The following is a 144,179-nucleotide window of genomic DNA, read 5'->3' on the forward strand; positions in this document are numbered from 1 at the left end:
GTTGAAGAAGAGCATAACCAACGCCATGCAACTAGAAGTGTCTTTGTCAACGCGATCAAGACATTACCAAACATCTTCAATCACCTCTTCATCGCAACGGTGTTCTTTTACACAGTTTGGGCTTGCTGGAAAAATGGATTTGAAAAATTGTTTACATGGCATGTGCTTCTTTGTGTGTTCGGCGTATGTTATATTTTTTCATAAAATTCATATATCGTATAATATTTTTTTCAAATTTTTTATTAGTTTCACGTTCTAATGGCTGAAGCAATTTTGGTGATTTTCTCGGGCAACACGTGGTCTCAGGCTTTACCACACCCACAACGGCGCACATTGCACTGGATCATGCAAGTGGTAAGCAGCGGCTGTATCGTGATTGGAATTGCACTCGAGTACTACTGGCGAGGAATCCACAATAAGGCACACTTCCAGCATCCACATTCAATCCTGGGACTGATCGCGCTCATTCTACTGCTCGTGAATATGCTCGGCGGCTCAGCTGCTTTGTACGCTGGTGAACTGAGGAAAAAAATTAAACCAATTTATTTGAAACTTTCCCACCAATTACTTGGCTTAATGTGTTTCATCATTGGAATGGCATCACTTGTATTAGGTTACGAGAAACGGATATTTGTGATGAATTCAACAACAAATGTACTCATAGGGCTACAGACATTAACAATTGCTGTGATATTCCTCAGTATTTTAGGTGCACTCCGAACCATTGCAACACAACTAAGTGTGTTGTTCCCATAGAACATCAGGATTATGATATCTGATTTGAAAATTCCTTCATGATCTCTGTTATTAGGATGATGAGACGATGAGAAAAATTGTTTTTTTTTTGAAAATGTTGAAGAAAAAAGGAAAAAAAAGTTGATAGATCTGAGCCTAGGGGCACGGACGGGATTTTGACATAGGACTGAGATTGTGTGTAGTAATTGAGTTTTAAATTGAGTTTTTCATTGTTCAAAATCTGCATTTTTTCTCTTCTGATACATCAAATGGATGCCCTGAAAAAATCGTTTCCTGTATGTACTTGTATTCTTTAAACGGGTTAGATGACATAACGTGGTAGAATTCGGTACCGCATTCTGTTTAAAAATGTACACAAAAATCGAGGTTGCGTTACTTTCTGTGTATTAGAGATAGGAAATTGCGTTACGTAGGGGGGAGGGGGTCCAAAATCCGGATTTTTAGCGTTACGTAATTTGTGCACGACGCCTTATCGGTAAATGGAGAATAATTCATTTTACGCATCAAGCTTATGAGTTAAAGCCCGAATTTAGGCAAAAAGATTGCTCGTTGCGTCGGAGAGGAAGCGAATGGATAGTGAATCGACAGAAAACATACCCAATTAAATCGTTAAATTGTTACCTTTTTTTATTATATTCACTGTTCATGTTTCAAGCAAAAAAAAATGTGGATAAATTTCCTGTCTAATGATATATAACACAACATATGTCGCAATAACAATTTTGAGTAATATGCGTTTGAAAACTCTTAATAAATCTTAATAAACATTTTTCGTAGAGTGATCCCCCTATATAGAAATCAAAGACATAGTCCTATGTCAAAATCGGAAAAAAAAAACTGAGCAATTTGAAACTGCTCTCGAGCTTGGTAATCTGATAGAGTTAATTGGAAATTATAGATTGATATTTATTTTCTATTATAGAATTTTAGACTTTAAAATTCATTCGTGTATAGCAAAGACAAATGCCAATTGAAAGATTGATCAATTAATTTTCTGGAATTCAAGCCACGAGCGTTCTTTTTCTGAAAGAACGTGAATGTTCAGAAATATTCATATCAAAAAATCAAAAAATCAATTTTGGGCAGGAATAAGTTAGCCGGGTTAGCCAAGCCAATAAGTTTGTATGGCAGCCAAGTCTGCCATACAAATAAAACACAAACTTTTGCATTACTCGAAAATTATTCAAGCAAATTAGACCAAATTTGGCATATTGAGGTTTTAGAGTGCAATAAATGATTCTATGATGGATAGACTCTCCACCCCCCTTTCTAAGGGGGGGCTGCCATACAAATGAAACACAAATTTCTGAATTACTCGAGAATTAATCAAGCAAACGAAACCAAATTTGACATGTGGAGATTTTAGGATGCAATAAATATTTCTATTGTGGTTAGACACTTCTCTCGCTCTTTAAGGGTGGGCTGTCATACAAATGAAACACAAATTTCGGCATAACTCGAAAACTAATCAAGCAAATGGAGCCACATTTGGCATGTGAAGGTTTTACGGGGCAAGAAACGTTTCTATGGTGAATACCTACTCCCCCCTCTCTAAGGGGGGCTGCCATACAAACGAAACACAAACTTCTGCATAACTCGAGAACTAATCAAGCACAATTTGGGATGTGAGGATTGTTGGGTATGAGAAATGTTTCTACAATGGTATGACACACCCCCCCCCCCTCCTCTGGAATGGAACCAAAAATATTCCAACCAAACATGACAATTGAAAATTTTCGGAAAAAAGGGAAAATTCGGAAAATTAAATTCCCATATGTTCTACAATTACATAGTGACAAGTGCTGTTAGTTCATTTGATGTTTCAGCTAGCGAAATTGATCTTTGTTCGAAACTGGAAATGGATGTTTATGTGATGAAACGCACTCCTATATCTTCTTCTATCTATACCAAAAAAAGGATCGCCGGATGTGTTGATAAGAGCAGAACTCGAGGGAGTAATTGTCCGATTTAGGGCTGTCTTTATTCTATTATATTTTTTGTATAAAACATTTATTCCATGTAACGGAGAAACATGTTTTTTGTAGGTGGTTCAAAAATCTTGAACGAGAATTTTGTCTGAAAATAATCTGATATTATAATGATGAGTTTTGTTAGGAATACTAGGAATTTTAAAGTAAAACGTAAATTCAAGGGGGCCGAATAGAAGATCAATCCATGAACAGTTCTGCGATTGGACCCATGAACTTGCTCATAGTGAGAAAATGTGAATGTTTGAAGGTATTGATAACAAAAAACAAATTTTGGGCGGTACGAAGTTTGCCGGGTCAGCTAGTATTTGATATAATTCTTTTTCGCGTGATATCTGTCGCATTTATCACCGAAATAATTAGTTTGTCGTTAATAATATCTTCCTGTTTGAACACACAAAACAATGCTCTTTACATCTTTACAGTGCCGCAATACATGGAGTTTTCCATTAATACTTTCCCCGAGCACGGATGACATCTTTTGTTTATTTTGAGTACCGTTATTTATCATTCATAGGAACACCGTTTTGGTTCGTGAATAAGTTCACAAGATATAAAAATTCGTTTAGAAAAAGTGTGAACTGATACATTGTTGCATAAATTACAATATTAGTACAGGTCGGACTCGATTATATACAGTCCGACAAAAATTATAATTTTTTAATTTTTCAAATATGATTTAATTTAAGCGAAAATGAAACACGTTAACGTTAAAGTGAAAGTTAATCCACTATTACGAATACAAGGAACTAAAAATTGTGATTTTGGTACATTTTAGTTGAAGATTCACCAGGAATTGTTTAAAATGAGATTGCAGCGAAAATAAAAAAGATAGAAGTTGGATGTCAAAGAACATATTGTGGAAAGGTTAAAGAGCTTCAATTTGGTTGATAGAAAAATTCAAGTTTATTGTGTAGTTTTTGAATGAAATTAATGGTAACACCTTAAAAACCACAAACGTTGAAGATTTTCACTTCTAACTTAAATTACTTAAATCCTCTAGTTTGAAAGTTTCACAACTGTATGCTGTATAATTTTTTTTTTTTTTTTGTGGTTTAATTTAAGTCGCTTGTTTATAACTGCAGATATTATTTTAAATGATACAAAAGTTTTGAAATAACCATACTACCAGTTTGGTCGCTCTGAAATGTTTTTTTTTATTGTAGAATCATTTGACGATAATTCATGATTGATTCATTTCTGATTGATTCATTCTTGTGCTCGCAGAACAATACTCGAGATAAGCGCAGCTGTCATCCTTAGTGGAGAAAGTTTTGCTAATGGCAAGCGAAACCAAAACACATACGAAATTCCAGAACGATATTTACTTTCTTGATGACTTAATAAACGAAATAAACTCTATCTGTAAATCTCCATAACCTCGAAAAGAGTAGCACTGCTTCATTATGATCAAGATTAGCGCAAATGCAATTGCGAATTCTCAACAGAAGCCCTTTTTGTTAATATTGCCGGTCTAGATCAGCTTAGCTGACATCTTTTGTGGAGAGAGTTTTGCTACCGTAATGCGAAAATTTCAGAACATTTATTTGCTTGGTGAGGAGACGATAGCCTACCCAGCAAACATTAAATCGCATAAAAAGCGTATATATAATATCATATGCCCTAAAATTTGGTATACGCCTAACTGGCATATGCACGCAAAAGTGGAGGCCATATACATACATGGCAAATGCTTACCGAATTTGTTTGGATGAATATGCAACTTTGACCGGCTATAATAGCGATTATGTTGAAATTGAATTGCGATCTAATATGAATGTATTCATGAATTGTCAAAGCACGATTTACTACAGTTCTGAATCGATTTAAATTATACGCTTCTACGACACACAAACTGCATCAGCGTAATATACGCATATGATGCGGATTAAATATATTTTACGACAATATACATCATAAAATTGATGTTTATTATACTGAATTACGACTTAATTTGATAATGGTATATAAAATCGAGTTTTTACATTTTATGCGATTTCAAATATACACGATACATACTTTGATTGATATTATATGCGATTATGATTTATTCGGATTTCTTGTAAGACTTGACACGTGCAAAATTATACGATTTAATGTTTGCTGGGTAGCTTGATGATTCCCCACACAATTGTGTAGCTCAGAACCTTAATGCAATGGCGTCAGTTTGATGCAATGATTGCAATGTTAGAAACATCAGCGAGTGAGTAATTTGGTCGCGTCCACACCTCAATTCGAAACGAAGACAAGGAGGCAAAACAAGCAAGAACAAGCGATATTCATTGCTTTGAATACAGAACAATACTGAAAGTTTGCCTTCCTTCCTTGCTTGAGACTTTAAACTTCTTCAGTTCATTCGTCTGTAACCTTCAAAAAGGCCCTTGAAAAACTTTACTTCTGTTTTTTCAAAGATAGTAAATCCAATTAACGTTATCAACTATCTTTCATTTGATTTCTATAACGTTGTTGTGGACCATTCAGCACTGAGATATTATTGTATGAACGAAAAAATTCTAATTCCTATTTGATAATAAATAGTTCAATAAATAATCATCAAAAAACAGTTTTGAAAACTCCAATAAATTCTATACACCCAGGATTTTTTTACGCAGGGGATAGAATTTTGTTATAATTTGTCGCGGTACACCATAGTAGATGTACTTTGGGTATTTTCTCAAATTTTCATTTCCAAGCCTATTGAGAATGGGGAAAAAAAGAAAAACTCAAACTTATGAACCATATAGGAGAATTATCTTATTATTATCTGAAAAAAATCACACATATCTATAAAAGGCGTAGGAACACATTTCAATACGAATTATAGTAGTACTAAATCTCTAAATACTAAAAAAAATCAATGTTTCAAGATTTTTTTAATTCTTCTATTTTATACGAATTTATTTTTTAATTATATTTCTCGATATATCATAGCAAGATGCACTTTCAGTATTTTTTTCAATTTTTTATCACAAAGCTATTGAGAATGGCGTGTTAAAAATGGAAAGGTACGTTTTCCGCCATGGATCCTATGGATAGGGTTTCGAAAAATAGTCAAAATTTCAATACAATAAAAAATTTTACTTCCTTTTTACTTTTTACTTCCTTACCCAGCCAGACCCTTTCCCCCGTACAACTCGTGAACGTTTTGGACAATAACTTTTCTCATACCCTTTTCGGACCAATGAAAATTTGGCTAAAGATAAATAAAAATATTCGACATCGAAAGAGTACTATCTCGAGAATGTGTTTTCGGTCCTTTCAAATAACTTTTTTCAATTTTCTTTAAAATAATTAATTTCTCCCATACAACTTATTTTTTATTAATTCGTTTATTTTTACAGACTCAGTTACATAAGTTTTAAGGAGCCGAATTCTTAACTATATTTTTATAACTACATATAAACAATTTCCTAATTCTATGGTTAGTAAGGTAGAAAATCGATTACTCGCGGTGGACTCCCTCCCATACAACTTGGCCTATAACTTTTCTGAGACCCTTTTCCGATTAATCAAATTGTGGCTGGAAGATATATTTCTCTTTTGGTGAAATATTTCTCTTTCGAATAACTTCGATAACTCTATTCGAACAACTTTTTTTTGATTTTCAAAATTCTGTGTATTTTCCTATATTGACCCATGCTCACGTTTCAGTCTTTAACTTTCCTTTGTCATGATCAAGAAAAAAATGAATTATGTGAAAAGATTAATGATTCGATTCTCTATCTAATGAGCATGATTTTGAAGGTTGTTACTTAATAAACAATCAACTTATTTCAACTGAAATAATTAATTATTCATTAAATCCAGCAAGACTTAAACAGAAACTTGCACGCAACAACAGCTTTTATCCGCCTAACTTTCATCCGCTAACTTCACACATAGAGGCGAATGAACTACAAAGTCTAAAGCCTCTTAAAAACTTGCAAGCAAAGCATGCAACTTCACACATGTCAAAATGTGCGGTCCCAGGCGTATGTCTCACATATTTCTTCCCGGTCCTTAAGTGTGTTTGGCCTTAGTGTTAGGCCAAACAACACGCCTTGAATGTATTCCGAGGGGCCAGCTCTAGAATACGCGTGGCCACAGTGCAAGTCGAAGGAAATTTCTCTGACGAAAAATCCCCCGGCCAGAACGGGAATCGAACCCGAACACCCAGCATGATAATGTGAGACGCTAACCACTCGGCCACGGGTGCACTTTTTTACCCCGAAAAACTCAAAAATAACAAACCAACACGGGGTGTACACTCAATTTTGCGATTGACTGTATATCTTCGTATCATATGAACAATTACATTTGATTGATGTACCACAAAATTGTTTTGTGCAAAAATGTTATATGTAATATACTACACTAATAACTTTAGTGTAATCAACTGTAATATTAGACTTGTTTATTTGTACTTCTGGATTCATTATATAACAAGAATCTACAAATTACTAATTAGGGGATGTCCACATAACACGTGGACAAATTTAGGGAGGGTGGGGGTTACGAATATGTCCAGGCTTGTCCACGATGAGGGGGGATGGGGTATAGAATACATCCACGTGGACACTAATAAATATTTTGACAAAAATATATATGTGTATTCAATAATATTAGGTTGAGGAAAAAGTAATCCATTATTTTGGGTGTAATTCTAAACTATTTTTAAAATGCTTCGGATTGTCCGATTTGGGTTAAATATGCACCGTTTTGTAGTAAAATTTGTTGCCATTCTAAAAGTAGCTTCATAACGTCGCTATCATAGAGGTCTTGGTCCTTATTGGCGAAAAGCTCAAGTAATAGATTTCTACATTGTTCTCTTGATCCCAACTTCTCATCACTCTGGAAATTTTGCAAAGCGTGAAAAAGGAGGTAATCGTTTGGTGCCAGATCCGCACTATAAGGCGGATGCATTAAAACATCCCACTCAAGGAATTGTGTGGCCTTGCGTTGTCCTGATGGAACACAACACTTCTTCTGTTCTGGCCAATTCTGAACGTTTCTGGTCATTCGCTAGCTTCAAACGGATCAATTGTTGACAGTAAAGATCTTAGTTTAGTGTACTGCACTAAAATAAAAAATAAAGAAAAAACATTTTTTTTTAATTTGAAAAAATTTGAAAATAAATTGAGTTGCACGTATTTTACTGTTGCAGTATCGGCACCATAAACACCATCCACAATTTCAGCGGCCCGGCTTGCATTTTCGCATTTATAAAAGAAAAATTGTAAAATGTACCGATTTTTCTCTTTGTTGACGTCCATTGTTAACACCCTATAACTCACAACTGAATGGAACAGAAAACAGCAAATAAATTTTAGCATGAAATATCACCTTTACACCAAGCCTATACTTGAAATTGTATGATCGATATTACGCGAGATATTGATCACTGGAGCCAACTATCGAGAAAATAATGGATAACTTTTTCCCCAACCTAATATATGAAAAATAGTCTGCATTTCCAGGAAATTTGTTCATATTTATGAATAAAAGACTATCTCATAGTAGAGCGCGATATATGTATATATTTCTTCATATATTTGAAATGCTGAATTTGTATTATGGGAGTATTGCACATGAGTAATATTGAAAATACACAAAAATTTTTCGACGTTCTGATTCAGCTTCCGCTGTCAATATAAAAATCGCTTAGTTTATGTTTTTTAGGAACTCGAACAACAAATTCTTTCCCGGTGACCACATCTTTCGAAAAGTCTGAATAGCAGCGATACTCTTCTTCGGTGAATTGTAATATTTTCTGGAATACGATTCTAGTTATTGGGTTGTCCAGCAAGTTTGTGTGCGCAACTGATGATAATCGAATCGAGACGCTGACCAAGAATAACCCTCGGTATACGATGCGATGATTTGTTACGACTTTCGACGTGGATTATCACAACAAGAGTGCGTCAATCAACTTAATTTGACTTTTGGCGATGAAGCTCCATCAAAAACCACTGTGTATCGCTGGTATAGTGAATTCAATCGTGGTCGTAGTTCGCTGTCCGACGAGTTTCGTGAAGGTCGTCCAAAATCGACTGTAGTGCCAGAAAACATCGATGCTGTGCACGAAATGATTAAGCAAGATCGTCATGTAACCTATTGTGAGATTGAGGCATCCCTAAGCATTAGTTCCACCAGCATATATGCGATATTACATGAACACTTAGTTGTGCGAAAATTATGTTCACGTTGAATCCCACATAATTTGACAATCGCTCAAAAAAAAAGGCTCGTGTCGATTGGAATAAATGCTTTGAAAATTGGTTTAAGCGCATGCAAAAGTGTATCGATCATCGTGGCGAGTACTTTGAAAAACAATAAAAATATATTCGCAGCTTAACTATTTGTTTTTGTTCCTATTCCCGAAATATAAATAGTGACCCTCGTATTGCGCCTTCTGATTATCAGTTTTTCAGGCCGCTAAGAAAAAATATTTAAGGTCAAGAATCATTGGATTGCTCAGTTTTTTTGACGAGGAAACAATTATGGATTTTACGATTATGGATTTTACAAGTTGTATGAAGGATGCCGAAAGATTGTGGAACAAAACGGTGCACAGCAACTCAATATTTCCTAAGATTTATAAAGTTGAATGTTGAATGGAGAAAGATCATTTGTAGATGAAACACGAGGACTCATTATTCAAGCTCAGACGAGGAAAGATTTATCAAAAATAAATCGATGGGATTATGAATTTGCGGATCAACTAAGTGAACGTCATCAGATGTTAGGCATTGACTTATATCTATTAAATTGACCGGAAATTTTATAGTTGAACTCGCGAAAACTACTTGAGACAACAAAACATGTTTATATCCTCAAAGGCATGATAATATCTATATAGATTTTTATACACCTGCTGTCTTGTTTCGAGAATCAGTTTTTCTTCAATGTTTTCCAATAATTGAATTCCAATAACGAAGCACTTGATTTCATTGTCTGATTTTCATAAAACTCAAACAGTTCAGCCAGCTTGCGTCGATTTTTGATAGAAAATGTCCGAAATTAGATTCACGTGTGATGTAAATATAATAAATGTAATAAAGGTAAATATAACATGATCAAAACGTAAATGGAATTCGGAAGAAAACTATAAATTAAGTTTACATTGTTATAATGTAAAAAAAATACGATAAAGAATGCCAACAAACATAAAATTGAATTTAGACGCAATTCAATTTTTTCCAATAAACTTTTTTGAACAAGTGCCTTTTTTCATATTCTAGAATATTGTTGAATGGAATGTATAAATTAACGTTAGTGGCGTGGAATATTTATTGAATATCATGCATAAGATCATTACCGGACTATTCTTATTTGATTTCAGTCCCTTTTGTAACTGGATTGAACGGATCCATATATTAACTATTCGTCGTTAGATTCATACGTTCAATAGCGAATTATAAATGTTTGACTTTCGTATAGTTATTCGCTGAGTATAATGGTCATACATATACACACTTGTGAAAAAATTTCACTTGTGGAAGAATTGTAAACAGTAAACTATAAACTAATTGGTAGCTTATGATGATTTTTAACAGTTACAGTTTCGGGGATATTTTTTTATAATGAACAACATCGACAAGAAAACAAGAAAAAGAAAAGGAAGTTCCTAGAAATCCTTTTATATCATCGGTTTATAACCCGTCTAAAAAAAGGCATTAATTCTTAGTTTACCAAGAAAACATAGACAATGAATATTAGAAATATGCAAACTTGAAATTCCAGGACCTTTATCATCTGGTAATTATCTAGAAGGTCGTTCTACATTCTTCTCTTTGACCCGAAAAACACGCAACAACTGCATGAAATGTAAAAAAATTGTAAAAATACTGTGAAATGTAAAAAAAATTGTTGAAACCACGATCGATTAATACGTTTTTATGTTATTTTATAGCTATTTATACTTTCATGAATTATATTCAGTTGCTTACTTTTAAGTAATAACAGTGAAAAATTCGAATTTCGTTATTTGTGTTGGAGTATCAAAAAAAAAACTCTATTTTGAGGAGACTGAATTAGATGACTATTAGAACATAATAAAGACGAAGAAAACGTATTTTTTGGAGTTTTTTCATTCAATCATACCCTCTTCTTCAAAACAAAAATGCCAATAAAGCCTGAAAAATACTTAGTGGCAACATTACGGAGAAGTACAATTTTCGGTCTGTGGCACCGTGCGCGAGTATACGTGTTATGATTTTGCACGCGAGTACAGGAGGGTTAAGCAAAACGACCCTGCCCAGCAAACATTAAATCGTATAACTTTGCACATGATAAGTCACATATAATTTCGTATCAAATCACAATCGCATAAAATATCAATCAAAATATCGATCATATATATCTAAAATCGCATAAAATGCAAAAACACGATTTTCCATGTCATCGATGGATTGAGTGGTAACGTTGTCGTATCAAATCGCACAGTCCAAAAAGCATCGCATATCGTTATATACGGCTTTATATGCGTACAAAATATGGCATATACGTATATCGCCTCCACTTTTGTGTGTATATGCTAGTTATCTGCATCATATATCATACAAATGTGTCTTGGTTGAATGTATATCGCCTCCAATTATAGCTATTCATACGACTTAAGCCAGCGCTACACGATGCTACGAACACCCTCGAATGCTGGACGCTCGATGATTCGACGCATCGTGTAGCCGACTGACGAGCTACGAACCCCCAATGTCGAGTGTCGAATATTCGCGTTGGAAGGTAATCCGTTCGTTATGGATTACCTTCCAACGCGAGTGGCACGATTCGAAGGATTTTTGTCATTCGCTCGATTCGACACTCGATGACATTCGATACACTGCTACACAATTCGTCTGAGTGTATTCTTGACAGATATGTTTGTTTACAAGTTGTAGGTGTAAAGGTGGCCGTACACTGTTTGACCGAAAGTCAAATATTTGACACTTTTTGACAGGAAAAATTTGGTCAAAATTTAGTACAAATTTCATGTTTGACAAAAATATTTTACAACCATAATTACACCTATTTGTTTTTGTTAAAAATTTGGCATAAAACTATTTGGCGACATACAACTATTTGGAATGAATGACAAACACTGTTATCACATAGTACACTGTTTGTCGAGTTGGACACTACTATGTGTGCGTTCGCTGTCATTTTGCAAAGAAAAAACATATAGATGAAAATGGCTACTGCTACTGAATAGCACTTGTCCTGGCCGTTGCACCTATAATATTTGAAGATCAGAAAAAAAAACAGAAACGGTTCCATAAATGCAGCATGTGGATGAACGAGTGGATCGAACAGCGCGAAACGCGATTTTAGGTGAAACTGACCCGAGAGCAACGAAATGAGTATGCAATAATATGAAAGAACATCTTTCGAGCTTAAAGATTTCGATTATTTTCTTTGATTACATCGTTACACAAATACGGAAATGCGGAAAGCGGTGTGCATTAAGGTTTTCGGCAACTGGAGACAGTTTCGTGTCGCTACGGTAGCTTTTAGAATCCTGGAATATGTCCCGTATTGTTCCCAAGGTACTACATGCTGTATTCACATGGAATGAGTCCGTGAAATATATATTTAATGTATATATTGCCTATTTCTGTAGACTTTGTACTAACCGTATATCAAAGAAACGATTTTTGAAATCATTTATATAAGTTTTATTAAATTATGTTCTTTCAAATAGAAATGGTTATTGTAATAAAAAACAAAACTATCGCATACCTATTTACATATATACACCTACACATACACCTACCAACCCCCGTTTAATTGATAACAACCGAACGCTTGTCATGATTTTTCCGCTGGTGATTGTGCCCACCTTGAAGGCGGCTACATTGATGAACTTCTTTTCCTCCTCGGTCATCTTGGCGTTGCCCTGGACGTCGCCCAATCGAGTACCAGCTGCAACACATCCCCCAGAAAACCGTTCTCCGACAGATGTACGTTCCGGGCTGGGCTGCTGTGAAGGGCAACATGGAGGCGAATGAACTGCAAAGTTTAAAGCCTCTTAAAAACAAAGAAACATGAAACATGAAGGGCAACAGCATCGGCATTGGCACCGCTCGAATGTTTCTTTTGAAATAGCTGCCGAAGATTCCCTCGAAGCTTTTCATCAGTGGCAGTAACTCTCCAATATCCTCCAAACCAAGGAAATTGAGCAAACTCGAAGCCATGCAGAACTTGGCACGGGCGTTGTGCGAGGCGGCGGTATCCTGTGCGACCGCCAACAGAACAGCTTCAGCACTTTGATTAGTTCGTAAATATCGTTAACTTCTATTACCAAACTCGAGATCAATGTGCACCTCGTGACATATACGATCGATTGTCGGTACTGGGAACCTTACCGGCAAAAACTATTGCCAGAAACTCCGCAAAGTTTTGCAAACCCTCACGACGCGTAAACGAGCTCTCCGGGAAACCACCGCAATGCATTAAATTATATTATCCCGTAGATCGGTTAAAACTTCACAGTTAGTTTCTTTTATCTAAAAACAGAAATCCATTGAATAATATGAATATCAAATATATACGTTCCTGAAAACGTTGTGAGGATGGCACCTTAATATTATACAAAAACATTTCCAAACCTGATTAACAGGTTTTCCAACCAAATCAGTTGGCCAATTTCAAATTCGAAATCGGCAGTGAGTTTTGCATCACCGAGTTGATATCATCAATACGGAGGACAATGTCGGACGATTTGAACCGTGTTGATTCATATTCCTCGCATATTTTCCGTGCACTTTTGGGTCTAGCAATTGTAGGTCATAAAAATTATATCAGTGATGAAACCTAGAAATAAATCGCAAATTAGAATATAATCTTATAAAGAAAATCATACTTACCTTCCTGCCATAATGCGAAATGTAGAACTAATGTTTACTTTTGGGCATGAATGCCAGGTGCACAGATTGATCTGTGTTGCTCTGTTTTTATGTATATCAGGCCTAAAATGCATTAATTAATTTCGTTGGGGCTTGAACAATAAAAATAGCAAATACATATTACACGAATTTTAATTAATTTGAAAATGAATGAATAAAAATTACAATAAAAAATATCTGGCATCGCTTTTGGCAGTTTTATTTGCCATTTGCCACTTTGTTTGCCATTCTTCAATTATCAACAGTGGCAAACACTGCCAAACATCAAAAATACAAAAAAAATTACTGGAATATTTAACGTACGTCAGTACACGGTTTGACAAATTGGTCTAAAAAAGTTTAAGCAAACAAGTACTAAATATTTGCTCGTCGTATTTTGTGTCGAATATATTTGACCAGTACACGATGATCAAATTTCATCTGTCAAAAATAGTCAAATATTTGGCATCGGTCAAACAGTGTATGAACACCCTAAGAGCTATGGAATTAATTCGTAAAATTCAAAATATGCGGTGCCGAAAGTGCTCTTGTTGATTGATTGGTTTGTTGCATAAAAAACACTATTCTTTGTGTTTCAATAAAATGTTTTTAATCAGTGGAAGGTTGGTGTGTTACTCTTCCGACGATTTTGTGTCCGCGCGGCATGAAACAGTTTTTTTCCGCTTCTAGGTTATGCTTGTGTTGGGTCAAAAAATAAACGAACGCTTAAGTCGTGATAAGCCAGGATGGCGCAAACCGATAGTGTCACGTCGATCCGGATTGAGAGTGTTGGCCATTGTATGCACAAACCGAAGCCCCAGTTCGACGCTTGCTTCTCCGAGTTTAGAGATTCGGCCGTGGGCGTGTTGATGTATCAAATCGCGACCAGCCTGGACAAAGTTATCAACATATCGCTAGGCAAAGCAAATTCCTCCGAAAGTCAAGTCTTTCGGATAGCGCTAGTCAAGGGAGTGTACGTTAAAATATTTTATCGTATATCACCTGTTTACACAAGCTTGCTTTTGTCAGACCTGTCTATAGATATCAATGAAAGTAGTATCGATTTTTCAAAATTTGCCTCTGCAATCCATATTTCACCAGGAAACCGACAATTTATTTAACAAATTTACTGATGAACGGCGTCATCGTTTTTCAAATATTCCAGACGCACGTTCCCTATATACTGCAATTTGTTATAGATTACAATTTGTATGGAATGAGCTTTCTCCGGGTTTCAGAACATGTGATTCACGAGCGAGCCATTTTTTTCCGATGAATACGGGAAATTCACCAGGAAGTGCCTCGCCAGCTGTTTTTACTACCTCAGGCGGATTGGTTAGAATTGTTGAGCTACAGCGCGTGTAGAAAAAACGAAAACATTCAAAGGCGAGATTATCATTAACTGCTGCGTTTAAACGATTGATGTTGGGCAACAGGCAGAGATAAAAGACATCGTAGATGGCGTTAAAACTTCTCAGAAAACCGACCTAAGCAAACTATCTGAAAGTCCTAACGTTACAGCATCCAATCAAAAAACGATATAATCGCACACATTCTTTTTGTTATGAGAATAAGATCATTCGTGTATATCTCACAGATTCCTCACAGCGTGCAAGTGGCATCTATGAAAGAGCGACTTCTTGCCGATACTTACCCGCAGCTGAACAATACGGGAAACATTTCTGCTACTACACCCAACAATAATACCAACGGCTTTATGGTTAACTTCAAAAATCTCCAGAAGGCCAAAGCGACGTGCGAAGTGTAACTTGTGCAGCATCCAACTAGCGCTAAAGCCTTGAAATGTTATTCAAACCAAGTGTTTACTCGAATGTTGATTCTGAATGAACTGTGTAATTTGAGTAAGGAGTAACTTTTTGTTATAAAACAGCATCTAATATTTTTGAGTTAGTAAATAATGACAAAATACACTATACTTTTCTTTACTATATGTTTTTTGATTGTAACAATAGATATTTATAAAATTATATTGTATTTTATTTATCTGCATTTCATCTTTCAGTCCTCCAGTAGGTGCCTGACAAACCACAAGGACGATTTTGCTTATAGACTGGTGAGATATTTTATATAGATACCCAAGGATGATAAAAGTATCACCAACTGCTAAGAACCGTAAAGCAACCGCTAGATTGACTTTTATTGGAATACCAAGTCTCATATTGGTGTCTTGTCTTGTTATTTCCTGTCCAATTTAGTTCAGCAAATATTTAAAATCTCAACTGACATTCCGTAGAAGTTATAAAATATTCCTGACCATCAACCATAAATCAGGGGGTCTTCGTAGCCACTTGGTTACGCGTTCGCTTACCAAGCGATCGATCGTGAGTTCAAACTCAGGGCCCTCAATTGACCATCTTTGTGTTGTTATAGAATAACTACGTCCACGCAATCATCATCAGCGATGGAAATCGATCCACGGTGGAACAAAGATCGATTCATCCATACAACTGCTCTGCTCTGCAAGAAACATCGGACTGCTGTTCTATAAATAACCCAACAATGATCAATATCAACTGTCTCCGCTGTCCGGTCTGCTGAACAATGGAAGAACAGAAAGAATACCCTTACGCCTAGAATGGCTACTACTGTGTAATTTACCATAATGTAATGGAACAGAAAACTTAACGCCTAAATGGCTACTACTAACTACTGTGTAATTCACAATTTATGGAAACATAAACATATGTACATGTACACGATTAAACCCGGCTCTGTTACAGCTAAATGCTAATGAGCCTAATAAATAAAAATAAATAAATGGGATAAAAAAAAAACCATAAATCCATCTATATATCCGATCCGTCGTACCTAAAAGTTTATATATATCTCATTATGGTTTTGAACAAAATTTTTCTTTCAACTCACTTTTCTCTACTTTTATTTAAAGAATAACATCCACCAGCTCGTAGCACGTCTTTTGCGTTTATTTCTTTCAAGCATTTTTAATTCACATGCCGATATTGCTACGGCAGCAGGTCCCCTCTCATTGCTCAATTCCTGGCAATGAGAAAGCGGACACTCTCGCAAAGGTGGGTGCCCAGGAAGGCGAATTGTTTGATAGACAGATTTCATACGATGAATTTTTCCAATTACTGCGTCAGAGTTCCCTCTTGAGTTGGCAAACCGATTGGGACACTGGAAGTCTTGGGCGGTGGTTATATTCAATTATTCCAAAGGTTTCTTCGAGAGCGTGGTTCAAAGGTTTGGACGTAAGTCGTGACGTCATTCGTGTAATGAGTAGACTTATGTCCAACCACTACTCGCTAGATGTGCATCTCCACAGAATAAATCTTGTTCAAAGCAACGTCTGTCGGTGTGGAAACGGTTACGATGACATCGATCACGCAGTTTGGCAATGTAAGGATAATTACGCAGCCAGAGAGTACCTTTTGAATGCCCTTAGGGCCCAAAGAAGACAACCCTATGTTCCTGTTAGAGACGTGTTGGGAACTCGCGACATCTGCTATATGCAGTTGATCTATATGTTTGTGAAACGGACTAGCATAAAAATTTAATGCTTTTGTGTGTTTTTTTTTCTTTTTCGTTATTAGTTTGTTCGTCTTGTCCCCTCATCTCACCGTCGCCCACCCTCGACAGATAGTCGAACACCAGATGCTATCCCTGGTCTTTATGCACAATGCTACAGTGCGTGCGGCAACTCTCGGTTGAGACAACGATACCTCATATCCATATCCCTAACCTGATCCATCCCACAAAAATTGTTGCCCCTCTAACCTCGAGTAAACCGCGAGTAATCGGTCGAAACCTACTAAACATAGATTGAAGTTGAAATTCTGTAAAAACAAATCATGAATTAGTGGCTCCGCAAAGCTCATGCGATTGAGCCTTACAAATAAATGAATTGGAAAAAAAAAATTGCTACGGCAGCAATTGGTAAATAAAAACAATAAACATTCGATCCAAATACTCGCCGATTGTTTGGACCGATTGCATTGAATCGAACATTCACTTCACCGTGTAGCAGCACATTTGTCACAACATTTGTCGATTCATCGAGTCAAATGCTTGAGTCCAACATTCGAGTGAAACGTTGGACGATTCATGTAGCGCCCGCATTAATGTTTGCTGGGTGATGTCCTGCAGCATCTAAAATTTTACGTTTAAATCGTACCCCCCGATATCCGGTTTGTCGATATTATATCGATATGTTTCGTTTCTGCTTTTTGCTACGAGCTCTCGGTCCATGGTCTGTCACTCGATTGTTTAGCGCTGTTTGGCGCACCGACACCATTGTATTTATTGGTACTTGCTCAGCGCAAGCTGTAAAGATTAAAAACGAGTTTTCTTTAACTTGAAGGACCCTTTCTGGGGTTTGAAATATCAATTCAGATTAATAGATAGTTTTGTGTAAAAAGCCGGTTTGAAAACCAAGTTACAAGATGGTAAGTTATGATTTTTTGTTGTAGGGAATCTCCTGCATAGTTTCGGCTTGTTGGAAGAGGTTATGGAGAAGAAACTTGTAAAATGGCTGGGAATCGTACTTTTGATATCGTTACGAATCGTTTGTTTACATGCACATTTTCAGTATTAACGTTGAAACGAAATACTTTATTTATATGTGAATATATACGCAAATTAACGCATATGTTTTACAGACGATCGGCAAAAACAATAAGATGATCCAGCTTCTGAACTACCGGGTGCGGATCGTTCTACAGGATTCTCGTACGTTTATTGGAACATTTAAAGCATTTGACAAGCACATGAATCTTATCCTTGGAGATTGCGAAGAATTTCGTAAAATCAAGCCTAAAAACACCAAGCTGCCGGAGAGAGAGGAAAAACGAGTGCTAGGATTTGTGCTGTTACGCGGCGGAAACATAGTTTCCCTAACCGTCGAGGGCCCACCACCACCAGAGGAAGGTTTGCCACGCGTTCCAATCCCTGGAGGAGCACCTGGCCCCGGCATGGGTCGTGTTGCCGGTCGAGGTATGCCCGCTAACATCAGTGGCGTTCCTGCCGGGTTACAAGGTCCAGTGCGTGGTGTTGGAGGCCCATCGCAACAACATATGGCCCCGGTTGGGCGCGGAGGTCAAGTTTCTGCACCACCCCAGATGCGGCCAATGATGCCTGGAGGACCACCACCAGGCATGATGCCTGGTCCGGGAGGGCTAAATCCGATGGCGGGAATGGCTCGGGGTGCACCGCCACCGCTGCGAGGGCCCCCGCCTGGTATGATGCGAGGTGGACCTCCTCCAAGGCCCTATTAAGTAAGCAAATGGGTTCGGGAAACCTAGGACTAGCACGCGACTGGAAAAATGCGAAATGTGTTCAATGATAAGGATCGGAGTTTGAGCTTTATGCATTTAATTGTAATCAAATCCTTTTTCATTGTAATTGATTGATATACTGTGTAAACTCAATAAACTGTTGTACTTGAGGTACAAATATATTAATAACTCATCCTAAAAGACGAATTTTTGGATGAGAGTAAGCCACTGCCAAATTCAGAACCATTTTCGTGAATCCCAGGTCTTTCATTCCTCGGTCTGTTACTCGCTATTAAAAGAATCAATTTTGACGTAGGACTACGTCTTTCATTTCTATACCGGGCTGTAAAATCAAAGTTTCGAAAACGAAAGCGTTACGCCGTAGACCGAGATTTTGAGCGTTAATAGCTCCTGAACAACTGAACGAAATGGTATGATAAACACTTCATTCAAGATAAAATGTCTACGCGTTATATACTTGTTACTTTTTGATCCAAAAACTTGTTTCAATAGCCTTAAAATTGCTTTCAAAACAGGCTATTGAAATCACCAATCGGTATATAAGCGAGCGCCGCTCGGAAATCCACTCAATTATAATTGTACAGCGATTGGAGCATGTTGTCGCTGTTGTGGTGAAGCTTTTCGGGTATCATGAAAGCGCTGATGAACGGTGTTACCAAGAGCATGTTTGTGCACCTTAGGCCAGAAGGGAATCCATCAGGAGGAGAGTGATGCCACAAACGGTTCCCCGGGAAGACTTCGGAGCAGCCGCCACACACACACATACACGCGCGGAACTCTTCGTTTGGATGTCATTCAGCATCGAGAAAAGATCTAATCGTTGCTGAAAAATAATTTCCCAGTTCCCCTTGGAATTGAAAATTACATTCAAGCGAAAGAGTTCATTTTAATGTTTTCTATCGACACATACATTTGGTTTTGTGATTATAATCTAAGGAACTGGAGTTCCCTAGATGCTTGCTATGAAGGCAAGACTTTTCGCTCGTCCTCTCTCGAGCGCTTCGTGATTAATCTAGGGAACTTATTTCCCTAGATGTCGGCAATTGAGGCCTGAGAATCACGGTTTAAATTTATTAAAGCCAGGGATCTATTTCCCTGGACTTGGTTGGTCTCTTATGGGCTAAGCCCCTTTGCGTGAACAAATCTCGGCTAGGGCAGCCACAAAACTTCAACCTCTTCCGGCTCCAGTGCGGTCCGGTGAAGCGAAGCAAATGGTCTGCTTTTCGGATTGGGATTTGTTCCTTTTGGTTATACCTTTTATAGCGTGGCGCCTGGTTGCCAACGCTTGGGTGTATCCGGATTCTGATGCGTGACGCCTGGTTGTCAACGCTTGGTGGATTTTCGGATCACGAATTGAACTTTGAACTACGAACTTTGATTTTGAACTAACGAATTAGACTTCTGATTTGAACTGTTTGATTTGAACTGTTTGATTTGAACTGTGAAATTGAACTGTTTGATTTGAACTGTGAAATTGAACTGTTTGATTTGAACTGTGAAATTGAACTGTTTGATTTGAACTGTGAAATTGAACTGTTTGATTTGAACTGTGAAATTGAACTGTTTGATTTGAACTGTGAAATTGAACTGTTTGATTTGAACTGTGAAATTGAACTGTTTGATTTGAACTGTGAAATTGAACTGTTTGATTTGAACTGTGAAATTGAACTGTCTTCCTAGGCCAGAATCCCCAGTATATATACCCAAGAATTCATTCCTAGGCGTTAAAACTATAAAGGAGAGAAGAGATCTCTCTTTCCTTCTCAGACAACCGAGCCCATATCGATTGTCTGCCTGCTATTTCCCTACATGTTATTACTACCCGCTTATCTCTGCGGACCTTTGTCGCTCTCGCTAGAGGGGTACAATTTAGAAAGTTTATTACTCATCGTCGGCTTAAAATGTTATTTTTGTTTATAGCCCTTCGTATATTCGATAATGGGCGAGGCCAGGCTTATTACCAGCAATAATCTTTCGCCTGGTGCCTTGTTGTCTTTGTGTATTCCAGGCGCCTTATCTGTCTATGCTGCCTGCTCACGGTCTCAAATGAACACGTGATTTCCTATCTTGTATGCCTGCGCTACACTATGAGTAATACGATCTATTCAGAGGATCGTGCGGGTCACAGATTTGTTTATTTATTTGTCCCTACTTTCTGGTGCGTCATGCACCGCTTGTCTGAAGCTATACAAAAGGAAAAGAAAAATAAGAAAGGGATGAATCACATGGCCGTATCTGGTGATTCATTGGGCTATAAATTTTCTATGCGCTCGTTTGCACTTCAATAACATTATTTTGTTTATTGGCCGGCCTTGCTATCTAAATTGGGTCCGTAACATTCCGGCCCTGATAAATCTACTTGTTCGATTTATAAAATTCCTGAACGGACCCTATGCTACCTGTGTTACTTATATCTCTATTTGTTTACATGTTTTCGGAGCATCATTTATTTTACATTCATCCTTATATTCTAACAGAGTTTAAAAACACTTTTAAATTTCAATTCTTCGGCACGTTGCCTGGTTCCAAAGGATGTCCTCTTCAATGCTTGGTCCATGGATCATACATCTTAGCTCTGACGCGAGCTTACATCAGTTGGCTGCATCTTTCGGATATTGGTGCTCTGGTAGCGAGCACTGACGTCTTCTTCCTGATTAGTTGATGGCTGGATCATTTCCCTTGATAATGTCCAGTACTGCAATTTTAACTGCCGGTCGTTTCAGGACACCTTTCGCGGTTTGGATCTTTGCTTGGCGAACTTGCCCGTTGGTTGCCACAAACGTTTCGATGACTCGTCCTTTAAGCCATTTTCCTGGTGGTGCGTCGTCGTCCGTGATTAAGACGATGTCGTTGACTTTGATCGGTTCTACTTTCTGCGTATTTTTATTACGCTTTAACAGAGTTGGTAAGTACTCCTTCTTCCATCGGTTCCAAAACAACTTGGAATAATGTTGAATGCGTCTCCATTGCGCTGTGTCATACTGACTGGTCGTTGGTGCATACGGTGGGGCATACTCTCCTGCTCTTCCTATTAACGCGTGGAATGGCGTCAACACTTCATCGTCGATGCAGGAGACTGGTATGTGTGTCAACGGTCGAGAGTTGACTAAAAATTCCGCTTGGATGAATGCAGCTTGCAACGTTGCTGCTGATGGCTTGCTCCTACCCCAAACTTTCAGGATCTCTGCTAGTGCTACTTTGACGTTTCTTATTAATCTCTCCCAAGCGCCTCCAAAATGTGGTGCTGAAGGTGGGTTGAATCTCCACTGGATTTCCATTTTTGCTGCTTCATTTTTGCCCATCTTCTCGTTGATTTCATTGACTAGCGACTTTAACTCTCGCTCTGCTCCAACGAAGTTCGTTCCGTTGTCGCTGTAGATACTGGTGACCTTTCCTCTTCGGTTCTGGAAGTTCCTTAACACGACCATGAACGCATCAGTACTGAGATTTTCTGCCATCTCAATATGTACTGCTCTTGTTGAGAGACAGGTGAATATGACGCCCCATCTCTTCTCGAGCGATCTCTTTACCGCTACTTCGAAAGGTCCGAAGTAATCTACTCCGCAGTTTGTAAATGGAGGTATATGCGCTTCTGTGCGGAAATGTGGTAAATCTGCCATCATCGGCTCTACCGGAGTTGCACGTCGTATTTTGCACCTATTGCAATTCTTCTTGACGTTTGCTAATACTGTTCTTATATGCAGTATCCAATACTTCTGCCGTAATGCTGCTATGACGGTGTTTTCGCCGTGGTGGAAATATCTTTCGTGTGTTGCTTTCACGATCAAATATGTATATGGATGCTTTTGTGGGAGCAATATTGGCGTTCTTGTAGTCCATGGTACTGACATGGCTTTCTTCAAACGTCCTCCACTTCTCATTACCCCTGCCTCGTCTAGGAAGGGTGCGTAACTGACCAATGGTCCTGACGATATTGTTCCGCCATTGAATAAAGTTTCCATCTCTGTTGGAAATGCTTCCCATTGCATCTTTCTATAGAGCACGTTCTCAGCTCTTTGGTAGTCCTTGTACTCAATGTCTGGAATATATCCACGACGTAATCTTTCCTTTGTCCTGTTTAATACACAAAGGTTCTTCACCAATTTCCACCAATCTGAGTATTCCTTGTACTTATCGATGAAACTAAGTTTGCTTAGTTCTTCGTGAACTAGCACTGTTTCTCTCAACTCTTCGTCTGTTTCCTTCTCTTCAATGGAAGGCCATGACGATTCTGAGAGCTTTAGGAAATCAGGTCCCTCAAACCATTGTGATTTTCCTAGCTTTTCCTTTGTGCCTTCATCGGCTGGATTTTCATCTGTTGGCACCCATCGCCATTCATTTTTCCTGTTATCTTCCAGGATTTCACCTACTCGATGCATCACAAATACGCTTCTTCGTTTTGGACTCTTGATCCATGACAATACGGTCTGTGAATCACTCCAAAATGTTTTGCTGACGATTTTCAACCTCGTTTCATCTATTATCGTTTTGGTTAATCGGCTTCCTAACACGGCCGCTTGTAGCTCTAGGCGTGGTATGCTCAATGGTTTGACTGGTGCTACTCTAGACTTTGCTGATAGAAGTCTTACGTGTGGTGTGTTTCCAGATATACTTCTTACGTACACACATGCACAAAATGCTTTCTCAGAAGCATCTACAAAGGTGTGTAGTTCTACTTCACCTGTTCTTTCTTCGAGGATGTATCTTGGTATCGTTACGCTATCAGCAGATTCAATAATTTCTAACCAGTGTTGCCAGTCTGACTGCAACTTCTCGGGAATTTCGTCATCCCAATCTATATTTTCTATGTGCAGCCTTTGCATGAGGATTCTTCCATGCACAGTTATATTTGAGATGAGTCCAAGTGGATCGTAGACACTCATCACGAAAGCTAGTACCTCTCTCTTTGTTGGTAAACGTAGCATTTGTGTAACATCACTTCCTAGCTTGTCTAATTTGATTTGATAGCCGAGTGTGTCAGACGTGGTGTTCCAATATACACCAAGTACCTTTTCTGTCATTGAATCCTTTTCTTCGAACATTTTGATTCCGGAAATTTGTACACGTTCCGAGGGTAAACTTTGCAGAAGTTCTCTGCTGTTTGACACAAAGTTTCTGATGTGGAAACCCGCGTGATCGTGAATTTTCATAACATGTAGTACTATCTCTGCTGCCTTATCAAGCTCTTCGAAACTATCCAAATAATCGTCGACGTAGTGTTGCTTGATGATTGCTTCAGTCGCCACTGGACAATATTTTCTGAATTTTTCTGCGTTGTGGTTTTTAACCGCTTGTGCACATGACGGTGAACAGGTTGATCCGAATGTCATCACCTGCATTACGTATACATCAGGTTTCTTACTGCTATCACAATCTCTCCATAAGAATCTCTGAGCGTGTTGATCTTCAGCTCGGATTCGTACTTGGTGGAACATCTCTTTGATGTCTCCACATACAGCAATTGCTCCTTCTCGGAATCTTACTAAAACACCGAACAATGACGTAGTAGCATCCGGCCCTGATAACAGTTCCGTGTTGAATGATACACCTTGTATCTTTGCCGCCGCATCGAAAACCAACCTTGGCTTAGGTGGCAACTTGTTTTTGTTGTGCACAATAAAGTGTGGAAGATAATACACTCTTGATATCGGCTTCATAATTTCTTCCTCTGACAGTTTGCGGATGTAGCCTTTCTTCTCGTAATCCGCAAATGTTTCTATTGCCCATTTTTTCAACTCTGGGTCTTTTTTTAACGTTCTCTCACTCGTTGTCAGCCTCTTTGCTGCATTGTTGTAGCTATTTGGAAATTTCGTTTCCTCATCTTTCCATAGAAGTCCAACTTCGTATCTACCATCCTTGTATTTCATAGTACTTCTTAGAATTTGTTCAGCCTTTTCTTCTTCAGCTGATTTTGGTAGATTCTTGACTACCTTAACGCCGAAGTCTTCGGTGGAGAAATATTTCTGCAAAGCCTTGTTCATTTCATCTTCTTGCTGAATGACCATGATGTGTCCGCCTTGCACATTGGACGATATGTTGCCGAACATGAACCATCCAAGTTTGGTTCGTAGCGCTGTGGGCTCGTTCGGTTTTCTCATTCGCCTTTCGAATGGAATTAACAAGTGACTGTGACTCAGTCCAATTAATATCGTCGGGCGTATACTGCTGTAACTGCTCAACGGCAGATTCTTGAGGTATGGATACCTTTTCTCCATCACCTCCTTGTTGAAGCTTTGCTCTGGGAGTTGGAGATTCTTTATCGTTCTCACTCCTTTCATGACGTATTCTTTTTCATTGTTGCCGTTGATTCGTACCTGAACTCTACGGCTGTTTTGTTCGTTTCTCGTGACGTTCTGCGTCCACTTTAGCATTAACGGATCAATTCTTCCGTTGAGCCCTAACTTGTTCGCAATCTCCTCGTCTATTAGAGAGAGTGATGACCCCGCATCCAAGAAAGCGAACGTGTTGATGATTTTGTCATTATTTTTCAACGTCACAGGAACTATTTGGTAGAATACGTTGGATTTTGTTAGTTGTTGGTGATTGTGTATCTCACCATCTGCTTGTGTATCTGGACTATGCTGTCCTTCCGACTGATTTGAATCACTTGATTCTCTCTCATGAGATTTATGAATTAATGGATGATGTTTGAACTTACATCCATTAATTCCACATTGTTTTGCTCTTTTGCAGTCTCGCATCATATGGTTTGTAAATGCGAGACAGCTCAAGCATACCTTTGCCTTAAAGGCTAATTCATTTCGCTTTTCAGGCTTCATAGCCTTAAATCTGGTGCATTCGAGGAGTTTGTGGTTTCCCCGACATGCTTCACAATTGCGTTTTATTATTGTCGATCTATTTTCCTGATGCGTATTTACGTTAAATCGACGCTCAGGCCTCGTGTCTCGCGGCTGCGATCTGTTAATTTCTCGCGGCTGCGGTCTGCTTGTTTCTCGCGGCTGCGGCCTGCTGGTGCCATTCAGCAGTCTATTGGTTCTCGAATGAGGCTTCAGCCACTCATTGAGATCAGCTAAAGTCTTTGCCCCGTCGTACATTTCTTCAGTCCACTTCACCTGTAGACCGTAGGGCATTTTCCTTATGATCTCTTCCACCAATCGGTGGTCAATCAGGAATTCTTCTCTATCCATAAGAGAAACATTACAGACGAGATTATCCAGTGCTTCGGATATCTCGGTAATCAAATTCCGACTCTCCCTTTTGATATTGGTGAGTTCGGCTAGTAGTTCTTTATAGACTAGTTCGGGTCTTCCGAAATTATCTTCTAGTCTATCAATTATTTGGTCCATATTATTTGGATCCATCATTAACTGTCGGACGCTCCTCTCTGCGTTCCCGTACAGCACTGTTTGCAGGCGATTCAAATTTTCAAGCCTGTTAAATTGACCTTGTTTTGTGGTCTCATCAAAGGCCTTTTTAAATTTCGGCCATTCTCTGGCCGCACCTCCATATTTTGGCAAGCTCATGAGTGCTTGTCGCTTTAGGTAGACAGTCCATTCTGGCTCTGCCTCCTGATTTTGACCTTCGATGCTGTCATTATTGTGTGCTGAACTTGTACCTGGTTCAGCTTCGAATCTCGTTGTCCTCATGGACTTTACCAGAGCCTCCATTGCTGCTCTGTTCTCTTGCAAAATTTCTTGCAAGCTGTCTCCGGAAACTGATTGTCTGACTTTGACTTTCAGTTCCATCATTTCCCTTTCTGTGCTCATGCACTTAGGGCATACCCACCTTTCATCTTTCTTGGGTAGGTATGTGAGTCCCACACATGAAATGTGGAACCACCGATCGCATTCATCGCATGCGACCATGTCCTCTTTCTTGTCTTTGTCCGTACACAGACGGCAGTGCCCATTAGGGTTGGCTTTATATGCGTATGTAGCCATTTTAATTAACGTGATTCCTTCTTGAATACACGTGAGTTCAATTCAGATCTTTTTTGAGTGCTTAAATTTTCAAGTCTTATCTCTTTCTTATAAAGGTGATTCCCTTTTGAATGCACGTGTGTTCAAATCAATTTCTATGAGTGCTTGAGTTCCAAGTCTTATCTCCTCTTACAACGTGATTCCCGTTTGAATACACGTGAGTTCAATTTCACTCTCTGGCGCGAGAGTTCAAATTTCAATTCTTGACTTCTTAGTCTTTTCAAAAAGGCGTGATTCTGAGCCTCCCGATTTACTCCTCTTGCGCGAGGGATCGTGGTTCTTCTCTTGGCGAAGGTGTGAGTTTTAAAATCTCCTCTCTGGAGCCACCAAAATATAATCTAAGGAACTGGAGTTCCCTAGATGCTTGCTATGAAGGCAAGACTTTTCGCTCGTCCTCTCTCGAGCGCTTCGTGATTAATCTAGGGAACTTATTTCCCTAGATGTCGGCAATTGAGGCCTGAGAATCACGGTTTAAATTTATTAAAGCCAGGGATCTATTTCCCTGGACTTGGTTGGTCTCTTATGGGCTAAGCCCCTTTGCGTGAACAAATCTCGGCTAGGGCAGCCACAAAACTTCAACCTCTTCCGGCTCCAGTGCGGTCCGGTGAAGCGAAGCAAATGGTCTGCTTTTCGGATTGGGATTTGTTCCTTTTGGTTATACCTTTTATAGCGTGGCGCCTGGTTGCCAACGCTTGGGTGTATCCGGATTCTGATGCGTGACGCCTGGTTGTCAACGCTTGGTGGATTTTCGGATCACGAATTGAACTTTGAACTACGAACTTTGATTTTGAACTAACGAATTAGACTTCTGATTTGAACTGTTTGATTTGAACTGTGAAATTGAACTGTTTGATTTGAACTGTGAAATTGAACTGTTTGATTTGAACTGTGAAATTGAACTGTTTGATTTGAACTGTGAAATTGAACTGTTTGATTTGAACTGTGAAATTGAACTGTTTGATTTGAACTGTGAAATTGAACTGTTTGATTTGAACTGTGAAATTGAACTGTTTGATTTGAACTGTGAAATTGAACTGTTTGATTTGAACTGTGAAATTGAACTGTTTGATTTGAACTGTGAAATTGAACTGTCTTCCTAGGCCAGAATCCCCAGTATATATACCCAAGAATTCATTCCTAGGCGTTAAAACTATAAAGGAGAGAAGAGATCTCTCTTTCCTTCTCAGACAACCGAGCCCATATCGATTGTCTGCCTGCTATTTCCCTACATGTTATTACTACCCGCTTATCTCTGCGGACCTTTGTCGCTCTCGCTAGAGGGGTACAATTTAGAAAGTTTATTACTCATCGTCGGCTTAAAATGTTATTTTTGTTTATAGCCCTTCGTATATTCGATAATGGGCGAGGCCAGGCTTATTACCAGCAATAATCTTTCGCCTGGTGCCTTGTTGTCTTTGTGTATTCCAGGCGCCTTATCTGTCTATGCTGCCTGCTCACGGTCTCAAATGAACACGTGATTTCCTATCTTGTATGCCTGCGCTACACTATGAGTAATACGATCTATTCAGAGGATCGTGCGGGTCACAGATTTGTTTATTTATTTGTCCCTACTTTCTGGTGCGTCATGCACCGCTTGTCTGAAGCTATACAAAAGGAAAAGAAAAATAAGAAAGGGATGAATCACATGGCCGTATCTGGTGATTCATTGGGCTATAAATTTTCTATGCGCTCGTTTGCACTTCAATAACATTATTTTGTTTATTGGCCGGCCTTGCTATCTAAATTGGGTCCGTAACAGTGATATGTCAATCAAGTGCAGTTAGCAGGAAAGCTTCTAAAGATTATTCTTCAGAACAAGGTTTTTTGTATCCAATATTGGATGCCTTGTGCCTCCAACGTAACGCTCTCATATTCGAAGTCCTCCAAATATTCATTCATTTAGAATGGATTTAGATTCAACTTCAAACAAATGATCTCTAAATCAACGATAGTCGAACGTCACCCTCGCGGTTATACCATAGATACTCGTATAACCCACTCCCTGTTTTAGGGTATTTTGCTATTTTTTCAGAACTCAAATCCATTGTGGAATTCGAAGCGTTTCCATTATTTTCAAAAAAGTCACAGGAGAGTTGGGTCCGAGACACGTCCGGTTAGTTGACATAGGATTCCATTAGGCAATCTGTTGCATGCTGATTTTGGAGACGTTTAAAAAATTACATCGTTAAACTCATTGATAATAATTTGGTGGTCCTGAAAAACGTCGTTTTGTTTGCTTGCTGGATATTGTTTGTTCACTCCACCAGTTTTACAACCGATTGTTGATGGCAGAAGGATGGTGCGTATCACGATAGAAGTGGAATGAGGAATGAAAACCGTGCTCTGTGGCTGTGGACGAGATGGTTCATGTCTTCTGCATGGATGAAATAATGAAAAAACTAATCAATGCAATATAAGATAATAATCATTATCGAACACAATCATCATTTTTGCCCACCACAAAATTACTTATTATAAAGAACAGCTTAAATCAGACGATCCGTTCTCAAGCGGGATCATAACCGCTGCTACCATATACAATTGTACATTTACACTTGTGCTAAACGTCTTATAATACATGATTGGTCATTGATATGAAATTTCGCGAAACAACCAACACTAAAGTTCAAAATTGATTTTTACTAGCTGACCCGGCGAACTTCGTCCCACCCAAAATTGATTTTTTGATATAAAACCAGGGCCCGAAATCTTTGAAGATGAAAAATGAATATGGACTCTCCCCTTGGTCACTTCGGCATTCGCCGTCAACATGCATTGAATTGATTAGAAATGAATTGACGAGCGTGTACGAGCGAGGATGACTAATGGAATATACTAGTCATTGGCTATTCCAATTGACGTGACTAATGAATACAAATGTGCCTCTTCATTCAACCCGATCCATTACCCTGCCATGAATGTTTTTTTCAACGTCCATATGAAGTGAAATGAGAACTTTATTTCTGATGCAAAAAATGGTTACACCATTAATGGACGGTTCCATTTTTCACCCACCGTGAACTCAAACGAAATAAGACAGTTAACAGGTATGCTATAGAGGGGTCTTCGTAGCCATTTGGTTACGCGTTCGCTTACTAAGCGATCGGTCGTGAGTTCAAACTCAGGACCCTCAATTGACCATCTTTGTGTTGTTATAGAATAACTACGTCCACGCAAACATCATCAGCGAAGGAAATCGATCCACGGTGGAACAAAGATCGATTCATCCATACAACTGCTCTGCTCTGCAAGAAACATCGGGCTGCTGTTCTATAAATAACCCAACAATGATCAATATCAACTGTCTCCGCTGTCCGGTCTGCTGAACAATGGAAGAACAGAAAGAATATCCTTACGCCTAAATGGCTACTACTGTGTAATTTACCATAATGTAATGGAACAGAAAACTTAACGCCTAAATGGCTACTACTTACTACTGTGTAATTTACAGTTTATAGAAACATAAACATATGCACATGTACACGATTAAAACCCGGTTCTGTTACAGCTAAAATGCTAATGAGCCTAATAAATAAATAAATGGGATAAAAAAAAGGTATGCTATAAAGGTTCTCGCGTGAGTATTAGTAGATAGTGTGCGATTTGGGAGGAATTCAAAACAAATTCAAAGTTGTTTCTAAAATTTCACACCATTATAAAATAATATCCGAAGGTATAAATGAGCTACTTATATAAAATAACAGCGTAGTTCTACGTCAACATCATTAATAAGTGAAACACTGTCAACGAACTATGAATTGAACTTATTGGCTATTAGGTTTTCTGATGTTATAACTGAATTCTCGAAAGTTATGGATCGCGGGCAACTGTTTTTAGATTTCATCAAACTTTTTAAAATTTTCCACAACTGTTTGCTATTATTTTTGTTCTGATCGATCTTTCTCTGGATATGATCTGTTTTGGCTTTTTTCAGCGATCTCGAATAATTATTGCGAGCAACTGTATAATAACGCCAATCGATAGTACTATTAATTCTACGAAACTTTTTGTAACATCTATCCCTCGTACGTTTCATTGGCACTAAGTCAAGACAATACCAAAAGCTCGTGTTTTCAGTCTCGACCAACTTAAGTTTGACTAGTTTTTTAGTACATGTTCGCAGAGAATCTGCAAGGAAAGATGCCCTGGTTTCTAAATCACCCGATACCGGATAAGAATCCAAGCTTCTAGTTACAAGCGCACACAGAGCCTCCTTCGAATAATTATTCCAGTACTTTGTCAAAACTCTATCATTTGTTTCACAGTTAGTATCATAGAAATTAATAAATATAGTTTCATGATCAGTTATTTTCAGTTCATCAACGGTAAATGATTGAACCGTGTCGAAATTTGCATAAACATGATCAATCAGTGTTTTGCTGAACTGGGTAATTCGTGTAGCTTCAAAAACCGTTTGTTTTAATCCGAAATAATTCATCAGGCACTTCAATTGGGAAGAGTTTAGATCATCAAATAAATTAATATTGAAATCACCAGCGATAATATTAATTCCACTGAAATTTGAAAAATGCTCTAACCAGTTATCTAAAAGTTCAATAAAATGCTGGTCACTAGAACTGGGAGAGTGGTATAATAGTCCGTAATTTCCAATCTGAATGCCTCTCTCTATAACAATACCCAAAAACCAATTATTATCAATCGCTTCGTTGAACCGAATGTTGAAACATATTGATTCCTGGATATACATAGCAACACCTCCAGTATGTTTGGAGTGCGACAAGCAAAAAACAGCTCTATAACCCAAAATATAGTATTGGTCGAAAGCTTCCGCATCTACTATATGAGTTTCTGTGAGAAATACCAACGATTGACGTTCGTTACCTACAATTAGTTTCAATTCACTGAAGTGTGTAGGCAACCCAGCAATATTGAAATACAGAATATTAGAGTTTTTACTTCGAGCACTTGTCGTTGTTTGCTATTGTTCGTACCGAATAATAGATTTCCTATTTTCTATAATATTTCTATAAACTGGGCAGTCTGTACTATATGCTGGATGACCGACGTCCAAATTTAGCTTACGTTCTTTATTCATTTTTCGGCAGTTAACGCACTCGGTCATTATCGATGAACATTCAGATGTGGAATGTTGCTTACTACATTTAGAACATTTTTCATCATTTGGACAATTTTTACTTATATGGCCGAACTCTCCACATTTGAAGCACCTAATAACATTGAATGTTTCTACTACGGGACACCGATCCCATCCTATGTTGACTTTTTCAGCGCTTATTAAATTTTTGAAAGACTTACTGTCAACTTCAAGCACTACGTTATATTTATTGTACTTGAAGCGTGGATTCTCATAGATAGTAACCACATTAACGTCACCTATCCCGATGTTTTCATTTTGACTTTTCAACAAGTCTATGATAGGGAGTCTTCGTAGCCACTTGGTTACGCGTTCGCTTACCAAGCGATCGATCGTGAGTTCAAACTCAGGGCCCTCAATTGACCATATTTGTGTTGTTATAGAATAACTACGTCCACGCAACCATCATCAGCGATGGAAATCGATCCACGGTGGAACAAAGATCGATTCATCCATACAACTGCTCTGCTCTGCAAGAAACATCGGGCTGCTGTTCTATAAATAATCTAACAATGATCAATATCAACTGTCTCCGCTGTCCGGTCTGCTGAACAATGGAACAGAAAGAATATCCTTACGCCTAAATGGCTACTACTGTGTAATTTACCATAATGTAATGGAACAGAAAACTTAACGCGTAAATGGCTACTACTAACTACTGTGTAATTTATAATTTATAGAAACGTAAATATATGTACATGTACACGATTAAACCCGGTTCTGTTACAGCTAAAATGCTAATGAGCCTAATAAATAAATAAATGGGGGAACAAGTCTATGAAAACATCAGAGGAATACCGATCAGACATTCCCAAAATTTTCACTTTTGGTTTTAATGGTTTCGGGACAACAGCTTTATATTTTTCACCTAATTTGCTTTCAATATCGGATTTTATCGAATTACAGGACTTGGCAAGAATCGGTGCAGCCGGGAGTTGGAGAACTGCAGCCATGGACCGGTTTTATTGGAGAAGAGTAGTGAATCAGATCTAATCTCAATGGGATGTAGAGTCATAGTAAATAAATAAATGTCTCTGAAAGATGTTGTGATGTCAAAACTTATCAATGGAGTTCGGATAGCAAAATGGATTCTAATCAGTCATCAAACAGGCCTCATTCAATGTGGCCTATTGCCTTTATTGCAACCTTAAAGCGGCATGTGCGTCTGTCGAATGCCCAAATAGCTACACTATGTACATTTGCTACGGCGTTTATACTAGCGAAAGAAAAAATAAAAGGAATCCCTCCGAGAGATGAGAAATTTTCCAGTTTACGGCTTGCTGTATCGGTAGCGCATTTTATCTGGTGGTTCACAGTACTCTTTCACTATTAACTTGCAAAGGAATACGTGGAATACGATTATAATTACGCAAATCGATACCCAGAAAAGTGTGGGCAGACCTCCCAACGAATGACCGTGTTTATGCAGTGCAATCACATGGTGCTCGTGAGCGGGTGCTTCCACCACTTCCTTGACATGTATAGCGTGCCGTAGATCTTCCATGTGAATCTTGTCGGAGGTGATGTACAGAATGGATGTTATAGGTTCGGTTAGCTTTACAGGGAAGATAGTTTTTGAAGGACCAAGCTGAACTGGAGTGTCCAAACAGCCAGCATCACAAGCGTAATAATTACGGTCCGAACGATCCAATGCTACCGACAGCACTGCCTTGTTATCATCCCGCACAACGATTGATATGTTTACGTGTGTCATATTGCCGTAATTAAGCCGACGGAATTCATAGTCCCGGTGTAGATACTTCGGATGAATATTTAGCTCCAGATGTTGGTTACTGAAGCGGAATCCGCCAAAACTAAGAACCATTGCTTGAACAACACCACTCGCACCCGCCTTAAGCAGATTGTGGCAGCCTTGTTTCTCCAACGTTAACACCCAGGAAGCCACTATCCCATTCATTTCCTCCAAACTGCTCATTTTCTTCCACAGATTTTCGGCTTGCAGCGTATGATAGCTATCATAACAACCTTCTGCGTAAGTCAGTGCCCTTGCAATATCCGATTTTTCCTGCACGCTACTCGACTTCTCGTATTCGTACGCCCTCGATTGAGAAATAACTGCGTACATCGTTGCATTGATATCGTTTCCATTCAATGTATTTTCCGCCATGGAAGTACTAATATGGAACCCGGTTTCCCACAAGCTGTTCCACACTTTGACATGATCACGCTTGAATGCATAGTAGGCATTGTGTTCACCGTGTTCCGCTGCTTGCAGCGCTTTGTTCATTGCATCCAGGGCTTGCTGTTGTGTAGAACTCTTGAATATTGAGTATTTGTCCCTTTCTATTGGTTCCGAATATATTATAGTCAGCAATAGCTCTAACTTTGTGGTGCCCCGTTTCTTCAACGTCAATACGCGTGGCATCTTACGTGCCACAATGGATACCACCCGAATGCGTTTCTCATCCACCGTAGTCGACGCAACATCCACAACGCCCGTGATAACTTGATACTCAAGAATCGTCGAACCATGTTGGAGCCTAAAAGACACTCAATGAGAATAGTTTTCTGCAACAATTGCACCAATGATTACTTAACACTCTTGGTCACCGCAGTCGGCCAATCTGAAATTCTGGGTGCAACCAATTCAACATCGACCAGCTGGTTTTTCGTGTTCGTTATCTGTATCTCTTGTACCAGCACCGATGGTATCGTTCGGTGCGCATAATACTGATAGGAGGCGTAATATCCCTCCGAAAAGCACTGGAATCTGTGTACTATCCCGCTCAAATATTCCACCACCGTTGCTTGGCGGTGTGTCTCAAGTCCTCCTCCAGTAGCCACACTCACCACCGGGTGGAAATTCACCGGCTGCTGCAGGGCTCGACCCCGGAATATATTCAAATGCGCGTCCTCCTGTATTTCTAGCCCGAAGTAACCATTTCCCACGTATGGAATGGCGTCATGTTCATGAGGGAAGACCGGTTGGTGCCGGATGTTGACACCGTACTCCAAGTTTTGCAGATAGAAGGGCGTCAACCGGTCATCCATACATCGAATGGTATGATCTGAATGGTATAATACTGAAGAAATTAGTTCTAGAATCGAAAATTGTATAACGAACCTTTCACTGGCTCGCTGCCACCAAACAGCCACCGAAGGAATGATGGACCGATGTAAAGAAGGAAAATCGCCACAACGAATAACAATAAGAACAGTTTCCGGTAGGAAATATTCCCATCGAATGTTCGCTTCAAGCGTCTGGTGAATTCACTGGTATCGAATTTGGTATTCATGATTGTGTTTCTACGAAGGCAATTGATTTACGATATAAATATTTCATATTTTTAACAGGTACATTGCGACAAAACCAGTTTTTAGCTGCACTTTTCTGCCCATTTGCAGTTATGTCAAAGAAGGCAACTGAAAACATGAACCAAAACATTCCCTGTGTCTGAAGTTACAAAATATTTCGCTGTGTTGTACTTGTAGGGATGCTTATGATTTACAACACCATTCTTTGCTAGAATTGATTATTGTAAGGTACATAATTGGTTTTTGATTTTTGAATACTTTGCGACAGAGTTGGGATATCAATATTTTTGTTAAAGTGGTCGTACACCAGTAGCCCCGTCCTTTTCCTTTTGATGCCAACATCTCGAGAGCAAAATAGCTGAGATGTATGCAGTTTTGAACCCGTTTTGATTCCTACTGACAGCTGTGTCAGCTGATGCCGGTGCTACACGATTCGTCCAACGTTTGACTCGAATGTGTGACTGAAATATTCGTCTCAATGAATCGACAATTGTTGTGACGAATGTGCTGCTACACGGTGAAGTGAATGTTCGATAAAATGCATTCGGTCAAAAGGGTCAAAACAATCGCCGAGTATTTGGATCGAATGTTTTTTGTTTTGATTTTACGTAAAAAAGGTTTGAAAAATGGATGACGATGCAAATATCGAACAATTATATTGATATCGGGCTGTAAATTGAAAATGCCTGAAGAAAATAAACGCAAAAGACATGCTAGAAGATGGTGGATGTTATCATTAAATAAAAGCAGATAAAGGTGAGTTGAAAAAACATTTTGTTTAAAATCGTATCAAATTGTAATTCGAAAACTTCTGCTGAATGTCGGCTGAAAATTTTGAATATTTGCTGAACAAAATTGGATCAGAAATAACAATACAAGACCCCAATATGAGACTATTCCGATAAAAGTTCAGAAGAATAATTGACGCAACGTGACGGAACGGAACGTAAACGTGACGTGGATGTTGTATGTGAATCGCACTTTATCAATCCGTTCGACTTCGAATTATTTCGAAATTTGTTTTCCAGCAGCGTAAGGATGCCAAATTTCCAGACATGTTCGCAATTTTACTGATATTTAATTTTTTTTTTTTCGCAAACTCTATCCTGTTGCACCCTTATATTTCAGTTGCAGACTGCAGGGATGTGATATTACTTTTCTTTATGGCTTGATTCAGTTTACTCCGCTAACAACCTCTTATTTCAGACACTACTTTGCTATTATAGCGGATACAAAAGTAGCTGGCAAATATTTATGCACATCCAAGGCGCCTAGAAGTATATCCTAAGGTGGACCAACTTGCTAAAAGCACTCTTCAGCCATCTTGGAAGTCTATTGTGTTTTGTGTGTAAACAAAACAGAATACGCTAGTGCCAAAGCTCGCTCTTGATCAGTCTGTCTCTTTCACGCTTCAAGAAAATAATTCCCCTTCTGCTTTCTTCCGTACTGTTTTCATATACCGCTCCCCTAACCAATTTAGTGACGGAACGGCCTCAATACTTCTAGGCGCCTTGTGCACATCAACATTTAAAGTTTTCGTCGAAAACTTAAAAAAAATCGAGGGGTTGTATCCGAGACACGACCGCTTAGGACGTAAGACTAGGCAATCTTTTTTTTTTTAAATTTGTTGGTTTATCATTTTGGATATTATTTGCGAATACGTCGAAATTCTATAAATAACTCTTTAATAAAAAGTTCCGGGGACCCTGAAAAGGTTCAATGGCTTGCGTGGTTTTGTAGAATCATTTCGAGAAGCAACGCTAGTGCCAAAGCTCGCTCTTGATCAGTCTGTCTCTTTCACGCTTCAAGAAAATAATTCCCCTTCTGCTTTCTTCCGTACTGTTTTCATATACCGCTCCCCTAACCAATTTAGTGACGGAACGGCCTCAACTTAGGATATACTTCTAGGCGCCTTGTGCACATCAACATTTAAAGTTTTCGTCGAAAACTTAAAAAAAATCGAGGGGTTGTATCCGAGACACGACCGCTTAGGACGTAAGACTAGGCAATCTTTTTTTTTTTTTGAAATTTGTTGGTTTATCATTTTGGATATTATTTGCGAATACGTCGAAATTCCATAAATAACTCTTTAATAAAAAGTTCCGGGGACCCTGAAAAGGTTCAATGGCTTGCGTGGTTTTGTAGAATCATTTCGAGAAGCAACGATTCTTTCTTGCCATTCCGAGAACAATACACTAACTGGTCATATGTCGCAATTTGTTTCTTTATATCAATGCACGCATTGCACTGAGTATTTAACGAGAGGCGTCTTCCGTGCATCGCAATTTAACAAGCATCAAACACGCGTCGAACAGATGCATACAGTTGCAGCGATAAAAATGAAACATCGCGAGAATGACCGTTTATGAAAAATCGTGTCTCGACTCTCTGTCAAAACCGTCAACGAAGCTAGGAGCTTGTTGCATCAGAACAGGGCCGATGCGCACGAGAGCAAATACGAATGGCAACTAAAAGTATCGAAGGTATGCTATTCGCATGTACAGGAAATGAACGAGTTCTAAGTTTCGCTCAACGAAAACAAGCAACACACTCAAAGCTAAACACTGATGGCTAGAAGCAACCTATAATCATTCTCACTCTTCTATTTTTTCGCCTGCTTTGCCATGGCTAGGATGGTTGTGTTAATTGCAATATAAAATGCACTTCAAGTGAAATATTCGCTAGCGTTCACAACTCGAGGGGGAACACAAAACACAAAACGAGCAGAATAAGCGACCTTTGTTGATTCGGGCACAGAAAGATTCTGAGAATTTTCCTCAGAGGAGATGCAATACTTATACGCTAGCGACAGCTTACTTACTATGCAAGGGTGGAGTTTACTCCGCAAATATTCCCTTTCGCTATCCCCGTTCGTTGTTTTTATTCTAGCGGCTGCATAAGTTGCCCGTTATTGACAGCTCTGTTCGGGAAAGCACACAAATGGACAGAACAAATGTATGGGGAAATAAGAATGCTTCCAATTTTCATCAGTTTAAACCACATACAGACTATGGGATTGTAATTAATAGTGTATAAAACAAATCTTAGAAAATTTTCGATTGATTGGTATGCAAATCGTTAAAATCCGTTCGCAGCAAAAATAGTCACGACGGTAACTTTATTTCATAAAGTTTGTCCCTAACTGAACTACCTCAAATCTCTGCTCCCAGGGTTAATTCCCGCATCTCATGTTCTGCGGTCTTTCCGGGGCCGGTAAGATTGATCCCAGTGGACAGAGGGAATTCAAGACGATCGTCTTGTCCGAGGTGGATGAGCTGACAAAGATACCCAGCATGCGCTGATAAGAACCGAAGAACCATGGGAAAGTATGTGTTTATGTGCAGATTGATTCTGTGCGTCAATTCTACTTCGCGGCTTATAAACGCGGTTAGAAGTCGTTACTTGGGAATGAGAGTGCGGTACCATCTGAGGAGGAATATCTTAAAATTTTGAATGTTAGATTGTCATTCTTGAGAGTAACAGTGAATATGCATTTCAGCACATCGGGAAGAAAGAAAGTTTACACATCCATTCGGAGCTAACGAAAATAATTACCGCCAAGGCGCAATTTGCGATGGGCTTCCCTCATGCTGATAGCTTGCAAGAAACTACAGTATCCGTTCAAGATGAACGAAGAGATGCCGAAAGCCAAGTATTCCTCCGAGAAACCACCAATCAGATTGTTCTCAAAGTCCACAGAAACTGGAAGCGGAGAGGGAACGGCTATACGAGCTGCTAACCCAAGACAACCCATCGGATGTTATATTCCGTTAATTAGAATCCGGTTGAAAATTGGGATGAGTCTGAAGGCGCAAACGTTGAACTTTGGCTGGCAGGATGGACACTGGATGCAGCAAGGATGCAAACATATATTCCATTTGGAAGCGTTCGTGGTGCAGTTTATGGCACTGTATAAGTAGTTTCTCAACCAAGCTTCCTCAATTTATGAGAATTGAATTGATTTTTGAGCGATTCGAGATCGTAATTTTATTCCGTTTTATGAAAAAATTATATTCTTTTGTGTTCATCTAACGTTTATTAACTACACTCAAATCGTTCTGGTAATACTTAACTTTAGATAAAAGAACCTCGCTATTTTGATTTCGAACCACTAAGGAATTGTTGCCAGGCAGCGTTATATTTTCAAGATTTGTCTCCATCATCGGGAAATTCCAGAAAATTGCCACTTTTCAGGCGTGTCAACCTGACCGCACTTGGCACGTCTGGGATGCTATGGCCAACAACTCGTATGTAAGCAATTCATCCGCTTAATGTCATGAGGTTCTAAATGGTTTCCTCGGGTGAGGGATATTTTCCCTTCAAAACCTTGTACACCCTGTAGATGGGAACCACATCTTGTCGGTTTCTTTAGCCAGGAAGCGATTATTCGGATATACAACAAAAAATGATCCATTAACGCAACCTTCATCGGTAAATGCGTTCACAAAACGACGTTCCTCCAAATGGTAAACCGTCACATCCATGTCGTTGCTGTGTGATATTTAGAATATGATGACTAACCTCCTGCGACCGCTTGCTGCTCTAAAATTCGATGAGAAAAATTATTAATTAAAATATATATCATTTTACATGGTTTTACCTTTAATTCAAATGTATACGAATACGCAATAAATAATTTTCTGCAGAAACTATAACTTCCATAACCATTCGCGTTTTTGTTTTGATTTCACAGTTGTCTGACTGCTGCGATGAAAGTTCGATATTCGAGATTCACCGCCAGGCAAGTCACAATACCATTTGTTTCTTCAACGAACGTACCACTAGACAGCTCCGAAATTCACAACATACTCCCATTCATCACACGTTGTTAATCCATCGACCCCGCTTGACTCTACAACTAAACACACAGCGCTAACTCTGTATTACCAGAACGTACGTGGACTCCGCACGAAAAAAAACGGACTGCAAAGTACATCCGTTGTCGTTGCTGGGTGTGAATGACTTGAGTTAATCGTCGCTCGCATTGTACTTTCGAATTTCCATCTATTTGTATGCGATGTTTATCTCCCACCCAATAGTAAAACAGTTCTATATGAGAACCATTCTGCATTTGTGCAAAACCTACTTGAACTTGCCGGCGACAAAGGTCGTGTATTGGTTTTAGGGGATTTCAATCTTCCTCATTTACGTTGGATGTTTGATGAAGACATTAACTCTATTTTGCCGGTTAATGCTTCCTTCGAGCAGGAGATTGTTTTAATAGAGTCTGTTGTAGGCTGCGGTCTCTATCAGATTAATGATCTGACGAACGTGCATGGGAGACTGCTTGATTTGGTGTTTGTTAATGAGGACAAGAATGTCGATTTATTCGAGCCACCGTTGCGAATGCTCAACATCGATCCACATCATAAACCCTTCGTTTTAAAATTAGAAATCGCTAGTGTAATCGGTGGGACGAATATCCGAACTGGTGCACCAGCGACGAGGCTGTTTAAATTTTTTATCAACAAGTGTTTTCAATAGTCCGTGATGTTGTCCCTTTGAAGAAACGACACCAATGCGGTGGGAAGAGATACCCTTGGTGGAACAACGAGTTGCAACATCTACGAAATCGTCTTCGCAAAGCTAGAAAATGTTATTTTCGTTCGAGGAGTGAACTGCGAAAAGCTGAGCTGCGTGACTTAGAGAGCGAATATAACTCTTTGCAGGCGCGATGCTTTAGCAGCTACATCCATCGCACAGAAGAAAGTTTAAAACAGGATCCCAAATCGTTCTGGTCATACGTGAGGAATCGAAACCAGACAAATAGAGTTCCCCAGCATGTATTTTACAATGGAATTGCAGCCGAAACCCCACTGGACTCAGCAAACTTGTTTTCGTTTTCTTTCGTAGTGTGCTAAGTAAAAACCGATCACCTTCGTCTGAAGCGTACCTGAACAGCTTGCCTCGATATGAATTGAACGTGGCGCCTTTCAATATTTCTGCATGTGATGTGCTGAACAAATTGCAACAACTAGATGTTACCAAAGGTGCGGGACCAGATCGCTTACCTCCGCTATTCATCAACAACTGTGCCGACTAAATTACCGTTCCCGCCACCATCCTATTTAATCGTTCCATGAAGGAATGTATTTTCCCAAGTGTTGAAAACGTTGAAAACTACCGTGGCATCTCTATTTCAAGCTGCTTGCATAAAGCCTTCGAAAGCCTCATTTATGATACGCTTTATCCGCACGTACATCGGATCATTTCCGAGCACCAGCATGGATTCATGAGAAAAAGCTCGACCACAACAAACTTAATGATGTATGTCTCTTCGTTGGTCGCCGCCCTGGAGAAGCGGCAGCAAATTGACACCATTTACATAGACTTTACCAACGCATTTGATACAGTGCCTCATTTACTTGCGGCGGACAAACTGAGCAGAATGGGCCTACCCGCTTGGTTGACTCGCTGGATTCTTTTTTACCTTACGGAACGTTGTGCTCACGTGCGCATTGGTGGAGCATACTCAGCCCCGTTTGTCATTACATCCGGTGTACCCCAAGGCAGTCATCTGGGCCCACTTATATTTGTACTGTTCGTCAACGATCTCTGCCACACCATAAGTTCTCCAAAAGTGATATTCGCCGACGACTTTAAATTCTACCGGGTAGTCTCATCATTAATTGAATGTCAGGCCATCCAAAATGACATCGAGGCATTACTAATCTGGTGTAAACTGGACGACGGAATGGACGTCAATATTCGAAAATGTAACGCAATTTCTTTCTGTCGGACAAGGAGCGCTATAAAATATGACTATAAAATGCCCACAACCAGTATCGTCAGAGTCAGCACTGTTAAGGATCTCGGTGTGCTACTAGACAGCAAGTTAAATTTTGCTCAGCACATAAAGGGTGTGTCACATCAAATTGCATCACGGAAAAAACACTGTATAAATTCGCCCAGTAGACCGATCCTTTTGAAAATTTTAGACAGTAAAATAAAAACTATTAAACAACTTTTGGCATTTTCTTTTTATTCATACTTCGAGCCCAAGCCCGTATGCTCGCACCTTCCTCTTTACCCCGTCCATAAGGTTCTGTACAACGTCAGGTTGTAGTTTTTTTTTAACAGAAATCCATTTTCTCTTGAAGTCTGCCTCCGATTTGACAACTTTTGGGTTCTTCCGGAGGGCCTGCTTCATAATCGCCAAATATTTCTCTATTGGGCGAAGCTCCGGCGCGTTGGGCGGGTTCATTTCCTTTGGCACGAAGGTGACCCTGTTGGCTTCGTACCACTCCAACACGTCCTTTGAATAGTGACACGAAGCGAGATCCGGCCAGAAGATGTTCGGGCCCTTGTGCTGCTTCAATAGTGGTAGTAAGCGCTTCTGTAGGCACTCCTTAAGGTAAACCTGCCCGTTTACCGTGACGGTCATCACGAAGGGGGCGCTCCGCTTTCCGCAAGAGCAGATCGCTTGCCACACCATGTACTTTTTGGCAAACTTGGATAGTTTCTGCTTGCGAATCTCCTCCGGAACGCTGAATTTGTCCTCTGCGGAGAAGAACAACAGGCCCGGCAGCTGACAAAAGTCCGCTTTGACGTAGGTTTCGTCGTCCATTACCAGGCAATGCGGCTTCGTCAGCATTTCGGTGTACAGCTTCCGGGCTCGCGTCTTCCCCACCATGTTTTGCCTTTCGTCGCGGTTAGTAGCCTTCTGAACCTTGTATGTACGCAGGCCCTCCCGCTGCTTGGTCCGCTGGACGAATGAACTTGACAAATTCAGCTTATTGGCGACATCCCGGACCGAACTTCTCGGATCACGTCTAAACTGCTTAACTACGCGCTTGTGATCCTTTTCACTGACGGAGCATCCATTTTTGCCGTTCTTCACCTTCCGGTCGATGGTTATGTTCTCGAAGTATCGTTTTAGTACTCTGCTGACCGTGGATTGGACGATTCCCAGCATCTTACCGATGTCCCGATGTGACAACTCCGGATTCTCGAAATGAGTGCACAGGATTAATTCACGACGCTCTTTTTCGTTCGACGACATTTTTCCAAATTTACGAAAAATTGACAGTGAAGCATGGCCAACGCGATCTATACACTCTTATCTGATTATAAGCGAAAACTGAAGATATAATTCCTAAAAATTAAATTTCTACAGCGTTTTTTCCGTGATGCAATTTGATGTGACACACCCTTTATCAGCAACAACAGCCAAAGCATACTCAGTGCTTGGATTTGTGAAACGGAACACGCAGCAGTTTAGAGATATCTATTGCTTGAAGACACTTTTTTGTGCGCTTGTACGCAGTATACTTGAATATGGTGTGCTCGTAGTAGTTTTATCGAAGTGTTTGTGAATTTTGATTTTATAATATCTAAGAATGTTTCTAAAAATAGTATAAGTTATACTATCTGTACGACCCATTCGAAGACAAGTAGTAATAATAATAATAATTTAGGATTTGAGGCGAACGGGTAGAATGCAAAATATACGAACTCGATCGGATTGTGAAATCCAATCAATCCAATCGCCGATTGTGAACCGGAATGAGGGTGATATTCTTGTGAAGAAATATGATGAGATTTATAGAAACCTCATCAACCGTTTACACTAGCGCGAACTTATATAATGAATATATTCATATTGTTGGTGAATTTATTCACCTGAAGTAGAATTGCATCCAACTTTAGTGATTTCTAATCAGTGAGAAATTCACCAGCGTTTTCATATGCCTGAATTTATTCTATGCATCCTATAAATATCTTGATGTCGTTTGACAACTGTACTGAAGCACTTCCCCCTTGGATTTTAACAAATAATTTCTATTCGATAATTGCGTTCACAGTTTCTGTAGCGAGACGGTTTCAAACTTTTGTTTTGTTTTCAAATACGATTGCAAACAAAACAAACATTTCTATCACTACCATATTGGACACATTCGACAGTAGCAAAAATAGTTCAGTTCAGTACGGTTCGAATTGTCTGATTGAGTTTGTTAATTATTGCGAAAAATTATCAAGTATTAAAAAAAAATTATTTGTTTCAAAATCTGTATAAAATCTGCATGGATATCCAATAATCTGTAACCTGTATATACAGATTCTTGGTCAAAAAACATGCTGAAAATCTGTACCATCACAGAAAAATCTGTATATGTGGCAACGCTGCTAATGTTCCTAGAGTAACTTCGTCGTTTCAACATAGTGATATTCGGGTAATTTCATTAGTACTTTTATTTAAAATTTTCACGACAAATAACAAATCGGAATAAATTTCTTCAAAAAAAATCTCCAGGCAAAAACGGGAACGTCAAATGAAAAGGAATAAATTGATGGAATATTCGCGATTGCTAAGGTATTGTGTCGACATTTACCAAAGTTTTTGTAAATTGCGTTTAAAAAAAGTACATACCCTATATTAAGTCCGAAAATAGTTGAAAATATTAAAAATTTCGAAATACCAACCACTGATCCTTGATATGAAATACATACCATAATGATATTATTTGTATGAAATTTCAAATATTCTTTAGAAAAAGTATATAATACTAATATAGGAGTACGTAGTTTTAATTAAAAAATTATTACTGCATGCAGAAAATGTATTACATAATTTATACATGTTTCGACAAAAAAGTGAATTTTTATTTATAATTTTCGTTATAGAAGGGTGTTTCTAACATCATTATTCATGGTGCCCCTCGTTGCATTGTTTTGAAATTTTATTACACAAATCTAATTTCAAACAAAATAACAAAGCGCCGCCTCAACGCAAGCGAAGCCTGGGGTTGCCAGCGCTGATGAATGCTGCTCACCATCAAAATTTTGACGTCTCATAAACAGAAATGGTAGAGGACATATTATGCGAATGTTGAATTTTTGTATGATATTCTTCTCTTATTCTGAACCTGAAAGCGGATTACCGTCACCCGTATTGTAGAACCAGTGGAACCCAATTGAGTCGATTATGTGAAGGAGTCGAGTGTAAGTTTGATACGTTCCTGGGCGCCAGCAGAATTTGGAAGAAGCGCCAGGTTTTATATGGACAAAGTTTGACTTTTGCGGGGCAAAACGCTTAAGTTCTTGTGCAAAAATATTCTACTTCCAATCGTTCAAAATGTGGCCAATGAAATTAGACATGACCCGGGATGAATGTCGCGGTGTCCTTCGAAGACTCGGTAAGAATAGACTGGCTGGCAAGCCGTCGAATTGATCAAATGTTTCAATATCTACTGGTTTGTTTTTTCCCCCTCTGGTATACACAGAGTTGGAATCGTATTCGAGTGTTATAAGTACATTTCGTGCCCAAGGGACACTGTGCAAGGAAAAATCACGTATACTGGAGGAACTTCGGAAGTTGCTACACATTTCCCAGGACCGACATAAGGCAGAAGCCCGTCGCGTAGCCAATGACGAGCGTTTGACAACTGTGGCGGAAATGTGAGTATTTGGGTTGCGTCGAATGCAACGTTCATGCTTTTCTGTAGTAAAGTTAAGTTATTTTCTTCATTCATTGCGGGAAATATTTAGTATTAGCGTTATACAATGTTAACGTGCTCATATTGTGATCTGTGTATCTGTGAACAAGTTTGTATAACAAATATTGTTTCTACGGTAAGTTGTTTGAAATGCCTAAACAGTGTCAATATTCCAGCAAAGCATCATTTCTCTCATATTGGATAAGAACGAATACGATATAAAAAATTGAACTGGAGAATAATATATCTAAATCTAAATTAAACCTGAATCGAGTTTGGATGGTAGGTATAGATACAATACAACAGAGCATCATATAAAAGAAGTTATTGTTAGTAGCATTATTTAATTAATATACCTAAAAGTGACAAAACGGCCGGACTACTGAGGAACAAGTCATTCAAGAATAATACAACTAAACTAGGTTTAGCGCACAGAATGATGATTTAATCATGCTGCCTTCTATTGCATAGCAATGTTTGGTTTTAATTTGATTTAGATTTAGTCATCTCGAAGTTTCGTTTTGGTAACGACAGAACAATTTGTGCAACTTTTTCTTGTTCAATGCGTGGCCAGGCTAAATAGAATTTACTTTTAAACGTTCTGTGGCAAGTTTTTGGCTGAGAACATTTACCTTATTTAGAGTGGTTATCACAACATGTTGTCTAATGCTTCATATCATTAGTTGAAATGTTTACAGAATTTATTTTGTTATAAACATATATTTTCTGCAAATTTAAATATGCCCAACTATACCGAGAGAGGTTTATGTGAACTTTAGATCAATGACACACGTAGCACTAAAGGTGTTAACAGAAATCCAACCAAATCTGGTGAATCTAGATTCTTTTAAAAATATTTCAGAATTTTGTTATTATTGTCGTGTTTTCCATCAACATGTATAAAACAAATGAATTCAAATGTTCAATATAACACTGAATTTGAATCTAATCAGCTTAATATATATTTTTGCTCCGGTCTTTGCACTTTTTGCTAGAGATGAAACGGATATCCGGTAGCTATCCGGTATCTGGTCTATCCGGCCAATATTTGCTATCGGATACCGGATATTTGAAAAAAAAAATTATCTTATTACCAATAGATAAATTATAACACAATAGCATATAAACATCATCCACACGTAATTAAAAATAAGGTGTGATTACTGACATGTCAAAATTGTTATTAAAATTGAATCATTATCAACTCATACCATCAACGTTTCATTCAGCTTCATCGCTTTCGTTTCGTTTAACAGATGTTGAAGACGGCAATGAGCTGTTATTCTCAGAAGATTCGTCTCAAGATATTTTTGTATGATGATTTTTGTCTGTCTGTTTACGTTTCGAGAACTTCTAAAATTAGTGAATGTGTCGCCGATCATAATAACTTCGATTTATGGTGAAGTAAGTGTACCCCCCTTTTTTCACTTAAATTCTTTTTATTTCTTAATTTGGTTTACATTATAATATAATACTACATTTTAAGTGATCAACCTAGGGTTCTACATCTTTAAGTTGAAGTGTACCCCCTCTCAGACTTGAATCCCTGAATACAGTTCTAAACTTGTTCTCAATCTCTATGAAAATAAATGATCGCTGATTGCATGCAACTCTAACTCTTACTCGGACAATATTAGAATCATCTTATTGCACTTACAAACATCTACTTTTTATACAGTGGCAGGCATCCGTTTAGCCGCACCCAATTTTTCCTCAATAGTTTTAAAAATAAGTTTTGTTCATAAAAGATATTTATTGTTCGAATTCATTCTAAAAAAGGTATAAATTCACTTTTTGTTTTCTAAGTAATTCAAATATGTAAAATCAGGGTGGAAATTCGTTTAGCCGCATCCTAAAATTTCAATAAAAGAAAATTTGTGCGGCAAATTTCGAGTCCAATTGGTAGCTAATATTTAGTATGTCCAACTCCATTTCGAATCACTATAAAAACTCGTTCTGGCATCGAGTATAACAGCTTTTAAAGTATTGCCATATTGATTATAGCCCAACACTCCTTGAGGCTGGAAATGTTGTCAAATTGTCATCCGTTTGCATAGACCATCTCGGCCAAGATTCTCCATAGATTCTCTATGGGATTGCAATCGACTGCAAGCAGGTCATTCAAGAATCGGAATGTCTTTCTCAGCAAACCATGCCTTCGATTGCTTGGAAACGTGGATCTATGCATTATCCTGCTGAAAAAACGATATCCTCGGTAGCGTTATTCTCAATATGGCCAATCAAAACGCCCTCCAGTAATTGAAGATACTTTTCGGAGTTCATTCGGGTGAAAATGAAACAAATGGAAGGTTGCTGTGATAGGAAACGGCTCCTCACACTGTCAAACTTCCGCCCCCAAAGATCTCACGGCATTCCGTCGACTTAAATTGTACCAACAGTACCAACTGTAACAGTCCGGGCCATCCAAATTAAACTTTTTTCGCCGGAAAATACAACATTTCTCCATTCCAGTTTCCATTCCATGTATTGCCGGGCGAAAATGAGATGGGTCTGCTTATGGGTGACGGTCAGTTTCGGCTTCCCTTGAAGTTTCTTCCATACTATGTTTGTTGACTCGTTCAAGATGCGCGTAATATGCTTCTTCGTTACTGGAACAACCGATTCTGCCTTAATGTATGAGCAGGACATCGTTTCTTGGTTGCTTCGTGTCTTATTCGACCTTTAAGACGCCAAGTAATTTTGGTGTTCCCATTTGTTGGTCGTTATATCCCATATTTCAGGCACTATTCAAGGAAATTCCGTACCACTTTCTCAGATCGACCAATTTTTGTTACGATCGAGCGATTAGAATACTTTTGTTCACTGAATATCTTTATTATTTTCCGCCCCTTTTCCGTCAATAGAATACCTTTCGCCATTCCTTTAAATTCTACGTAGATCACTAATCTGACCAACTTCTTACGTTGCACATCTAACAATTACCTTGTAAATTGAACATTCCCAAGTATTATTTCAAAAAATACGGATAAAGGCTTGGTGATTATGCGAAAACCTGATTTTCATGCCTTGCGGCTAAACGTATGTCTCGGGAAAAAACGACGTTTGAATGTTTATATCCACCGATGCCGCCTTGTGTGTGTGTGATTGTGACGCGCGTCCTTTCAATAAAATTGACTTAAATATACTACCACTACAGCAAATAAGTATCCCGAAAAAAATAACATTCCTTGTTGTTTTGTAAATGTTTCAAGTTTTTTCCAAGTGCGACTAAACGAATGTCTATCACTGTAATATGACCTATTATCAGAAATTTTTTTTCCAAATTCCTTGTCGAAAACATGATACACCATTAAAAAGGATGTTTTTCAACTGACAATAATCGCACCTCGGTAGAACCTCATTGGTTACGGTATCGCCACCAGTGCCGAAAATATTCACGTTCACGGCATTCAAATACGGCGAATTTCAGCCTGCCTTGTATTGACAACCTACTGCTCAAGCGAGAGTCGATAAATATGGAACAACATTATCAATGAACACCAGTGCAATGAACACCAGTGCAATGAACATGATGTTGATGCTTGCCATAAAGTTCATTTTTCATTTGCATATTAATTTTCGCCATGATATTCGTAACGTCGAAATTGAATATCATTGCGTGTTAGTGAAAATCAAAGCATAAAATTCAACGTCAACTAATTGAGAGTAAAATCGATTAATGGTAAAGGATAGCCATTTATTATACAAAATTCTTGTTTTTGGCGACATTGGCAATGAAATGTATGGTATAACTCTAGCTATATTTTATGAATCTCCTCCCGATTGGCCAGAAATGGCGTACATCCCAATTATATGGGCAATGGGCAGTGTTTGGATTTCGATCAAAATCAAATGATACACAATGTGTCATGCAAGTAAACTCTCACGAACATATAACTAAATATGAGAGGATCATTCAGATACTTGTATGAATGTCAGCAATCAGTTTTGTAACATTTAGTGATTAAACTAAGAGAGGAACGAAGACTGTTGTTTGCATATTCGAGTTGTATCAAACATGGCACACTATTTTCGAAGCCTGCATACAAGTTTGAACCGCATATTGTGCGATTCACATAGCACGTTACGGAGAAGAACGTCTACGTTCCGTCAACGTCTCCACCAATTCACACATGCAGTCAATGCTTCCACCAGCACCGTCACGTCAAATGCCAAACGAATGATTTATTTAATTTTATTCATGGTGTCGCCATCTACAACAATTTTAAATTGTCCTCAAATCAGCATGCCTAGAATCAGTTCTAAATTTTGAAAAATTCAATGAGAATCATTGAATTCAATTATTTAAATGCTTAAACCCCGTAGTCCGACCCTTATGCAATAATAATAATAAATAGAATAATTCTTTCAACTAGTCGCGAATGATTTTCACTCCGAAATTTGGAGCTATGAGATATGTTGGCATAAAAAGTACAGTAAGTTACTTATAAAGCGATATGCTGAGGTACCACTCAGTGTCGCATTGGAGTCGGTTTTGACCAGTAATTGGACATTTGCGACTGGTGGCGACTATCAATGTGGGGCCATAATTTGGGCTCCGAACTCAATGTTTACAAAAATGTCCAACTAGAGGTAAAAATGTCTAATTAAACGTGTTGCATCACAGATCTGTTCAATTAGCTTAATGTCGATGTAGATGTAAATTACTGTATAACCAAATCAAAACAAAAGCCGAGACACAAAGCCCAGACAAAAACCAAACGAGCCGTCCGTCTCCGTCAATTATTCTTTTCTACAAACCCTGCCGGTCGTTTTCGTTGAACGTATGCTGACGGGTCATTACGTTGCTGGTGTATGTGAATGTTTTCATGAGAATTGCATGGTAGAATCATTGACGTATCGTGACGTAACGGGACGTGAACGTGACGTGTATGTTGTATGTGAATCGCACTTATATCGTCTCATTTTACTACAGCGAAACCCACTGCACAGACAAGTGTAAAGCAATAAATGATACAAGAAAAATTACGTCATCATTACGTCACCATTTGCGGAGAGCAGCGAATGGGAAAAGAGATAAAACGCGAGAGTTTTTGCTTCTCACTGGAGCGGTGTTGCTAGTAAAACTATGCAGTCTATATGAATATACACATTTCAAGGGATAGCGGCGTTAAAAATGGAAAATATAATCTGACTACCCTTCCCTTAGCCTCTATCGAGCTAAATAATCATATAGTTTGCACTCTCTGAGACTTAAAAATCAGGATCTGCTACATTAGCTGAATATGAATCTTTCGCTTTGCGTTGTCCGTATGATCCTGCTGTTTCATGATGCATGGAGAGGTCGGTATGCATATGTTAGAGGCAAAGAAGAAAATAAGCTTTCTGCACTGAAAGCGTATATGATAGCTTTGCTTGCATGCTGGTGTGCAATGAAGTGCGAGCCGATGCAGAGTTGTCTCGTTCTCTTTTGTGTCATGATTTGCAGCACATAACAATAATAGAATACCGCTGGGGGAAATGTTTCCTGAAAGATCATATTTGAACGAACGAAAGCGATTTTTTCAATGAGTGGATCATTTGGCAAACACTGGCAATGGGTGACAATAACAGACGAGCGAAAAACGAACATAATCTTGTTTTGATTTCCGGTTTAATGATACTGGCTATAAATGACTAGCAATCATATAAAACCCCTACGATATGGGTATTGAATGGAAGGGCTTAAACAGCGGAAGTCGAATATCGTATTCCGGTGGTTTCCGGTGCATTGAAAACCGCCCTAGGAGACCGAAAATGGAGTTAGTGAAATGGAGTTAGATAAAGAAAGTGTTAGAAACAAAGATCGTGTTAGAGCGAAATGGCGATAGTAAAAGATCAAATAAAACGGAAACGGGAATGGACCGTACCCTTCACGGTAAAGATCGCGAATTGAATTCTCACTCCCGACATTCTTCCAAAAATGGAAGTGACAAGCCAGCCAAAAAGGTGTTGAAAGTCATTATAATACAGTATAAAAAAGAAAAAGAAACGGAAACGGAACGCTCAACGCCGTTCAACGCAAGATGTCGCTCAACCGCTCAACACCGCACAACGGTCAACGCTCAACGAAAGCTAATGTTGCCTTCTCCGGATTCCTTTGTTTCTAAATATGGAAATCAAACACGTTTTCAATAAAAATTCACTGCAAGCGATGAGGATCAACTTAACGTTCGTGATAATCACCTGAAATTATTGACAGTAATGGAAGTGCCTGAATTCAGGCTTTCCGAAATTCGTTCAATATACCAGACAAAGTTCACGCGTCTCGACTCTTGTGTTATACTCATTACGACAGATATGGCGTTGAGTTTCAACAGAAGAAAACAGGAAGTGGGTTATATCTATGGTATAACCGCAAGGGTGACGTAGGACTATCGTTGATTTAGAGACCATTTGTTTGAAGTTGAATCTAAATCCATTCTGAATGAATGAATAAATGAATATTTGGGGGACTTCGAAAACGAGAGCGTTACGTTGGAGGCACAAGGTTTTATGCATCCAATATAGGATACGAAACCTTGTTCTGAAGAATAATCTTCAGAAGCTAACCTGCTAACAGTACTTGATTGACAAATCACAAACCCAAATGTATTATATGGATATTTTATGGATAGAAAACATTAAAATAAACTCTTTCGCTTGAATGTAATTTTTAATTCCAAGGGGAACTGGGAGATTATTTTCCAGCAACGATTAGATATTTCCACATTTTCCTCGATACTGGAAGCCAACCAGTGGTTAATACTAACTCGATAACCATCTGTTAATAGTACTTGATTGAAAATTTTTGGTCACAGTGTTACATGGATAGAAAACATTCAAATAAACTCTTTCACATGAATGTATTTTTAAATTCCCAGAGGAACTGGCAGATTATTTTCCAGCAATGATTAGATCTTTCCGGAACTTTCTCGATGCTGAATGGCATCCTAACGGAAAGAGTTCTGCGCGTGTATGTGTCGATCCTTCGCCGTCCACCTCCTCCAGCACGTTAGGCAACGATGTTGTCTTGTCGATGTCCTCTCGAAAAATGAATGTGTCTCACCACCAGAATATCGCTTAAGTATGCTTTTTGTGTGTGATTGAATCGAGAGAAGGTGTGGTTTACGATGGCAATTTGGAAGGCAAACTAGAGGGGAATGAACTCTCTGAGCTCGGAACTTTCGGCGACTGAGCAATAATCGATTGCGGGCGCATACAATATTGGATACGGAAATATCCTACTGATGGGGAAGAATAATCTTCTGAAGCTTTCCTGTTAATTGCGATTGATTGAAAAACCACATAACCAAATGTATTTGGTCACAGTGTTACATGGAAAGAAAACATTCAAATAAACTCTTTAACATGAATATATTTTGAAAATTCCCAAAGGAACTGGCAGATTATTTTCAGTAACGATTAGATATTTCCACATTTTCCTCGATACTGGAAGCCCACCAGTGGTTAATGCCAACTCGATAACCACCTGTTAATAGCACTTGATTGAAACATATTTGGTCACAGTGTTACATGGATAGAAAACATTCAATTAAACTCTTTCACATGAATATATTTTGAAAATTCCCAGAGGAACTGGCAGATTATTTTCAGTAACGATTAGTTATTTCCACATTTTCCTCGATACTGGAAGCCCACCAGTGGTTAATGCCAACTCGATAACCACCTGTTCATAGCACTTGATTGAAATATATTTGGTCACAGTGTTACATGGATAGAAAACATTCAATTAAACTCTTTCACATGAATATATTTTGAAAATTCCCAAAGGAACTGGCAGATTATTTTCCAGCAATGATTAGATCTTTCCGGAACTTTCTCGATGCTGAATGGCATCCTAACGGAAAGAGTTCTGCGCGTGTATGTGTCGATCCTTCGCCGTCCACCTCCTCCAGCACGTTAGGCAACGATGTTGTCTTGTCGATGTCCTCACGAAAAATGAATGTGTCTCACCACCAGAATATCGCTTAAGTATGCTTTTTGTGTGTGATTGAATCGAGAGAAGGTGTGGTTTACGATGGCAATTTGGAAGGCAAACTAAAGGGGAATGAACTCTCTGGCTCGGAACTTTCGGCGAATGAGCAATAATCGATTGCGGGCGCATACAATATTGGATACGGAAATATCCTACTGATGGGGAAGAATAATCTTCTGAAACTATCCTGTTAATTGCGATTGATTGAAAAACCACAAAACCAAATGTATTTGGTCACAGTGTTACATGGATAGAAAACATTCAATTAAACTCTTTCACATGAATATATTTTGAAAATTCCCAAAGGAACTGGCAGATTATTTTCAGTAACGATTAGATATTTTCACATTTTCCTCGATACTGGAAGCCCACCAGTGGTTAATGCCAACTCGATAACCACCTGTTAATAGCCGCGCGTGTATGTGTGTGTAGCGATGTCTTCCCAGGGAACCGTTTGTGGCATCACTCTCCTCCTGATAGATTCCCTTCTGGCCTAGGGTGCACAAACAGGCTCTTGGTGACACCGTTCATCCGCGCTTTCATGATAAATAAAGAGCTTCACCGCAACAGCGACAACATGCTCCAATCGCTGTTCAATTAGAACTGAGTGGATTTCCGAGCGCCGCTCGCTTATATACCGATTGGTGATTTCAATAGCCTGTTTTGAAAGCAATTTTAAGACTATTGAAACAAGTTTTTGGATCAAAAAGTAACAAGTATATAACGCGTAGACATTTTATCTTTCGAATGAAGTGTTTATCATACCATTTCGTTCAGTTGTTTAGGAGCTATTAACGCTCAAAATCTCGGTCTCCGGCGTAACGCTTTCGTTTTCGAAACATTGATTTTACACCCCGGTATAGAAATGAAAGACGTAGTCCTACGTCAAAATTCATCCGACACTGGGAAAAAGCTAATGTCCTCATTCGTGAACAGATTTTGATAATTTGTGGCACTGATCGCCACTGCGCAAAACTAAATAGGATATTTATTCCAAACGATAAAATTTAATAATCGTCCAAAATTTTTATTTTAAAATGTGTTTATTTCTTTCTTACATTTAACACTTCATTCACATCATGTCACATGCCGTTCCTCTTAATTTTGCATTTGCTAATATAGAGCCGAATATCCGGTAACCAGATATCCTCACTTTCATCACTACTTTTTGCAAGATTAACTGTAAATTCCTAAAGAGTGGATGGATATTTTTAAAAAATGATTGACGTGATCGCACTTTAAATCCGAAACAAACGATACACAATTTTCCATGTTTACTGATTTCTTTTTGTCTACTTCAATTTTCAAAGTACGCAACTTCGTTATTATGAATTTTATCACTTACCTAAAAGCTCCAGAACATATCAGTACTTTCGATTCTTCTCATATGAGATATTGCTTTTTCTTATTTGCATATCTTATTTATGAAAAATGTTAGCAAAAAATATGAATCGAGTCTCAGGTCTTCCATATTAACCTTCCTATACTCGCGCATAGGTCTGAAAGACCGAGCATCAATGGGGTGGCTGAATAAAATGACTATTAAAACTGAATTAATATTTTCTGGAGTTTTTCACTCAATTGTATATTTTTCTTTACGTAAAAATACACAATAGCAATATCACAAAGACGCGCACAGTCCAGAGTACACAAATTACGATTTTTCGGGTGAGTATAGGAGTGTTCAATAATTTGATGGCATTGAGCTTCGGGTTGCGTGAGCTTAATGATAATATATCGGCTGGAATACACGCAATTTATATAGGGTAAATAATGTTGGTTTGTTCGATTTAGGGGGTTTTCACGCAATTAGTAAATGCGAATCGATTTTTCTTCATTAAAATCACATGCAATCAAGTTTGAGTTTGTCGAAGAACCCTAAGTCCCTAGTTGCTAATAATACCATAAGGCGTTCATACTATCCATTTTTGAACGTTTTTTAACGATTTTCTTAAAAAAGAAAATTGGTTGGTATTGTTGCTAAAGGCAAAAATAATCGTATTAATAAAAATTAACGAATTATATTTTTTTCCTCAATAAATGCTAGCGTTTCAAATCAAATCTCAATTTCTATAAAGTTAAATATAATTCAATTTTACTTCTCGCTAAATGTTAGGTTTTATTATTCTGAACACTAGAATTATATCATTTGAACTTTTTTTTCGTTAAAACAACTAAAAATACGAATTACACGAATTACAACATTTATTTCAATTCTAGTTCGGTCAAGAAGGTGAATAAACAAAACCCGAGTCACGAAAACGTTTGCTTCTTTCATAGGAGAAATATCTGACAGCATGGAGAAAAGGTGCTAGATTTTTTTTAAGCAAAATGCACTTGATAAATTTAATTGATTCTGCACCACCTCTGCAGAACCTATTAGAACAAGTTCAATTTTCAAATAATCCCAATTGCATCAAAAACTGATTGTTGCGATATCCCTCGAGTAGCAACGCACCTTCTAACCTAAGATAAGATCAGACAATAGGGGGTCTTCTACGGACCAAATTTCTGTCAAATGTTTTGTTTTCAAAGAATAATATTCAGATGCCAAATGTCTTCAAATTGCATAACTTCAAATTGCAGATCTACTGTCATCTCGAATTTTTTACCTTCTCGATTTTTCATGCGGGACTTCCTGCGAAATGTTCATTCGCGCGATGAAATACACTTAGAGCAATGATATAAAACATGGGCCAAATTTTCGTCTTGGTCGCAGGTGTCGCATAGACTTGAGTTATTGAGGTTCCACTGAAACATTCTTTCTTTCGTAGCTGTATGGAAAATTCTTATTCTGGAAGGTGTAATTGTGTCTTTGGTTCCAAAGTGATAATTTTGAAACCATGGTTTTAGGCTAATATTCTTCATAATTTCAAAATGTTTGCTTCCTTTATTCTGCGAAATAATTTTATAATTGGTGTTCCATTGGTCTTTAATTTCATTTTTAGCCTTGTTCAGGGTGTCACCTAGGGTAAGACCATATGCTTCTACCGTGTTGCTGTGTTCCGCTGACCTGGCAGCCGTATCCGCCCTATCATTTCCTAAAATTCCTACATGACTCGGTATCCACTGAAGCGCTACTTGTTCTAAATCGTTCCTGTTTATAATGTTATAAATGCTTCTAAAATCCCTATTAGTTCTGCATTCATTATAGAAAAATCGGGGTTTAGTTTCTTGCTTATTGATATTTTCATCTGTGGGTCGTAAAAACCACACCCAGTCGTAGTGTCCATTTTGGAACCGTCCGTATACAAATGGTAGAAATTTGGGTATTTTTCCTTTATAATTTTATTTGCTATTGTTCTTATTATCATCGTAGGAGCTGATTTTTTAATTCCAACTATGTAGGGAGAAATTTTTAGGTTTTTATCAGGTTCTGTGATAATCGAGTTTATCGAACAAAGATCAACGAGTATATGTTTGTATTCGATTGCTGTTTTTTTTTTCTAAAAATGAAATATTTCTGTTCGTGTTGTTGTTAATGGTAGGTATTAAGGTTTCCAATATAGGGCTATTTCTATAAAAACTTTTATTATTTATACCTATTTATAATAGATATTTCTCCCGTTTCTGCGAGAATAACGTTTATTGGTGTTGATCTGAAATATCGAAGCGCTGTTCTAAGTGCTTCATTCCTGGCAGTTTGAATTTTGTTTATATATGTTTTCGAAGCTATCGCATATACTGTTATCCCATAGTCTATTGTCGATCTAACTAAAGCTTTTTCTACCTGTAGTGCAGTTTTTGGGTGAGCCCCTCCTGTTTTTTTACATATCATTTTTAAGATATTAGTTTTCTGCTTGACTTTGCTTACCGTTTCGGTGATGTGTTTTTTAAAATTTAATTTTTGATCTATCCAAAGACCTAAGTATTTATGTGTCTCAACACGAGGAATCATGATGTTGTCTATTTTGATATCAATTGAACTTGGGATATTTTGAGCAAAACATAAAAATGCTGATTTTTCAGGATTCACAACCATGTTCAAATTTTTGAGATCTCGTACTATATTAATCAATGAAGCATTCATATTTTCACTAGCCATGGTTGGATTGCGACTTATTGTAATGATGGCAAAATCGTCCGCAAACTGATATAGAATAGTATCTGTCTTATTATTTTTGTGGATGTCTGCAGTATAAATATTGAATAAAATAGGAGATAATGGGCATCCTTGGGGTAATCCCTTGTTAGTTGATTTGGTTATTTCAGTGCGATCGTTCAGTATCAGTTGTGCTTTTCGATCTCTCAGATACTCATAAATCCATCTCGTTATACCGTCAGGAAAGTTTTTATACTGTAGGATTTTCAATAATTCATGAGTATCAACATTGTCAAATGCTTTAGATAAATCGAGGAACGTGACTATCGCACAGAAACCGTTTCTATTAGACTCTCTTATTCTTGACATGAGCGTATTAATACAATTTATTGATGACGTAAATTTTTTAAATCCAAATGAATTATTTGGAATTATGTTATTTGCTTCCGTGAATTTTACAATTTCTTTTTTAATAAAAATATTAATAGTTTTGAGAAAGACAGGGATTAAACTGATAGGTGGCCCGTGGCCGAGTGGTTAGCGTCTCACATTATCATGCCGGGTGTTCGGGTTCGATTCCCGTTCTGGCCGGAGGATTTTTCGTCAAAGAAATTTCCTTCGACTTGCACAGTGGTCACGCGTATTCTAGAGCTTGTCCTTCGGAATACATTCAAGGCGTGTTATTTGGCTTAAGAAATCTCAACTAAGTATTAATGAATGACGCTAGTTAATGCATATGTTGAGACGGTAAAAGTTCCACAGGGAACGTTAACGCCATTCAAGAAGATCATTCTTTCCCGCTTTATGAATGGGTACAATTTTAATAATTTTCCAGTTATCTGGTATGTCAAAGTTATTGAGAGCTGAATTCATTATTTTCACAATTTTTTCAATTAGTTCGCGATTTATATTTTTCAGAAAGTAGTAGGATATTCCGTCATTACCTGGCGCTGAAGAATCTTTTTTGTGTACAATTACTGAATATAAGTCTTGATAAGTTATTTTAACGTTTATTTCAGCCGTGGGGTCTATTGCTAAGGGTTGTGAATTGTTATCATTATTCTGAAAATTAATGTTCATGAAATAATCAGCCAGATTTTTATTATTCATTATGTGTAAATTATTATTTTTAGGGATATTTCTGTTTAATCTTTTAACAATATCCCAAGATTATTTAATAGTGGTCGCGGGGTTGATTTCTGCAATTAGGTTATGAAAGCTTCTCCTGCAGTGTTTTCTTGTCAGTGATTTCAGTTTGGCTCTCGATTTTTTGAAATTTAGGAAATTAACCATTGTTCGGTTGTTCATATATTCAATAAGATGATTTTGTTTTATGTTATATAGTGTTTGAATTTCTTCATTCCACCAATGTTTAGGTTTTTGTTTAGAGTTGGTCAATTCATATTTAGCTTCATTTATACTTTTTTGGAATTGTTCTTAAAGTTGTTTGGCATTTTCTATATTACCTGAATTTATACTATTTAGATTGCTAATCGCTTTCTTTTTATTTATGAATACATTATGATTCTGTGTTTTATTTGCACCATTTATTATTCTGAATAATATCACTTTATGATTACCTGATATTTCTTCTTCTATCACTTCCCATTCCACGAAGGGAGCTAGTTCATCTGAAATTAATGTTAAATCTATAGCTGATGGAATCGTATTAGGAGGTTTTATCAGTGTTGACGATTCATTATTCATAACTATTAGATTAGTATCATCTAATAAATTAACTAATAATTCTCCTCTTGTACAACTATTGTTTTGAATATTCCAAAGCGGATTATGGGCGTTAAAGTCGCCGGCTAGAACAGTACGAGTATTTTGTTGTTTGATGAAATCGAATAATTTCAAAAGTGGTTCTTTTATATGTCTGTTCGTTGCTCTCGAAATGATTCTACAAAACTACGCAAGTCATTAAACCTTTTCAGGATCTCCGGAACTTTTTTTTAAAGAGTTATTTATTAAATTTCGACGTATTCACAAATAATATTCGAAATGATAAACCATCAAATTTCAAAAGAAAAAGGATTGCGTAGTCCTACGTTCTAAGCGGTCGTGTCTCGGATACAACCCCTCGAATTTTTTACGATTTAATGTTTGCTGGGCAGGCCCGAAGGCAGTTATAAATTGTTAAAATATGAATGAAATTTTTTACTTCATGTTATTTGATTACTTGAAACATGTAGTACTGAACTTTATTTAACCATTTCTATATATACATTTTGCGATATTTCCACTAAAGCACAATAAACAATCAGGAATGACGTATCCGAATGCAACTCTTTCGTATCATATGTAAAAGCTTTAATTGCCCTAAAATCATATTTCAGATAGCCGTACGAGATAGCTGCGGCTTGATAATCCAAACAACCGGAGTGCAAATCCCATCGGAGCAATTTTATGACCGTCGCCTCCACTCATATCAAATATTTATATATTTATATATTTATATATTATATATTTATATTTATATATTTATATTTTGTACAAACATAAATGTTCATAAAGGCTCTATATACATACAAAAATGGTGATTCCCCGGGCCGAACATTTTACTTTAATATTTTCCGCCATTTTTTTATGGCAGTGATGAATCGTATATTCGTATGACAACAGACTTATTATGTTATTAGGTATTGCCTAACAACCATGCATGTACAGTAAGCTACCTCTAATTCGACATTTAGTTAATTGGACAGACCTTTAATGGGACACAAATAATTGGACATTTTCATCTCTAATTGGATATTTTGTAAACATCGAGTTTGGTACCGAACGTATGGCCCCAGATTGAAAGTCGCCATCTGATTTCGACATTGTACCACTATCATCGTGAATGTCCAATTACAGGCCAATCACCTCTGAAGCGACACTGAGTAGTGCCTCGTTATGTCGACGATTAGAGGTAGCTTACTGTATATGCTATTTGGGCGCATCATATACCACTCAAAATATCAGATATTCGATACTCTATATACAATAGTTATACGATTTAATGTTTGCTGGGTTGGCATACTTGGCAGCTTGGTTTGTCAAGTTCATAATCTCATGTTTACAGTTTTGAGTTAAGTGCAATTGAATGACGAAGTTGAACTAATTTATTTTTGTCACTAAGTTTATCAGAACGCAAAAGACCGACAAACAGATAATCTTTCATTCTTAAAAGTTAAAAATAAAAAAAGCAACTTTCACTTTTCACTTTTCACTTTCACTTTTCACCGGAAATATTCGGACTTAAAAATAATTGTTAACGTAATATTCCAAACATACATGTATTTATAAAAATCTATAATAATTATTACAAGAACGTTTTCCGCCATTCGTTTTTTGGTTGTCTGTAGTAAATCGTATATACGCATGACAATAGTCGTACTAGGTGCATGTATAAGTCGTATATTCATCTATCCAATCATCGTGAATACTGTTGCAATTGGAAAATAAGTGTGCTCGTTGCTTATGATGCGAACATGGTTAACAATATAATACAGTAGTTTAAATTTAATACGACATGCCGAGGCACCACTCAGTGTCGCTTTGGAGGCGATGTTGGCCTGTAATTGAACATTGGCGATGTGAGTGAAACAGTGTCTACGTCTGGTGGCAACTTTAATGTGGCGCCTTAATTTGGGCCGCGAACTCGATGTTTACAAAAATGTCCAATTAAACGTGTCACATTACAGGTCCGTCCAATAATCGAAACGTCGCATTAAATGTAACTTACTGTATATAAACAATATTTATTCCCAGCTGTTTTGAAGCATCTCGCACAAATTGACAATATCATTCAGTTGTCAGTGCAAGTCGGTACAATTTTTAGAGTGTAAAAAAAGTTCACTGTTTACATAAAAGCAATCTCGAATCGGTCCCACTTTTTTGCTTGAAGTTACTATCACCTGGTGTATAAGTGAATCGTTACACACTTCGAGTCCAGATTACCTTGTCATAAACGTACCCTGGGAGAAAATCAAATTGTTTTCAAAACCAAATGTCTTCCCCTTCGGTGGAGTGTTCGTCTAATTGATTAGTAATTTTTAACATTAAATTTTCTGGAGTAAAACTGAGAAAACTTACCGTACAAAATTCAATTTTTATTCCTAAACTAGCTGACCCGGCAAACTTCGTCCCGCCTAAAATTTATTTTTCGTTATCACATTCACGTTTTTTTACTAAGCGCACGTTCATGGGTCCAATCGCAGAGCTGTTCATTGATTGATCTTCTAATCTACCCTTTAACATTATTTTTTACTATAAAACTTCAGTACATCTATCAAAACTCGACATTATAATATCAAATTATTTTCGGACACAATTCTTGTGCAAGATTTTTCATCCACTTGCAAATAACATGTTTCTCCGTTACATGGAATAAATGTTTGATACAGGAAATAATATAGAATTAAGACAGCCCTAAATCGGACAATTCCTTTCTCGAGTTTTGCTCTCATCAATATATTCGGCGATCCATTTTATTTATATAGATAGAAGAGGATGTAGTAGTGCGGTTTATCACATTAAAATCAATTTCCACTTTCGAACGAAGATCGATATCGTTAGCACAAACATCAAATGGACTAACAACGCTTGTAAATATGTAATTGTAGAACATATGCGAATAGAATTTTTCAAATTTTCCCATTTTCCTTCAGAGTTTTCCGAAAATTTTCAATTGTCATGTTTGGTTCGAATATGTGTATTATTTTTATGGAACCCCCTCTCCATTCCAGAGAAGGGAGGGGTGTCATACCATCATAGAAACATTTTTCGTACCCAAACACCCTCACATCCCAAATTTGGCTCCATTTGCTTTATAAGTTCTCGAGTTATGCAGAAATTTGTGTTTCATTTGTATGGTAGCTTCCCCTTAGAAAGAGGAAAGAGTGTCAAACCACCATAGAAACGTTTATCGATCCCTAAAACCTCTATATGCCATGTTTGATTCCATTTGCTTAATTAGTTCTCGAGTTATTCAGCGCACCCCCTTCTGTAGAGAGGGGGAGGGGTGTCAAACTACTTACGAAAAATTTCCAAGGAAAGTCCAAGGAAATTTGTATTTTGAGTTACGATTTTTTGAAAGAAAGATCAATGATTTTGGATACGCCCTTCTAAAAAATCAGTCGTAATTTCAATTGGTTATATGATCATGGAAATAGTGATAAGGTTAATTCATTAAATGTCAATCATTTATCATTCCAACAGCATTTCCGGTCCGAACACGTACCAAGATTGGTGCCGAGAAGGTCGCCGAACCTTTCCTATTCTGCCTCGAACAACCCCATACACAGCGTTGACATATATAGCGAATACAGTTTGCGAACAGATATGCAGGGAAAATTCCAAGTTGCCTCATCCATTCGAGACATCCCAGAACCGGTTGGAGAAGGAACAGGAAGAAAACAAGAAAACAATACAGGACCAGCAGAAAGAGCAGCAGGAGCAACAACAGCAGCCAGCAGCTCAATCACAACCGGCTTTGAAGCTGGAAGCAGAATCAGATACAGCACCGGACACAATCAAGCCAAATCATCCACCTGTTGTTACAGTTGATCCGGTAATTTTCATTTATTTGTACATTTCGACAATCTTTAATTAATATCTAACTTTTTAGTTCGTGGAAGCTGCTAAGAAAAGTTATATCAACAATGACTTGAAACGATCCTATCCTATCGATCGGGATTATTATAACAATGAATCATCCGCTATCGACGATGAGTCGCCGTTGAGAAAGAAACCGCAGTTATATCAAGAGTTGCAAAAACACGAGCCTCAAAATCAAAATGTAACATTTCATCAACATCTCCACCCGTTTCAGTTCCCTGCCCAACAACCCTTATCCCCGCATAAGAACCTTTCGTCTCCTAACAACTTCAGCAGCATGACATCAGCCAATAACAGCAATCTAAACACTAAAACAACGCAAGGAAAGAATAGCAATAGAAATACCGAACGTCAACGAAAATCATCAGTTTCGTCGAAGAGGAATCAGAACAAGAGCAAGACACCATATCAATCTAACAAGCAAACAAGTGGAGCAGCGAAAACACCGAAAAACGTAATCCCCCAACAGCAATTAAGTGACCCGATTCCAGTTTCCGCAAAAGGTTCCGGATCTGGAAGAAGCAACAATGTGCACAGTCCACACTTGATACACTCTTACGCCAGTCCGTTGATTCCGTATGAGATTCCGATTCCGATGCCGATTGGTCCAGAAATGTCCAATGAACAACTTCAGAAGCACATTTCTTCCAACACAATCTATTCGCAGGGCCAGCAAGCATACAGTACTTCTCATACGAAATCACAGCAGCAGTACAGCTTCCACCCGCAAGGACAACAAATTCAAAACATAAACCCTACCTATCAGCATCAGCATCAGATCCTTCCTTCGTCCAAGAAAGACATTCAATATAATCTCACCAAGCTGAACCCAATAAACAGTATGTCGATGAAGAACAACGTCAACATCCCCTTGAAACAATCCAGTTCGTCATTAATTCATGGCAAAGGACATCCGCTACTGAATTACCAGAAAAGATCTCCATCGAAGAATGTGTTAATTCCAACGTCATCAGCAGCGGCAGCGTTGGCTAGTTTGGGGATATCTAAGCCAATCCAACGGAAAGACAGCCCAATTGGTAGATATCGTGATTCCGAGCCGATAGTTAACTCTGCCGATATTCCAAATCCAAAAATAATTTTCTCGACGGCTGCACCATCTCCGCAACACCAGTCGGAAGGTGTTGTTCAACAGCCGGCGAGGAATCAAATCACTATATTGGATCAAATCACTTTGCACCCTCCGAACACGATTATCGAAGCGCCTTCAGTGATAGGCGAACCACAGGCGGTTGGATCGCAGGTGGCGATCTCTGCGAGCAATTTGCCATCAACACCAACCACTCCCACCGCTACTCCGTTAAATGTGGTAGCACCACTCAAACCCAGCACCACCGCATCGGTCGCTTCTACAGCGAATAAGGTTGTTACTATCAAAGGACCGAGCCTTGCCGGCTTTACGCCCGTCAAAGGAGGTAGCAAATTATCTGTGCACAAGTTACAGCTGGTACCGATTAGTCAGCCCGGAAACAAAAATAATGTTATAGTGCTACCAGCAAAAACCACCAGCGCGGGTAAGATCGGTGGAACTTTGAATCCGGGGCAGAAGATTTCGATTCCGAAAAGTAGTGTCATCTCAAGTGTGGTCGATCCCAGCATCATTTCCGTTTCCGCAAACGCTGTCAGTCCACCGAAAGTTATCGTACAGCAGCAGCCTGATTTGAATAATGTTATCGTTTTCGACTATAACTCAGAACAGAAACTGAAAACAACAAGCGGAATACTGGGCTCTAAAAGTCAATACCCACCATCAAGTAGATCGGCTATCACGGAAGATACACCGGTTGATATTGTCTCAAATCCGTTAGATGCAATCGCTGGAGCCGTTAAGCTGCAGGAACTTTCGAAAAGGTTCGTCTCGCCAGGATCACCTGCTGGCTCGACTGCATCGCCTTTGACGGAAAAAATGGTGAAACCCCAAACGTCGGCACATACGACAGGCACAATAGTGACTCCCAAGTACAACTCTAATAGCAACATCAACATAGCAAAAGCAACAAAATTTGAGGCAGACAGTACTGCCCCTGTACCTGCAGTAACGGTTACGAAAAAATCAAAAACTAATCTTCAGGCCAAACCTGCATCAGTGACTGTAGCACCACTGAGTGTAACTGTCCAAAATAACAAAACAAAGTCGAAAACGATGGCTGCTGCGACCAGCTCAACCACTGTTGGAAGTGATACTTCCGCGAGAACACCAGCAATGGGTTCTACGGACTGGGAACACGAACTGGACCAAGCGAACCAAGCGACCAACTCTAAAGCGAACAACTTTATCCCCAAAGTAGCTCTGAACACGGCTTCGCAATCCAACGTCGCTGCAGCGGCACTTTCGAAACCCGTCAAGCCTGTGATAGGCGGCAACAGCAGTAGTTGTATCAACATCAAGAAAGTATCCCAACCACTCTCATCGAGTTCCATCAGCTCAACATCCTCCAACGCTTCTTCGCCCGTTGCCGACCAGCCCGTGAGCTCCGTAAGGATAGCGCCACATAGACCTGGTATTCCGCTTCCCATCACCACCAAGCCGACCACGCAGAGGGTATTGCCGTTGTCGCTCCCCCTAGTAACTACACCACCCAACGAGCGAAGCGATGACACTTCGGCTACGGATTCGGCAGACGCCGAAGAGGATCCCGAAGTGGGCGACGAAGACGACAATATCGAGGAAGAGATGATAATCGACGACGAGCAGCACTTTCACGCGGTCATCGAGGAAGATCCCGAACTGGACGAAACGTTTAACGAGCAGGAAATCCACGGCGAGCGGGTGGAGATCGTGAACGTTGGATATGGTGAGTGTTGTCGTGGCTATTCATGGAACTTTTGTTAGTATTTAGGATGTTCTTATTTTATTTATTTACTAGCTGACCCAACAGACGTTATTCTGCCATATAAATTATTTCTAGTGAATATTTTGGGTGTTAAATGAAGTATATATATAATGTACTATAAACGTGTTTGAATTTTCGAACGATCTAAAAAATTAATAGATTGTGATCAACAGAACAGAACGAATGAAACGATTTGAACGGAAATGTGTATAATGTTTCTGGATTCAATGTATTCCATTAATGTAACTACTACCAAACCTATCGATCTCTTAGAAGTTAAACGTAAAGTGAAAAAAGTAGTACATTTTTGTCGTAAAGTAGAAAAATGAAATGAAGATAATCAATATCAATTTTGTTCGATTGTTGTCTCGGTGGAAAATACGCGCTTGCCGTTCATATTTATAACTATTCATGAAATGAGAACAACGATACGTCAGACAACTTCAATAGAGCTGATGTACCTGCCTATTTAGTAGCGCAATTTTTCGTCGTTTTCGTTCAATAGAGAATTCACATCGGTTTTCTGAATTTAATATACAGAATATATTTCATCCATATTCACGAACTTGCAAATGTATTTAATGTTAAATTGTAGAACTCAACATTAATATAAACATTGAGTGTTTTGCTCAGCTGATGCGAATATGGCACTGCCCAACGATTACGATTCAATGTCTGCATTGTTGATTTCTGTGGATGATTTCTGCCATTGTCAGTATTTCTTTGTTGATATATTGGACATCGCTTGTGATCGCGTCGTTGGTGCAATCTTTCGGTAAACGCCTTGTTACATCCGCCATGCAAGGCGTTAAAAGTTTCAGATCCAGGCATGAACCATGTTTGTGTTAACAATATCGAACAGTCACCCATATCCCAGAATCCGATTGGTTTGAAAGTCGACTTCACGATTCGATCGATATCATCTTTTAGATTCCTAAATCCGTCCCTTTCAAATTCAATCGTTCTATGTAAAGGCGGCAACCTTGCCTTGTCGCAAATCAAACGTCAAAATTATTCATCCGTATTTGTGGAGCAATTCACTCTCTATCAGATTGACAGACCCTGAAACAAATTCAAATTGATTTTAACAATGATTAATTGAAAATGATTACCCGATGTCGTTTAAATACATAGAAGACATAGTCCTGACCCTAACTTACTCTTTTTTATGAATTTCCTTTCATTTCCACCAAAACTTTATCTATAATATAAAGTCATCACCAGGCACGATTTTCGTTCAAGATTTTCCCCACTGGCAGAGAATGTATTACCTATTTACATGGAATACATTTGATATGTAGAGTTAATTTTTCATTTAACATTTTTGTTAGGTTCAAAATAAAGTATTTGTAGAAATCAGCAATACGATATTCAAGCAACACGAATGAAATATTCCCATATTATAGCCCCCCACTATAAAATTACTATTCTCACACAAATGGCGACTTTTTCCGCTTCACTGTCACAGTATAATCAGTTTTCGCTTTGCTACCGTGAATGTAGGTTGTAATATTTCCGACGTTGTAGTTTTCCCGAGTTTTTTGATAAATATTCCGAACTATTTAACGCGTACGAGGGTCACTATTTCGGGAATTGGCAACACTTATGTCATGTGAGTCCATCTGACGGTTCCATCGTAAAGTTTGACATTTTTGACGATATACGTACTCAGAACATTTTGTCATACGGACGCTTTTTGTTTATTTTATATTTAGTTGAAAGTTTGGTCTCGGCAAAAAAATGGAATTGAATCGTGAACATTTTCGTACGATGATTTTTTACGACTTTCGACGTGGATTATCACAACAAGAGTGCGTCAATCAACTTAATTTGACTTTTGGCGATGAAGCTCCATCAAAATCCACTGTGTATCGCTGGTATAGTGAATTCAATCGTGGTCGTAGTTCGCTGTCCAACGAGTTTCGTGAAGGTCGTCCAAAATCGACTGTAGTGCCAGAAAACATCGATGCTGTGCACGAAATGATTAAGCAAGATCGTCATGTAACCTATTGTGAGATTGAGGCATCCCTAAGCATTAGTTCCACCAGCATATATGCGATTTTACATGAACACTTAGTTGTGCGAAAATTATGTTCACGTTGGATCCCACATAATTTGACAATCGCTCAAAAAAAAGGCTCGTGTCTATTGGAATAAATGCTTTGAAAATTGGTTTAAGCGCATGCAAAAGTGTATCGATCATCGTGGCGAGTACTTTGAAAAACAATAAAAATATATTCGCAGCTTAACTATTTGTTTTTGTTCCTATTCCCGAAATATAAATAGTGACCCTCGTATTTAAAGTGTTCTAGTGCTTTATATACGATTGGAATAGAAGAGACACTATTCATTTAGTGTTCTCGCTACGAAGTGTTCCCCGCCAAATTAACCGCGATCCACGTGGCGATCATGATAAGATTTCCGCGCATTTATACGGAAAATCACCCCAGCAGGTAGAAAGGCTTTGGAGAAACCCCGCCCCATAAGTATTCGTACCCATCAATTTTCGTTTTAAAAGCGTGTCTATTCCACCCGAAAATCCATAACCATTTTTGGTTCACATAATTGTATCGAATTGTATGGCAAGGTTAGCACATTTGCACAACTCGATTGGTTGTACGGATTACAGAATGCAAAATTGCAATCCGTTCGGGTAATTATGACTCAATCGGATTTCAGAATACGGGTTAGTAGTTGATCAGTAGACAGATCTGGAATTTCTAGGGAAATTACATTATCGATATCCTCAGGGCCTATCGATTTTGTCGACGAACCGAACTAAAAATGTGTGTATGAGGTAATCCTCGTGTCTTCCATTCAACCGAATACATCCAGCAATATGTGGGACCGAACTCGACATGACTTTTTGACGTAGAACTACGTCTTCCATTAAGGGTGCCAAATCAGGAAATAGGTCACGTTTATATGAAATAAAGTAAACGTTAATAACTATTTTTGCCGTGAACGAAATTTTGGCGAATCGGAAATTACTTAAGATTTGTATGATACGCTATACATTACAATCTCATAGTCTATATATGGTTTAAATTGATGAAAATTGGAAACATTCACATTTCCTTATACATTTGTTCTGTCCATTTCTGTGCTTTCCCGAACAGAGCTGTCAATAACGAGTAACTTATCGACGAGCAATGAAAGGGAAATCGAAAGATATAAAGTCTCAGTGAACGAAAGAAAAGTAGAAGAATGAAGGGGAATATATGCCTAGAGTATAAACAGTGGATCTCGCTGAGGCAAACTTTCATTCTTCGTGAGGAAAACAATGCATTGAACTGACGCTATGGTGAAGCACGTGTTAAGGTTGTGCACCAAAAAATTATTTGGGGAATACAAAGTTATTCAATAAGTTATATTAACTTATTAATGCTGCTTCAACTAAGATTGCATTTGCGCGAATCTTGATCATAATGAAGCAGCGCTACTCTTTTCGAGGTTGTTGAGATTACCAGATAGAGTTTATTTTGTTTATTTAGTCACCAATAAAGTAAATGTCGTTCTGAAATTTTGTATGTGATTTGGTTTCACTTGCCAGTAGCAAAGCTTTCTCCACTAAGGATGGCAACTGCGCTCATCTCGAGCATGTATTGTTCTGCGAGCACAAGAATGAATCATCAAACAATTATCGTCAAATGATTCTACAATAAAACATATTTCGAAATTTTCGTAGCATTATAAAATAATATCCGCAGTTATAAACAAGCGACTTGAATTAAACTACAGCGTAGTTCTACGTCAACAATGTGGTCGTGTCTTGAACACAACCTCCTACATCGCTGTCACCTTTGTAGAGCAAAGTAATTTGCTAGCAACACGTTTGCATAATATCAGCCGTTTTTATTGCGAAGTACAACAAAATATGTTGCCTGTTGCATATTGCTCATTACTGCTTGCATACCTAATTTGTACGATTTGTCCGATTATTCGTGGTTTACTGATGGTTGGAAGGGTAGCTTTTTTTCGAGAAAAGGGAATGTTTTACAGAAATATTCGATGGAGTTGTGGGTCTTGCAGCGATGTCAAAGTTAATGGAAAGGTCCTCCGTTGAAATCGCTGCTTTGATGACAGGATCGTAGCTGCCACGTAGATTCCAGCTACTTCAGTCGAGGAGGTCTGGTAGATGTTGGCGAATCTTTTGTTGGAATCTAGTCTGTTATTTCTATCACTTACCCCCAAATCAATTCCCTATTTTCCCTCCGTGTACCTGAAAGCTGATAGCCGATATTTTTGGTAGCTGCCTGCCTGTATGCGTGAGATTCTGTGCGTGTCTCCTACCACCAGATGAATGTCGACAAATACGAAAACGCCCCTCGACAGGACCATAAACAAACTTCATGGCAATGAAAAAAACATTAGGATTGGAGTCTTGAGATACCTCAGTTTCCTCGTGGAAACTTCTGGAGCTGGCATTCGTTTTTGCGACCTCGAAGGTCCGACTTGTGGCGATGTTGTTGATAAAATATAGTGTCGTCTACACTCCAATCTGCCGTTTCAGAACTAGTCGGATTCAAGTACGATGTGTTAAGAGTCACCCCTGCACTCACCGAATAATTCCTGTCTTCTTATCATACCATGTCCAATGCCGCATTTACCGGCGGAATTTCCTCTGCAATGTTGATCTGGATCCTCCTCTGTCGTTGACCACCTGACCGCAGGTGGTAGAGTCTCGTGCGTCCAATTCACGAGAAAAAAAACCGCGATGTTGGGAACATGGACATCCCTACATTATGTACATTATGTACACGGCCACCCCGACATCGCGTACGTAAAAGGCGGGAATATTTCGGTTGTCGTAGCGATACTTGCCACATCTCCGCTCATTAGCACCAAACAAAATACGTTCATCTCGGTCGACGGCCCCAATTTCCACTACCAGTCATCAGTGCAAAAGTCGCCATAACACGTCCTTCTTGAACGACAGCTGCGACTTCTTCACAATGCGCACCAGCGCTAAAAATTTTGGATCAACTCATCCCGGACGACAGCGGTAGCTTAAACACAACTCGTACTAGCACTAAAAACACATCCGTTCGGACAGCAGCTGCAGCTCATAAACACCACTATGCGCACCAGCGCTAGATAGACTTAGAGCGATTACATATTATCCGGTTTCTGCCGGACCGGTTTCAAAAAGCGCCGCTGGGTTTGGACGGATAACCGGATAACAATGTGAAAGAGACCTCGCGCTATACAAAACCGTACATCTTTCACATACACATACATGCATTTGTTTATACAGTGGTTTGACAGGTGAACATTGCTGCAAATATTTCTGCTACATACAACTGATTGCTGTTAGGTGGCTGGCTCAATTCGACAGCCCACAATTTCCAGCTGCCAACATTGTATGGGGAAATTATTTTCCCCACCACAAGTTGCTATCGGCAAACAAAAACTCGAACTGCACTCCACGCAATGTCGATAGTAAATACAAAACGGCGGAACAACCGGCACAAACATCAAAGAATCCTTCTCTTCATTCAAAATACAGTTCTGGTAGAACTACATATATTCACATGAAAACACTAGGTATATAAAACTTATATTCACAATGTACAGTTTCACAACATTACAACTTGTATTCATTTAACAAAACATCCGATAAAATATTTAATTTATTGTTGATTCCATAGTGAACGATTCGAACGTATCTGCTCGGCAGAATAATAAAATCATTTCCGCTTACGCTTTGCTGATCGCATATCTGTGCGATGTTCTCGATCGCTATCGGCAGCGGTGAACTCCCCAATTCCCTTGCGCATCTTTCGCTTCCCGATCGCATATGAGTGAGCGAAGATCAAGCATCTGTACCTTGTTCTTATTACCTGTGGTACAGCTGCACCGAGCTGATCGAACCCGTGTTTTCTGAATTCCCACCATTGTTTGTGAGCACCCTCTCATGATGTGCCTTTTGGGGATGGGTCATGAACAGATTGCATATGAAAAATCTTGAAACCACAGCTGCTGCTGCAACCACGAGCCTGCTCAAATTTGCGTTTCTTGGAAAGTACATATGAATGTCGAAGTTTGGCACGGCCAAAGTGAGTGCAGGCCTCGCAGGCGCACATCAGGACGGTGTTTTTACCGATAAGTGCCGTCAGAGCGGTCAAAGGTGTAATAAACCTTTCCGCCCCATTTCAAAATACGTTCGCAAACCTTTTCCGTAATTTGCAGAGCGCACACGTTCATCTTAGGCGCATCTCGTTTTACAATGATTCTCACAACGACGGCAACGTAACTTTGCAATGATAAATGAACATGAAAAACTTACTGGACAAAAGACTTGGCTGTCATCAACAGTATTACAAAAACTAACTTTTGTCCAGTTGCTGTGTACTCATTCACTCACTAATTTATTTTATTTCTAATCATACACAAACAGCATGATTTATTTCACACGCTCTGTTGCCACATACTTTTTTAACAGTCTCAGATAGTTAGATAAAAATGAACAATTTTTTATGAGCCAATTATAATAACATTGCCTAACAAGCCAGGGGCACTACTTATTTATATGTATTATCTGTTCACTTCCTGTGATCATCTTGAAATTTGCGTACGAAAGGATGTGTACCCATCCATTTATTCTAGAGTGTTTTTTTTTTGTTTCAGCATTGTAGTAATATTGCTTTGCGATTAAAATTACATCATACATTTCTTTCAAACGCTATTCATCGCTGCTTCCGCGGATCCTCGTCCAGAAACGCGCTCAGCCGCAATTTCTCGAGGACGTAGTCCTGTGGCAGAAGCAGCTTCTCGAGCGCATTTTGCATCAACGCATAGCGGATGACCAATAGCTGGGTGATTGCGTTCTGACAGAGTCGATGCTTCAGCGTCGGGCAGGGAAACATCTTGATCACCAAGCACAGATCAGACAGTTTGGTCTTGAATTCCTCGAGCCAAGCTTTAACCACCTCTTCGTCGATCGCGTTCCGGGTCAGGTTGAACTGTATGAAATACCGAATAAGAATATTAGAAGAGAAACTATTTTGGTGTGTTCAAGTTAACAAACACTCACCTTCATATTCAGCTGGATGAAGTCGCTCGAAATCTGCCCCTTGATGGAACAGTTGAAAATTTGTTTGACATTCTAGAACTCGTTCAGTATCGAATTTAAATGATGAAAGTTTCCTGTGAGCAAAACAAAAACAGAAGTTAATCAATGAATTATGAATAATTTGTCGCTGACATTACCCACCGTTGAACACAATCCATGGCAAAACACTCCATGATGACCTCTTGCGCCTGTGACCATTGCTTCGCTTTGAGCAGAAATTTGCATCACTTCACAGCAGCGAAATATAATTTTCGGCATCCATATCACTTGCAACTTTTGAAATGATTTCAAAATAAACAAACGTCAATAGCACACACATACTAATACATGGGACGAAAAATTGCCTGAATCGTACTAATACTAACAGACATGACATACAACTGTCAATTCGCGTTGATGGTATTTAGTTTCGTGTTTTGCTTTTGGGAAGTGGCAGTAAAAATAAATTTTTAGGTGCAATTAACACATATACAAAATAAAAATTATGCTATATTACATAAAATATATTTATTTTTTTGTAATAAATATATTTTATGTAATATAGCAATACGTTCTTTCGCAAGTAGTGAAAAAACCCTGAACAAGAATTGTGTTTGATAGTGATTTCATATTATAATTATAAGTTTTGGTGAAAACATCAAGAACGTTATACAAACATAATTAAGTAAGAATCAGTTCCACGTGTTTCGAGTAATCAAATAATTTGAAGTGAAAATTTTCATTCAAAGCTTGAACAACTTAAAACTGTCTTATGGTCTGAGAATGTTATAGAGAATGATTTGCTTTCCCAAACTGATGTCTCCACCAGATGTCGATACAATACTACTGTCATCGCGTATAATGCTTGTCCGATCACCGGACATTGCAGTCGCAGTAGACCGCTGCATCACGGCGCCGTAAAGAGGTTGGTACGGTTGAAATTTGCCATTTGGGTTTCAGACCGGTCCGGCAGAAACCGGATAATGTGTAATCGGCCTTATGCTGACAAGTACGGCTATTTTGAATGTTCAGTTAATTTTTGACAACTGCTTTTCTTACACGTGTTTTGGTTCATCCTACTGCTTCATGATGCACGGAGATGTTCGACATGCAATGAGTTATAGGCAAAGAAGAAAATAAGCTTTCTGCACCGAAACCATTCATGACGATTTTGGTTTGATTGCTCGTGTATCTTGAAGTGCGAACCGAAGCAGAGTTGTCTCGTTCTCTTTTGTGTCATGATTTGTAGCACATGAAAGCAAAAGAATGTCACTGGGGGAAATGATTTCTGTAAGATCATATTTGAACAAACGAAAACGAATTATTCAGTGAAAGGATCAATCGGCAAACACTGCTTGCAACCGAGTCGATAGACATGATCGGAAGTTGGATGCAAAGTGTGAACTATAGATAGTATACCACAAAACGGAAATGCTGATTGTCAGTAACCGTAGGGCAGTGCAACGGGCAGAAATCACCATTGGAGAACACTCGATTACTACTCGACACTACGAAGGGGGTCCAGCCTGTATCGCGGCGTTAGAAACTCAGCGGAACACGAGGAGGCTGAATAGTTCGTATCGGCTCATGGTGATGCGAGTCGTGAGTGCCCGGTTGGTCCCCATCGACATCATCTTGGCGGAGAACAGCGAGTGTCACAGGAATCCGGAAGCTAATGAGGGCGGAATCTATGGCCAAGTTGCAGCAAAAGTGAAGTACGGCTCAAAATGCAAGATTGCCTCTTTGTCCGGAGTGTGGAGAGGTGAAGGAAACTCCGGAGCATGTCGTTTTTGTATGCCCCAGATTCACCGCAAGGCGTGACGGGCTGACTGATTTTCATGCTGGGTATATCGTGGGGGCAATGTGTCGCGACAAGGACACCTGGAATACAATAAACAGCATAATCGTACACATCATGCCCGAGCTACAGCGGAAGTGAAGGGACGACCAGCGCGCAGACAATGTCTGACAATGGAAGGTGAACAACTGCGAGGGAAGGGGGTCTCCGTAGCCACAATGGTTGCGCGTTCGCTTAGTAAGCGATCGATCGTGAGTTCAAAACTCAGGGCCCTCATTGACCATCTTTGTGTTGTTACAGAATAGCTACGTCCACGCAACAATCATCAGCGATGGAGATCGATCCACGGTCGAAATAAGATCGATTCATCCATACAACTGCTCTGCTCTGCAAGACACATCGGGCTGCTGTTCTATAAATAACTCAACAATGATCAATCAACTGTCTCCGCTGTCCGGTCTAACTGGATAATAGAAGAACAGATAGAAAACTCTTACGCCTAAATGGCTATTGTGTGAATGTACCATATGTAATGGTATAGAAGGAATACTGGCGAATGGCAACTGTGTGTAATGTGCTAATTATAGATATGATAATCATGTGACATGTACACGATTAAAATTCGGCTCTGTTACAGCTAAAATGCTAATGAGCCTCAAATAAATAAATGGGATAAAAAAAAACTGCGAGGGATGTTGTACTGGATAGTACCCCACGGGAGTAGCTGTGACGGAGAGCGCGTCATGTTGGAGACCTAATCGGTGCACCGTTGGCAAGAAAAATTCTGCGAGGGTGGCTGTGACGTATTGCGCGTCAAGATGGAGGGCAATTCCTAATCGGTGCACGTCACGATGGGTTAACGGTTACTGGCGAGGTGAAATGCGTGCGATGTGGTGAACAGCAGAACGGCAGCAGTTTCGGCAGAACGAGTATCAATAAGGACGTCATCAAACCGGTGCGTACCCAACGAGAGTAGCTGGGACGGGTTGCGCGTCCAGTTGGAGGGCAATTTCCAATCGGTGCATGTCTCGACAGGTGAACGGATGAACGGATGAAGTGCACGAGCGCCGCCGCCCCCCGAAGTAGTCGACTTGATGGGGCCTCGGGGGAACGAGGCGACGAGTAGAAGGCTTGGTTTTTAGTGGGTGTGAGCCCCACACGTCGTCTGGGTTAACCCGTCCCAGATGCTGGTAGAACATTTCCTAACTACTTAAAAAATAGGGAGCTCGTGATTCGACCAGAATTCATTGGAGATGTTGAGTAGAGTACATCTGCCCTAGAGTGCATCTTGCCCTAGCAGGGACAGCTGTTTGAGCATCTTGTAGCAAACTCTATCGAGGCCAGTTGACTCTCCCTTGGCGGAACGTAGGGTGACGGAAAGTTCATCGATAGAGGAGTTTATGTTGCACTGGGATTCTCTGTCGCCGAATAAACTTGGGGTCATATCCGTAGATTGAGGATAATATTGCAAAATATTGCCCGAGCGTGTTAGTTGTATCTGTGATCACTGAAAGTAGTGTCATTCACTTGCAAAATGGGGTAGTGGGATCTCCTCTTCCTATTTAGTGCGTTGACCCAGGCCCAAAGGTTGGCATAGGATTGATTTCCATCTATAGATTTCAGTAAAATAGTCCAACTGTTCACCTTCGTCTTCCTGATCAACTGGGGCACCCTTGTGTGCTGTGCTCGGTTTTTGAAAATTTTCGCTTGCTTCCCCAAGCCATCAATCGATATTCGCATGACCGCACGCAGAAACTTTCTCCGCTTCCGAATCTCTCTTTTGATGTCCTCGGACCACTAGTGCAGCGCTCTCTTATCCGGGTCAATAGTTTTTTTTTCTTATTGGAGTGTCTCTTTTTACGACATAATTGGTCTTGTCGAGCAATGTTGGCTTTATCCAATGGCCTGTGGATAGGTGCGGCGTGTGTAGCACGACATGCACGACCATATTTGAGCAATTACGTCATATATTGATGATTATCAAAACTCACCACAATAATGGAAAAACAGAATATTTGATCATAAAAACAATAACATCAGAACAGATATGTTGGAGCAGTGAGCGTTCGCATACTACTGTGTAGTGGCTGAGGTGGAAACAAAATAAAAAATTGCACTAGTATCATATCCATTGTTGTTTACCATTGACTTGTAGCATGTAGCATGTTGAATAGAGGGAATGCCGCCTTAAGATTCCTCCGCTTCAAGATGAACTCTTTGAATTTTGCAATGATGTGCGGGTTTTCTCTGACCATCAGGAAGTCGGAGAATATTTTGAAGACTATATAGTCAGCTTCATCGTAGATCTATTTGAGTCTGCGAGTGGTTTGCGACGGCGGGGCATTGATTGGGATGGAGATCATATATAGCAACGTTGGATCGTGCTTCTTCTGCCATATGCGAAACTAGCCCGACTCGAACTCGCAGTGTTGTGGTTGGGACGTCAGGAGTGGCTGGTGGCAAAAGAAGCCGATCTTTTGCAGATTGAAGAGCCTAGGGGTAATTACGTCAGCGTTGATGATGCCGGGTGACGAGGGTCGGATGAAGTCGATAGACCAAACTTAACGAGTGTTTCCATCCTTGTGCGTCCTGAGTTCAGATGCAGCTTCACGTAGTCCTTTGGGGAACAGGTGTTGTCACCCTTGTACGTTCCTAATTCGATGTACCGAAGTGTACGGAGAGCGGTTTTGGTAAGCCTGTCGTTTCACTTGTGCATAGCTTGCCGACTGATCATTTCCTGTCTCAAAGAATAATCTTGCCATTTTGTAGTCGGCGTCTCGGTCTAAATTAAACTTTTGGATTGTATTTTCCTTCCGATATTTCGGACAGGAACGGGAGGCAAGGTTGTCATACGCAAACAACGATATCCTGCTGCTGCTGCGCCCTTGAAACAATCAAGTACCCTCAAAAGTCACAAAAATCACAATAATTGTATCAACTTCGTAATTCGGAGGAAAATATCAGAAAGCAAATTTAACGATTTTGCAGTGGACTACCTCTTACATGTTTTGGGTCAGAAGATTCCTATCAATGTATCGTAAATTTAAATTTTCATCACAAATGTATATAACCATTAAATAAAAAAAAATTCAATTTTCAAAATGTTTCAAATCAACTAACCCAAAACATTAACATTAAAAAACGTTCATCTCATTCTAGATACATCACGTGCTCTGATTGCCGATTTGGAGGACACCGAAAACGTTGCCTCACTGGGCATGCAAAATAGGACACCCGCGTACGGAAAAACCGGTAACGGCGTTGAAATTAACCCGTCCAGCATGAACTTTGAGCAGTACATTGAGGAAACGGATTGCGAAGGTGGTGATGCCAACGGCGGGGACCATACAAGCACCCCCCGAACGTCTGCAGCAACCAACAACCGGAAGGAAATGATGTTCGAAATGCTGGAAATCGATAACGAGGGTAATAAACACGCGCGAACAGTATCGTACGAGGAAGCACTGGCCGAGGGACAGATCGATGCCGCTGCACCGACGATCGCAGGAAGAAATGCGGGTGGTGGTTTCTCCGGATCGGGAGTTGGCAAAAGTAAAACGAAGACTGCATCGTAAGAGGTGCCGCGGGTAGAGCAGGTTTGGGAGAACCGCCACAGCTTTGTGTCATTGCGAAGCAGCCATACGCACTGAGAAAGAGAGCCCTCGCCCGACGATACAGGAGCCATGTTATTTATTATTGCTTTATATTTTGCTTGAACTCATTTAGCGGAACCATTCGTCGTTCGGTTTTCACTCACTGTACTGGATGATGTATACTTCCGATGGAGAAGAACGGTGATTCTTGTTACAAATTGTTGATTATATTTCTACAGTCGGTTTAGGTTTCCACGCTTGTATATTGTGTCCAAACATTTATATTTCTGGTGGAGATCCAAAACGCGAGCATTGCTTTATACTAGGTGTAAGGATTGGACCTGTTCGGGAGGGATGGACATTAACCTAGGAACTCTGGTGGCAAATTGTTAAGTTTTTAAAGAGCAAAAACTATAAATCAATGCTAATATTAATATGATTTAATAACAAAAATCTATATATTTTATTGATTTGTTATTTTGGGTTCAGTGTTAAATGAGAGAGACATTTAATTATTTCTAAGAAAATTTAGAATGTTGGGTTTGGATGCGTGAATAAAACACGTTTCGTATCGAGGCCACCTGTTCGCGACATAAAGAAAGCTCATTTTTTGAGCATGTAAGCCACGTGATACGGAGCTTGTTAATTGTTAAGATGATGATCAATTGTATTCTGATAATGCACGGTTTCGGGTTGTAGTCTAGGACGGGCGTTGGCATTCTGTTCTGCTATTCTCACCACCATTATTTACTTAATTCGTGTAAAATAAATAATCACCGTTTCCCCTAACACAAGCGTGTTTGCATGTTTGTATGTTTGATTTTAAATCATTTTCTTGTTCATTATTCCGAAAAGAAAGGACTTCGTCGTCATGACCAGTAACGAGAGTGGAATGATTGATATGCCAATGCAATCGATTGGTAACAATCTGTCGAAAGACGTGCCATTATTGGAGTTGTGTTTGAGCGGACATAAAGCAAATTAAAACACTGTATAAATTACAAACTTTGTACATAATAGTTGGATAAGTAAAAATTGTTTTAAGTCGAAACACGTAGTAAAATATCAAACCTAGATGTCGAGAATGTGTTTAACAGGGAGTAGCTCACCATCATTTGTTCGTTCGTGAGGGGTATATGGTAAAGTGGTTGTAAAAAATGAAAACCCGACCGAAAATTGATGATTCAAATCTCACAAATTTTGTACATTGTAGCATTATAGTAAGATTTTTTTCGCACATTTTCGAAGACAAAAGCGCGAAAGGTTATTCGTTATGCATATAGATTGTGATTGAAATAATATTTTGATACATACTAAATAGGTGAACACCTGTCGAAAAGGAAGTTGTGCCGAAAATGAAAAACTGGACAATTTGGCGTACAATTTAGGCAATGAGGTTGTATCCTCCTAATAATTTATAGAAATTATAAGAGAAAAAAACGATAAACAATGTACACACGTTTTTTATATAAATATAAGCTTTTAGTAATAAGAAATGTTTTAAACTTGTAGACCAGATCTATTTTTGCGCCCCATTGACTCATTGACTTCACACTCATCTCATGATAATATGTGTATATAATTATTTACAAAAAACATCAGATCAATAAAGTTTTGTTTTATTTTCCGAGAATTTTTGATTTAATGGTAAATCCAGAAGAGACGTGAAGAACTCTTCGAACACACAAACAAAACGATGAGAACAAAAGCATTAAAATAATTTGGAAAGTATATTTATCAAACGATGACGACAGCTCCATAAGTAATGGAAGGATGTAACGAAAATATGGTAGCAGATGAAAACGGATATTATTGTACATTATAACTTTTGAAAAGGAATAAAATTTTAAGTGATTATATGAGGAGATGACTGTTACTTTTTTCCAATTCGTTTATTTGTAAGGCTCAATCGCATAAGCTTAGCCGGAGCCGCTAACTCAAGATTTGTTTATATATATTTTTTTATTGAGCGTCCTGGGCTGGTTCGCCTCTTTATCGACGGCATTGCCGCAATTTTTGAGATCATATTATCATTCCTCAATCGATAGTTGAAAGAGCCGGACGCTTATTGTTCGCGTCTCTGCTACAAATCGAAGCTGGTGAAGTTTTTTTTTCCCCTCCGCCAAAGTGCCTTTGGTTTTTTTTTTCTTTGACCGTTCGTGGCAAGATAAGTGCCGTTAATACCCGGAACAGCGAGGAAGCAGCACCTCTCCGGCAACGCCGGACCGGCGACCTGTGAATTGGTTCCAGCGGCATCGATTTCATCATAGAGAAGTATAATCAACAACAACTTTTGCCGTCACGCTATTGTGTTTACCTCGTAGCGTGCGGTGTTGTATAGCTTCGAATAGGGGTGTTCAAGGTTGTTCGGACACCGCAAATTAGTATTTTGTTTTTTTTTTGGAAGATTTTTTTTTTTTTTTGAGATATATATATATATTTATATATTTTTCTTAAATTTAAGTTAATTATTAGTCTAAGTTAGTTTTAAGTTGAGTTTTTGAGCGCGCGTGCGTGTGTGTGTGTGTGTGTTTTTTTTCATAGACGGTTGCGCACCGTTTGCGCAACCGTTATGACATCTACCGATGCCATTGTTGCGCGGACGCGCTATTATCAATCGACCTCAAAGGGACCATGGGTTGTTTTCTTTCGGCCCAAGGGAAAATCGTTGAGAACTCTTGATATTTCAAGAGATTTGCTGCGTCAATTTTCGGGCGTCTCGATACATAAAGAGAGACCGGATAAACTGCGTGTAGAAGCACTGACTTTTGATGTGGCCAACAAGATTGTTGACCACGAAGCTTTTAACAGGGAATATCACATCTACATCCCTTCTCGAGAGGTGGAGATAGAAGGCGTAGTAACCGACGCGAGTCTGAGTGTCGATGAATTGAAAAAAGCTTCGGGTTCTTTCAAAAACTCGATGATAGGTGATCTTGTAAAGATCCTGGATGTTAGAAACCTGCATTCAGCATCTTTGGAAGAAAACAAAAAAGTTTATAAGCCCTCGCACTCTTTTCGGATTACTTTCGCAGGTTCTGTTCTCCCAAACTATGTGAAAGTAGAAAATATTTTTTTCCCAGTGCGCCTGTTTGTACCACGGGTTTATAATTGTACCAACTGTAAAAAGTTGGGACACTCGTTTAGCCACTGCGGCAACAAATTTCGTTGCGGTAAATGTGGCGAGAAACATAGTGAGGATTCTTGCACACAAACAGTGGAAAAATGTATCCACTGTGGCGAGAATCCTCACCCTCTACAGGAGTGCCCGAGGTACAAACAGCACTCCGATAAAGTGAAGCGTTCTATCGCTGGACGCTCCAAGCGGACTTATGCTGAAATGCTAAAGACCGCATCAGCCGCTCAAGATGAAAACCAATTTTCGGTTTTGTCATCTCAAGAATCGGACTCTGATTCTGATGAGGGTCATATTACGGCTGCACCAGAATCTTCAATAAAGGATGAATCATCAAAAAGAAAGCTCTCTTCACCAACGGTGCACCGTAAGAAACCTAAAGTGACCCTCGGAAGATTGTCTAATTCCAAGGGTAACAGTAATAAAAAAACGAATCCGAAGGCTCCTTCTCAGCCAGTTCCTGGTTGCAGCAAGGATTTTACGTCATTACCCAGAGAAGAGAGAAATAAAAACGCTGCTCCTCGAACTTCTCGTAGAAAATTCGCGTCTAATCGAGGATTGATAGGTTTTTCGGACATTGTGGACTTCATACTAAACACGTTAAAAATTCAAGACCCCCTCAGAAGCTTTATTTCTGCTTCCTTGCTTCCATCTTTAAAGTCTTATCTTAAGCAATTGACTGCTTCATGGCCCCTCCTTGCATCAATCATATCATTCGATGGATAATTCCCCTAGCGTAGTAGAAGATATGATCAATGTGCTACAATGGAACTGCCGTAGTCTAGTGCCAAAACTAGATTCGTTCAAATTTTTACTTCAAAATTATGATTGTGATATATTTGCCCTCTCTGAAACATGGCTTTCTTCTGACACTGAACTCAACTTCCACGATTTTAACATTATTCGCCTGGATAGAAATGATTCTTATGGAGGAGTACTTTTGGGGATCAAAAAGTGCTACTCTTTCTATAAAATTCCTCTCCCAGCTCTATCAGACGTCGAAATTGTCGCGTGTCAAATAACTGCAAAGAGTAAAGAACTTTGCATAGCTTCAGTATACGTTCCTCCAAATACTAACATTAGCCGTAGTCATCTTTGGAATCTAGTCTCGATTCTCTCATCCCCAGTTCTAATTCTGGGTGAGATGAACTCTCATGGTACTGGGTGGGGTGATCCTTATGATGACGCTAGAGCGGCTATTTTTTACGATTTATGTGACGATTTCAACTTGACTATCTTGAACACTGGTGAAGTGACACGAATTCCAAAACCTCCGGCTCGAGAAAGTCGTCTCGACCTTTCTTTTTGCTCAAGCTCGTTATCATTGGATTGCCAGTGGAAGGTCATCAATGATCCCCATGGTAGCGATCACTTGCCAATCAGTATATCAATCAAGTGTAGCCCGCAATCCACTGAACCATCTCGAGTTCCATTTGATCTAACAAGGTACATCGACTGGCAAAAATTTGCAACGGCGGTAACAATCGGTGTCGAATCAATAGATATACTTCCACCATTGGAAGAATATCGATTCTTTGTCGATTTGATGTATAAAAGCTCACTGGAAGCACAAAAAAGAAAAGTTCCAAGTGCTCCGTTTAAAAGAAAACCAGCCACTCCTGGCTGGGACGATGAATGCACAAAATTGTATTTGAAAAAATCTGATGCTTTCAAAGCTTTTCGTAGACATGGAACATCCACACACTTCGAGGAATATTCAAAGCTTGAAATACAGCTGAAACAATTAATTAAAGCAAAAAAACGCGGTTACTGGCGCAATTTCATTGAAGGTCTTTCTCGTGAAACCTCAATACGTACCTTGTGGAGGGTAGCTCGCAACATGCGTAACCGCTCATCTACCAACGAGAGTGAAGAATACTCCAACCGATGGATATTCGATTTCGCGAAAAAGGTCTGTCCAGACTCAGTTCCAGCCCAACATACTCTTCGAGAAACGTCTCCGAGCAGTGGACCTCTGGACGGACCATTCTCAATGCTGGAATTTTCTATGGCTCTTCTTTCATCGAACAACTCTTCACCCGGAAGCGATATGATTAAATTCGTTCTTCTAAAAAATCTTCCCGATATCGCGAAAAGACGCTTGCTAGACTTATTCAATACCCTACTAGAAAACAACATTGTGCCACCCGAATGGAGACAGGTCAAAGTAATAGCAATTCAAAAGCCTGGCAAACCAGCGTCTGACCATAACTCATACCGTCCGATTGCTATGCTCTCGTGCATTAGAAAATTGTTGGAGAAAATGATCCTTCGAAGACTCGATCAATGGATCGAGACAAATAATTTGCTATCAAGTACACAATTTGGGTTTCGCAAGAGCAAAGGAACAAACGATTGTCTAGCGTTGCTTTCTACAGATATTCTTTGCGCACAAGGAGCAATTGGCTTCAGTATTCTTGGATATTAAGGGAGCTTTTGATTCGGTTACCATAGAAATTCTGTCAGACAATCTGGACAGATGTGGACTTCCTGGAATTTTGAATAACTTTTTGTACAATTTGTTGTCAGAAAAGCTAATGAACTTCACCCTTGGACAACTGACAACTTCCAGAAATAGTTATATGGGTCTACCCCAAGGCTCATGTCTGAGCCCCCTTCTTTATAATTTTTATGTGAAAGATATTGACAGTTGTTTGGCAGAACAATGCACGCTTAGACAGCTTGCAGATGATGGTGTGGTTTCCGTCAGAGGTCTCCATGCCGAAAATTTGCAAAGACCATTGCAAAATTCCTTAGATAACTTGTCTTCTTGGGCAAGGAACTTAGGGATCGAATTCTCGCCGCAGAAAACCGAACTGGTAGTGTTTACTCGAAAGCGGTTCCCAGCCCAATTGCAACTTAAGCTTTTGGGCAGAAGCATTACCCAATCATTGACTTTCAAGTACCTTGGTGTCTGGTTTGATTCAAAATGCACTTGGAATACCCACATTACGTATTTGAAGCAAAAATGTCAAAAGAGGGTCAACTTCCTCCGCTCGATTTGCGGCACGTGGTGGGGAGCTAATCCGGGAGATCTCATAACACTTTATAAAACAACTATTCTATCCATTCTGGAGTATGGCTCTTTTTGCTTTCTCTCAGCAGCTAAAAGTCACCTTCTAAAACTGGAACGAATTCAATATCATTGTCTGCGTATAGCTCTTGGCTGTATGCACTCAACGCATAACATGAGTCTCGAGGTTCTGGCAGGAGTAACTCCTCTACAGAACCGATTCTGGGAACTTTCTCTCAGAATACTGGTGAAATGCGGAGTCACGAACACACTTTTGATTGAAAACTTTGAAAAAATTCTTCATCTAAATATACAATCTCGGTTTATGAGAATTTACCACCACTATATTTCGTCAGATATTTGTCTTCCATCGTTTACTCCAGACCGTGCTCACTTCACCATCAGCAGTTCCTCAATTGAATACGATCTGTCGATGAAACAAGCAATACTTGGAATCTCAGATCAGCTTCGATCAACTTACATTCCCCGTATTTTTAACCGAAAGTACTCAAAAGTCAATTGCATGAAAAGATACTTCACTGATGGGTCTCGCCTCAATGGATCCACTGGCTTCGGTGTTTTCAATGAAAATTCGAGCGCCTTCCGTAAACTGCAGGAACCTTGTTCCGTTTATGTTGTTGAGCTGGCAGCAATCGACTTCGCATTGGGGATGATCTCCAACAAGCCTGCAGACCATTACTTCATTTTCTCGGATAGTCTCAGTTCGCTTGAGGCTCTCCAGTCGATGAGAACTAGTAGGCACCCATCTTATTTCCTCACAAAAGTGAGGCTGCAGATGAGTGCACTGATCGAAAGATCTTATAAGATAACCTTTGTATGGGTCCCCTCTCATTGCTCAATTCCTGGCAATGAGAAGGCGGACACTCTAGCAAAGGTGGGTGCCCAGGAAGGCGAATTGTTTGATAGACAGATTTCATACGATGAATTTTTCCAATTACTGCGTCAGAGTTCCCTCTTGAGTTGGCAAACCGATTGGGACACTGGAAGTCTTGGGCGGTGGTTATATTCAATTATTCCAAAGGTTTCTTCGAGAGCGTGGTTCAAAGGTTTGGACGTAAGTCGTGACTTCATTCGTGTAATGAGTAGACTTATGTCCAACCACTACTCGCTAGGGTGCCTATTCTGTATTCCGACGGATTTCTATTTCGTTCGAAAGTGATATTTCGATCGTTTTCGAATTTACCATTCCCTATTCCAATCGTTTTGCTCGTTTCGAACGAAAGTGTTAGAAAATTTCGAATATGCATCGATCTGTCAAAAACCGATAAACAAAAAGAAACACCGTATTAAATAGCGGCGAGTGCGAGTTGAATTTCAGTTAATTTTTGATCCTAAGAGAAATTTGTGAGAAAATTTTCTCGTTCAATGGATTCCGTTTTGTTACCGATTTTGGCGGAGCAAGAAGAAATTGGAATGCCTTGCTACCATCGGCGAAACCACCGAAAATCAACCGACTTCATAAAACTTTCTGATGAAGCGTAAGTATCCGTCTCAAAAATCCCATGTTTGTTTCTCTTATTGATTAATTTTGCCCTTATTCAGATTCATCAAAAGTTTTCGTCTAAGTAAGGAAGCTTTTCGGTACGTTTTAGAGGAAATTGAGAACTGCCTTACCACAAGGAAAGGTGGTCTATCCACGGAGGTGAAACTCGCAGCATGTTTGCGATTCTTTGCTGAAGGAAATTATCAACATGGAGCAGGGCAAGATTATCACATTGCCATAGCACAGCCCACATTTTCCAAGGTGCTGACTGAAATGCTTAACATTCTGGAGCGGACACTGTGTAAGAAATGGATTTCCCTAAATATGACGGAAGACGAACAGCGGCGTGCTAAACTACACTTCTATCAGAAAACATCAATTCCGGGTGTTATTATGTGTTTGGATGGAACCCACGTAAAAATTATTCCACCTAAGCTGAATCGAAATTTGTTTTTTAATCGGAAGGGATTTTATAGTCTCAACGTTCTGATTGTAAGTATTATTAGTATTTGAATTAACAAATCAATGAACAAATACTCTTTTTTATCAACATAGGTTTGTGACGATCAGCAAAGGATTCGTTTCGTTGATCCTACCTTCCAGGGATCTAATCATGACTCTCATATATGGCGTGTAAGCCCTGCAAGAACTCACTTTGAGCAGCTTCAACAAAATGGTGAAGTTAATACTAAGATTCTAGGTAATGTTCAACTACAATATTTTAGTATACTTGTATGTACTGTGTGATAAAATATTTTCAGGTGATGCTGGTTATCCATCGGAACCTTGGTTAGTAACGCCATTCAGAGCAGCGGAGGAAGGGAGTTTGGAGAGCGATTTTAATCGCAGGCATGCCTTGGGTCGTGCTATCGTCGAGCGGACAATCGGTTTACTAAAAAATCGGTTTAGATGCATCCTTGGCGCGAGACAACTTCACTACAATCCTACTAAATGCGCTCAAATTATAAATGTATGCTGTGCACTTCACAATATATGCTTAGAATTTGGTCGTTCTCAGTAGTTATAATATGTTATGCAGCTGTTTACATAATAAACTTTTGTTTAAATTAATATTTATGACTGTTAAATTTCATCTAACTTGTTTGAAAATGCTCAAATAAATAACAACCACCGGAAAAGGAAGTGTCTTCCTTACTTAACTATGGTTTCGGCAGAATTATTTACTCTTATTCCTGCCAACACTTTGAGAACATGTCATTATCGATTTCTCGTAAGCAGGCCAAGTATTCAAATAACCATTGTTAATACTTTTTGCGTTGTTTTAACCCCTTGCTGTACGATTTAATTTCCAACAGCACGGCCCAAAACGAGCACTTCGAGTCGTTCCGCTACTCTGCTGAGTGTGGGTATCTAACATGGGTGCCCTATGATGAGCAAATACATGTTGTGTTTAAAATAAAAACGAAGGAGTTATTACTACGTACTAACTCGTTCGTTTTTATTTTAATTATAATATTCAAATTATATTTTATATTTTTAGCTCATTCAATTTTTTTTTTAAATAACGGAAATTTGATAATCTTCAGTTGTCGGTATCCTCATCATATGCCTGAAGCTATGTAATTATTTCACATCGAGAAACAACGAGTGAAGTTCAATGTTGTACGTGAAGGGGTTAAGGAAGTTCCATAAACTATAGGCGAAATTCGTGAATTTTAAAAAAGTTTATATAATTTTGATGCTATTCCAAACAAACTTCAAAGAAAAAATTAAGTAAGATTTTTCTTCCATGGAAAGATATAAAAATACGATTAGAACTTTTTTCATTTTTTTATACTTGAGTTACAATATAAAGATAAAAAATCAGATCACTGATATTTTGAAACATTATTCTAATGTTCTGAAATATACGCAATCTGCGTTTCAAGGATTTGTCGCTATTGATTTCTCCAGCGCGATCTTCTCCATCTCGTGGTTATGTCGTTTTTGTTCACTCAGATGTTCTTTGAGTGTGGCATCCACGGAAAGAATCGCTCGAGCTGATTGGCGCTGATAATGAACCAGATCACTCAAATTCTTGTTTGTGTTTTTTAACAGGGATTTCACATTGGTGTGAAATTTGTTTTGTTGCTCGACTTGCAGCTCTAATAGCCTCGTGGTAGAAGGTCTGGATTTTTTCGGCTGAGAGGGCTGGAAGTGAATGGTATTATTGATACCGTCACACTCGTCGGAAGTACCATAATATATAAAATTTTCCTGGTCTGCAGCTTGAGGTTCACCCGAAGGCGAACCCAACTGTGTTCCATGAGATGAGGTACCCGGGATTCCTTCCACGGTCGCAAGTAACCCAGTTAGTAGAACTGCCTGCTCCTCCAGCTCGGACAAATTGATAATTTTATTGGGTCCTCCACCTGTCGCCCTCTGCTCCCGTTTGTTGTGAGCGAGTTTTCGCTTTAATCCGGACTTATAGTCCGCCCAAACCTACACAGAAAACCAGGGCAAAAATAAGACTATAAACATATGTTTCGGATTCGTTTTAGTATATACCTTTTTCCATCCACTTCCATCGCGAATAGGCGGTCCCAAACTATTGACTTCTGCCGCCAGATCATCCCAGAAGGGTCCGGAATTTCCTCGGGAGAAACCCTTTGCTATGTCCGGCTCTTGCTCCAGAAGCAGCACAATCCGCTCGAACTGATTTTTAGTGGTTGTTTTGTTTTTGTTTTTTTCCCTGTTGAACGTTAAAATTAATTTAAAGAAAAAAATGATTAAAAATTAGCTTACATTTTTGCAGTTCACCGCTCATCCGCTGCGGAAATTATTCACTCCTTCATAAACAAAGTGGGTTTGACGTTTGGTTTGATTCGAATGAAAGATGTTCGAAAACAAAACAGTCCGAACGAAAGGTATTCGAATTTGAAAACACCTCGAACGAAACAGGGAATGGAATTTACCAAGTCGTTCGAAATATTTCGAATCGATTGAAATACAGAATAGACACCTAGATGTGCACCTCCACAGAATAAATCTTGTTCAAAACAATGTCTGTCGGTGTGGAAACGGTTACGATGACATCGATCACGCAGTTTGGCAATGTACGGATAATTACGCAGCCAGAGAGTACCTTTTGAATGCCCTTGAGGTCCAAGGAAGACAACCCTATGTTCCTGTTAGAGACGTGTTGGGAACTCGCGACATCTGCTATATGCAGTTGATCTATATGTTTGTGAAACGGTCTAGTATAAGAATTTAATGCTTTTGTGTTTTTTTTCTTTTTCGTTATTAGTTTGTTTGTATTGTCCCCTCATCTCACCGTCGCCCACCCTCGACAGCTAGTCGAACACCAGATGCTATCCCTGATCATTATGCACAATGCTACAGTGCGTGCGGCAACCCTCGGTTGAGACAATGATACCTCATATCCATATCCCTAACCTGACCCGTCCCACAAAAATTGTTGCCCCTCTAACCTCGAGTAAACCGCGAGTAATCGGTCGAAACCTACTAAACATAGATTTAAGATGAAATTTTTGTATAAACAAAACTTGAGTTAGCGGCTCCGCAAAGCTTATGCGATTGAGCCTTACAAATAAACGAATTGAAAAAAAAAAAAAAAAAAGAGATCATATTATTGCACATAAAATTATTACATAAAAGTTGGACTTCAAATGACACAAAAAATTAAACGCATATGAAAATCATTTTCAAAACATAATTTGACAAAAAAATTGCTGTTTGCTTGCTGGACCAGATGGCAAGGATGTCCTCGGACCATGGCTCCAGGCCAGTGGAGGGGAAGCCGTGCCGTTGGACATCTTCAACTTCATCTTCAGTGTTCTTATTCCCCTTCATCATGGTGGGGAAGGAACTAGGATCTTCTTGACTGATCCATTGTTAAGACACTAAATCTTGAAAAATAATTCGGCATATTTTAAGCAGCAGAAAAGCACTGCTACTCTCGCTGAATCGTCGCTCAAGACATCTACTTCCGCTAACTCCATGGAGATTTCGCAGATCATCATATTTGGGTCAACCACACAGGAAGTGTTCGACGGAGTTGTGAGCTTGGCAGAGTAGATGGAAAGGTCCTCTGTTGAATCCATGTGGAACCGAGCAGAGACCGGTCCTCAGTCTGGACAGGATTAGTTGTTTTCATTCTTTTCTCGTCGTTTAACCTGACAGTCGAGCCCTTGATTTTTCTGAGAAACTGCCCTCTCTCTGCTAACCACCTTTCGGTTCAAAAGCAATCGCAATCGATATTCTTCCGTGTTAGGTCAAATTGAACTCGAGATGGTTCAGTGCATTGCGGGCCACACTTGATTGATATACTGATTGGCAAGTGATCGCTACCATGGGGATCATTGATGACCATCCACTGACAATCTAATGATAGCGAACTTGAGCAAAAAGATAGGTCGGGTCGACTTTCTCGAGTCGGAGGTTTTGGAATTCGTGTCGCTTCACCAGTGTTCAAGAAAGTCAAGTTGAAATCGTCACATAAAAGGTAAAAAATAGCCGCTCTAGCGTCATCATAAGGATCACCCCACCCAGTATCATGGGAGTTCATGTAACCCAGAATTAGAACTGGTGATGAGAGAATCGAGACTAGATTCCAAAGTTGACTACGACTAATGTTAGTATTTGGAGGAACGTGTACTGAAGCTATGCAAAGTTCCTTATTCTTTGCAGTCAAGAAGGAGCCTTCGGATTCATTTTATATCATTACCCTTGGAATTAGACAATCTTCTGAGGATCATTTTAGCTTTCTTACGGTGCATCATTGGTGAAGAGAGTTTTCTTTTTGAATAATCATCCTTCGTCGAAGATTCTGGCGCAGCCGTAGTGTAATCCTCATCAGAATTAGAGTCCAATTCTTGAGTTAACAAAACCGAATATTGGTTTTCTTCATGAGCGGCTGATGCGGCCTTGAGCATTTCTGCATAAGTCCGCTTGGAGCGTCCTGTGATAGAAAACTTCACTTCATCGGAGTGCTGTTTGTACCTTAGGAACTCCTGTAGAGGGTGAGGATTCTCGCCACAGTGGATACATGTTTCCACTGTTTGTGTACAAGAATCCTCACTGTGTTTTTCACCACATTTACCGCAGCGAAATTTGTTGCCGCAATGGCTGGAAGAATGTCCCAGATTTTCACAAATTGTGCAATTATAGACCCACGGTACAAACAAGTGCACCGGAAAAAAACACTATCTACTTTCACATAGTTTGGGAGAACACAACCAGGGAAAGTCACCCGAAACGAGTCTGAAGGCTTATGGACTTTTTGGTTGTCTTCCAAAGATGCTGCATATAGTTGCATATCATCCAGAATCTTCACAAGTTCACCAATTTGCGAGTTTTTAAAACAATCCGATGCTTTTTTTTCAATTGTTCAACACTCAGACCTCCGCATCTCGAGAAGAAAGGGTCTTCTTCTTCTTCAATGGCACTAACGTTCCTAGACGAACTTCGCCGTCTCAACGTAGTATTACTTGCGTCATTTTTGTTAGTACTTAGTTGAGATTTCTATGCCAAATAACACGCCTTGAATGCATTCTGAGTGGCAAGTTCTAGAATACGCGTGATCACAGTGCAAGTCGGAGGAAAGAAGAAAGAAGAAGAAAGGTACTCCCTGTTAAAAATCTCGTGGTGAACAAGCTTGTTTGCCACATCAAAAGTCGGTGCTTCTACACGCAGTTTGTCCGGTCTCTCTTTATCAAGTCATCCGGATACTTACGCAGCAAAACTCTTGATATGACAAGAGTTCTCAACTATTTTACCTTGGGCCGAAAGAAAACAACCCATGGTCCCTTTGAAGACGGTTGATAATAGCGCGTTCGCGCAACAATGGCATCAGGAGATGTCATAACGTTTGCGCAAACGGTTCGCAGCCGTCTATGAAAAACAAAAAAAACTCACACACACACATACACAGTCACACGCGCGTGCTCTAAAACTCAACTTAGAACTAATTTAGACATAAAATCAACTTAAACTAAAAAATATTTCAAAACAAAAATGTTCTTAAAAAATCTTCAAAAAAAACTAATTTAAGGTGTCCGAACAACCCTGAACACCCCTATTCCGAGAGCGATACAAAGCCGCGCGCTACGAGGTAAACACTATCCGCGTTGACGACAAAATCTATTGTATTATACTTCCTGCGTTCAGTGGAACGAATAAACAGGCCACCGACCACTTGTGACGAAAGTAAAAAAAACGACTAAAAACCACTCTAGCGGAGGGAAAAATCAATATCGATTTATTGTTGATAGAGCACGAACAATAGGCGTTCAGCTCGTACAATTGATCGACGAGGAATGATGACTGTTGCTAATTCTTGGGACAATTTCTGACGTGAGGTTATTTCTCATTACAGACAGAAGTCAGTTGATTGTAAATTTCTCACATTATTTATTCTACGCCAGCATCTGACCTATCTGATCTTCAATTTCTATTACATGGCTCTACAGATTTTTTAGTGTGATTTTTCCACAATATGATATGAATAAAGCATAAAAATATGTTCACTAGCACTAATCACTTTTGGATATAACGTGTGGGCATGTATGTTTAGCAAAAGCATATACTTTCATTTCGTGTTAAATGCTATCATTGAAATTCTTACTTTTTGCCTATACAAAACAAGAACTATGAAATGCATTTTCTTGCTCCGGACGATGATTTCACTTTGTGACGGTATGAATAGCTTCAGCCAGGTAATCGACGTTCTTGGAAGTAACTCCAGCCATCGAGATTCGACCGTCCTTGGTCAGGTAGACGCTGAACTCTTTGGTCAGTCTCTCGCACTGCTGTTGATTCATTCCGGTGAAGCAGAACATACCGATCTGATCGGTGATGTGTTGCCAGTTCCGAGATGACCCTAACTTTTTCAGATTATCCTGCAGCTTTGTTCGCACCGAAATGATACGATCGGCCATTAGTTTAACGTCTCCCAGCCATTGTTTGTGGAGCGCTTCATCGCTTAGAATTTCCGTCACCAGTCGAGCCCCGTGAATGGGTGGATTCGAATACATCGGACGAATGAGAATCTTAATCTGAGACATTGTACGGGCGGCTTCCTCCTTGTCCGAGCAGATTAACGAGAAGGCTCCGGCACGCTCACCATACAGGCCCATGTTCTTGGCGAAGCTCTGGGCTAGAGCGATCTGATGACCATCTTTAAGGAAGGCACGAACAGCGAAAGCATCCTTGGCAACATCACCGCTAGCGAAGCCCTGATATGCCATGTCGAAAAATGGGAACAGTTTGCGCTTTTTCATTACGGCCGATATTTCCGACCATTGCTCAGGTCGCGGATCTACGCCGGTTGGGTTATGGGCACAAGCGTGTAGTAGGACTATTGAATTTTCTGGGATTTTCTGTAAGATAAGAGTTTGAGAGAAAATATTGTGATTATTAAATATTCTATTTGATAGATGAATTTGTAATTCATCTCAAGATTGAGTTGGCTCAGTGCATCAAGATTATGTTGATCCGTTGGTGCTTGTGGCCATTGCATGAATATTAAACAAAGTTAAGAATGTCTTTTCCTTAAATACCCTGTAACTGTATGATGTTCGCATACAAGGTTCGTGACCTCATTTCAAAAAGTCAGTAAGTAAAAGCTAACAATCATTTATAAGTAGAATAAGAAAGAAATTATTCATAATTGTAGTTAAACAGTGGAAGCGGTATTGTCTTAGGGACGACCTGCTGACAACAATAAACCTTAGTAAAAACAAATTGTAAAATTATACGTTTAGTGCTGCGCAGTGCAGTAACGTTTTGTTTCATATCCGCGCATGACCCATCCAGTTTATTAGACATCGGTACACTATATTTGTGACGAAAAGCCGTTCCAACTTCATTTGCCCATTTCGTCCTTTTGATGCCAATGCACATGTTCACACAAGAAGTAAAACTGTAGAAAACACCATAAAGCTCATTTATCGACGAGGCCATATAAAGTCCAACTTGCAGAAATTGGCGAATAAATACTGTATTTTAGATCAAAAGTATAAAAAAGTACACTTTTTCTAGCAGTTTGAACTCTGTTTTTGTAGATTCTCACTGAGATTTCGATGATTAATTGACTAAATTGTATAAAAACATGTTTGAAAATACCACTGCCATGTATCCTTTATGGTAATAGTGTTCCTGAAGTTTCGTAATATGTGGACCCATTATGGTAATAGTCGGTGGAAAAAGTGTTAATAGGATTCAAGTAATACATCAACATTAATTTTTAAATAGAACTATGCCTCTAAATCTTATTCCTAGTATGCAACACTATGTCGTTAATTCTACACTCGACAAAAATTATGGGAACGGAGCACGAAATCGATTTTAGAAACGCTGTAACTTTATGAGAAACCAACGAAGATGGGATATACATCATTTTAAAGCTTCAAGTTTTGAGATGTGATACTTGTATGCTTCTTTTTTTTGTGTGTATAGGTGTAGTGGATAACAATATTGGAAAGAAAAAAAGATTTTTCTGTTTTTAAGAAAAGATTTAAAAACAGAAACAGTGTTTTATTAACCAAATAAATAGTAAATCCAATTAACCTTATCAGTCAGCATTTATTTGATTCCAAGAACGCTCCTGTAGGTCAATTTACAGGAAAAGGTTTTGATAGAATGAAAAATTTCCCTTTTTCTAATGAATACTTTTTCAATAATGCGATTATTCCCAAATCAGAAGGCAGTTTTGAAAATTCCAATGAATTCTGTACAAGACTTATTATTTATTATTCGTTATTCGGAATTTTTTACCTAAGTTTTGCTTTTGATTTGATCGATTCTCTTAATTGATTTTTTCTTACGATAACCATGACCTCCAGACAGATTTTGTGTCACATTATTTCAATATGCAAAGAACATCAACCAATTACTTGTATTCAAAATGAAAAAAATAAGAACTTCCGGGATGATAATCTGAGAGACGGTACACTTAATTAACTACAAGTCAAAAAAGAATTAAAAAGCATTACAAGTTCCGGTTATGCTTTATCTTTTGTTAATGAGAAATAATTGTTTTTTTTTTTATAATATCCGGTATCCGGCCGGATACCAACTATTAACCAGATAGGCAGGAAACCGAATATCCGTTTCATATCTAGATTAGTCTGTTGTTGTGAGCTTCCCGGTTGGAAAATAACTGTCTGCTCCTCGTTGCACACAGCCACTTCACAGCATAAAAATCTTATTATTTTGACCGCATAATCCTTATCAAAATGCTAAGAGGCAAGCATCAATGGGACACACTATTTTTAAACTAAATTTTTCAACAAAAGAACAATGTTTTGCATGGAATCACGTACTAAAATCGACACAGAAAATATTGCTGATGCTTAAAAATCATATAAGAGCCTTTAAAAATAAGATATGTTTTCTAAACTAATAAGAAACTCACTCTTATTACCATAATAGGTACTATTGCGATGAAAGGTACACTTCTACCCTATATTGAATTGCAAGAAACTGCATTTAAGTTTGGGGAAACATAAGCTTCGGAACCTCAAAATCCTATTGATTTTATGATTTTTTCTCTATTTTACAACATCGCATGGGAAAGGGCTTTGTGACGTTATCGGTTGAACCCCTCAACGCATGGCAAAACAAACAAGTCTTGCTCAAAAATACGAAAATTATAGGAAATTGTTTGAATTTTCATTGAAAATTAAATAAAAATTAATGACCATGGAAAAAAAGTATAAAAAATCATTTTGCCATACAAATTAAACACAAATTTCTACATTACAGAATTAGTCATGCAAATGAAATGAAATTTGGCATGTGGAGGTTTTAGGGTGCAATAAATGTTTATATGGTAGTTAGACACTCCACCACCTCTCTAAGAGGGGGCTGCCATAGAAATGAAACACAAATTTCTGCATTACTCGAGAATTAATCAAGCAAATGAAACGACATTTGGCATATGGAGGTTTTAGGGTGCAATAAATGTTTCTACGGTGGTTAGACACTCCACCACCTCTCTAAGAGGGGGCTGCCATAGAAATGAAACACAAATTTCTGCATTACTCGAGAATTAATCAAGCAAATGAAACGACATTTGGCATATGGAGGTTTTAGGGTGCAATAAATGTTTCTACGGTGGTTAGACACTTCATCCCCCTCTCTAAGTGGGGGCTGCCATACAAATGAAACACAAGTTTATGCATTGCTCGAGAATTAATCAAGCAAATGAAACGAAATTTGACATGTGAAGGTTTTAGCAGGGTGGCCACCCAATTTCAATTTTTGATTTCCTGCATTTTTCCCGACTTTTTCTCGCATGATTTCACGAAATTCCCGACTCACAGAAAATAAATTTCATAATATTGTGTCGTTTCGTTAATCAAAAATTGATTTTTGAAACACGAACGTAAGTAGCATTTTTATGACCGAGAATCTGATTCCTTTTTCTTTAAAATGCGTCTCATTCTTACACCAGAGCCTTGATTTATTTTAAGGACATGTTCGACCCCTATGTGGATCTACATTTCAACTATCAACTACTATTTTTTCAATGATACAAATGTTTCTATTGGACGCCATAAGAAAACCATGAGAGAAAAGAAGTTGAGGTAAACGTTTTATGTTTATTGAGCGTTATTAGAAATCTAGTTCAACTTTCAACACTTTTTGAGCATTATATTTTCTCTACCATCAATACTGCATCTCTCTGGGTGTCAATCAACATCTTCGAGTTTCTAGCCTCGTTCGTGCTTTTCGAAGAAAAATCTCTCTCTTCAATGATGCATTGCCATGCGATAGGTTCAGAACTTTTTTCACAACCAAGGTCAAAATTGGAAGCTCCTCCTGTGACTGAGCGATAATTTCCATCCAAGAGTCATGCAATCTTTGATCTTTTATTTGATATGCAGATTATACAATTTCAGTAGAAGACGCAATTGTCCATACTCATTCTTTATTTTATCTGTACAAACGCCGGGCAAATGTTGTTTGTCGACGAATACTTTCAAGCATAACTCCGTCCGTTTCGTCGCTATATCCGGAAAGTTGAAAATCACATCCGGGTTAATACACGTTAGATAACGAGTGCGATATGTCAAAGGGGATTGTATAAACAATTTCTTTAAAAATCCACAGTAGAACTCACGATAGCTGGTACGAAATATTAGGGCAGCTTCATCGGAAATTTTGCGGAATACCTTGCTTGTTGATTGCGGATTTCGTTGCAAACCCAATTTTAATACTTAGTAGAATGGTTTCTGTGAGGTGATATAGATTTCATTTTCAGTCGTACGGATTTCATAATTTTCTCCATAACACTTCACAAGTCCCGTTAGGTCATCGAAAAGGAAAGGAACCATCAGTGCCTCTGTCTGACATTCACGCAAAAACTATTTAACTGTCGATGTTGCCGTAACACAAAAAATCAATTTTAGTTCCAGCAGCCTATATTTCATAGCATGTGCGACAATCTCGTACATCTTTGACCGGAAAACTAATGCAAAACTCCGTTTAAAGTTTGAATACCTTTCCTTAAGCTTATTCTTCTCTTGTTTCCTTACATCGCCGACAGAATTTTTCGAAAATCTAAAATTCACACTGCTTAGAAAGTCTTAATGCTCTAAAGCACATGCAGTAACTAATTAGAGAGCCGAAAAAAACACTGCGTAAAAAAAATTCGACTTCGTGGAACAATTCCCGATTTTTTCCCGCATTTTTCCCGATGTATTTTGATTCCCGACTTTTTCCCGCTTTTCCCGAATGGGTGGCCACCCTGTTTTAGGGTGCAATAAATGATTCTAAGGTGGTTAGATACTCCTCCCTCCTCTCTAAGGGGGGGCTGCTATACAAATGAAACACGAATTTATGCATTACTCGAGAATTAATCAAGCAAATGACACCAAAATAGGCATATGTAGGTTTTAGGGTGCAATAAATGTTTACGGTGGTTAAACACTCCCTTCCCCTCCCTAAAGCGGGGCTCCCAGCCATATTTGGCATGTGGAGGTTTTACGGGGCATGAAACCTTTCTAGAAACCTTACTAGGAATTTTTTAGTAAAAGGTAAATTCAACGGAGTCGATTAGAAGATCAATCAATGAACAGTTCTGCGATTGGACACATGAACTTGCGCTTAGTAAGAAAACGTGAAAGTTTGAAAAAACAAATTTTGGAGGGGACGAAGTTTGCCGGGTCAACTAGTAATTTATAAATGTTCCTATGTGATTTAGGACGTTTCGTTCTTAGAGGGACCCTATTGCCCCTATCTACCCTATTGTTGTTCTGGAGTTCGCTCTTTGCGGTGTTATATTTGCTACAAACTCCCTCTGATAGTCTCCCTGTATTTCGTTGTTTGTAGGACATTTCAAGTCGATTCAGACTGCCTAGGTGAAAAACAACTACAATGTTCTGTTTACTAAAGCTGATATACCGCATTAAATTCTACTCTTGAAGAATATCCTTTTGTGGCTTTGACCCTGGATAAATATGCTGCTCCAACTAAACCAAGCCTCATTTTAACTCGTCATGCTCAAACCTCTGTAGCGGAAGGAGGCAGGACCATCATTAATCAACAATTATGCGGAACGTTATGTATTTCTTACTACGTTTTTGTATGCATGAGAAAATTTAAATTGAGACTCTAGGTGAATGGGCCAAGCTTATTTCATCCATGTACCTACATTATCAAATATAATTTGAACAAATTTGGACGAAAAACGCATAAATTTATATGTGCGAGTGACCATTTTGCCCCCACTAGGCAAAAAAAATTTTTCACATTTTTTTCAATGATGAAAAGTGTTGCCATCTTCAAGAACAATGAGTTGATCTATAATATTCTTCGATAAATGGGAATTGAATCGATATGTGGACGCTGGAAATGGGCATATTCCTTAGGGTGACCACTATGCCTCCACTTCCCCTACATTTAAATTTTGTTTCTCGTTCGTTGTACTATATTCCCTGGTTGTCACGGTCTCTTCGGTCAAATGAGTCATTTTTTCGATACGGTGTCGTTTCACATCTTCCCGTACTTTTTGCGTTAAATTTTCTCTTACTGGATCTTTTCTCTGCCGCATTGCACTATACCCATATCTCGCTATACAACCCTCTTCAATTAAGGCCCGTTTTCAATTTACGGCCTAAAATGTTTCGCTATAACGGCAAAAAAACATTTTTTTCGATGTCAATATTTCTAGGTAGGATTATTTTAGAATGCCAATGGAAGTGGTCATATAGAATTTTCAAACGAAACTTTCTTAAAAATGTTGATTTCCAAGACAAACTACCCTATGCACAATATAATATATAGTTTTATGTAATCGAAAAAAAATTGAAAACTGATTGATTCCTTATACAGCTTTTCGCTTTGCGGCCGAGTTTCGTGGAACGTATCTAAGCCGTAATGCGAGGTATAGGTGTATTCATTAATGAAGGCTTTCGTTATAGCTCCGCAATTTTGTTATTCAATAATTGCTTTTCCTCCTCGTAATTCCCTACTAAATAATGTTCATACTAGCCATACTTTCCAGAACTTCGCAATTGACCTCCCGCTGCGTTTTCATGCTCTACGTTTTTCATTTATTTTTACATTTTTAAGTGAAATGTTTTCTAAACAAGTGCAATTTCTGGGATGTAAACAATTATACATACAATTATAGATACATACCGACAGATCATCCAAGGCGCCCTTCGAGTCAAACCCACACGTGCTCGGATCGTAATACTTGTAGGATTTTACGTTCATTCCTGAGTGGCGAAAGATCGGTCCATGATTACCCCAGGACGGAGTGGGTAAATAGATCTCCTTTGCTCCTGGGAAGAAACTTGCCAGAAAAGCTCCTCCCACACGAAGTGCACCCGTTCCACTGATACCCTGTACCGTTGCATTCAACCCATCAGCAACATGTTTACTGTCAGATCCAAGCGCGAGAAGGATGCTGTGCTTACAGAATTCCGCTGTACCGCTAATGGGCGAATACTCTTTATCCAGCTGTTTTTCGGCTAGGCGCGTTTCCGCTTTGCGAACACTTGGTAGCACAAAGGGTTTACCATTGTCGTCCCTATACGCGCCGACTCCTAGGTTAATCTTCTTAGGATTAGTGTCTCGCTTGAAGGCCTCCGTCACACCGAGAATGACATCTGGAGGACCCATTTGTACTGCGCCCCACCATGAGCTGGAATAAAGTAACATGTTGGATATCAAGAATTAGGTTCTCTGAAAGCTTATCACTAAAATGCGAACATTTCAACTGGAAAAAGTGATCAATTTTCAGTTTCAAAAAAATCTTCACAGCTTCGACTGGTATTGAACCTAGGTCAACCTTGCTTGTCACGCTAATTACATGACAACCACCTATTTTAGTCGCAGTATCAGCATTGCATATGTACACAGAACAAACAATGCGTAAACTCACAATCGACTTCCTGTTTTCCTATATATTGAGCATTTGAACCAATATTTGTGGAACTAAATATATTCCATTGCACGAAGTTGGACTTTTAGAACAAGCAATTACACAAAAATAAAATTGGCAAATCTTTAGTAGATGCATTATTTTTTAAGTTTCCCCAAATTCATATCTTATCGATTGGTTAGCACAAAACATCTATTGGAATTATGGCTATTGATAGAAACCTAATGACATTGTGAAGGTCATCTCCAGATGAAATCAATTACCTCTGTTGCACTGTCGTAATACATTGCACATTAGATTTACTCAATATATCTTACCTGGCACGTTTGCCGACGTAATTTTCGAAGCCGGTGGAATTTTGCAGCAAAACAGCTGAGCGTTGTACAGCCTTGGAGCATGCCATTTCGAAATATTTGCGACAAAAAATGCACCGAAATAACTATTACTTAGTAAACACTTTTCGTTGGAACCAGGCCACAAGATTAGAAGACAGTGGCTGGAGAACTACAGCTGTAATGTTCTGACGCAAATTGATAAGAAATTCACCGCAGCAACAGCTTTGCGGCACGGATAGATTCCTTCGACAGTGAAGAGTGGTTTCCAATAGGAACTGGGAATAGGCCGTATATTGACAACTTCTCTCTCATTACTCTCTCAATTATCACTGTGTGTCGGATGAAATGAACAAATGAAATCATTATCATGCTGATTGTGAAGTACTAGATTCAAATTGTTTTAGGAAGAAACGTGAATGTCTCAATCTCCGAGGTGGAAAATCTCAAAATATGTCTATTCTATTTGGCCCCGTGCGACTTTTGACGTAGAACTACGTCTTTCATTAAGGGTGCCAAATCAGAAAACAGGTCACGTTTTTATGAAATAAAGTTAACGTTAATAACTATTTTTGCCGCGAAAGGATTTTGGCGATTTGCATACTAAACGAATTGGAAATTCCGTAAGATTTGTTGAATATGCTATACATTAGAATTCCCTGGTTTGTAAATGGTTAAAAATCATGAAAACTTTTAGCGTTTTCATTTTCCCATACATTTGTTCTGTACATTTGTGTGCTTTCCCGAACAGAGCAGTCAGTAACGAGCAACTTATCGACGACCAATGGAGGGGAAGTCGTAGGATTTCAAGTCTTCGTGAACGAAGAAAAAGTAGAAGAATGAAGGGGAATTTTTGCTTAGAGTATAAACAGTGGATCTCGCTGAGGCCAACTTTCATTCAGCATCGGACTGTTGAGCGATCCAGTTCACTTTGCTTTCGCTGCGCTTCGATCTAAGATTGGACCCCACCAGTGGTAATCCAACTTGGATACCGTCGTGTGGTTTTTTCAGTTCGTTTTTGGCGTTATTCGTATCGTGTGTTTTTCTTTCCGCGTCATAAATTGGACACTTCGCGTAGTGTGTGATGAGCAAGAAGAAGAGGAAGGCAGGCTCGAGCCCTGCAAAAAACGAACGCATTGCCAGGGGCAATAAAATTTCGAGGTAAGCGTCATCCAATGATGCACGCGATGTTGGTGCAGTGGAAAGCGATCGCACTGAACGAGCCTTCGCGAGTGTGACACCGCATCGACAACAGCGAAATAGGCGATTTCGGCGCGTCGGTCGAACATGTAAACGCCGTTACCCAGGCTGCAACCAAATCAAGCTCTCCCCGCTGGTGGTGAAGGCGGTCGCTCTTGACAAACTCATCAGCGAATTCGCATCGAAGGGTGTTACAGCAGGGTACAAGCTGTGTGGCATAATTCAGTCTTTTTCCAAACAGTTAACATTGTTTGTTTTCCGTCATCATAAGGGCTTCGTTGGTGCCTTTGAGGATGCATCAATGCATTAAACTGACGTTATGGCGAAGCAGACGTTAAGATTGTGCGCCAAAGCGTTATAGAATGATATCCCAAGATATAAACAAGCGACTTATATAAAATAACAGCGTAGTTCTACGTCAACAATGCGGTCGTATCTTGGACACAACCTCCTGTAATTTTTTTTTGTTTCCGAACTTGAAAAAGTCACTCGCCGGGCAGAAATTTGAGTCGAATGAGGAGGTCATCGCCGCCACGGAGGTCTGCTTTGCAGACCTCTAGATAACGTATTTTTCAGATGGATTAAAGAAGTTGGAGCATCGCTGGGTCAAGTGTATCGAGCTGAAAGGAGACTATGTTGAGAAAAAAATCGAACTTTTCCAAATTTTTTTTTTGTAGGCTAAGTACAAAAAAAAACAAACGGACAGCCCTCGTATATGGTGAGATTAAGGATACAAGGTGATTTTTTCAAATGTCTTCACACGACACGAAAGAAATGTTCAAATGATTCCTCAATTATATTGAAGCATGACAACACCAAATAATTTTATATTAGATCATTTATCTCTTATTATATTGTTATATAATTCTGTTTATTCAATCCAAATTAATATTATGAAGGTTTTGCAAAAAAAATCGACAGAAATATAACATGAGAACATGATAATGATCGGGCCAACCATTGGGGAAAATATATATGTATCGATATAAAAATATCGTTATAAACCGTGCTACTCAAATTAAAATAGAAGTATACAAGTGATATAGTGAGAAAATTCGGATGGCACTTAGAAATAAATTTCGATTGATTGGTTTCATCTTCGAAATTATCGGTCTAAGTATGGCATTTTTACGAAAAAAGACAAAAGATATGTCTTCAAAAAATTAAATATGTTAACGGTAAATCAAAATTCTTTGAATTTTTTCTCATATGTGGCGTCCTCTAGCATCAACTATTAGGTTGTCCGAGAAGCTCGTAGCGCATATATTCTAAAACCTCCGTTCATCAGCGTCTGGTTAAGCATGACCATCGTGCACCGTGTTTTATGGTATGGTTCCAATTTAGAAAATCTAGTAACTCGTGGCTTAGAAAAATACCATTTTTAACGCTTTCGATGCCGCTTTCTTCTGTATGCTACTGCTACCTGCTGCCGTTTTGTCGCCACTCTCGCTTGATGCAATTTAGAAAACTTATTGAACTAGTGGTTTTGAAAACAACCTTTTTTGAACGCTCTCGATGTCACCTTGTTCTGGATGCTAGCTGGTGTTGCTGCTGAAATCGTGATGAGCGGAGCAGTTTGTATAATAAACAAAATTTTTGCTACTGCTCCTTGCTGCCGTTTAGCGATTGCGATTGCCACTCGCCACTCGCTGCAGTTAGTTGTTGCTTTGATGACCTTCGAACCGAAAGTGTTTCTTTCGGAGAAGAAAAGTGGAATATATACGCATTAACAAGCTGTAGAAACGGACAAGGATGTGGTTTACAATGTATTGCACCCATAACTCGCTATACGGCCGCTCTTTATACGGCATTTCGCTTCAACGGCCGTCTTAAATTAAGGTACGTTTTCGGTTTACGGACTTAAATGTTTTGCTAGAACGGCAAAACAAAACTTTTTGTTTTGATTACGATGTATCTACATGTTGCCAGTCTTGCGCAATTTATTTTCGAAAATTTAAAAAATGGATATACCGATGAATCTGCTGAACATGTCACATTCCAAGTGAGTCGAGGATGGTTTGAAAAATTTAAAAATAGATTTAATTTGTATAATTTGAAAACAAAAGGTGAAGCAGGTGAAGCGCTGATAAGGCCGCATCTAAGGAATATGCCAACACTTTAAACGAATTATTGAACTGGGCATTTCAAAATCGAAAAATCTGCGCCTGGTTATAAGGTGTCTAAAGAACGATTAACTTGACTTCTTGGTGCAAATGCCGCGAGTGATTTTAAGCTAAAACCACTTTTAATATGTTTATCCGAAAATCTGAGTCCTCTTAAAGTACTAAATAAAAACCAATTACCGGTCGTATGTAGATCCAACAAGAAAGATGGGTGACTAAAGCCACTTTTGAGGATTTGTTAAAAATTCACTTTTGTACAGAAGTGAAAAAATATTTGCGAAACAATAACTTAAGGGGGTATTCTTTCATACGAATTTCAGATGCTTTTTGGAGTTCCGTTAAAAAAAACAAACAATATTTTTACTATCCATTATAACATTATTTGTTCATCTATCTTTTAACAATAAAAGAAAAATTGAACAGAGAAAAAATATTCATAACTAGAATAGTTAAGAGCTGATGAAGTGAGAGAATTTGAAAGAAAGTTGTGCGTACACGATTTACGATTCACACGATTCTGATTATCTGAAACAAAACAGATTCTGAATCGGTAAAGATGCTGCTATCGCATGAACCTCAGACAATTCAAAAACATCTTTTTTGATAAAATGGCGGCCGTCTGTAAAACAAAATGCGGTTCAAAACGTTTTTTCTTACGTTTCTCGATTTTTAAAAATAGTAAAATTTTAAAATGTCACTTTTAGAGGTTCATGCGATAGAGAGATGCCTGCAGATTATGTCCATATAAATTTGACCCGAATCAGTTCAGTACAACTTGAGATATCGTGTACGCCAGTTTGAAAAAACAAGTTTCGAGAAAAACGCGTTTGAAGTTCATTATTATGGCCATAGCAGGTTAGATACCGCATCACCAAAATGGCTCTAACTACGTAAATAATATGATTTACTACTACTTTATCTACTTATAGCTGATAGGGAACTCCTTTCACATGAGGAACTCATTTTTATTGTGGGGTTTTGGAGTCTGTTATTATTTTATGTACAAATATATGTATTGTTTATTTTTGTATTTCTGATTTAAATGAAATAAAAAGACAAAATGGAATTTTTAACTATAAATCATGTTACAAATTTAAGAAAATTTAGAACCGATCCGATTGAATTTGTATTAGTTTATATTAGAATAATTGATTCCTTATACGGCTTTTCGCTTTGCAGCCAAATTTCATGGAACGCAGACAAATTTCATATCTACGCCGTAAAGCGAGGTATGGGTGTATCTCGCTTCTCCTCAGCCTTTGAATGTATGTGCCAGGAGAGAAAAGGAAAGCAATTAACAACTCATAAGCTCGTGCGTGTGTTGGCTACGTTGTCTCTGCAAAATTGTTTTTAATGCCATGTCAGGAGACCCTGGAAGGCACTATGTTTCTGATGTATTATGTAAAATAAAATTTGTTTTATATTTTTTCCTACATGTTGAGTGCCTAGATTTTCATTTTATCTCCTATATATTCCGGTAGACGTAGTCCTACGTCAAAAATCAAATATAATTTCACCAAAATTATATTTAATAAAGTAGTTAAGTCAATTTTCGTGAAAAAAAACTAGAATTAGCTCAAAATCTCGAAGAAACCTTCCATTGGGCGACACTGGGGCAGATATGTCGAGTTGCGATTTTTTGGTACATTCGGTACATTTTTGTATCATTAAAAAAACTAAAAAATACACAAAATACAACACTTATTTCATTCGAGATTCGAGATTATTGAATCTGTGCTCTATTGACGAAAAACACTTCTAATCGTGGCAGTAAGATTTAACTATTGGAACCGGCAGTGAATTTAGATGTTTTTTTTTTATGAAAGTTCTAACGTCAAAAAGCGATAAAAGATTTTTGCAGAAGGAAAATCCTGTGATTTGTCTATTGTCTTATGTAGCAAAACAGTATAGCAGCTGATTCACTACAATAGATCAAACTAATGGTCGCAGTGGTACAATGCTCCTACAGAAGAATAGCAGCTGATTTCCAAATTAAATGAAACATGAGTTGTGCACGCCGATAGATCCTTTTTTTCATGATTACTTTCTGGTAATTGAATGCTCAAACCCCGTAGTCCCGACCCTTATTCAACAATAATAATATATAGACTATTTTTCTCGGCTAGTCGCAAATGATTTTGACTCCGAAGTTTGGAATCAAGAGATATGTTGGCATAAAAAATACAACCGAAATCAAAACAAAAGCCGAGACACAAAGCCCAGACAAAAACCAAACGAGCCGTCCATCTCCGTCAATTATTCTTTTCTACAAATCCTGCCGGTCGTTTTCGTTGAACGTATGCTGACGGGTCGTTACGTTGCCGGTGTATGTGAATGTTTCCATAAGAAATGCATGGTAAAATAACTGACGTAACGTGACGTAACGGAATGTGGACGTGACGTGGATGTTGTATGTGAATCGCACTTAATAAAGACTGTTTTTCTCGAAAATCGGAACCAAATTTACGGACGCCCCAATAAAACCATGATATTCTATTACCACATTGTTCATTGACATATAATATGTGTTTAGTCACAGGGGTGTATGTATTTTTTCGCGTCAATTTTTATAAACAAACGATTTTGCTCGCAAACTGTTTTCAATGAAATATTGCTTTTGAACTGTTCACTATGGGAGGCGGAGATTTGGTAAATTAAACGGATTGAAACTTCTCAGAATAACATTCTAATCTTGTGATCTTTTTGCAGAATACGAAAAAATCATGGCACCCGAATACGTTCAAAAATCAGGAGCGTGTGTGGAAAGCCGAGCAAGCAGATGCGGCGGAGAAGCGGAAACTTGCCGAACTGCAGCATGAAATTAACGCGGAACGTGACAGGGAGGAGCTGAAGAGTATCGCGAAAAAATCCGGACTAATTGCAAACGATGACGGAGACAGAAAGCTGGAGTGGATGTACAAAGGGGCACAAGTAAACCGGGAGGAATATTTGTTGGGTCGTTCAGTTGATAAAACTTTCGAGCAGTTGGATGCCCAGGAGAAAGCGGGTCCCAGCGTAGGAATAACGCAACCCAAAAATCATGTCGAACATGAATGTATTCCGTTCTCCATCAGACAGTATAAAGGATTGGAGGGAACCGAACAGGTTGATATCACGCGAAAGCTTATGGAGGATCCATTGATGGCTATCAAGCAGAAAGAAATAGAAAGTCGACAGAAGATACTGGAAAATCCCGTAAAATTAAAGGAATTGCACAGATTGCTGAAAAGTGATCAAAGTATAAAGGATAGAAAGAAGACAAGTAAAAAAAGCAAGAAGGTGAAAAAGAGCAAAAAGAAAAAGAAAAGAACATCTTCATCGAATGAATCTGATTCAGAGGTAGACGATAAAGATTTGGATAAAATGCTTGCGGAAAAGTATAAAAAGGTTCAGAATACAATGAGCAGTAATAAGAATGAGGATGTCAACTTAGACAAACTGTTAACTCTGAAGTATCAGAAATTATCTAAGGAATTGAACAAACTGGCAAAGCCGAAGAAATCTAAAAAGAAGATGAAAAAACGATCGAGCAGCGTCTCGGATGAATCTGGGTCAAGCTCTGATGAAAGTTATACGCAAAATAAAGGAAAGCATCGTTCCAAGGAAAGAGACCGCCCACGAGGCTCAAGAGCACTCAGTAGATCACAGAGTCTTGAAAAACACAAGCGATATCGGAATCGTTCAAGAAGTCCTAATAAATCTAGAGATCGAAACCGTTCCCGGAGTCGTGATCGGCGAAGCCGTGAGCGTTCTTCGAAACAAAATAGAATGCGCTCGAAGGAACGCAGTGAGCGTCGAAAATCTCCTGTCTCATCGGAATCCAGCAGATCACCCACACCGGAGAAGACACGTCGAGGTCACAATCGTAATGATGATGACGAGGTGCCGGCGAGATCGAAAAATTTTGGTTTGGTATCTGCTTCGGGCAAAAAGTTGGAGTTGACTAAACGAGACGAGGTTCGTCTGTATAAACGGGAGGAAATAAAGGCACAGCAATCAAGCCTGAAGCCTGCATGGAAGCGACCGGAAAGCAGGAAGCCATTAACAGAGGAGGAACTTGAGGCCAAAAGGAAGGCAATGTTGGAAAACGCTGAATGGAGGGACAAAGAACGTCAGAGAAATGTGAAGCGATATGAGGACGAAGACAGAAGGCAGGAGCTGAAGGATAAACAGAAGAAGTACGATAAGGACTTTATTAATCAACAATTCAAACACGCTGCGAACAACGAGACGGTGGAAAAACGTATCAAATCCAATCGAAATAACATCCAACGAAGCGGAGGTGCAATGAACGATAACTTTGCTAGGAGATAAACTGAGCGATATTAAGCGATATTAATAAGTATATCTATAAAAAAGTGAAATAAAAAGTCAATAACAACGATGTGTTTTTTCATTCCAATTCTATAATATTAGTAGATTTCCTTTGAGCTTTAACTTAGGTAGACCGTACACTTTGTAGTTGCTCTCCGTGATTGGCCTGAACCAGCGAACTTGCACAGAGAACACCCTTGGGAGTAGCAATCCATTCTATTTGTGCAAGTTTCGATGATTCGAGCGTTAAATAGTCAATAACGACGCCGGTCACGTCTTTATAGTCACCAGGGGAAGGGGTGGAATGTTAGTATTATATCCGCCACCCGAAGGCCAGAAGGGTCGCCACTATAGCGTGGTTCCCTTGCGATTATCATGGAAGGAATAGTTGGTAGTGGGGAGAGGTAAGAATCAGGATTCACTGTGGTGAGTGATGTGATTAGGAGTTTATCCATTTTTTTCTATGCATAATGACCATGGATAACAGCTACACTGCGTATCATAATAAAGCATGAAAACGTCTGAGTGATGAAACCATATGCTCGAGAATAAATATCAATGAGCATGCAGCGTGCTTCATATGAAGGAAATGGAAATGATGTCCAGTTCAACTTACGGAGTGCAAATAGGAGAAACTGTTTCTGGACTGACTCAATGCGTTCTTCATGTACGACCATATACGGGTTCCAAACGATGTTACAGAATTCCAGAATGGGCCTTACGTATGTGATATACAAAAGCTTGATTGTGTATGGGTCCTGGAAGTTATGTGAGAAGCGTTTGATAAAGCTTAACACACTATTTGCCTTATTGATTACAGAGTTGTAGTGTTCTATGAATGTGAGTTTACAGTCCAGGACGACGCCTAGATCTCTAACTATTTCACATTTCTCTACATTTTGATTTCCAAGACGTATTACAATATTTGGTACATGATTTTTCCTGCTAAATGTAATGGAGTTGCATTTTTTTACATTCAGTTTTAGTAGATTTTTATTACACCAAGTATGGAATACATGTATTTCGTTTTGGAATACTTCGATGTCGTTTTCATTACCAATTTCCGCGAAAAGCTTCATATCGTCTGCATACACAAGTGCATTTATACGCTTGAGAACGAAGGAGATGCCATTAACGTACAGAATGAAAAGAAGAGGACCAAGATGAGAGCCTTGTGGGACTCCCGAAGTGCCTTTTACTGGATTTGAGAGAGAATTTTGAAAATGAACAATTTGTTCACGATTTGTTAGATAAGAATTCAGCCAGTTTAAGAGTCTTTGTTCCATTCCAATTTTCTGCAATTTGAAGAGTAGTAATGGAATGTCGATGCGTTCAAATGCTTTACTGTAGTCAGTGTAAAGAGCTTGTACGTGTTTGCCATTTTCCAATGCATTCAAAATAAAAGTCACAAATGCCAACAGATTAGTTGCAGTTTAGCGGCCTTTGAAGAAGCCATGTTGCATACACGTTATTCTATTCTTTACTTGCTGGAAGACTTTTTCATTTACTATTGCTTCGAATAGTTTAGGAATGCAAGAGATAATGGCAATTCCACGATAATTACGTACGTCAGATTTAGCCCCTGATTTAAAGATAGGTACCAAAAAATATTGTTTCCATTTTTCTGGAAATATTTCCGTTTTGTAGTGACATATTGAAAATGCAATATAAGGGAAGGGTGAGTTCCTCAGCCAGGTTCTTCAGAAATACAGGTGCTATTCCGTCAGGTCCTGGTCCTTTCGTACCATCTAACTGGCATATTTCTTGTTGTGAAAGATAGTTTACCGATATGTCATTTGGATATTCCTGTAGGGATGCACTCTAGCATCGCATACATCTACATCGCATACAAGCACACCTGATGATAAGATCTTTGAACCGAACTGTCACATGCGTTGAGATAGAAGGGGTAGAACAATTGGTAACGGATAGGCAAGCGGACGTGTTTTATTGAAGGGTGTTAAAATGAAGAAGTCATTAAAACTGATTGATAAACGCGTTGTGTATAATTTATCTGAAGAAAGTAACCCCTCTACATCTGGCGACGAGGATGGCGAAAATTGTAAGTAGCGAAAAGGGCACGATGAGTGTTCGGTAAATAAAAAAAAAATTAAAAAATTAAAAAAAAAATGTGTAGGATTATGACTCGAAAAGAACAGGTTATGTGCATCAAGCCAATGGTAAGAAACGAGTGAAAGGTTTCATTCCAAGAAATGAAACTTTTGCGCACCAATTCTGAGGAATTGAAGATGCGGAAATGTGAAATAATCTATCCTCCGAGGAGGTAAAAATAAAAAATAAAAAAAATAAAAAAAAAGCTCCTCTGAGGAGGTAATATAAAAGCGATTTCTCCGAGGAGGAAGACGGCAGAAAATGACTCCTCTGAGAAGGGAAGAAATACAAAATGGCGCCTCTGAGGAGGAAATACTGTAAAAAGATGACACCTCTGAGGAGGAAGATGCAAATCGATTTTTTTTTCTGAAAAAAAAAAGTGTTTGAGAGGTTACATTGTTAAAAAATATGGGAACATAAACGATTATATTTACAATTTGAAATTAAATGTGTCGGATGTTTTCTTACGGTTGAACGTATACACATAATTTTAGTGCAATTTCATTCTTTTTAGATTGATGGTGCGCGAGCGCTTCCGGCATTCCGATGCGAAGAAATAGAGAAAAATCATTTGGCGAAGGAATGGAAGGCTTGGAAAACGGCACTGGAAATATACTTCGACGCGTACGATATTACGGATCAACGAAAAATGAGAGCGACATTGTTGCATTTGGGCGGACAGCAGCTGCAGCGTGTGTATGAGAGCCTACCGGATAGCGACAAGCTTCCAATAGTGGCAACGAAGGCAAACTGGTATGACGTAGCTATAGAAAAACTGGACGCATATTTTGAGCCAGGTCGTCAATATATACTAGAGCGCTGTCGATTGAGGAGTATTAAACAGGAACGAAATGAGCGATTTTCACACTTCGTGATGCGAATTAGACAGCAACTATCGGATTGTGGATTCGAGAAATACAGCGCTGAAATAAAAGAAGTTTTAACAGTGATTTTCATTATAGATACTATTATTGAAGGTTGTGTTTCTGATGAACTGCGGCGTAGAATTCTACAGAAGGATAGATCTTTATCGGAAATAATAGAAATGGGCGCGATGATGGAAGGAATCGAGCAGCAGATTAAAGACATCGATAAATTGAAAACACAGAACCATACATCAGAAACAGAGAAGATCTTCCAAGTTAAGTCGGAACCAATCATGAAAAATCGGAGATCGTTCACGGATAGAAGCTCAATGTACGATATCAAGAATTCTAAGCCAAGCGAAAGGTCCGTCATATGTTATCGCTGTGGAACGAACGGTCATATCGGAACGTCAGAAATTTGCAAAGCACGCAACCAGGTTTGCCGACGGTGTAAGAAAGTTGGACAATTTGAAGCAGTATGTCGGAAGAGTACTTTTGGATCAATCGGTGCATCGAAGATAATAAAACCCAAGAGAATTCGTTTAATTGGAAGTAACGACATTCAACAACCGCAAAAGTTGGAAAAATCAGATGACAAATCTCCGGACGAATCACGTGATTCGAAGATGTACTACTGTTTCTACGGAGGGAATGAATCGAATGTCGTGGACTGCAACGTAGGTGGTATTCCTCTCAAACTATTGGTGGATTCGGGCTCCGATATCAATGTGATACACAAGGAAGCTTGGACGCTTCTCAAACAACGATGTATCAAGGTTATCAACTCACAGAAGGGTTCTTCACAAATCATTAAAGGGTATGGATGTGACATACCACTGCGGATTTTGGGAACATTTGAGGCTGAAATATCAATAGCATCACGGACAATACTGGCGAAATTTTTCGTCGTAGAGGAAGGTCAACGCTGTATCCTAGGCGATGCCACGGCAAAAGAGCTGGAAATTTTAAAAGTTGGTGTTGGTTTGAATCAGTTAGAAAAACGTGACGTTCCTTTTGGGAGAATCAAAGATGTACAAGTACAAATACATATGGATTCCTCTTTCAAGCCAGTATTTCAGCCGGTACGACGCGTTCCCATTCCATATGAGGCTGCTGTCAATAAGAAGTTGGATGACCTTCTTGCAAAAGACATTATTGAGGTAAAGACCAAAAAAACAAATAAATGGATTATTTATTTCATTTTTTAAAATATATATATATATATATATATATATATATATATATATATATATATATATATATATATATATATATATATATATATATATATATATATATATATATATTGATTTATTTCGAAAAATTCGTTATAAATAAATAAATTAAAAAACAGGAAGTGGGTTATATCTATGGTATAACCGCAAGAGTGACGTAGGACTATCGTTGATTTAGAGATCATTTGTTTGAAGTTGAATCTGAATTCATTCTGAATGAATGAATATTTGGAGAACTTCGAAAACGAGAGCGTTACGTTGGAGGCACAAGGTTTTATGCATCCAATATTGGATACGGAAATATCCTACTGATGGGGAAGAATAATCTTCTGAAGCTATCCTGTTAATTGCGATTGATTGAAAAACCACAAAACCAAATGTATTTGGTCACAGTGTTACATGGATAGAAAACATTCAATTAAACTCTTTCACATGAATATATTTTGAAAATTCCCAGAGGAACTGGCAGATTATTTTCAGTAACGATTAGATATTTCCACATTTTCCTCGATACTGGAAGCCCACCAGTGGTTAATGCCAACTCGATAACCACCGGTTAATAGCACTTGGTTGAAACATATTTGGTCACAGTGTAACCTGGATAGAAAACATTCAATTAAACTCTTTCACATGAATATATTTTGAAAATTCCCAAAGGAACTGGCAGATTATTTTCAGTAACGATTAGATATTTCCACATTTTCCTCGATACTGGAAGCCCACCATTGGTTAATGCCAACTCGATAACCACCTGTTAATAGCACTTGATTGAAACATATTTGGTCACAGTGTAACATGGATAGAAAACATTCAATTAAACTCTTTCACATGAATATATTTTGAAAATTCCCAGAGGAACTGGCAGATTATTTTCAGTAACGATTAGATATTTCCACATTTTCCTCGATACTGGAAGCCCACCAGTGGTTAATGCCAACTCGATAACCACCTGTTAATAGCCGCGCGTGTATGTGTGTGTAGCGATGTCTTCCCAGGGAACCGTTTGTGGCATCACTCTCCTCCTGATAGAGCAACAGCGACAACATGCTCCAATCGCTGTTCAATTAGAACTGAGTGGATTTCCGAGCGCCGCTCGCTTATATACCGATTGGTGATTTCAATAGCCTGTTTTGAAAGCAATTTTAAGACTATTGAAACAAGTTTTTGGATTAAAAAGTAACAAGTATATAACGCGTAGACATTTTATCTTTCGAATGAAGTGTTTATCATACCATTTCGTTCAGTTGTTTAGGAGCTATTAACGCTCAAAATCTCGGTCTCCGGCGTAACGCTTTCGTTTTCGAACCTTTGATTTTACACCCCGGTATAGAAATGAAAGACGTAGTCCTACGTCAAAAAAAAAAAGAAAATGTCGATTAGGTTATTTTGATTAATGCGATTGCTCATGAATATTTTCTCAACATTTTTAGGTAAAAACAGGTCCAACGACGTGAGTGTCCCCTTTGGTAATAGTGGGTAAAGCTAATGGTGAGCCTCGTGTGTGTCTGGATCTGAGAAGGGTTAATGAGGCGGTGATTAGAGAGAGATTCCCGATGCCGATTGTAGACGAATTATTGGCACGAATAGGATCAGGAAAAGTTCGCAGCAAACTAGACATTCGTGATGCTTTCCTTCAAACGGAGCTGGCGCCAGAATCTCGTGATATCAAAACTTTTATCACGAGTCGTGGTCTTTTCCGATTCAAGCGACTACCTTTCGGACTGGTATCTGCACCAGAAATTTTTCAAAAAGTTATGGACGAGATTTTATCGGGATGTGAAGGAACGGTCTGCTATCTGGATGACATATATGTAGAGGGAGAGGATAAGGAAGAACACGATACTCGTTTAAAGATTGTATTTGATCGTCTTAATAAGCGCGGAGTTGTTCTAAATCATCAAAAATGCATAATTGGAGTTTCTGAACTACAGTTCCTAGGTCACATTATTAGTTCCGAAGGTATGCGGTCAGCTCCATCCAAGGTGGAAGCACTGTTGTCTTTCCGTCACCCTGAAAATGTGGCCGAAGTCAAGAGTTTCCTAGGTTTGGCAAATTATATAAACAAATTCATACCAAATTTAGCTGCTGTTGATGAACCACTTAGGAGACTCTTGCATCAAACAGTAAAATTCGTTTGGACTGAGGAACAACAGTATGCATTCAATGCTATTAAACAAGCCATAACTAAAGAGAGTAATTTGGGATATTTCAACTGCAAGGACGCCGTCTGTAATTGCCGATGCAAGCCCAACTGCTTTAGGAGCGGCTCTAATCCAGACAAATAGTCGAGGTGAAAATCGGGTTATCTGCTTCGCTTCCAAGTCATTATCTGAGACAGAGAGAAGATACTGCCAGACTGAGAAGGAGGCGTTGGCTTTAGTCTGGAGCGTCGAAAGATTCCAAATGTATCTCTTAGGAAAGCCTTTTGACTTAATTACGGACTGCAAAGCGCTAACGTACCTTTTCAATCCGCGTTCAAAGCCATGTGCACGAGTAGAAAGGTGGGTGTTCGGATGGGGTAAGAAAAACGTCCAGATAGCAGCTAACTCGCAGCTTCAAAGCTGGAATATATTCTTTTAATACAATGTTTACAATTACATAGCATTACTTACATTTTCGTTTTATCTTCCGTGTTTATCCGAAATCTGCTAATTCTGAATGAAAGCAAACTGCTAACCAAACCGTACTATTAGCTATTAGTTTAGTTTAATTTAATTCATAATTCGTTACCTTTATCTTTACTTTTAACTGTTGGAATAGTAGGTTATAATAGTAATTATAATACTTGTAAATAACTGTAAGAATAGGTTGTACATATAGCATAAGTATAATTTTAGGAATAAATTTTACCAACCGTAGAATAAGATAAATATTGTGAGATTAGGTTCTAACTTTGGAATAATAAATTTGTAATAGCTTCCGCAACAACTCGCCACTCTTTTGTCGTACACGTTTTGTTTATGTTTTTTGACAGTTCGCATCGTGTTTCACTTCCTGACGTTTCTCGTCGTTTATTAGTCGTCGTCACGTTGGCAGCTACGGACGGGCAACTCACTCAACTACTGCACGAGACTGCCCTGTGGTTTCGTAACATACCCCTGCCCGTGTAGTTCCGGACCGTCACCATACTCCAGATTGATCCGCCAAACACTGACCGACGCCATCTGTCACGCAGGGTCCCTCCTTCCAACCGTGTCTACATCTCTGGCCCTTGGTATCGGAATCATTCGGCGTGAGTAAATTCTGCTCCATCGACTTCAAAGGGATGTATGTGAGCGGCCTGGAGTTGCCGATGGCCTCAGCCTTCAGCACTACCGTCTCCAGAACATCGTCGTTCGGATGATGTAGGTGATCCACAATCGCTGACATAACTGTCTTTAAACCACCCACATGAGCTGTTAACGGTGGATTGAAAGGCCAGTTTGTGTTACCGTTTGGGGGCATGACCGCACGGTCCTCATAGATATCCTGGATCTCACCTCTTCTGTAGCCTCCTGGGTTACTATCACCCATGAATTGCGTGCTGTTATCACTATAAATTGTCCGTTTGTCTCCTTTTGGTTCTGGTTTCACTGTTACATTCCGTTCTTCCGTCACCCACTGATGCGTTCCACAGACTTTCAATTCGCTAGCTAAATGTAGATTCAGCTGCTCCGTCGTAGTTCCACTGTCGGAGTTTTTCCCTAAGATGCACCATCCAAGACGCGTTTTTGTTGCTACCGGCTCATTATCTCTTCCTTCTCGTGTTTCCAACGCAGTTAGTAGTCGGATATGCTCTATACCGATGATGATTCCCGGGATTGCATCCGTGTAACTGCGAACAGGAAGGCCCTTCAGGTGGTGATAGGTATGAACTAGAGCTTCGTAGCGCATCGTCTGCGCGGGTAACTGGAGCTGCTGAACAGTTCTCACGTTATGGAGTTTGAACTTCTTGTCGTCACCGCTGATTATAACGCTGATTCGTTGGGATTCCTTTTCTTCTCGCGATACATTGCCTGTCCAACTCAAACTGAAACCATCGGTGGGTCCCTTGATGCCAAGAGCGGAGGCAATATTGCTCTCCAAAAGAGTATAATTTGATCCGTCATCCAGAAACGCATAGGTTCTGATGTGCTTGCCATTTCCATGTATCGTTACCGGTAGATATCGAAATAAGGAATACGACATCGATCGATGCAAATTTTGGTATACAACTGTGTTTGTATTTCCTGTGGTTCTCGCTGCGTCCGTCTGTTCCGAACTGTTCGGTGGATGCAAGAGGCTGTTATGGTGTATCCTACATCCGTAATACCACACTCCTTTTTGGTACGACATGGCCATTTCCGGTGGGGTACGAGGCAACTCCTGCACAGGTTTCTCTCCTTCACAACCTTCCACCTACCATCGACATCGAGCGCTTTGAATTGCTTGCAGCTCGCGATCTCGTGATGTTGTTTACCACAATACACGCATGTCTTCTTCGCCTGTTCCACTAGCGTCTGAATTTCCACTGTAACCTCGGATTGGTTCTCCCACAGGTCCTCAGTATGTGTGTACAACATCGACTTTTCTCTATTCGGTTTACCAGCTTTCGAGTTTAGAGTGAGAGCGTCCATTGGAAGCGTAACATCCGAAGCCATCATCACCAGCTCGGACATGAAGGCGCTAAAGGTCGCTAGGTTGACACTAGCAAATTTGTTCTTGTAGTAGGACCACTGCATCTTGATTTGAGGTGGCAGTTTCTCTACTAGCTCGTGAAGCAGCGTCGGATTCCTCAGATGATCAGTAAGATTGGCGATAGACATGTGATCTACGACGTTTTGTACCGCGAGACCGAAGCTAATCTGCGTCTGTAAATTATCTATTTTTGGAGAAGGTACTGTCCGCAGCTTTTGGAGGAGATAATAAATCAGGATTTCTGGTCGACCATACAACCTGCGTAGTATATCGATAACGTATGGCACTGACTGTGGCATTAGCAAACGGCTCCGAACTGCTTCTAAAGCACTACCCTTTAAACAGCGTTGCAATCTTGCCAAGTTTTCCGAATCCGTATATCCACACGCTTCTGTGGAGTTGCAAAACGAACTGTAAAACAACGGCCAGTCCTGCGGATCACCAGCAAAGTTTGGAAGGTCCCGTGGCATCACTTGTCTCGCCGCCATCTGTTCAATAGATGGCCCATTTCGAACTGGTGTAACGGGTTGTTGATGAGTCCCAAATTGAGGAAAAGTTACGTTAGATGTAGTCGGTATCGATACATTGGATGTCCCTGGAACTTCACCGACGTTGTTAAGGATCAACCTTCTTTGCGATAAAACCGGAATTTGATTTACGGGGACCGACTCTATTTCACCCTTCGTCCCAGCTACGCTCGTACTGATAATATTCGCGTTGCTCCATGTAGGTTGACATTCGAAACTTAACATTGAACGAGAAATTCCCATCGTTACTGATGGAGCAAGGTTTTGTGAACCTACTGGATACCCGTTTGTCAGGCAACCTGGGCCCTCATTGTGAAATGACATTGGTGGATTAGTGGCGACGATGTTGTGGAAGTTTTGCATCAAATTATTTATCTTATGATTTTGACCAAGACTTGGATCGGAAGTTGGGAACATAGGATTACAAATGGGCATAGGTATATGACTGGACCCATAGTGTAAAGGAAGAACTTCTGGTACACTTCCCACTATTAATCTATCGTGTAATATTGGCCCTTTACTAGTCGAAGACGCGATCGCATTATCACATCCCGATGGCCTACTCGTAATTATTTGATTTATTTCACTATGTTTCTCTGGTAGAGGATTGCGACTAAGTACAAAAGGAAAGTCGACAATCGAAGGCGGAGAACTTTTATTCAATGGAGCCCTTCCGATATCCATTGCCCCGTAGGAGTTGATTCCAATAGAGGAATAGCATCTAGTCAGCGACGATGAACTTACTTGCGATCGGAGGGTAGTTTCGATGTGTTGTCTTGACGTCACCGGACTTTGAACTTGAGGGACGATCATTCCCTCAACACACTCGACGCTCTTGGAAACGTCCATCGAAATTGGCGTAGAAATTGACGCTGGGGCAGAAGTTGCCAGAACAGGGATGTTCGACGCGATGGGGCTTGAAGTAGTAGGAACTGAAGCAACAGACTGCTGATCTACTTCGGAGGCTACGACCGTTGGCATGATGCTACTGGATGGCACTACTTCCACTCGATGTGATGTGCCGACTTCCTGGATGCTTAACCACGATTGTACCCTCTCACGACTAGCTCGACTGCTCAGTCTTGATCTCCTACTCGCTCTTTCCTCCAAATCCTCTGCCTCTGCCAGAAGAATTTCATATTTCTTTTTAAGAAAATTCTCCTCCTCCTCAGCTAGCTTCTTCCTCGTGGCGGCCCGAGCTGCTTCTTCCTCCAGAATTATTCTCATTCGCATGGCCTTCTGTTCCTCCATCATCCTTAGATTGAGATCTACCCTGGACGAGCGCTTGCTTGAAGTGGAGCGAGCAACCGAACCTTGTGACTGGATCATGGAATGCTCTACACGACATTGGTCGCATTTCCAGCTGCGATTGACAATCGAATCACTCACGCGTGCGCATCCAAAATGTACCCACGTCTCGCACGTATCGCATCCCACTAAGTTGTCCGCCGTGTCCGGTCGGTCACACTTCGCACAGTGACTCACGATCTGTTTTTCTGGATTCATACTACCAGAAAATCTTTGAAGAATGTTCGGATGGGGTAAGAAAAACGTCCAGATAGCAGCTAACTCGCAGCTTCAAAGCTGGAATATATTCTTTTAATTCAATGTTTACAATTACATAGCATTACTTACATTTTCGTTTTATCTTCCGTGTTTATCCGAAATCTGCTAATTCTGAATGAAAGCAAACTGCTAACCAAACCGTACTATTAGCTATTAGTTTAGTTTAATTTAATTCATAATTCGTTACCTTTATCTTTACTTTTAACTGTTGGAATAGTAGGTTATAATAGTAATTATAATACTTGTAAATAACTGTAAGAATAGGTTGTACATATAGCATAAGTATAATTTTAGGAATAAATTTTACCAACCGTAGAATAAGATAAATATTGTGAGATTAGGTTCTAACTTTGGAATAATAAATTTGTAATAGCTTCCGCAACAACTCGCCACTCTTTTGTCGTACACGTTTTGTTTATGTTTTTTGACAGTTCGCATCGTGTTTCACTTCCTGACGTTTCTCGTCGTTTATTAGTCGTCGTCACGTTGGCAGCTACGGACGGGCTGAACTCACTCAACTACTGCACGAGAAGGCCCTGTGGTTTCGTAACAGTGGGTCTTACGACTTCAAGGGTTTCAATACAATGTTAAGCACATATCAGGAGAGAAGAATATAGTAGATGCCCTATCCAGGCTTTCTACGCTCAGATCAGTACCGTTCGATGTTACTGAGGAAGTATTTGTAAATGAAGTTGTACGTGCAGCAGCTTCAACTGCTGCTAATCGTTGGGAAGAGATAGATCGTGTCTCTGAGTAGGATGAAGAAATATCACTGATTTTCGAAGCTCTAAGCAATGGACGTTTGTTTGAACTACCATTAGAATACCGCATGATCGGTCGAGAGTTGTGTCGTGTTGGAAATGTGTTGATGCGAGGTGATCGAATAATTGTACCCAGGAGCTTGAGAGAACAGGCGCTATGTCTTGCTCATGAAGGACACCCTGGCACTCGAATGATGAAAAGTCATCTTCGATCTTCGGTGTGGTGGCCCAAGTTAGACTCCGATGTGGACAACTACGTGAAACGCTGCAGAGGATGTTTATTGATATCTGCTCCAAACGCTCCGGAACCAATGAGCCGGCGAAGCTTACCTGCTAGACCATGGGAAGACGTAGCGATGGATTTTTTAGGACCATTGCCGGAGGGACAATACTTAATGGTTGTGGTAGACTACTACAGTAGATACTACGAAGTGTGTGAAATGACTTCAATAACGGCGGAGAATACTATTGCAGAATTAACAATGATCTTCAGTCGTCACGGAATACCGGTAACACTGACTGCTGACAATGCACCACAACTGAGCGAAGAATGTGAGATGTTCTCTAATTTTTGCAAAAACTACGGTATCCTTCTAATCAATACAGTTCCCTATTGGCCACAAATGAACGGGGAAGTTGAACGCCAAAACAGGACAATACTAAAGTGTCTACAAATCGCCCAAGAACTGGGTCAGGATTGGCGTAGAGAACTTCAAAACTTTCTTCTGACGTATCGGGCGGCTTCTCATTCTACAACCGGACGTTCACCAGCTGAACTACTTTTTGGACGGAAAATTAGAACTAAACTTCCGTGCATCACGTCTTGTTGCAACGACGAAGAATGGAGAGATCGAGATGCATTGACGAAAGAAAAGGGAAAGATATATAGCGACAATCGCAGACAAGCAAGAGAAAGCGTGATATCAGTTGGATATAGAGTGTTGTTGAAACGAATCAAAAAGGACAATAAGTTGAGCACCGAATTTGTCAACGAAGAATTTGTTGTGCTGACAAAAACAGGATCTGAAGTTACAATAAAATCTACGGTGTCCGGGAAACAGTATAGAAGAAATATTTCTCACTTAAAGAAGATCCCCGAAGCAAACAATCGGAGGATGAATAGCAACAATGAATCAGATGAAGCTCCGACTATAGAGGTGACTGAAGAAGGCAATGCTTCTAATACGACTAGTACTGTTGACATACAAAGTGCGAATGAGCCCGAGCGGAAACGACGACGCTATGAACCAGCTTGGTTCAGTGGTTATGTGCCGTACTAGAACAGGACGTGTTAAGGGGGATGTAGGGATGCACTCTAGCATCGCATACATCTACAAGCTGATGTGAAGCACACCTGATGATAAGATCTTTGAACCGAACTGTCACATGCGTTGAGATAGAAGGGGAAGAACAATTGGTAACGGATAGGCAAGCGGACGTGTTTTATTGAAGGGTGTTAAAATAAAGAAGTCATTAAAACTGATTGATAAACGCGTTGTGTATAATTTATCTGAAGAAAGTAACCCCTCTACAATTCCGGTAAAAATGAAAACCCGATCGCGATTTTCTTCGGAAAATGTGGTAATGTGGTATATGCAAAGTGATTCAATATTTCGTTCGAAGAATTCCCTACATCTTCATCGAGATGCATCTGCGATGGAAAGTTATTGCTTTTGAGCTTAGACTTTACGTAATTAAAGAATTTCTTCGGACATGATTTGACTTCTGTTTCGACCTTTCTATTATACTCTTTGTGTGCACTTTTAATGGCACAATTTAGTTCTTTGGAAATATTCTGATATTCCAGCAAATTTTGATTACTTTTGTCTATTTTGTGCTTTTTGTTTTCTATTCTTTAAATTTCTCAATTGAGCGTTATACCAAATACGATATTTGCTGGTTGAATTTCTTCGTCTTCTTTTCTTCGGCACAAATTCTGATATTATGTTATTCAGAATTTTGTGAAGAATATGTACGGATAAGTTGACATCTCGTTCGCTGTTTAACAAAGTATGCCATTCTATGGCTTGTAGGCTACACTCCCAGTCGATGAGCAATTGTCTGTTATGTACAAATATTGAGTATTCAATTGCTGTGTGAAATTTTTCATTTTTCCGAAGGGGAGTCATGGACTCATTCACACAAAAGTCGTCGGTGATGTTAGTAAATAATAGGTCTAAATAATAATTTTGGGAATTTTTTACGTGATTTATTTGATTAAGACCGAGATGTGCAATTTCGTCAAATATATTAGGCTGTCAAAAAAGTCCTGCGGTATTTCCGCGAGGTGTCGTTGTAAGCGCGTAGTTCTAGTTGTATTTATTGTATCGAGTCATACTATAGCTTGTTGGAAAGGTATTTTTGCGCGCTATAATATAGTCCTTGGCAGTGTTTCGTTTGGTTAAGTCGTTCGTGAGTTATAGTGTCGCAAATATGGAGCAAAATAAAGAGAAAATCCGACATATTTTACAGTACTACTATGACAAAGGCAAAAATGCATCTCAAGCTGCCAATAAAATTTGTGCAGTTTATGGACCCGATACAGTTTCCATTTCCACCGCACAACGATGGTTTCAACGTTTTCGTTCTGGTGTAAAGGTCGTCGAAGATGCGCCACGCTCCGGAAGGCCTGTCGTCGAATATTGCGACGAAATCGCTGAATTAGCCGAGAAAGACCGGCATAGTAGCAGTCGGAGCATCGGCCAAGAGCTGGGGATAAGTCATCAAACCTTTATTAACCATTTGAAGAAGCTTGGATTCACAAAGAAGCTCGATGTATGGGTGCTGTAGAGTCTGGGCCGTTTGTAACGTAGAATAAAAAACGCGTCTACTCTTGAACGTGAACGTATAAAGACTATTTTATTCTTTGTGGATCAAGGTGTTAACAAAAGAGGTATGTCTAATAATATAGTCAAAGGTCTATCAGATTCAGGTGTGGTAAAATCAAGATTAATACAAGATTATAATTAACAACATATGATGGACACTACATTCCTCACTTTCTTCAAACTAAACAAGGTTATTTACTTTATAATCACTCAGATATAGTGGTTGTTTAAAATCCCTCTTTGGACGAGATTTTGCTCCATTACTAACTTTTGAAGTGATGTCCGGTAGATCGTTGTTCTCATTAGCCTTATCAACTCCTGACTGGTTCGATACGCCATTTCCGAATTGAATGTCTCTAGCGTTTGAAGTGATGTCCGGTAGATCGTTGTTCTCATTCGACTCATCAACACCTGTCTTGTTTGATGCGCCTACTTCGGATGGAGTATCTCTGGAATTTGATAAATTCAGCTCCCGGTGATTATTTGGGTTCGGTGCTTCTGGCTCGTTCGCGATGGGTTTTTCATCTGAAACGAGCTTTTTAAGGTGTGATACGTTGCGGTTAATAATTTTCCCACTCTCCTTCGATTTCAAGGTCACATTTGAGCCATTACGCGAAATAACAGTGAATTCTTCAGGGTGAAATGGTGTAGACAATTTATTTTCTTTTTGTATGCGTTTCGTTATCACTATGTCATCTTTCTCTATATCGTTTTGTTTTGCCATGCGCCGATGGTCTGCATACTCCGCTCCCTTCATCTTCTGCACGCGGTCACGATCTTGAATCTCCTCAAGAACTTTTGGACATTTCATCAGTAATCCGGGTAATTTATCTTTAAGTTTCCTCCCGAACATTAGGATTGATGGAGCAATGCCTGTAGTCGAATGCGGTGTAGAATTATGCATTAGCACAAATGTTCTAAGATCCCACTGCCAATCGGATCCCAATGTTTCTTGGCTTATCTTCAGTCTCTTGCCAATGGAACGATTCAATCTTTCCACTTCTCCGTTGGCTTGAGGCCAGTAGGGCGTTGTTTTTCTGTGGTCAATGTCAAACTGTCTGCAAAACTCTTGAAATTCGGTGCTGATGAATTGGGGTCCATTATCGGATTTGATGGATTCTGGCATACCGAAACGACAAAACGTTTCATGAAGAGCCTTTACCGTCAGGGTAGCTGTGATTTGACGCATAATAATTACTTCTGTGAAGCGACTAAAATAGTCTACGATGACCAGTAAGTTATGACCGCAGGGTAATGGACCAACGAAATCTACGGCTAGATCAATCCATGCTTTGTCTGGCATTTTTGTTCGGACCAAAGGTTCTGGTGGGTTCGGTGCTGCGACAAGAGTACACTTCTTGCAACTCTTAACATACAGTTCCATCTCCATGTCCATACGCGACCACCAAACCTTCTGCCGAAGTCTTCTTTTCATAACCACTATCCCCGGGTGTGCTTCATGGGCAATGTCTAGAATTCGTGTCCTCAACTGTACAGGAATGACTAATCGATCGCCTCTCAATAGTAAATTGTCGACTCGGCAAAGTTCCGATGCAAATGGTTTATAATCATTAGAAATTTCGTTCCATACTCCAGTTACTAAACAGTGTAACACGTTTTGAAGCACGATGTCCTTCAGTGATTCTTCTCCAACTTCTTTAACAGATACGGCATGTGGGATTCCAGTTAGTGCCAATTGTAGAATGCAGGCTTCATCCGAGGTGTTGAAACCTACTGGTTCCAATACCGACAACCTGGAGAGTGCGTCCGCCAAGTTATTAGCTCCAGGTTCATAGGCAACATCGAAACTGTACGTTTGTAAACGTAAAACCCAACGTTCGATCCTGGCACATGGTTTAGATCTTTCTTGGAACAAAAATAGCAATGGTTTACAGTCGGTTATCAATTTGAATCGTTTTCCTAGTAGATACAACTGGAATCTATCCACCGCCCATACCAAAGATAATGCCTCCTTTTCTGTTTGAAAATATTTTTGTTCGGTTTCTGTTAAAGCTTTGCTCGCGAAGGATATAATTCTTTTGTGACCTTCGGAGGTTTGTTGCAACAACACAGCTCCCAATCCAGTGGGACTTGCGTCAGAAATGACAATACAGAGGTCCTTTGGGTCGTAATATCCGAGGAAATCTGTTTCGGTTATCGCTTTCTTGATCTCCTCAAACGCATATAAATGTTGTGACTTCCAATCAAATTTTACACCGGCACATAGTAAGTTTCGAAGTGGTTCTGTTTTATCTGCTAGTGAAGGAATAAACCTTCCCACATATGTTACTAACCCAAATAAGCTACGCAGCTCGGAAATGTTCTTTGGTGCTCGAAATTGTTTAATGGCAGCAATTCTGCTTTCCGTCGGTCGGATTCCAGAACTAGACAACTCATGTCCCACGAATTCTATTTTAGGGACATTGAAAACACATTTATTTTCATTCAATAGGATTCCGTATTGTTGCAGACGAGACAGAAGATCTTTTAATCTTTCATCGTGTTCTTTTTGAGTTCGACCTGTGACCATTACATCGTCCAAATAAATAACAACTCCTTCCAAACCAGCAACGATGGACTCCATCACCTTTTGGAATAGCTCTGGTGCGCAGCTAATACCAAACATTAGTCATTTGTATCTGTACAATCCCTGTTTCGTAATGAAGGTTGTGATGTCTCTTGAACGCTCAGAAATTTCAACCTGGTGATACGCCTCGCGTATGTCTAATTTGGAGAACCGGGTTGCCCCCTTGATACTACCGAACAGTTCCTCAACTATCGGTAACGGATGTGTTTCTCTTAAGACTGCCTGATTGGCCCTACGCATATCGACACAAAGACGAACCTCACCATTATCTTTCAAAACGGGTACGATAGGCGAGACCCACGCTGATGGATGATGGACACGTTCGATTATATCCTGATCAAGAAGGTACTGGAGTTTTGCTGCAACTTTTTCTTCTAGAGCAAAAGGTGCTCGTCGGTAAGCTTGCTGAATCGGTTTGACGTTAGGGTCTACAGGGATTTCCACGAGGACTCCTTTGATCTTAGGAAACGACGTCGATGTTTCTTGCAATGATCCCACATTGTATCCAATCTTAAGCACTTTGAGCTTTTTAGCTGTTTCATCGCCTAAAAGATTCTGCATTCCATTTTCCGCGATATAGAACGTTGCTTCCACCTTGTTATCGACTGCTTCTATCTCGGCTACAAATTTTCCAATCATGGTCAGTGGAGTCGTTGAGCCATAGGCCTTGAACTTGCGGTCCACTCGAGAACTGAACCTCAGTTTTGCTTCGTGTCTTTGCAGCATTTCCCATGTACGAACATCGATGATATTTGCCACCGCCCCGGAGTCAATTGTCATGATGGTTTCGACACCGCCCACTTTAAAACGGAATACATTTTCCCCCATAACGAAACAAATCTGTTGTTCCTTATCCGATTCATCGACATTTCTGTAGTTGTTTTGTAACCCACTAGCTTCGTTCACTGTCTTGATGCGTTTTGCTAGAACCGAATCTTGAGGAGGATCCTCGTTTACTCTTTTTGTGCACCACTTGGCAAAATGGCCTACTACTCGACATTTACGACATTGTGCCTCTCGTGCAACGCAAACTGCAGAGCCTTTGCGGTGCCCACGACGGCCGCAAGCAAAGCAAATTCTGTCATCGGTATTTTGTTGATAATTTCCGGCAGATCTTGAAGTCGGTTGGATCCTAGAGTAACTATAGTCACCATTTCCTTCCAGTCTGTATCGAGGTTGTTCGTAGGGGTTCGTTCGCCGAAACTGTCCTTGAGAATTGAATCGGAAATTGGACAAGCGACGTTCGGTAGGCTGGTACGATGCTCTCCAATGTTGTGGCGGTTTTTGGTTTACCTTGTTCACGGTGGATGTTGTCCTAACTTCCACCTCCTTTTGAGCCAGTTCCTTACATTGTTGTTCGACGTCTTCTAATGTTTTCCCGATAGCCACCACTTCACTAAGAGATCGATCTTTTTCCAAGATTTTCTTGCGGAGTGCTGAAGAGAGACATTTTTCAGCAATTTGATCGATGATCATGCTTTCCATCACCGAACTCCCTTCCTGGTCAAAATCACACCGACCAGCCTGAACACGAAGCTTCATCACAAAGTCTCCAAACCGCTCTCCTGGTTGTTGTGAAATCTGGCGAAAAACATGTCTCTCGTACGTGCGTCGTTGGCATGGCTGAAAATGAGAATCTAGGTGCTGTACAGCTACATCATAGAATGGTGGGTCAGGTGTAACATGTGGAACGTCATGAACTCCAGGCAAATTATCAAAAATGTCCTGTAAGACCACTCCTAGGTGCAACAATTGATCCCGTTTCTCACGTTGACCTGTTATTCCACTGGCAGCTAGATAGTACTCCAGGCTGCGCTTCCATTTACGCCACTCGGTAGCCAACTGAGATTGATCTACCTTAGTATCAAATTGCTTGATCGGTCTGAATGAATCCATCTATATATAGGAATTTTCAAAATAAGTAACTTCTGTTCCCAAATATCATAAAATTTCGCTGTTTTGTCTACATAAGTGCATTATTTGTTCAGTATCCGTTTGTTAAATTCATGCTAATATCGCTGACAAAATCTAAACAATTGCTTGTAGTAATTTCATACCCTACTCTGCTCTGAACAAGCAATTTTTTTGTAAAAGTTCTGTTCAAGATCGAGATCATTTATTATTACATACTTCTGTCGGATGACCACAGTATAGTGACAAACTTTCACTCTTTATAAAATCAATCAACACGTTATTATTTACTGTATTCATCGATAAGCCTAATATTTATCATATCGCAGAAGCCCTTTTTTTAATTTTGGAAAAATTTCAAATTTTGCAAACCCAAAACTCATTTTCAAATTCACCAGCTTCCCGTCAAAACTTTATTAGTATCAGACCTACAACTCCATTTGTATTTGGTCCTTTTCAACCTCTTAAAATGTCCTTATTAAACAACTTTGCTATTGTGACTTCCTTTCAGATTTTATCAATCTTATTCCTATCATTGTCCTCTGATCAATTGAAAGGTATATAAAACTAAATCAGATGAATCTAGGAATCAGTTCACTTCATTTTCATTCTTGCTATTTATCAAATGAGAATCCAGCTTCCGGCTCTTGACTCATTTCAATGACAATCATCTATTTACATTGCACTAAAATCATGTAAATCCAGAGCTTGGCTCATTCCATCTTCATTATTTTTTTTTTAAATGAGAATCCAGCTCCCGGCTCTTGACTCACTTAAATGATAATTACCAATTAACATTTCAACTAAATCAGATGAATTATTATTGCTTCTTTATCAAATGAGAATCCAGCTCTCGGCTCTTGACTCACTTCAATGACAATTATCTATTTACATTGCACTAAAATCATGTAAATCCAGAGCTTGGCTCATTCCATTATCATTTTTTTTATTAAATGAGAATCCAGCTCTCGGCTCTTGACTCACTTCAATGATCATTACCAATAAACATTCCAATTAAAATCAGATGAATCTAGAACTCAGCTCATTTCACCTTTTCTTGCTTTATCAAATGAGAATCCAGCTCTCGGCTCATGACTCAATTAAAGATCTCGGCTATCAATTAAAATTTTCGATCCGACCAATAATGCCTGGTGAATCTGGATCTCATTTCCTTTCACCATTTTTTTACTTCTATTTCGCCTCAGTCATGCCATGTTAAAGGCAATCAGTTGACTTACCTTGGCTTTTGACTCACTGCTTCCCCGTGATACATAAACATGGTTCGACTAACGACTAAACATCTTTACCTAAGATGCTTCCAATAATTATTGCATCATGCTGCTAAAATTGTTCATCGTCGATTCACTCCCTTCATCATGTTAAAAATATCCAGGTAGATAACATTTTCTAATCACATCCAACTGCGGCATGAAAAAAAACGGTACATCCATAATCATCACCAAATTTTGTTCCCACACATGCTCATTTTTGTCGAATCTAACCTCAACTCCACTTTCCAGATCTTTCCTAGAGTTCTACAATCAATCACCACAGTAACGCAAGGTCCATAGCTTCATTCGCTCTAATATAAACTTGAATTTTCACTCTGGATTTGTCCACCATGTAGTAATGCTTTTACTCGTCACTTTCAATTTATCCTTTATCGTATAATTTGATTTTTCTCTATTTCCGATAATCATGGTGATGACTCCATTTTGTTTTCTCTATTTCTTCCATTTACCACCAATTTTCAACACCATACCAAATAATGCACTCCGGAGACAATTTCTGATTGATTCAATACTTACTCCAACTGAAACCTTATTCGTGTAAATATAAATATCAAAATATCAGCGGTTTACGCTGCTCGTCAATACGTTTTCAAAAATTTCCACGACAGATGAAAAAATTTCTCCTCGTTCGCCAATGTAGAGTCTGGGCCGTTTGTAACGTAGAATAAAAAACGCGTCTACTCTTGAACGTGAACGTATAAAGACTATTTTATTCTTTGTGGATCAAGGTGTTAACAAAAGAGGTATGTCTAATAATATAGTCAAAGGTCTATCAGATTCAGGTGTGGTAAAATCAAGATTAATACAAGATTATAATTAACAACATATGATGGACACTACAGGTGCCACACACGTCGACGCAAAAAAACATCTTTGACCGTATCGACGCATGTGAATCGCTGCTGAATCGCAACAAAATCGACCCGTTTCTGAAGCGGATGGTGACTGGCGATGAAAAGTGGGTCACTTACGATAATGTGAAGCGCAAACGGTCGTGGTCGAAACCCGCTGAAGCGGCTCAGACGGTGGCCAAGCCCTCATTAACGGCCAGGAAGGTTCTGCTGTGTGTTTGGTGGGATTGTCAAGGAATAATCTATTATGAGCTGCTTCCCTATGGACAAACGCTCAATTCGGACCTGTACTGCCAACAACTGGATCGCTTGAAGGTAGCACTCATGAAGAAGAGGCCATCTTTGATAAACACAGGCCGCATTGTCTTCCATCAGGACAACGCCACACACTTCTTTGGTGACGCGCCAGAAGCTCCGGGAGCTCGGATGGGAGGTTCTTTTGCATCCGCCGTATAGTCCGGACCTTGCACCAAGTGACTACCACCTGTTTTTGTCCATGGCGAACGAGCTAGGTAGTCAGAAGTTAGCCACTAAATAGGCCTGTGAAAATTGGCTATCCGAGTTTTTTGCCAATAAGGAAGCGAGCTTCTATAACAGGGGTATTATGAAGTTGGCATCTCGTTGGGAACAAGTCATCGAACAAAACGGCGCATATTTGACTTAAAACAGATGATCGTAACTAATTTTATGAACAAATAAAAATTCAAAAAAAAATACCGCAGGACTTTTTTGACAGCCTAATATAATGAAGGGTTTCATTTTCCTGGAAGTAGAATGCATTCATTATCGTTATCGGGAATGAAGTCTACTTTATTTTGATTGAAGAAATCGGGAAACATAACAAAAAACGTTAAAAACGGCATTTTTCTCGGCCGCCATTTTGTCAAAAAACATGTTTTTGACTTGTCCGAGGTTCATGCGATAGCGGCATCTTTACTGATTCAGAATCCGTTCGATTTTTTTTTGTTTCAGATAACTAGAAGGGCTGGAATCGTGTACGCCAGGGGTTCTTAAAGTGGTCAATATCGATCCCTTGGGGTCAATATCGGATTCCCAGGGGTCGACGATATCTATAGATCGAATATTAAAAACACAAATTCATATTTGAAACTTTCAAAATAGTGCATAGGTTATGTTACGTGAACCAACTTGTTATAAGAATGACTAATATAATTGTAGAGAGCCAATTATTTACTGAATTTAATGTCTATTTATTAAAAAGATTAGTGAGCTCAAGTGGCTATAGGGGTCGATGGTATTACTTCAATCTGGAAAAGGGGTCTCTGACCAAAATAGTTTGAGAATCCCTGGTGTACGCCATGGAACAATTTTTTTCTTCCGTTCTATTTTTGTTTCATTGTTCAAAGATAGATAAACAAATAATAATATAATGGATACTAAAAATATTTTTCGTTTAATTTTTTTTTGGAGATTGAAATAACGTCTGAAATTTATGCCTCTACACTGGAATACCCCCATAAACTGAGGCTTATTCAACGGCGCGGAAAAGGTGCGCAATCCGAAATATCAGTTTTATTCACATTCCCATAAACAATTATTCACATTCCAATAAACATTTCCTCACAAAGTAAAAGGAATTAGTACAGTAAATTTATTTTTGAAATTGAAATACTTTTGAAATCAAGAGCTTAAGCTAGTTCGGCTCCTTTAAACCTATGTAACTGAGCCTGTAAAAATGAACGATTTAAATAAAAAATAAAAAAGAGCTTAATCTTTCTTAATTTTAAAAATATATCGTTATTAAAATTGAAGATGTCAATTTCAATTAGAGCTTTTTAATTTCATTGATGTTTCTTCTATGTTGATTCCATCATTCAATGGAAATGGCATGAATTATATTATGTCGTCTATTTTTGAAATATCCTCAAATCTTCTGTCGAACTTATTTCATAACAAAAAAAAATAATATTCATAACGATCGTATTCATGTGTTTTAACCTACTGATTTGGTCGCAATATTTTCGAATTGCTTTAAATCTCGTCTCCTAAATTGTGCTTCTCAGTGTGTTTTCAGTTTTTTTCTTGATGTTTCAAATTCAAATCAGTTTGCTTCGCTATGACGACACAATGAAAAACGAGATCATGCACCCTATTAATTCTATTTTAAAAAGAACTTGGCACCTCGGAGTGTAATAATAATTCTCCGGTATTTGATTCACAATTCTCTTGCCCTGAATTTGCATTTCTGCAAACTGCTTTATTACGTCGTTAACTAGTTTAACTAACTATATTGGCTATTTTTTCACATCATCCGATTTCAATATTTTTGCGAACAGTGTTTGCTGATGGATACAATTGTTCTTGATAAAATATAGAATATTAAGGGGGACTTCGGTATGGAAGGTCACAAAAATCGTTTGTTTTTTTTTGGAATGCTTATGCCCTCAAAAATGTTGTGCTAAAAGGATTTTTCGATATATGATTTCGATGGAAAGTTCCAGGCAAAAGTATGAGGTCAAGCTCAAGCTCAAGGAATATAGTATTGCTTTACAATTTCTTATACGCGTTTTTTCTAGAAACCATGTTTTTCCAGCTGATGATATCGATATCTCAGGATCTGCTCGATCAATTTGGCTGAAACTTAAAATGGATTATCTAAAGCGTTACATAACCGTTTTTTGATATTTCCTGAAGATGTAGGGTTGGGGAAAAGAAATGTCGTATTTCTGATCGAAATTTGACGTTTTATTTAACATACCTAAAATTTTCCAATTTAAGCCGTTTGCCGTTTTGTTCGCAAACTTGTTGTCATTTAGAAGGCAACTTCATTATCCCCCCCTTATAAAACCCCACTCCTTATTTGCAAAAAACTCAAACAACCAGTTTTCACAAGCCTCTTTTGAGGTCAACTTAGTATCACCAAGAGCGTTTTGCATGGACCTGAAGAGATGATAATCACTTGGAGCCAGGTCCGGACTATACGGTGGGTGCAATAGGACATCCCATCCGAGCTCCCGTAGCTTCTGGCGGGTCATCAAAGATGTGTGAGGCCGAGCGTTGTCCTGGTGGAAAACAACACCATTTCTATTGATCGTTTATTGCCGCTTCTGGTCAATCGCCTGCTTCAATCGGTCAAGCTGCTCACAGTAGAGAACCGAGTTGAGGGTCTGGCCATAGTTGAGCAGCTCATAGTGGATGATTCTCTTCCAACCCCACCGAACATTGATAAAAGAGACTGGAGTGCGTCATTTGTGGAGCGTAAAAACAGGCTTCGAAATTGGAGTTCATCCCTCATCTTCATCGATGGAACTATCGATATCGTAAATTGGACCACCCACCGCTGTGCTGTACGTATTATCCGTAGTGATCTTGTTGTGGATCGGTAGATTTTGTGATCGAAAGTTTTCGTCTGGACCATCCACCATATCGTCGGTTTATTGTAACACGTCTCAACGCTATAAAACGATTGTTTTCACTCTCAACACTCTCAACACACGGATAACTTGCACTCTGTCGTTTCTTATCGTAATGACAAGTTTAGCGAGAACCCCTCCTAAGTCTGGGCTTATCAAAACAACCCAAACAACCGTATCCAAACGATCACGAGTGGATGATGAAGTGATTGGAAGTGCTCTGTCGTTGGATTCTGCAGTGCAACTGCTTTTGAATCAGTTCACCGAAATCAAAGGCATGTTTGATGTGCTGCGTAATGATATGCATAGCAAAACTGATTCCGTGAAGTGCGAGATGAACGATAGGCTGGATGCTGTATCACAGGAAATTCATACGCTCAGGACGGATTATGTTTCGAAATTCAATGACAACGACGTGGCTCTGAACATGCTGAATGAGCGGGTTGACAGGACAGGACAGCGCACGGCTTACAGAGACAAGACTAGTTCTTTAGCGAGTAAACATTTTTTTTGATGACGTCATCCGAATTGTCAGTGTAAACAGTCGCCAGTTGTATTTTGTTTTCCGACTTACGCGTAAATGTTCCTGAAATGAAAAATCGAAAATGGTTCAATGCGCTGTGAGCGGGTGTATAAATTATGAAAATGACATTATCGGGCCAAAAAAGAGATTCTTTCGCTTTCCGAAAAACCGAGAATTATGTTCTTTGTGGATAAATGTTTTATCAAATTATTCATGGTGTTAAATATAATAAACTATATTATCAACGCACAAACTTACAAAGCACGAAAAATAAAAAATAAGAACACATTGTTTACTTCAACGACTCAGATGACGTCACTAAAAAATTACTGATCCGGAGTAGCTAGCCTTGTCTCTGTAAGTCGTGAGGACAGCGGTATTCCGTTTATTAATGGTGAAGATTTGGGTGCGTACTTCAGGGCGATTGTCAGCCAAATTGGATTCGGCGATTCTGAAACTCCACTGGTCGATATAAGGCGTATGAAATCCGGCATACTAAAGAATGGCGATGAAAGTTTGGTCGTGGTGCAGTTTGGCTTGAAGAATGTCCGAGATCGATTCTACAGTGCCTACCTACGTGATCGGAATCTAATATTGAACCACATCGGAATAAATTCGACGCGCAGAGTTTATGTTAACGATAATTTGACGTCAGCGCGCAAAGTTAAGGCAGCAGCGCTACGTAAGAAGAAAGAAGGAAGTTGTCATCGGTATTTACCAAACTAGGAACTGTCTACGTGAAAACAACAACTGGAGGGCCGATCGTTGCAGTCCACACCGAACATCTACTGAATGATCTTACATAGTTCCGTAAATATTAATATTTGTAAAACTCCATTTTTTTGAAGATTGTTTGTCCTATGTTTGATTGTGATTGTAATTTTTATAAAAATAGTACATGCTGTGATTGAAATTATAATATAATGTTAATAGTTGTCATCTCTCTCTGTCGAAACAGCTCTTCAAAAATTGCTTTCCATTTTTTGTTTGATGGCTTCCTTGGCTTCCTTGGCTTGGCTGTTGCGTTTCGATCAGGCAGTGAACGAGTCTTGTTCATGTGTGTTTATAAACCTCCAGAAAATGATTGCTCAAACTTTTTGTACGAGAAGCTTACAAATTTCGCTGTTCGATACGAAAGCATATTTCTCATAGGAGACTTCAACACCGACCGAGCAGAAAACGGTCCCAGTTTCAAACTATGCTTGATGGCTCTCGCGTCTATTGGAGTGGAACCTACATTTTTCTATCGGGATGGTTGCTCTCAGCTGGAATTACTTGTTACTACACCCAAACTAGCGTTGGCATAAAACATGTCATCTTTGGCAGAAAAGATGCCATTTCCTGCGCATGAGAGTCAAATGCGCAAATAATGAGCTATTTTAAAAGGTAAAACCATTTTTAAGGTTTATATGTATGCGAGCAGACATCTCTTTCTGCTTTCTTTTTTCTTTTCATTTGGGATTGTGCAAAAAAAAAGTCCATACGACGTCAATGGGGATCGAACCAAGGCCGGCTGGAATGTAAAGTTACTTTACACGACCACGCTATCCATATAGCTGCCAGCGCTAATATAAAGGAGCGTGATAATATTACACCTCATCATAAAATAAAGTTGGAAGTTGTTTTCTAAGGCGATAAAGAAGAACATGAACAAGAATATATCTTTCTCTGTCTGGGCCGTGTATTTGGCAAACTACACGAAAAGCTTCCATTTGCTTCCATTGAAATGTGTCTCCTGTTTCGGTCCCTCATATTGGCTCTAGCATATATATTATACAAATGATATACATGTATTGGGGAGTAGAACATTTTATGTTATCTTTCAGCTCATTTAATGTAATAAATCGGGATGCCAGAAAATGTGCTAAAAATTAACTTTGGGTGTAGCGACCGTGAAAAAGTGTTATGCTTCAACCAAGCCAGTTTCCCTGGACTTTCTCAGCATGATTTGATTTTTGGCACATTGGATTTCGACGTTACATCTGAGGAGATACTTCACACGTATCGGGACTACGTTAACTTCAACACACAAGCTGTTGCTAGTGCAATCAACTCTATTCCGTGGCATCAGTTTTACACTTTTGGCCATCCCAATGAGCTTGCGGAGTTTTTCAATAGTCATACGACAAATATCCACAACGAATATTTCCCACTTCGTACGGTTGAGAGGAGAAGAGCATCGAACGCATGGTTTAATTTAGGTCTATAATAGAAAGGGACATGGCCTTTCGAGACTGGCGTAGAGCTCCTTCAGAACGCACAGCACATGGCAGCAGTATAAGAGGCTTAGAAATCGAACTAACACGTTGATATCGAGTGCTAAAGAGGAGTATATGAGCCGTTTTCTGGACATCCGAATCCCTCCCAAAGTCCTATGGAAACGTATCAAAAAATTAAGCGTTGGTAAAGAGAAGACGTCTGCTGGTTGTGGTTTTTGTCCAGATGAAGTGAATCGAATGTTTGTGTCAAACTCTGCTGAAAGGGATAATGTCTGGAGAACTAGACACACGCAGTCGTTTCTTTCTGTTTCGATCTGTTTCTCATTACGCCCTTTAGAGCATTGGGATGTTGTGAATACCATTTACGATGTAAAATCTAATACAGTTGGGTTGGATGGTTTGACGATCAAATTCATTCAAACAGTTTTACCATTAGTTGCCGATGAAATCACATACATGTTCAATTTATTGATAAGGAACATTGTTTTTCCTCGATGCTGGAAACATGCGAAAATACTGCCATTTCGAAAACAGCCCCATCTGAATGCGCTTACCAATCTGCATCATTTTTCGACCTTTCAGACAGGGGCCCGCCCTTAAGCAATAATAATGGAGGGGCGCCCAGGCATGCGGAAAATTGAAAGAATATTGGTGTAATGTGATGTTGGGTGTTTCAATTTTGCGAAAATCAAAGAGAGGACACGAGCAACTACTCACGATGGATGTTTTTTTATTCAATTGAAAGATGAAATATAATACGGAAAAAAATGCAATTGAAAATTCTTGGATTTGGCGCCCCAAAGGGCATTCCCAGTGGAACTTTGGCCTTCTCAACGTAGGTATTACTTGCGTCATTTTTATTAGTAGTACTTAATTGAGATTTCTTTGCCGGATAAAACGCCTTGAATGTATTCTGGATTGGCAAGTTCTGTGCAAGCCAGAAGAAATTTCTTTGACGAAAAATCCCCCGGCCAGAACGGGAATCGAACCAGAACCCCCGGCATGATAATGCAGTGCACGGCTCAAACGCATCAATTGTCGCCGGTAGAGGTCCCTCGTAATGGTTTCATTCGGTTTTAGCAGCTCACAGTACACCACATCCTGCTGGTCCCACCAAATAGACAGCATAACCTTCTGGCCGTGAATATTCCGTGCGGCCGTCGATGTTGATGCATGGCCGAGGTATCCATACGTTGTCCGACGTTTAGGATTGTCGTAATGGACCCATTTTTCATCGCCAGTAACGATTAGATGCAGAAAACCCTTTCTTTTATGCCATTGGAGCAGTTGTGCTTCAATTTATACGACACCCAATATCCAATGTCTTTCGGACCATTGCCATTGCTTTTAAACGATCGGATATGATTTGCTGAGCTACTCCAAGTGTATCTGCAAGTTCTTGTAGCGTTTGTGATGGATGTTGATCAAATAAAGCCTCCAATTCTTCATTTTCAAATTTTTTTGGCGGTCCGAAACGTTCTTCATCTTCCAAGTCAAAATTACCACTTTTAAACCGTGCAAACCACGTCTGACACGTTCGCTCAGTTTGAGCATGGTCACTATAAACTTCTACCAAAATGTGATGACTTTCCGCAGCTTGTTTCTTCATATTGAAGTAATGAAGTAACAATCCCCGCAAAAACACTCTCGTTGGAAAGAGATTCGACATATTCGAAGTAGCAAAAAACTATGTTGTTTACACTTCAACTTTTTGACACATACTGAGAAAAACGCGCAATGACAGTAGCTTTCCAACGAATGTCTGGAAATTGGATTCACTGGAATAATACGCCATCTGTTGTAAAACCGAAGAAACTTACCGGTACACCTAATATATAGGTAACAAGTGAAAATAACTGTTGAGCGAAAAACGAATATAATCTTGTTTGGACTTCCGGTTTACTGATATTGGCTCTAAATCATCAGTAACGATGGAAATTCCCTAAGATATGGGTAATGGATGAGCCCTTACAGCGAAAATCGACTCTTGTATTGGGATGCCGTTTTGGAACAGAAGATGGCGGCTTTCGGCACATTAAAAACGGCCCTAAAAGACCGAAAATAAAGTTAGACAAATAAGGTGTTAGAGAGGAAGATCGTGTTAGAACAAAATGGCGGTAGTAAAGGAGCACATGCACAAATGCAGCAGAAATGGGAACGGAACCGGAAGGCAGATAATAAGCAATCGGAATTGTCTAAGCGATTTTTTATATGGATGTTGGTCGAATATTTTGTGTGAAATTTTGAAAAATGTTGCAGAATACTATGTCGAAAACACGGGTGTATGAATGGTACACTCAAACTAGCGTTGGCGGAAAACATATCATTTTCGGCAGAAAAAATGCTTCTCCGTGTGCTGAACGGTGAAACGAGCAAACAAAAGCAAATTTTTCAAAAGTTTTAAAAAGTTTGTATGTGCAGATTTGACACAGGAGCAGACATCTCTTTCTCTCAGTCTGAATGTCAGCTTGGAATTGTACCCAAAAAAAAGTCCAAACGAGGTCAAGCGGGGATCGAATCAAGGTCGGCTGGAATGCAAGGCTGTTTTACACGACCACGCTATCCACAACTGGTGCTGTTGCATAAATGCGTGATAATATTACACCACATTATAAAATGAAGTTGGAAAGTGTTTTATAGGAGTGAAAAGGAAATCATAAACGTGAAAGTACACCCTTTTTGGGTCTGGGCCGTGTATGTGGCAAGTATGCGAAAAGGTTTAATGCGTGCTTATTGCAATGTGTTTCTTGTTTCGCTCGCTCATATTGGGGTGCTCATGCACTGTTTGACCGAAGCCAAATATTTGACTCTTTTTGACAGATAAAATTTGGTCGACGTGTACTGATCAAATATATGCTACACAAAACACAACAAGCAAATATTCAATTTTTGGATGCCTCGAATACTTTTTTAGTCTGTTCTTCGAACCTGTCGGTACATGGTTAGGTTACCTTGAATATTTCAGTCGATTTTATCCGTGTTCGGTGTTTGACATTGTTTAACACTGTTGAATATTTAAGAGTGGCAAACAAAATAGTGTTTGTACAAATGTCAAATCAAACTTTATCTGTCAAAATATATCAAATATTTGACCTTCGGGCAAACAGTGTACGGCCACCTTTGCTCTTATATTGCTATGACAAATATAGGGTAAATGATCTTGGTTTGTTCGATTTAGGTTGTTTTCACGCGACCAGTAAATGCAAATCTTTTTTTTTTTCATGAAAATCACATATAACCAATACGAGTTTGGATTTGTTGAAAAGCCCCAAGTCTCTAGTTGGTAATACTACCACAAGGCGTTGGAATTATTCAAATTTTTATGTTTTTAACGATTTTCCTCAAAAAGAAATTGTGACCATGGTTTGTTCACCTCTGATCATGGTTTGTCCAAAAAAATTATCATGGTTTGTCCGGTTTTAGAAATCAACATTTTTGAATGAAAACATTCGAATTTAAAAAAAAAATTGTTTGAGTTTACTGTCATCATATTGATTCGCGTAGTGTGTGGGCGCCCCCGGCAAATGTCGAGTTTGTCGCCCACACACTACGCTACTGGTGGCAACTATATTGCCAACAATTTTTAATTCTTTATCAATGATATATACATGTAATTCCTCATGTAAGGATCATGTTCTTTGAAGTTGGAATCGATTCGTTGCACGGCTTTATGAAGGTTTAAATTTACAAATTTACATGTGTTTTCTCGAAAGGCGGCGAGATAGAATTGAGAACAGTATTAAATACAATCGGAAATGACACAAGTGGTACTAGGATGCGAAATTCTTCTACAAATCAATATGCCGCTTCGAATGGAGAGGATTAACAGCGATTCAGTTATGTTGCAATATTATCGGCATCATTCAAATAGAGCCAATCTATTGAAAATTGACATAAATTATTCTCTCAATCCCACACTCCTCCCATTCGCTACTCTGCGTTTCACCATAAAAAGAAATGCCCGAAAGCATACTTAAAATGATAAACACAGCACGCGGCAACCGAAACTAGGTTAAACATATATTTTTACACACCACTCAGGTTACATTTTTCTGCTGTCGTTTAGTTCCCATGGAGTGATAAATAAATCCCCGACATGTTTTCCTTATGCTACACCGCCAGAGCCAACGCAGTAACGAAGTGTGCACACACACAAAACATGGATCCCTCAAGCCGGACCCTTCCCTTATCTCGTCGTTCTAGTTGGATGTTGAACTTAACACCCCACCACCCACTACTAGACAATCCACATCATGCTAACCGTATCCGACCAACACAAGCTGTTGTGCTGTAAATATGTAAGGCGAAAAATCAGTGGCATTCTCTGTGTGTACACAACACGGTAGACCTATGCTCAGCTTCTACGCGCATCAACGGTCGGCCGAAATCTATGCTCCCCTCTTGGCGGGTCATTGAACTCTCGGTTCTTTTTCGATGTTGCCAAAATGAATCGAACTCGAGTAGAACTGCTTGGAGTTTCGGTATGTTTCGAATTTTGATTTTGTTTTCATTTAAGATAGGTATATCGTTTTGAACAGGAATGTATCATCCCATTATTATGTAGATTTGATGCTTTTTTAAGGTAAAGCTGTTGTTGCAATTTTTTAATTTTGGAAAACAGATCTAGATTGGATTATTATGATAAATCAGAACAAGATGATATTCAAAAATAATTTGATCTACACAATACCACATGTATCCAACTATGGGCCTTCAGCCACTTATCGAGTGTGCATTATGCGTGTCCGAGCGGCCTGTCGCGAGGGGGTTCCCTGTGTCGATATTACATCACGACGCATGCCGGCGCACACCACGTGTACCCAACGCAGAGATTGGTGAGCAAAGTCGTGTTTGGCCGATTTGGGAAGAGCTTCAATATCACTTTCGTTGGAGCTGCTCGAGTTACGGGGCGAAAGCGGAAAAAACATCGAAAAACCATGGTATGCCTCTCGGCTTTTCAGCTCTGCGGTAATGCGGGTCGATGCAAAACACGTGCCACGCGGTCATTGACTGATAAAACCCGTGGCACTCCACCGTGTTTGGTGTATATAGGTTATGTACGTTTTATTTGGGGCTGTGGGGAATTGAGATCAAACGTAGGTAATAGATGATGTAGATAGGAAGTGTTCTGGAAGCTAGAAGGAGGCATTTTTGGGGAGAAGTTCAACCGCTACATAAGGAGTTGTTATAGTGGATTGATATCACATACAAAGATGGGGGCGATATGTACGAATTTGGTTTGGCAAAAAATGTTGTTTTTCCACAATATTGGACTCATTCATTGGAGATCACTATACAAAATTATTGAAAGTTGAACGAACGAATCTCTGATTTATTCTAATAATATCTCTCGATTTCTGGATATCGATAGCGAACAGTAAGATTCATTCAAAAACATATTTTTCAGCAGTTATTTCACACTAGAATACTTATATATTAGATACATCTTGGGAACAAAAGTACGCACGGACAACGAGACGAAAGAGTGAATCTCGTTCGGAAAGTTTCCTTTCAAATATTTTTCATCGAAGGCGACAAACATTTGGAAAAATATTGGAATGTACAGAGATCCAAATTGATTCATTTATATTCAATCGATATTTAATTGGTAAATACAATTTTGGAAAGACGATTTACGAGTTAGAATTGAAAAACAAATTAGTTAGGCTTTGTACTTTTTTTTTTGTTACTTAGAGTTTAGAAATAAATAAAAATCAGTTTTATATACTAGTATCCTATTTATTATAAACACCTGCTTAAAAACATAATGAAGTTGTCGATGTATTGGGTGAGAGCTTGGGTTAACAACGATACCCATAATCACATGAATAAGGCCGTGATCGCATTTTTTAAGAGAGGTTTTATTCGCTTAGGATTAAAAACACTTGTTTATTCACTGAAGGTACAATTATTACTGATCGGGTACATGTGTTTGAAGGTCTTTTAACTGCTAATTATTGGTGACAAAGTGACTCCGCGTGTTCATTAGTTTGTTGATCTTCACCTGATGTGGCGAGGAATATTGATCTTGCACTTTGGGTGCACTAAATTGGTAAGTCGGTATCCTGGCGTGCCATAGCTCTATATTATTAGAGGAACTGGTACAAATTCGGTACCCCATTTTGTTTTTCTGGACTTAGCTCTTGGCCAATGCTCGGAATTTTTTCATATTACGTCAGCTTATAAAGGGATCTATTGACAGTTCCTCGCTAACCGATTTCAAAGATCTTGATTTGGCTCGGAGCTTTGAGCATAGAAGTGAAACAACTCAAATTCGAGTACCCGAGATGCCTGAGTAAAAATTTGGCACCCTATTTGTTTTCAAATTAAAAGAATGGTCCTGAAATCACTGAAAAATGTACTTTTCGACATTTTCATGCAAAATAGAAGTGAAGTACACTATCTTACGTAAATTAACTCTACTTTGACGAAAAAGCATGCAATTTTACAAAACAAAGAGGAATAAAAAATGTTTTTTTCAAGAAAAAGTGAACAAATTTCATCTCGATTTATTTCTAACAAAAAAAGTAAAACGAATCAAAATCCTTTACAAAAGTCACAAGTGTAGTAATCAGTCTTGCAATCGGTGCAGGTGGAATGGGCCCCATTTTTACACATGCAATATTGAATCCAATCGTCCCCAGGAATGTCAGATTCTTCACAAAAAATGTTATCTAAAATTGGATCCTAGAATTAAAAATATTCACTAGCTGACCCGGTAAACGTTGTTCTGCCTTACGAATTATTTCTAGTGAATATTCTGGGTGGTATATATAGAAAATTACGAATATATTTCAGGAGAGTTTGAATGTTAAAATTTTTCTGATTGATAATTTTCACTGCGAGACATTAGCTATTTATTTTATTTGCATTTACATCTATCAACAGGTTCAATTACAACCCAAATGATACAAAAATTATCTTAATCTATCTTACACAGTTGAGTTAATCACTGAAGAAAAAGATGATGAAGAGAAATCGATCAAGTCACTTACACCCAGGTTGGCCAATAATATTTTTCAAAAAAATGTAAGAAACTGGATTCTATAAAATCGTTTTATTTTGAGAAGTCCGGCTTTGATTTATCTAAAATGATTTTTCATCTATTCCAATGTATGAGAAATAGAATGTCCTTCGACGCTTCGTGTAGTATTTATATGTAGTTAATAAAATAGTGAAAAAAACCGTTAATTAACCATTCCAGCAGATCAAAATAACTTTTCTCACCACTCACCACCACACCACTCGATAATGTAAGGCACGTTTGTGGATATAGTTCAATGCATCAAACTTAACCTCAATCTTCTGTTCTTTTCCTTCTAACTCGAATTAGTAGCGTTTTTTGACAATCGTCGTTCCTAACTTTTTCGCATTCTTGAAGAATGTGGAGAAAAACTCCGCCTGTGAATGACAGAACTCTATAGTCTTCTTCTTGGATGGGACTAACGTTCCCAGTGGAACTTTGGCCTTCTCAACGTACGTATTACTTGCGTAATTTTTATTAGTAGAACTTAGTTGTGATTTCTATGCCAGATAAAACGCCTTGAATGTATTCTGGAATGGCAAGTTCTAGAATACGCATGACAAGCCGAAAGAAATTTCTTTGACGAAAAATCCCCCGGCCACAACGGGAATCGAACCCGAACCCCCGCGATAAGTTCCTGAACTCTTTTCTTCATTTGCAAAAAACACCACGCATGGTTGCCGGAACAATAACACAGCTCTGCCGATTTTATCTACTGTCAATGGTAAGACTCCTGCTAGTATATGTCCGGCCGTCGCCAGACAAGATACTACACCGCTGATTTGTGATTCAATTATGCAGACCTCTCCTGTACCAGCGCCACCGCCTCTTGTTACAACCCACGTGTATGATATGAGACCTGCCAAAGACGTTCGACGTGAATTCAACAATGTTTTTCCATCAGTGTCACCATCATCTTGCAACATTATTAACCAACGTGCAGTGACTTCAACGAGCTCAGCTGCTCCAGTATTCACCACACAACTACCCAGGTCAACACATCAGCATATCATATCGAGCGATCACCACCCTACATCTCAATTGACGAGGACCAAAGGAAATGTTGGTTCGAAAGCTGCAAATACTATAAAAACCGTAAACATCGATCGCCGCGCCGACGACCAATTGGTGTGGGTTTGGCTGGCAGCTTTCCATCCGACTACTTCGGAGAGCCAGATTGCCTCACTGGTTAGTGAGTGCCTTGAGCTGACGGACGTGTCACCGAGAGTGGTAAAATTGGTCCCTAAAGGGACAGACTTCAACTCGCTTCGGTTCGTGTTCTTCAAAGTAGGCATCCCCGAAGC

At 39.2% G+C, this 144,179-nt stretch overlaps 13 protein-coding genes and 1 non-coding gene across 17 annotated transcripts in view; 6 read left to right on the forward strand and 8 right to left on the reverse strand.

Annotated features, from left to right (window-relative positions):
- Nucleotides 1-2,358, forward strand: part of LOC129773653 (uncharacterized) — a 23,285-nt gene extending 20,927 nt beyond the window's left edge. The window contains exons 4-5 of the mRNA XM_055777295.1: nt 1-183; nt 247-2,358. The exon at nt 1-183 is cut by the window's left edge and continues 176 nt beyond it. Of these exons, the coding sequence (XP_055633270.1) occupies nt 1-183; nt 247-756 (693 nt within the window). The 3' untranslated portion in view covers nt 757-2,358. The remainder of the gene's footprint in view (nt 184-246) is intronic.
- A 15,480-nt stretch (nt 2,359-17,838) lies between these two features.
- Nucleotides 17,839-19,048, forward strand: LOC129777723 (small nuclear ribonucleoprotein-associated protein B). Its single transcript, XM_055784167.1, has 2 exons — nt 17,839-18,027; nt 18,241-19,048. The coding sequence occupies exons 1-2, from the start codon at nt 18,025-18,027 to the stop codon at nt 18,853-18,855; spliced, it is 618 nt and encodes a 205-aa protein (XP_055640142.1). The 5' UTR covers nt 17,839-18,024; the 3' UTR covers nt 18,856-19,048.
- A 2,482-nt stretch (nt 19,049-21,530) lies between these two features.
- Nucleotides 21,531-26,777, reverse strand: LOC129773654 (uncharacterized). Its single transcript, XM_055777296.1, has one exon. The coding sequence runs from the start codon at nt 26,775-26,777 to the stop codon at nt 21,531-21,533; it is 5,247 nt and encodes a 1,748-aa protein (XP_055633271.1).
- Nucleotides 26,778-33,034: 6,257 nt separating this feature from the next.
- LOC129776359 (uncharacterized protein KIAA2013 homolog) lies at nt 33,035-35,318 on the reverse strand. Its single transcript, XM_055781949.1, has 3 exons — nt 35,018-35,318; nt 34,487-34,961; nt 33,035-34,433 (listed from the first exon to the last, which is right to left on the reverse strand). The coding sequence occupies exons 1-3, from the start codon at nt 35,187-35,189 to the stop codon at nt 33,203-33,205; spliced, it is 1,878 nt and encodes a 625-aa protein (XP_055637924.1). The 5' UTR covers nt 35,190-35,318; the 3' UTR covers nt 33,035-33,202.
- A 9,674-nt stretch (nt 35,319-44,992) lies between these two features.
- Nucleotides 44,993-80,407, forward strand: LOC129776959 (mucin-2). Its single transcript, XM_055782941.1, has 5 exons — nt 44,993-45,344; nt 45,432-45,606; nt 62,870-63,221; nt 63,279-66,081; nt 78,132-80,407. Exons 1-5 carry the CDS (start codon nt 45,284-45,286, stop codon nt 78,545-78,547), a joined length of 3,807 nt encoding a protein of 1,268 aa, XP_055638916.1. The 5' UTR covers nt 44,993-45,283; the 3' UTR covers nt 78,548-80,407.
- Nucleotides 48,894-49,036, reverse strand: LOC129780907 (U4 spliceosomal RNA). Its single transcript, XR_008744040.1, has one exon. It is a non-coding gene; the product is annotated as a U4 spliceosomal RNA (small nuclear RNA).
- On the reverse strand, nt 72,461-73,456 carry LOC129776960 (nuclear pore complex protein Nup98-Nup96-like). 2 transcript variants are annotated; one of them, XM_055782943.1, is made up of 3 exons: nt 73,333-73,456; nt 73,157-73,269; nt 72,461-73,085 (listed from the first exon to the last, which is right to left on the reverse strand). In XM_055782943.1, exons 2-3 carry the CDS (start codon nt 73,160-73,162, stop codon nt 72,810-72,812), a joined length of 282 nt encoding a protein of 93 aa, XP_055638918.1. In that variant the 5' UTR covers nt 73,163-73,269; nt 73,333-73,456; the 3' UTR covers nt 72,461-72,809. The 2 variants fall into 2 exon arrangements, with proteins under 2 accessions (XP_055638918.1, XP_055638919.1); XM_055782944.1 differs by having other exon boundaries at nt 73,337-73,392.
- A 3,836-nt stretch (nt 80,408-84,243) lies between the features above and the next one.
- Nucleotides 84,244-89,194, forward strand: LOC129779738 (putative nuclease HARBI1). Of its 3 annotated transcripts, none has more exons than XM_055787390.1 (4): nt 84,244-86,213; nt 86,278-86,710; nt 86,774-86,918; nt 86,980-89,194. In XM_055787390.1, exons 1-4 carry the CDS (start codon nt 86,101-86,103, stop codon nt 87,237-87,239), a joined length of 951 nt encoding a protein of 316 aa, XP_055643365.1. In that variant the 5' UTR covers nt 84,244-86,100; the 3' UTR covers nt 87,240-89,194. The 3 variants fall into 2 exon arrangements, 1 of the variants encoding a protein (XP_055643365.1); XR_008743761.1 differs by having other exon boundaries at nt 84,244-86,710.
- LOC129779739 (uncharacterized) lies at nt 87,440-89,102 on the reverse strand. Its single transcript, XM_055787391.1, has 3 exons — nt 88,964-89,102; nt 88,727-88,910; nt 87,440-88,660 (listed from the first exon to the last, which is right to left on the reverse strand). Coding segments are annotated over exons 1-3 (744 nt in total). The 5' UTR covers nt 88,966-89,102; the 3' UTR covers nt 87,440-88,102.
- Nucleotides 89,195-92,570: 3,376 nt separating the features above from the next.
- LOC129779212 (aspartate aminotransferase, mitochondrial) lies at nt 92,571-101,204 on the reverse strand. The gene is made up of 3 exons (XM_055786554.1): nt 100,892-101,204; nt 99,827-100,334; nt 92,571-93,558 (listed from the first exon to the last, which is right to left on the reverse strand). Exons 1-3 carry the CDS (start codon nt 100,975-100,977, stop codon nt 92,863-92,865), a joined length of 1,290 nt encoding a protein of 429 aa, XP_055642529.1. The 5' UTR covers nt 100,978-101,204; the 3' UTR covers nt 92,571-92,862.
- A 5,551-nt stretch (nt 101,205-106,755) lies between these two features.
- LOC129776926 (pre-mRNA-splicing factor CWC25 homolog) lies at nt 106,756-108,610 on the forward strand. The gene is made up of 2 exons (XM_055782871.1): nt 106,756-106,878; nt 106,939-108,610. Exons 1-2 carry the CDS (start codon nt 106,861-106,863, stop codon nt 108,541-108,543), a joined length of 1,623 nt encoding a protein of 540 aa, XP_055638846.1. The 5' UTR covers nt 106,756-106,860; the 3' UTR covers nt 108,544-108,610.
- A 1,859-nt stretch (nt 108,611-110,469) lies between these two features.
- LOC129780284 (uncharacterized) lies at nt 110,470-114,286 on the forward strand. Its single transcript, XM_055788357.1, has 3 exons — nt 110,470-110,605; nt 111,170-112,681; nt 114,187-114,286. The coding sequence occupies exons 1-3, from the start codon at nt 110,594-110,596 to the stop codon at nt 114,208-114,210; spliced, it is 1,548 nt and encodes a 515-aa protein (XP_055644332.1). The 5' UTR covers nt 110,470-110,593; the 3' UTR covers nt 114,211-114,286.
- Nucleotides 114,287-123,275: 8,989 nt separating this feature from the next.
- Nucleotides 123,276-124,484, reverse strand: LOC129773655 (uncharacterized protein K02A2.6-like). Its single transcript, XM_055777297.1, has one exon. It carries the CDS (start codon nt 124,482-124,484, stop codon nt 123,276-123,278), a length of 1,209 nt encoding a protein of 402 aa, XP_055633272.1.
- A 1,239-nt stretch (nt 124,485-125,723) lies between these two features.
- Nucleotides 125,724-127,577, reverse strand: LOC129773656 (uncharacterized). The gene has a single exon (XM_055777298.1). It carries the CDS (start codon nt 127,575-127,577, stop codon nt 125,724-125,726), a length of 1,854 nt encoding a protein of 617 aa, XP_055633273.1.
- Nucleotides 127,578-144,179: the final 16,602 nt, after the last annotated feature.

The sequence above is a fragment of the Toxorhynchites rutilus genome, chromosome 3 (assembly GCF_029784135.1).
Source record: "Toxorhynchites rutilus septentrionalis strain SRP chromosome 3, ASM2978413v1, whole genome shotgun sequence".
Lineage (NCBI taxonomy): Eukaryota > Metazoa > Arthropoda > Insecta > Diptera > Culicidae > Toxorhynchites > Toxorhynchites rutilus.

Bases quoted from the DNA above. Each gene is read 5' to 3' on its own strand.
- LOC129773654 (XM_055777296.1), bottom strand. From the start codon at position 26,777: ATGGCTACATACGCATATAAAGCCAACCCTAATGGGCACTGCCGTCTG.
- LOC129776359 (XM_055781949.1), bottom strand. From the start codon at position 35,189: ATGAATACCAAATTCGATACCAGTGAATTCACCAGACGCTTGAAGCGA. The intron at 34,962-35,017 runs GTTCGTTATACA...TATACCATTCAG, and splicing joins TGGCAGCGAGCCAGTGAAAG to ATCATACCATTCGATGTATG. The intron at 34,434-34,486 runs GTAATCATTGGT...AGTGTCTTTTAG, and splicing joins GCGGTGACCAAGAGTGTTAA to GCTCCAACATGGTTCGACGA.
- LOC129776959 (XM_055782941.1), top strand. From the start codon at position 45,284: ATGTGGCCAATGAAATTAGACATGACCCGGGATGAATGTCGCGGTGTC. The intron at 63,222-63,278 runs GTAATTTTCATT...CTAACTTTTTAG, and splicing joins CTGTTGTTACAGTTGATCCG to TTCGTGGAAGCTGCTAAGAA. The intron at 66,082-78,131 runs GTGAGTGTTGTC...ATCTCATTCTAG, and splicing joins GATCGTGAACGTTGGATATG to ATACATCACGTGCTCTGATT.
- LOC129779738 (XM_055787390.1), top strand. From the start codon at position 86,101: ATGGATTCCGTTTTGTTACCGATTTTGGCGGAGCAAGAAGAAATTGGA. The intron at 86,214-86,277 runs GTAAGTATCCGT...GCCCTTATTCAG, and splicing joins ATAAAACTTTCTGATGAAGC to ATTCATCAAAAGTTTTCGTC. The intron at 86,919-86,979 runs GTAATGTTCAAC...AAATATTTTCAG, and splicing joins AGTTAATACTAAGATTCTAG to GTGATGCTGGTTATCCATCG.
- LOC129779739 (XM_055787391.1), bottom strand. The intron at 88,661-88,726 runs GTATATACTAAA...TTTTCTGTGTAG, and splicing joins ATGGAAGTGGATGGAAAAAG to GTTTGGGCGGACTATAAGTC.
- LOC129779212 (XM_055786554.1), bottom strand. From the start codon at position 100,977: ATGGCATGCTCCAAGGCTGTACAACGCTCAGCTGTTTTGCTGCAAAAT. The intron at 100,335-100,891 runs GTAAGATATATT...ACTTTATTCCAG, and splicing joins TACGTCGGCAAACGTGCCAG to CTCATGGTGGGGCGCAGTAC. The intron at 93,559-99,826 runs GTATGTATCTAT...CTTATCTTACAG, and splicing joins GCGCCTTGGATGATCTGTCG to AAAATCCCAGAAAATTCAAT.
- LOC129780284 (XM_055788357.1), top strand. The intron at 112,682-114,186 runs GTAAAGACCAAA...CAACATTTTTAG, and splicing joins TTGCAAAAGACATTATTGAG to GTAAAAACAGGTCCAACGAC.
- LOC129773655 (XM_055777297.1), bottom strand. From the start codon at position 124,484: ATGGAGATGGAACTGTATGTTAAGAGTTGCAAGAAGTGTACTCTTGTC.
- LOC129773656 (XM_055777298.1), bottom strand. From the start codon at position 127,577: ATGGATTCATTCAGACCGATCAAGCAATTTGATACTAAGGTAGATCAA.